The 101,505-nt window shown below is 37.8% G+C and overlaps 2 protein-coding genes and 1 long non-coding RNA gene across 4 annotated transcripts; 1 reads left to right on the forward strand and 2 right to left on the reverse strand.

Moving 5' to 3' along the window:
• The first annotated feature begins 9,915 nt into the window (after window positions 1-9,915).
• Window positions 9,916-47,458, forward strand: pcnx2 (pecanex 2). Of its 2 annotated transcripts, none has more exons than XM_028468457.1 (41): window positions 9,916-10,364; window positions 13,495-13,697; window positions 15,369-15,486; window positions 15,549-15,585; window positions 16,580-17,094; window positions 17,187-17,381; window positions 18,787-19,162; window positions 20,425-20,609; window positions 20,672-20,849; window positions 21,432-21,582; window positions 21,669-21,811; window positions 22,657-22,735; window positions 23,940-24,075; window positions 24,855-24,997; window positions 25,085-25,238; window positions 26,274-26,306; window positions 26,436-26,607; window positions 27,464-27,574; window positions 27,703-27,794; window positions 29,615-29,724; window positions 30,230-30,341; window positions 31,100-31,192; window positions 31,277-31,427; window positions 32,835-32,976; window positions 33,099-33,276; window positions 33,840-33,948; window positions 34,053-34,182; window positions 35,764-35,822; window positions 36,750-36,965; window positions 37,033-37,286; window positions 38,523-38,756; window positions 39,594-39,697; window positions 40,589-40,733; window positions 40,806-41,036; window positions 41,317-41,474; window positions 41,554-41,670; window positions 43,825-44,003; window positions 45,295-45,461; window positions 45,535-45,615; window positions 45,717-45,893; window positions 47,110-47,458. In XM_028468457.1, the coding sequence occupies exons 1-41, from the start codon at window positions 10,212-10,214 to the stop codon at window positions 47,269-47,271; spliced, it is 6,483 nt and encodes a 2,160-aa protein (XP_028324258.1). In that variant the 5' UTR covers window positions 9,916-10,211; the 3' UTR covers window positions 47,272-47,458. The 2 variants fall into 2 exon arrangements, with proteins under 2 accessions (XP_028324258.1, XP_028324259.1); XM_028468458.1 differs by having other exon boundaries at window positions 45,535-45,609.
• On the reverse strand, window positions 37,133-39,248 carry LOC114476653 (uncharacterized). The gene is made up of 3 exons (XR_003675627.1): window positions 39,114-39,248; window positions 38,538-38,794; window positions 37,133-37,196 (listed from the first exon to the last, which is right to left on the reverse strand). It is a non-coding gene; the product is annotated as an uncharacterized LOC114476653 (long non-coding RNA).
• Window positions 47,459-54,065: 6,607 nt separating the features above from the next.
• On the reverse strand, window positions 54,066-75,003 carry rgs17 (regulator of G protein signaling 17). The gene is made up of 6 exons (XM_028468948.1): window positions 74,850-75,003; window positions 68,935-69,319; window positions 63,152-63,282; window positions 58,035-58,106; window positions 57,724-57,955; window positions 54,066-55,460 (listed from the first exon to the last, which is right to left on the reverse strand). The coding sequence occupies exons 2-6, from the start codon at window positions 68,935-68,937 to the stop codon at window positions 55,272-55,274; spliced, it is 627 nt and encodes a 208-aa protein (XP_028324749.1). The 5' UTR covers window positions 68,938-69,319; window positions 74,850-75,003; the 3' UTR covers window positions 54,066-55,271.
• Window positions 75,004-101,505: the final 26,502 nt, after the last annotated feature.

A 101,505-nucleotide genomic window follows, 5' to 3' on the forward strand; every position in this document is an offset into this window, starting at 1 on the left:
AACAACAAAAATGCATAAAATATTTTGTTCTTTCCTCTATAAAGCTCAGATTAGTCAAAAATGTCATTCTAGAAACCATCCCATCGTCGACCACAGCAGGAGGTAAAGTAAAGGAGGAACTGAGTATAGAAACTTGCAGCAAACCAAAGGTCTTCTGGATACTTCACAACAGAGAGTCTGGGTCAGGGACTTCTAACCGCATTCAGGGATCCATCGCTTTGCACATTTTAATGTTCGCTGGAGGAGCCATCGGTAACCCGGTGGCAATAGAGGGTTTTCACCTTTGTCACGCTCTGGGTAGTAACCCAGATATGCGGCCATAATGGAGGCACTCGGAGGTACACTGCAATGATAAATGTCCGAAACCACAGAAAACTTCTCAAAGTGCTTTATAGATGCAAGGGCATTCAGGGAAGGACTTGGTCCGTAGGAAAGGGGACAATATTTGGAGAAGTTACGGTTATTGGTGGTGCAGATCCATACAAGTTGGCTCCCTTGTCTTGGATCAATGACGACCCAGAGAGTCTTCCGTCTATTGCATATCCTGATATGGTCAACTACCTGCTTTTAACTCTAACCTAATCTGAGTCATCCTTTTGATAAAGGTCAGACCTTTTACCTGGAATACAATGAGAAATACAGCACATTTTAGCTCTACATTTAAGAACTATGTTGCTACGATAGCAGGCTATTAAATGTGAATATATTAAGTCAATAATGTCACATGCAGTAGTATCCATATTTACAGATAAGGATGGAAAAAATAATCATCAAATTAAGTGACCACTGATCAGGTGAGAAATTCAAAGAAGAGATCATGTTTTTGTGTTTGGTTGGTGTGTGTGTGCGCGTGTGTCAGTGAGTGCGTGTGTGAGTGTTAACAGGGAGACGGCAGCAAACTGAGTACCAGCTCTATCTTGTGGAGGGAACAAGAATAACAGTGCTGGATCCCGTAGGATTAATTTGACTTCATTATCATGGCTGGGTTTCTTCACACTTTACTTTGATGACAAATTTTTGAACCACTTGCTGCTTCTTAAACACAAAATCTGTGAAAACACAAGCTGAAATATATATATATATATATATATATATATATATATATATATATATATGGCATTCATTTGTTGGATTATGCAAAGCGAGAACTCCCCTGATTCATGTATAAACAAAACTAGTTACACATAATATCCTCTCTCAAAGTAAACAAGGAGTGCCACAATCAAATAAATAAATACACCGTTGATTAATGAATTTAAAGTGTCAATAATTAACTAAATGAGCCAATAATGAATTGAATCCGGTTTATATAACATTTTAATTCTCAAAAGTATGACGTATAAATATTTCACTATTTATTTATTTCATGATCTGGTGTTGCAGCACTTCATGAATTAATTTTATCTGTCAAACTCGCTCTTTGGGGGCGGTTTTCTAATACTTGACTGGTTACCTGCACATCAAGTCAAGCTAAATCAATCTCTGACAATGAATTGAGGCAGAGCTAGTAAATATTTTTCTGATACACTGGGTGGCGCTATACAATCTGTACGTTGGTTTTGTACTATATTCCTGCTTCTACATTTCCAGCGAAGTCTAAAATCTCTCTACCAACTCACTGATTGGTAAGTTCATGCACATCCTCCAGTGTCGTAGCCATGATTGGAAAGAGTGAAGACCAAAGCAATGGATTTGGCTGGATTGATGTTAAACCCCGCCCCCACAGACTTCGACAAGCAAGTTTGACTGGCACCGGGAACCCCTGAGGGCGAGCCCCCAGGCAAAGTCACCCCGGGGAGAGCCCCCACTCAAGCCTACAAACCAGCCACCATCCAGCAGGTCCGCAGAGCCACAGACAGCCCAAGGACAGCAGCCCAGGCCCCGTTGCCCACCAGCACCAAGTCACACCCGAAGGGGAAAGGCACCCCCACACCCAACAAAGCCAACACTGCCCGGAGAGACCTCGCAAAGAGAGCACCCAGCAACAACTCCCCATGCCCCCCAAAGGCCCATCATCCCACCACGCCCGACCACACCACCATGATGTATTTGTGCTCTACGCGGTGGCCCAGCCATCAACAGAGGGGCCGAGCCCCCACCCGACAGACTTGAATGTGTGAACCCAGCCATTACCCTGTTATGGTACATCACCATTCCCCAATGTGGGAATGTGTGTGTTTAGAGAATGTGAGGTGCAATTAAAAGAAAGGGGATGGGGGGGGGGGGGGGGGTGCTCCCCACTTAACCTTCTTGTATATGTGTACGTGGTGCATTAGCTCCAGAGGGTGGAGGAGGTGGTCATACCCTCCGAGGGGTGTGTTTAAAATTGGAGGGAATGGTAGGGCGAATTGAGGTGGGAGTGTCCTCCCTACCCTCAGCCCCGTCATTCAGCCCCCCCAAGGGTTGGATAGGGGTGTGGTGCACAAAGTGAGTGAGCCAGACCAGCTGGGAGTGAAGTGTCCATGTAGGAGGCCTGTCTGGTGTGAGCCACCGGAGAGGGTAGATTGCGCAGACGGGCATGCGGCCAACTATTTAAACTGTAACGGATTACAGTTACTCATAATTTATAATCTGATTACAAAATGCTTTTACATGTAATCAGTTACTCATAATTTATAATCTGACTACAAAATGCTTTTACATGTAATCCATTACTCCCCAAGACTGGTCATAGGCACTCTTCAGCCACTAATCATCTTCAAGGACAAGCTCTTTGTTAATGATGTCATAGGTTCTCCAAAGAGGAGAGTTTGTTCTCAGTTGAGGTCACAGGTTTCTGCATTTAGAGACACACAGTAGCAGATTTACAGGAGCTGTTGATGATGGACGAAGAAAAGGACAACATTTTAAACCATGGAGAAGCAGCTGAAGAGATGGAGGCGCTGCTGAAGAAATGTCAGAAGGAAAGGGACACTTTGAAGGAGCAGATCGAGGAGCTGTTCGGTAATCTGAACGTTGAGCATGAGGATGAGAATAAATACATTAAGGAATACCTGAACCACGCCTTGGAGAGGGCGGAGCAGCAATTGAAGTACCTGGAGGATTGTAAGGAGCAGAAAAAACTATTGGAGCCACCGCAGGATCCGGAGGAGGAGAACCCGACCTGGGATATAATCAAAGAGTGGCAGGAGGAGTTGAAGCAGGTCCAAGAATTGACGGATCAGCACGACCAGATGGTAAAGCAGCAGGATAGGCAAATACAGCAGCTGCAGGAACAGATATCTGCAATAAATGTGGAGGAGGAGCTGTTAGCTGAGGAGGAGAAGCATGCAGCTGTGATGGAGCAGTTTTTTATGAAACGTTTAGACGATGCTTGGAGTTTAACCATTGAGCAGCTCGTGGCAGGGAAACAGCATCTCCTGGCAGAGATGTGTGCCCTTGCGGAGAGGGAGATAGCTAAGCTAGAGCAGTATAAGGAGGACCTTCATAATAAAATTGATAATGTCAATGAGCTGATGATGTTGAAAGTGAGGGCTGAAGGAAAAGGAGGCGAGTGTCATCAAACTGCAGGAGATGATGGACCTGACAGCGAGGAGGTGCGACCTGCAGCAGGTTCAGCTGAATAAGGAGAGATGCTGATGGAGAGGGATGTACTCATACGGAAAGTGCCGTCCACTTTAGAAGATTTTCACTTTATAACAGACAAGCTTTTGGCGGAGGACAAAAAGATGAAAAGGCAGCAGAAGATGTTCTTTCATGCCATAGAGCTCCCACTGGAACTCAACAAATCTATAGAAAATGAGGAAGATGAGACTATGATAGAGAAACTGCAGTTGGAGGTCCTGAAATACTTTTCCTGAGAGGAAATAGGTCCCATCCACCATTAAACAGCCCTCAGCCTCAGTGCAGCTGTGGCTACAATAGTAGCTTACCACCACTGTGTGGGCAGTGAATGCATATTGCAATGTAAAGTGTTTTGAGTATCTATGAAAGGCGCTATATAATATCTAATCCATCATTATTATTACCAGTGGCGGCTGGTGCATTTTTCTCCAGAGGGGGCTACAACTCCAAAATAGAAAAACACCAAAAACAAGGTTTTGTGTACCTTTGAACAAATAAATTAGGAAAAATTGCAGTCACAGAACTGCTTTCAAACTAACCAAATGTATTGCCACAGAACCCATAAACAAGCAAGAACAAATGTTGTATATGCAATAGAGTGAGTGAGAGTGTGTCAGGGTTATTATACTTTTTCAAATTTAATTTGTTTTTATTTTAATTTTGTTGTTCAGATTTGTTTTTATTTTTTAAGGTTTTTTCCGGGTATTCCGGTTTCCTCCCGCCATCCATATATGGACCTTTTCAAAATAAGTTGGCACATACCAAGGGTCATCCTTGGAAAAGGGTATAAAAAAAACTAAGTATAAAAAATAAATGTATTTCTGTTTGAAGAACTTGATGGATCACATTGTACACATGTATGCATTCATAACAGCTCATCATTAACAGCTTTGGAAAGACTTCACAGTGAGCACAACATGAAGTTGTCATGCTTATTTAAGCTAAATGCATCAATTTTCATGTTGCTGAGCAAGATGCCTAAATCTACATCTAATGCTTTTGTGGATTTTGATTCAATGCTCAAAATGCAAGTAAAACTGGGATCAGAGCCTTGCGTTTGCCAAGATGGCGAATTTACACTGGTGTTATCGCTCTACCCAGCTTGGTTCGACTCTCTTTTTGCGCGTTTCCAGTCGGAAAAAGTACATCCTCCGTGGTACCTGGTGCTGCTTTTTTTAGTACCCTCTTTGCTTAGGTTCCAAAAAAAAGCATCCCTGGTTTGAAAATGTGACGTAGGCACAAAGCTGACACTGACAGGGTCTGAGAATCACCACAGCGTAGAGTCATCAACTCACGTACAGAGAGTCAGCATTTGGCCGCCATTGATTTTTGTTGGCGATGTTGTGAGGATGGCAGCAAAAGAGTGCAATCCGTGGAGTCGGGCAGTTTTGCATGTCAGGTTGGTGCTCATTGGAAACGCTTTTGGAAAAACAGTATTGGGTCCCGAAAGCGAAGAGTGCGGAGCCGAGTAAAGCAAATACCACCAATGAAGCGCCATTTTAGTCAGGCCCCAGACAGCCTGCCATACTGGTATGCGGCCAGCACCATCCTGAGGGGCGTTGGTGTCCCCTGCACGAATGCCAACGCCCACTCCCCACACCGTCCCAACAGGCTGCCCTGCCAACCCACCACAGGGTACCAACCACACACCACACAGCCAGAAACCCACACCAGTGGCACTCTCTGAACCACACCGGCCCCATGGCACCCCCTACTCCCCAACCACAACAAGGTGCCAACCACACACCGCAGCGGCCCGGGCCCGCCCTGCCCTATGAAGTAGAGAACAGTGACAGGAAGCAGAAGCAGGAAGTTACTCAACACAAAAGTTAAAAAGCTGTCACAGTTTTGATCTGCGAGCTCACATGCACGTACACAAATAATGCAGCTATCTGAATACTGATGCAACACAATCACTAAGGGCCTATACTTCTATACTACAATACGGCCCTAAGTGCCAGTCCAGCCTGAACACAAAAAGACGGTTATTTTAGTAAAGACCTACAATTCTGTCCCACTTTAGGTGATCTGACCTTTTAAAACTCAGTGTCATTGAACAATAAGAGCCACATTGGAAGAGGGTTTCCATTTTTAAATAGCTACTGTTATGGCAATTATTATATTCATCATCATATAATCAAATGTGTGTTCATGTGTACAATTTGTCATGTTTTAATACATGACGACTGCATTACTCTTTGCACTTTTGAACAGCTGTCATGTTAGATTAACAATATAGATCGTATTGTAACCACAGTGCAACTCACAGTCTCTACTGAAGGCCAAACTCAAAGTCACATGCAGATATACACACACACACACTATCAAGGACAGATACCAGTGGCGCAGGCCTTCCTTTTAATATACACGTCTTCATCATCCTCCAACGTTTCCACTGTTGGGAGCATCTGACTCCCTCCTTTTCTTTCTTTCAGCGTTGGGACGTTTTCTCATATCTGTATAAAGCTTAAGCTGTGAAACTGTTAGTCAGTCCTGTATATCCTGAGCCGGGGACAAGACCTTTTGGACCATCCTGCTTAGTACCTGGCCGCCTTTCCTTCCCACAGGATGGGACTCTCCTCTTTTTTGTACTCCTTATCATTTAGTTTTATAATAAATCTTTTTTTTTTTTATAAAATCATCAAGCTTTGACTGGACATCATCATTCAACACAGAGCATAATTCATGTCACCAAATGAGGTCAACCGCAAATTTGCCCCGACACTACTAACCTCTGTCCTAAACTGAACTTGAACAATTGTTCCCAAAATGACAGAGATTGTTTTAAACTTGCTCATTTAAGGTTTCAGAGTAGAAAATGTATCATCTACTGCAGTGTTTATCAAATGGGGGTACGCGATGGCACTACGGAGGGTACTTGAAAGAGAGCAGAAAATAAAAAAAATAAAAGCATTAAAAATATGGGGATTTTAAAACGTGTATTTTGGCAAAATATTATAATCATAATGATGATGAAAATGAACCTGATTAAAACATAAACTGGAAATACAAGGGTCAGTGGGTGGGAGGTCTTTAGAGGTGTAGAAATAAATCTACACAGGATGCACTAAATTTGTCATTTCACCCAACTTACCAATTTAGATTCTTTAAAATGTGTGTTACTATAGCACTTGATTTTGCTCTATAGTTGCTTTTTAATAGTATTAAGAGCAATATGTTGTATGTGGACAAAGGGGGTACTTCGATTCACAAAAAAGAGAATGAGGATACTTGAGCCAAACATGTTTAAGAACCACTGGTCTAATAATATAATAATAGTTTGGTGGTTTGTTTTGGTTTTTATTGCATCATTTAAAAGACGAAACAATTCTGTTTCCTGTATGGGAACAGACAATAGTGACTATCATTGATACAACTACTAACACTACTACCGAAAAGAAAGTTTTACCCCAATTCTTCATATTAATTGATGACGCTGTAAATAGCAACACTTCCACTGACTATATGATTTAAGTTCTGTCTCAGTGTATGTCCTGTGGTGGACTGGCTCTGTGGTCAGGGTGTAATTTCCTCGGTCATGAAAACTGGAGACGCTCAGATGGGAACTTGTAGCAGAATAATTGTACAAATATAATTCAATGAAGATATGTTTACTTTTGATTTCAATCTAATATATTCCTTTCTTTTAAATGACAGGAAATCTAAACCAGTAACTTAAAAAAAAAGAAGTTTTAAATCTATTTTATTTGGGCAAAGTTGCATTCGTACTGACAACAACAACCACAACAATGACATATTTGCATAGTCTAATCTTCAAGCATCAGCTCATGATGATGAACGTTGCCCACACACGCGGTTACAATGTGTGGGTGTGAACCTGGCTACAATCTGAAGGCTTTCCTGTGCTGCATTAAAACTGCATCTATGATGTGCAGACTATGCACGAAAAACACCTACACATTAACTACAGTAGTGTAGTTCAACTGTTTCTACGTTAAAATGCCTTAGTTTCTCAGTTACAGTCCAGCATCTACATAGACCTTCCTACTGCAGAGCCCTCCTGCCCAAACACTGAACTGTGAGGTAAACATCACAGGCTGATGTGAGACTACAGCTTTCCTTTATTTGTATTTCACAAAGGATTCCCACATCAGGACAGAGCAGCAGTAAATACTGAGAAGTCCAGGTCTGTAGATAACTTTATGATGCCTGTTAATCATTTTGAAACACTCACAGAGAGATTGGTTTCATGTTTTGCTGTTCTTTGTTATCGACAATACGAGAGTGACATTTTCTGTGAAGACACTAAAACTGTTGAGTTGAGCTATTTGGTAATGTCACATTTCTCCAATGTGTTTTTTTAGGATTGCATATTGAAAAAAACTAAATTTCAATGAGAAAAATAAAACAGATTTTTACAAGTGATCCTTGTTTCTTATTGAGCTGCATGAACAAATAATATCATTGTGTTTAAACTTGTATCATAGTACACACAGGAGTTGTAATTTGGTTCTAAAGGTAAAAACATTGCAATATTTATATCTATATTGCACATCAGTAGCTCAAGCTTTTAGAAATATGTGCATCATTCTCAGATAGTCCGAATTCCGCCCGCTGGAGAACCAGGTAGTCGGTGTTTTCGTCCACCAGGGGTCACCTGTGTGGAAGCAAGAGGACTGCCCTTGCTTCCATACTGCTGCTGAGCTGCTCCCATTGGTTTTTAAAAGTAAAATATTTGTAATATGAATAATTTGAACACTATTACAACACTAAAGATCTCCGGAATACAATTACAAACGCTGTTAGGTTGGAAATATCAACAGACCGAACAAACTTGTTGACGTTTATAGCCCTCTCGACCTATGACCCCTCAGGTTGTGCATGCGCAGTTCCAGAGTGTGAAAAGGCTTATATTCTTAATACTGACATAAATGTTGATAATTGATGATGAATTGCAATAAACTATAACAAAGATTCAACAAAAATACACAAATTGATAGACAACACACAAGATTCATATAAATATACACAAAAATAACAAAAAATATACAAAAATGGTGCACGGTTAGTGGTTAGCACATCTGCCTCACAGCAAGAAGGTCCTGGGTTCAAGCCCTGGGGTGGACACTTGGGTCCTTGCTGTGTGGAATTTGCATGTTCTCCCCATGCTGTGTTGGTTTCCTCTGGTTACTCCGGCTTGGAGTCTCTAAATTGCCCATAAGAGTGAATGTGAGTGTTTGTCTGTGTGTTTCCCTGCAATGGACTGGAGCCCTGTCCAGGGTGTACCCCCACCTGGCGCCCACTGTCAGCCGGACATAGGCACAGGCAGACCGCCACGACCCTGCAATAGGACAAAGCGGGTCAGAAAATGAATTGATGGACATCAAAAATACACAAAGTGACTGCCAAAACACGAAATCACAAAAACAACACCAACTGACTCCAAAAAGGCACAAAAGAGAGAAAACTACAAAAATACAGATGACAGAAAAGCATGCAAAAAAACACAAACAAATAACAGAAAAAACAACAACAAAAATACAAAAGACATCAACAAAAACAAGAACATTCAAAATATTAACAAAAATACACAAAATAGTTTGAAAAAAAACCATTCAAAACAACAACTGAAATACATAAAATATGTTCTTTGTGTGGGCGTCTGAGCTTTTTTTTTGTGTCAGTATACCCCTCAATTTTTTTTTTTAATGCTAAAATGTTTGAAAGCTTGATATGAAACATATTTCGATAATGTTAAAAAAAAAATTGTACATAGAACTGTAACATGGTTCTTCAGTTTAGCGTTAAATTATAATTGACAAATATTTATAGAATTTTCATGGCAATTCCAATTACAAAGTAAATTATCTAAACTCAGTTAAAATATGGTTATCATTACGATAGCAACAGTTTTTTTTTAAATTACGATTGCAAATATAATTACACCATAGTTGTAATTATTGATCAATTACACAATTACAGTTATAATTGACCCCAACCTTGACAAAAACACACAAGGTGGGAAGAAAAACATACAAAATATCAAAAAAAACAAACAAACAAAAAAAAAAAACCCTACAAATATACACAAAATAGCAGGAAAAAAAACATACAAAACGACAACAGAAATACATAAAATATTTTGTTCTATTCTCTATAAAACTCAGATTGATCAATATTCTTAATGCTGATATAAAAGTTGATAATGTTGTGATAAAAGTTGTCCGTCTCTGCTTTACAATCTGGTTAAAAGGTGGGGCTGATACACCATCCAGGATGGATGGAGGTGGGTGGAGGAGAAGGGGGCGGGCACAATTGCGCATCAGAGAGAGAGAGAGAGAGAGAGAGAGAGAGAGAGAGAGAGAGAGAGAGAGAGAGAGAGAGAGCAGGACAAGATGAGGACAGAGGCTTCATCCAGGCTCGTATCGACACTAGGACGGACCAAAGGCCGGAGATCAGAGCACACCGTCGGCTCACGATGAGGAGACATGAGACTGAGCGCTCGCTGCTGCACCGCTCCATCATGGAGGCGTAGCGCGCGCACGCACGCGAGGAGATTCTCTTCATTGTAGCCTAGCAGCAGCAGCAGCATCACCATCATCACCATCCGTCCACCATCCAACCTGAGCGGGGAGGAGGAGGAAGAGGAGGAGGAGGAGGAGGAGGAGGAGGAGGAAGGTGGAGAGATGGGCTCTCAGGTGGTGCAGACCCTGCGTCAGGGAGTGTGGGCATCTCTGACCGGGGGCTGGTACCACGACCCGGACCAGAACACCTTCAACAACTCGTGCCACCTCTATCTGTGGATATTCCTCCTCATGTTGCCGCTGTCGCTCCATCTGGTGAGTGTTTTCATCACAGCGTCACGTCTGAGGCCTGCTGAAGTGCTCCATGCGTCCCTTTACCCTTCACACCATCAACTATATCTGATATATATATACAGTGATCACACCGTGGTACCTACATCTGTGAGAAACATCAGCTCTATAGAGGCGCACTGGCGCAGTGTTTTCCCCAGGAAACGCATGGGTGCTCCTCCAAACTGCTGCACCTCTATTTATTATGAACCTGGTCACCGAGAAAAGGTCCAGGGTTGGGGTCAATTACATTTTTCAGTTACAATTACATTTCCAATTACCATTGTTCAATTACAATTCAATTATGATTTCAGTTTTTTCAATTACAATTAAATTACAATTTTTTTTTATCCTCAGAAATTTTACGTTTTAACATCACACAACTATAACATCTGGCGATGCACCGAAATGAAAATTTGTCCCCGAAGCCAAATACTGAATATCAAATGCGGTTAAGTTTTTAACAATTTTTTTTAATAGTGCATAAAAAACCTAGAATCCATTTTAAGACATGTTTTTTTTAAAGAAAGTAAATGTTTATTGAATATTCTGACATTTAAATATTCCAGTAACCTTTGCTACAGTGATATACATCCTTTAGCCTCATTCATAGGAACAAAGTTGAAAAAGTTATGTTTCCTCCCTCCGTTGTTATTTCACATTTTGTAAAAAGTCAGCTTTAAACGGGCGAGTTGGATTTTGCCCACGTTGGCACGTGCACCTAACACGCCTCCTAGAATGTGAGCTCCTCCCTCTCCGACTATCTAACAGCTAAAACAACACTGCGATTTAATATAGAATATATGTTTTACTTTATTGCCATATATGTAAATACAAACTGCACTACTGTACCCCCAAACTGCAATACTTTTTCTGTTGCCGATCGTGTTGGGAGTCACTGCTTGGAGCCACGGACCCATTGTTTACACACATCAGCTGTTAGCACTCCGTGCTAATGCTACGCCAGCCTATGCAGCGAGACCCGACATTGCTTGTGAACTGCGGAGGAAACGATGGGGATGTTCACGTATTCGTAGCTCACAGCGCTAACAATGGACTTGTGTGTGGAATTGGACAGCTTCCAACTTTTACGCGGCGACGGACGACAGAGAGCGATAAGCGGAAAGGAGAGAGTCGGGCTGTGTTTGTGTGCGAAAAGGAGGAGCTGCTGCTCTGCTCCTGCAGCCACGCACACACACACTTTTCTGACTCAAAATCACTGCACGTTGTTTGGTTGAGTCATTGCGTCACACGCTACTATTCGGCCTTGCTTTTAACTCACTAAACCAAGGCCGAATGTGGCTTTTTTTTACAATATTTGGCTAAATATATTCGGTTACCGAATATTCGATTCATCCCTAATAACATCACATCTCACTTTAAAACAGTCATCTCTTCCCCACCCCTTCCATTTCCTACCCTGACTCCCTCTTCCCTGTTTCCTTCCCCCTCACCGAGCTGAAACACTGCCCTTTCTTTTTACATCCTCCCTTTAACAAAGTGTTTCTTACCCTTCCTTAGGGAGGGCTGGTGATGGTCACAATTATGCAATAAAATACATTCATTTATTTAATCACAATAACAAAACATGCATAGCTGTCTTAAAAATATTGCACTTCTTGTAGTGTTGACCTTCGACAGCATGTGTAAAGTAAAAAATATATATACATATAACTACGTTCTCAATTAATAAAGTTTAAATAAATACTATTACTGAGCCTGAAATAAATAATCTGATAAAAGTTAAGCAATTATCTGAACTCACTTACAATTTCATTACAATTACAACAGCAACAGATTTTCTAAATTACAATTATGCTTCAGCCGTAATTGTAATTCATTATCAATTACTAAATTACAATTATAATTGACCCAACCCTGGAAAGGTCCCACATTATTTCTCAGTGAGGTTATATACTATAGGCAGGCTGTTAAAATCAGATTCTAGTGTTTTTTAATATTTTTGTGCTGCTGTGCATCAGCAGAATGACACACAAGGAAAAGTTAACCCCTTCCTTTAAACAGCAGCTGACCTGCACTTTGTTCATATGGAAGATGGAGAACATGATAAATGTTGGGTGGGTCATTAATTTGCTCCTTGTTGTCTTTTGATAATATGATATTTCATGTCGAGCCTGATGTGAGGATTTCTAGGGCTGATTATTGAAAAAAGAACATTGATACAAACAGGATATACACTGTACATGAACACAAATGTGTATTATGCCCAAAATATGATTAAAGAAAAATAGAATAGAATAGAATAGAATAGAATAGAATACCTTCATTGATTCCCAGAGGGGAAATCACAAGTTGTAGCAACACATTTTTATATAATAATAAAGACAAGATGGTAAGAGTTTAAATAAATGCCATCATAGGATAATAGTGCAAAAAACAAAGGATAATAGTGCTAAAAAGGAGTAAAACCTTAATTTAAACAAGGAACTTTATTTAGCAACACTGTCAACCATAAGGGCTGTAAAGCCACTGATAAGAAAAAACAAACTTGTGCAAATTGTATTAAATCGCAAACAGTAAACATGGATATATATTAAAAGAAAAGTCACTTGCAACTGTAAACAATGAACAACAGTATAGTGTACTTCTCCTAGGTAAGAAAGGAAGTTATTACATCAGTTACATATTATTGCTATTGACGGATGTCGATTAGTTTGATGGTTGTCAAAAAGTGCCTTAGAATAAAAAAAACAAAACATTGATATTTGTGACAGTAGCCGTCCGACAATAAGCTCTTCCAATCATTTAATTCAGGCTGAATAGAACAATCCCTGCAGCCAAACCATCTGCCTGTGTTCCAACGACTCCTAAATCAAAGGGAGGGGTTTTATAGGTCAGAGGGATTGAGGAGGGACAAACTCAGAGTTGTACTTTTAAATCTGTAGCATGTTTTGTGCAGGTCCCTCTTTATATTTGTTAATCTGAGCTGGTGAAGTCATAGCGCAGGACAAAACAATCCCAAGAAAAAAATAATCTATGTATAATTGAAATAAAATCTTAAAATATTGGCCCCATTAAAGTTTTTGGGCTTTAACGCATGCGTGACTTTTGCTTTGGATTACAGATATAGTGTTGTCTGTGTTTGCACATGCAGGCTCTGCCTCCCAACACCATGGCTCTGAGCATCTACTGCAGCTCCATCACAGTTTTCTTCGTCCTCATCAAACTGACCAACTATCGACTGCACCTGATGTTTGACGAGGGCGAGGCGGTGATACGCAGCAGCCTCTCAGACCTCAGCAAGGCTCAGGAGAAGAAAAGCAATGCTTCAGACTCCTGCCCGCCTGCCAGCATCAGGTAAAACATAAAAAAAACAAAAAAACAACATATTTTAGTTTAATAGGTTCATTTCTAGAATGTCAAAATATTACTTTGCATTGTGATGCATGGGTTAGGGTTAGGGTTAGGGTTAGGGTTATCATTATCATTACGTAACTCAGGTTAGAAGCCCACTGAAAGTGTTTTATGACAGGAATTAAAAACACAAAACTATTTACATAAAAAAGTACATTAAATATAAATCTACACATTTTTTTTTACTATAATTTAATATCAGAGCTACTTTATGAGTCCAATCTTGATCATTTAAAACTAAAACTAAATGACTTTTACCAATGCCAAGTTAATTTATTCATCCATGTTCATGCCTTTGTGTGTATTTACTTCACTTAAACATGAACACAACAGCAGTGAATTTACCACAATGAAAATAATAATAATAATAATAGTAGTAATTATAAAAAATCAAACAAAGCAAAGTGAGAACAAAGTGGTTATACAATCCTGCACATGAATTCTGTACATGTTTGAAAAGGAGTTGTAATATCTAGCACTAAACCTATTTTTATACAATAATCTTCACATCATATACACCTATTTACACTATAAAAAGAGACATAATTCATTGATATATAACTAAATAAATATACACTTCATGTATTAAATAAAATTTGACAAAAATCTGACTAAAAATAAACCTTACACAATGAAAGATTCCATTGAATTTTAAGGAGGATCCGGATCACTATATTGATACCTGATCAGTTTAAAAAAATAGAAAAAAAACCCCCAATCTCTAATCATTGGCAAAGACTTTAAAATGTATATCTTGATTTGTAATTGACCGATCCTTATTAAATTTAACTCACATGGCCTGACTTTATTACTAGTAATCCTTCAGAAATTGGTGTGTAAAAACAAAGAGGTTATTAGCCCATTCTTCAAAGCCTTTAAATTGGTATTATTTAATATTATATATATATATATATATATATATATATATATATATATATATATATATATATATATTATTCTTTATAATAAATACGGGTGAACATGCAAAATTGTGTATATGTATGTGGTTGTGACATGAGATGAATTTTCCCCTTGCCGCATTGTTCTTGTTGTCCAAAATGTTTTTGTTCCTAAAATTAAACCCAATAAAAAATACATGAAAAAAGAAAAAAGAAACAAACTCACGTATGTTGGGTTAGTTCCTCATTTACGTCACCAAGTTTCATCCTAAATTGTGCATTTCATCACGATTATTAAAAAAAAAAAGGGGGTTCCCGTACATTTGAACCTACTGTATGGTTATTAATGGGGATAGAACATTTATTTTAAGCCCTTAAAGTCTGAATGATCATGTACAAGGATCAGGATCACTGATTTGATGCTTTCTTGGAGATTTAAATGACTTTTACCAATGCCACGTTAATTTATTCATCCATAGCCATGCATATTGAGGTACTGATAAAATGGACAATTATTTCATGTGTGATTTTGTGAGTATTTTCTTTAATAAGATCAGACTCTCATCAACCTCTGTCCATCTTTGCTTAATGGCTGACACGCACGCACGCACGCACACACACACACACACACACACACACGCGCACGTGTTTATTCCAGTATTTTAAACATCAGTGCAGTGCAGAAAAATCCTTATCGCGTGTGTCTGTCCAACAGGAAGAGCAGCACTGTCCCCGATAGCGTTGCCATGACGATGTTGAACCGGAAACGGCCCAGTTCTGTGATCCAGGTGACAGTGAAACAGACTGAAACCAACGCAGGGCTGATCGGGGTGGTAAGTTTGGGCTAAAATCGCATGTGTTGACCACATTTTAACTCTGTGTGTTTTTCTCAAAGGACGTTTCAAAGTCAGAGGAGGGGAAGAGTGCAGAAGGTGAGAGGGATCTTTCAGGTTTGCTGGTTTGACTAAATAACGTATGTAATAATAAGCATGAGTCAGCATTTATGTTCAAATTCATTTCAAACATGTACGACTGATGGGTATTTAAATTTGTCACCAGGTTTTGAATGCAGCTCAGAAAAATAATGGAATCGACGATAAACTTTGTTATTGATCAATGATTTGCTGACGATGAAGGATCCGATATTTAACTATTTATCTTAACTGCCTTCTTGTTCATATTTCTGTTGCCATTATGTGTGTCTTTACCAATAACGAGTGTATAATGTACTCATTATGGAAGCCACAGATCAACTAGAGCAGATATGTTAATTATCCGCACCTTAAATCTCTGTAGAGAACATTTTACCTTAGTTTAAGTCCTTTTTTTTAAACTATAATTATTATTATTGTTTTATTATTATTAATTGTTTCCCCACATAATGGTCAATGAAAACTGAAGATAGGCACCAGCAGACCCCCGCGACCCTGCAAAAGGGAAGATGCGGGTAATAAAATGGATGAATGGATTATTATTATTATTTTATTATTGTTTTTATGTATTTTTTATTTAATTTTTTTTACTAATGAATGGCTTTGATTGTAAAGCATTCAGTTTGTGAAATTACTTTCCTTATAGTGGAGTTTGATACATTTCCTTGTATTTCTTTTAGTATTTTTTATTAAGAAACTAATTTCTTTCTGCTTCCTCCTGGTATTTTAAAATGTGTTTTTGTGTTTTTTCTAATGTTAGTGCAACTAATATCATTGAATTTTTCTCGGCCATAAAAACTATTGTTTTTTCCCCCCAGTGTCAGCTATTCAAGCTCTTTTCATATTGTTCAGAACTTTAAAAAAAAGTAATACAGCCCAGACCAACAGTGAACACTGAGTCTTATTATGTCTTTGAAATGGTTAAGAGAAAAAAAAAAAAATGCAATCCAATGCATTAACTTCAGTTTTCACTTTGTGTTGCCTTTGAAAATAGGTGATGCTGCAGTGGAGGAGAAACCTCCAGACAAAGGTCAAGAACCAAGCCCTGAGCCTTCTCCGGATGATTTCTCAAGCCCGAACCCAGACCATGCTGCCCCCCTGCTGCAGGCCCAGCAGAGACCTCCGTCTCAAACTGAAAAGGAGGAAATACAATGTGGATTAACAGGAAGTGGCACAGAAAAAATAGAGAGTAAACTATCTGAAAAAGGAGCAGAGAAAGAACAAATGGACAGCCAGAGTTCTTTGACTGGGATTGATGAAGTTCAACTGGAGCAAGAAAAAGCTGTAGAGGTTGAATCAGAAAACGGTAAAACGGTGCAAAAAGGACACGAGGACAAAGAGTCTGCAGACATGGAAACAGCTGATGAGGGTCTGCCTCCTTCAAAGGGAAGCGAAGATGAGGATGGGGAGGACAGCGAGGGCCAGAAGGAGCCTTCAGATGCTAACAACAACTCACTGGAGACTCCTAAGGAAGACCAGGAGGATTTGATCTCAGATCCTTCTGCACATGTAAGCCTCAGAAACATTAAATGCATAAAACATGTATCCTATAAAACCATCAGAACTCTTTCATTTGCCTGATTTCCTCTTTTCTCTCCGAGGCTGAGCCGATGGAGGAAACGTACTGCTCTGATGAAATTGAAGTGGTTCTCGTGGATAACTCTGCACCAGAGCCTGGTTCAGTTCACTTAGAGGACAGCGACACAGTCAAAATCATCATCACCATGAGCTGTGACCCAGAGACGGCTGCTCAGCTGGAGGAGAACGTCAAACAGAGCCTTCTAGAGAACGCACAGGTCTGAGGTCTCAGATTTCACATTAAAGGTGCAGTCCATAACTTTCAGATCCCCCTCTGCTGCTCTCTTGCCCTGCCTCCAAAGTCCCTCCCTCAGAGGAGCTAACAAGCTAACGTTAGCCCGACAGCAACATCACAGTAATATAACATGCACTGTTAAAAGCATATTACTGCAGCACTTCTCTCTCTCAATGTGCACACACCAATCTATCAGCAGCAGCAGCGTAACAACACAGTGTCACTTAGAGCAGCGCGCAGACGAACAACACAGCACTACAGAGTTCTAGTGTAACAATTACAAATCAAACATAATGTAAATCAAGCAGCAGTAATTAACTTTCAAGTAAAAAAGTTGCCAATTCCATCTTCTACTCCTCCAGACCATACGCTGTAAAAAAGACGGCGTTCCAGGCACTACCTTGCTATGAGCATTGCTGTTTTGGCCATGGTGGAAGGGGGCGGGGGCTGTGAGCTACCGCTGTCAGACAGCCCATCAAACACAATTCTGGCTCTGATTGGTTCTTTTTTCTCAGTCACGGTGCATTCTGGCAATCTGCCAAAGGCTGCAGTAGAAGCGGTGGGGACTCAATGAGTCTGTTTTTTTCACACAAACTACTAGTTTGATGTAAAGCTGTCCTTACATAGTGACAAAAAAAAAAATCATTTTTACAAGTGTTACGGACTACACCTTTAAGAGCTTACATTTTCTACATACATATATGTGTGCATTAGTCTATAAGCAACTCTCCACTCTGCACAAATTGTTCATAGAAAATGTTCTCCAAGAATATTTTTTTGTTCTATTGCATGCCTCATTTTAATCTACTATTCTTTCTTTTTTTAAGTGTTTATGCATATACCAGACTTGGGCAACAAGTGGCCCACATTTACATAAAACGAAAACAAAAACACAAAAAACTAAAATACGAGAAGGAAAATGAACATTACTCACACACACAAACACTAAATGAGAGAAAAGTATATACAAAACAACAACAAAAATGCAAAAAACTACTTCAAAAACGCACAAAAATACAACAAACACAACAAGCTCACAAAAAATAATTAATCTAATGCTCAGATTATTCTAAATGCTGACATAAATGTTGATAATGTGGTCCTCAGATCAGAAAGTCACATTTATGGCGCCGGCTGTGATTTCCCATCTCTGGTATGCACACTTACAAATACATATACTGGCTTTTTGATCTTTCCTGATAGGTTTAAAGACTAAGCTCAGCTGATTTACAGGTTTACACTAAATTCAGTATTAGTAAACCATGACTGCATAAAACAATCAGGCAACTTTATATTCCTCGGAGAATGTCAGACGTGCTATTACACAATAGCGTGATTACAATAGTTTTAACAGATATTTTTCTGTTTTTGTGTTTGTTTCTCCAAAGGCTCAGAAAGATGCTGGAGACTGTTGCATCAAAATACCTGTCATCACTTTTGACTCCCCAGAGAAGGAGAAGCAGGTCGAGGCAGAGGCTGAGGAAGGAACTGCTTCAGAGGACGATCTCACCCCAAAACAACAACAACAACAACAACAACAACAACAACAGCAGCAGCAGCAGCAGCAACAACAGCAGCAGCAGCAACAACAAGAACAACAACAACAACCCACCACAAGCCAAAGTGAGGAGTTCCACTTGTGTAGAGATACAATAAGCTCCGAGTCCCTCAGGTTGGAGAGTCACGAACCAGAGCAGAAAAACCTCAGGTTGGCATCCGACAACAGCCAGAGCCCCCAGCTGACCAATGAGAACAGCTCGTCAGGTAAGGGTGTCAGAAAAAAAGCGATTCGGCGCAATATTTCACAGCGTGATTATTGTATTGATCCCAAAAAATGTCAAAATCGATTTTTTTTCCATCATGTTTTTTAACGAAAAAAACAAAAACATTTAATTGCACATTTAATGCTAACATACTGTATGCATAGCACGTAAACAACTGACACTAGGTGTCAGTGAACCACATCAGACCTTGTTAAACTACATCACTCCTCAATGCATTTTAGCTTGGAAGTTGATCGCACTTTATTTACATAAAACTCACTGGACACTTTTCTAGATGTATGTGGTAACGTTTTTTGTTGTTGAAATAATGTAAGAACTTTACAGAATCAGAAATATACCGGTAATTTATTTTAGGGATAAAACCATGTGGATTTTTTAGGGCCGATGCCGATACCAATTTTTTTCCCATCAGACTGCCGATTTTCTTAAGCCGATATTTGGAGCTGATATTACTTTTGCTCCCTCAATTTACATGATAAAAATTACACAATGATGATAACAAATGGTTTGAGTCTCAATTAAAAAAAAAGTTTATTTAATTTATTGAAATTAACAAAGGTGAGGTAGAACAAGAACAAGTAAAACATATTTCTATTCTCTGTAAATATTGTGGATCGGCGAATGCAGCACCCTGCATCGACCGATGCCGGTACACGTAAAAAACGCAAACATTGGCCGATAATATTGACCCATTTTGTCTTTTTTTTTTTTTTTTTTTTTAAATATATGTTAAGGTTTCGTTTATTCAGACAAGTTTTTTCCAGGAAATTTTCATCTCCTGATATGCTTCGACTGTCAACTGCCTGTCATCCTCAGAGGTGATTGCTAGGGATACGTAGGGATACATCAAAGTAATCACCTCTGAGGAAGACTGGCAGTTGATAGTCAAAATATGTCAGAGATAAAATTTCCTAAAAAACACTTGTCTGAATAAACAAAACCTTAAAATGTTCCGCTAGTTTGATAAACATACCAATTGTTTTTGATATTGGTAATTGAATTATAGTTAGTTATCATTTACTTATTCTCGCATGTTTGAAAAAAAATTAAACAAATTGTATTTCATACCATTTTTTACTTGCAAAGGTGAAATTTGTAATTATTTATAATATTGTGATTAATCGTAAAGTATATCGTATTGTTTAGTACCGAGATATATCTGGATATTATTGTGTCGTGACATGCAAATCGTGAATCATATTGTATCGTTAGATTCATAGCAATGCACACCCCTATTGTCAGGTATCGACGTGCACTCTCAACCTGATGACACGGAGCCCCTGGAGCCCAACGCGGACTCCCATGGTTTCCTGCGTCTGCCGCAGACCCTAACTCGCTGTGGACCTGGAGGGAGGACTCACCTCAGAGGACTGAGCATGGACAGCGGGAAAGACGCCGTCCTGCTCTCAGACCGAGCACATTACGCAGTGAGCTGGCTCTTAATATTTCTATGTCTGGGTAAATAGTTAAACTTTTTTCTTTCCTTCAGACCACCATGACCAGTTCTAAGTCTGATCTGGAGGCGAAGGAGGGCCAGATTCCCAATGAATCCAACTTCTTAGAGTTTGTCTCCTTGTTGGGGTCTCTCAGTACTCGAATGGGAGGAACATGCACGCAGGATGAGGGCACGTCAGAGTGTAAAGAGGACTCAAAAACTGCAGAGGATGGTGACTTTGTTTTTTTATTATCTAAATTTTAATCACTTCACATCTCTGCTGTAGTTTCTGGGATTTAAACTTGATTTTTAAAACAAAAAGTTAAAAAAGGGACTCTTCTAAATCAGTGTTTTTCAGCCTTTTTGCATAGAAAAAATCCAAAGACACAACACCAACTTAGTCTTTTTAATAGGAATCAAATGTACAACAGCAAAAAAAAAAAATATTTATTTTTTCAAATAAAAAGTGCAATTAACAATATGCAGTCATTTTTATCAAAGTGTCTTAATTAACAAAACATTAAAATGATTAGAACTACAATTGAACTTTATTCTGTTAATATTGTTTGTGTTATACAGTATCATATTATTATTATTATTAACAATAATAATATTAATAACAATAGTAACAATAATAATAATAATAATACATACATACATACATATATTTACTGTATATAGATCTATTTTGTCTGTGTTGTTAAATGTGTGTTAGTATAAAAAAAATGTTTTTTTAAGACCAATTAGGTGAAATTTAATAGTTTCCCGTGGCAAACCTGACATTTTTATTTATGTTTTTGCATTATTTGTGCAGAAAATCCAAGTCCTGCCTCCAAACCCGATAAAACGATATCAGAGACCAGCACTGACGTAAAACCAGAGAGACCCAAACCTCCCACCAGTCTGCCCACCAACGTGCTACAATCAATTCCACCCATGCACATCCCCATTGTCTCTCCTGACAGGTGTGTGTAAAAACACTTAGCTAAATTAAATGTGTGTGAATGAATAATAGAAATGTGAACTTAGAAGTTTTGTTTTGTATGTGCAGTCCACAGACCGACAGAGAGAAGGATCCAGACTATGATTCTCTGCCATCGCAGACGTCTCAGTCTGAGAGCTCCATGCTGCAGGTCATCTGCAGACCTGAAGCCACCAACAAAGAAGAAGCCTACACATTCCACACTGTACACAGTGAGCAGCTGCTCCACCTTACAACCCATACCAGTTCATATGATGACTTCATGGGCTAAATTTTCATTAGGGCCACATTTGAGGAAAAAATATGTCGGGGCCTGAAACTTTTTAACTTATTGTTTTCAGAAAAACAATTTACCCACTGAAATATCAAGTGTGTATTGCTTAATCCTCCTGTTATCCTTGGGGTCAATTTGACCCCATTCAATGTTTATCATTCAAATAATAATAGTAGACTCTGTTTTTGATTAAGCATAAAATTATAATGATGACATTTTTCATATTGCATGCATTGGTGTTCCTCTGGGGTCAGTTTGACCCCAAGCTGTTTCAGCTGTGTAAACCCAAGGGTAAAATGTGTTAGTAATATTTGAGGGTTAATAAAGCAGAAAATTCCTAGCTTTCTAGTTCCGCAGTTTTTTTTTGTAACACAAGTTCGATTGACAATCTTCAGCACTTTTCCTTTTGCTTTCCACTCCGTTATCATCAACCGTATCCATGGAAACCTGAAAACAACTTCTTGATGTCAGTTTTTAAAACAGTAACCGTTGAGTTGTACCTCAGTGTGTGATGGCTGTGACCAACTTTCATGTTTCCAGTTCCACTCCGTTACCACAAAAAGGTAACGGAGTGGAAACACCTTTCTCTTTCAACGCAGCTAACATGGAAAGTTAAGTGAGCTACTGCAACCTTTAAATTCTATGATTTTCAACATCCCAAATGTGGTCCTCATGAAAATTTTGACCCTATAATTTAGAAATGAGAAAAAGTTCAATAAATAACTGTACGTAAGTGATACAATTCCAAAGGTCTGAGGAGTTGTTGTGTGTTTTTGTCACCAGGGGACAGACCTCGTAAGCTGTACGCTGAGAGAGCATTAAACCTGCCGCTCGGAGCAGAACTCATCACAGGAAACATGTGGTACTTCATTCTCCTTTCAGTTAAAAAACAAAGAAGCAGTTATTAGGTGGTAAAATGAGGAATTTCAACATTAACGTGCCCTAGTTTGTACTTCCACATATCAATGATATGTAAAGTATGTAAGGCATCGACAATATCCAAGCAATAAGTGACAGATATCAGCCTCTGCAGGATCTTCACTTTAAAATTCCTTCATTTTGTGACCAATATTTTTTCACTTTGGAGAATTTTTTTGGAATATATTGAGGAAAACTGCAGGATTTTGGAAAAATGAAGAATTATTTTAACAATTTGAGATTAAAAAAGACTGTCATCATCTGATAATAGAAACTGTGAGCTTCCATTTTTACCTTCTCTGAATTGGATTCCCGAAAGCAGTGTTTCTCAAATGGGGGTACGCAATGGCACTACAGGAGGTACCTAAGAGAGATAAAGTGGAAAAATAACAAATAACGTGTCAGTCTTAGTTCTACCCCAGGCGTGATATGACCAGAAATGATAAAAACTATAGAAATAAATCTACTCAAGAGCCACTAAATCAGTGTTTTTCAACCTTGGGGATGGGATCCTACATGGGTCACCTGGAGTTTAAATGGGGCCGCCTGAAATTTCAGAAAAATAAAGATAAAAATGTAATTAATTAAAAAAATTTAAAAATTAAAATAATGATTTGTTTTATTTATTTTTTTTTATTAGAACAACACAGTCTTAAACAACTGTATTTCTATACTTTCACTTGTGAAAAATAAATCTGGTTCGACTAAAATGCAGTTAAAAAAAAAACAAAACATATATATACTGTATATATATATATATATTTTTTATAATTCTTTGAGGTCACCAGAAATTCTTGACATCAAAATGGGGTCACGATCCAAAAAAGTTTGGGAACCACTGAACTAAATTCTGTTTAATCCCACTTCTTTACAAAATTAGATTCTTTAAAATGTGTGTTATCACTCGTTCATTCCATCATGATGCTCTATAGTTGCTTTTAAATAGTATTCTGAGCAAGATATACTCAGAAAAAGGGGGTACAGGAATTCAAAAATAAGAAAAAGGGGGTACTTGAGCCAAAACATTTTTAGAACCACTGCTCTAAAGGGCCAGATTTGGCCCACGGGCCTTGAGTTTGACACCTGTGCCTAAAAAAACCAACTTATTCAACCTAGTCACTTGATTGTTTTGCTGTGTGACCTTTCAGTGACCTGCTGTCGACCTCCTCTAACTCAGAGGGTCACGATGCGCTGGTGGGCGCTCACACCGACTGTCCTTTCCAGAGACGGATCATCCCTTCCCACAGGCTTCGTCCACGTAGGACACACCCTGAGATCTTCCAGGTTAGTCTCTTTAATGACCCTGAGAACCACAACCAGGGATTATCACCTGTATGTCACACAAAGAGAGAACATGTGCTATGCTTTAGAATGTAGCATTAATAAGGAGTGTGTAGGATTATTTTAGAGCAGGGATTTTAAACCACTTGTGTGCCGTGAGAAATGATTAAATTTCACCTAATTGGTCTTAAAAATTTTTTTTGAAAACAAACGCTCTTAACGTTTAACAACACTGAACGAAATGTAATTATAAAAATGTATTATACATGTATTTACTACTACTAATAATATATGTATATATATTACATAAATATCATACAAAAAAGATACAATATATACAACAACATATTTAACAGAATAAAGTCCAATTGTAGTTCTAATCATGTTTTATGTTTTGTTTCATATTTGTATTCAAGACACTTTGATAAGAATGTAAGAATGACTGTATATTGGTAGATTCCTATTCATTTGATTCCTATTAAAAACACTTATGCAGATTGTTAATTTTTATTAGAAAGAAAAAATATGAAAGATCATAAAAACTTTTTTCTTTGCGTTTTATTTGATTCCTATTCAAGACACTTTGATAAGAATGACTGTATATTGTAAATATAGGCTACAAAGTTTCATTTTTTGGGAGGTTTTTTTCAATGAAAATTTGTTCTAGACGCACATTTAGAAATGTTTCTCCTGTAATGATTGTGACTTTGTGTGTGTGTGTGTGTGTGTGTGTGTGTGTGTGTGTGTGTGTGTGTGTGTGTGTGTGTGTGTGTGTGTTTCAGGAAGAGGATTCTTTGGACGAATCATCAGAGACTTCCACTCAGGAGAAACCGACCAAGAAAATTTACTATAAACTCAAACTATTCCCTGGAAAATGGATCAACGTTTTGTACGACCGTCTAACACTGCTGGCTCTTTTAGACAGGTGAGACAAAAATATTTCACTAAACAGCTTTTTTTTTTTTAACTGATGCACTTTAATGAAAGCTCTGCTGTGATCACGTCGTCATAGAAACCAGGACGTGCTGGAGAACGCGGTTGCCGTCTTCATGGCGTTCTTGGTTTCCTTTCTGGGTTTTGTGCTTCTCAACCACGGCTGCTTCAAAGATTTCTGGATCTTTCAGTTTTGTCTGGTCATCGCCAGCTGCCAGTATTCCTTACTCAAGGTAAACTTTCTGTGTGGAAGTGAGTTCATGTAGTTTTGGCCCCAATTTATCATTTTAGCTACAAACACTAACATAATAATAAAAGGAAAGTCATATACCCTTGGTTGTATAATAAATAGACCTAACCTTATCAATGTAGATAACAAATGCGTCAAACTCAATACTGGCTTAAAAGTGGCAGAAATGGGGGAAGGAGGGGGGGGTTGGGGTAACGTAATTTAAAAAGTAGGAACAATTAGTTTAAACTGGCAAGTAAAGTTCATTCACAAATTGTGAATGTGAATAAATTGGCAAAAATAAGCATGAAATAAGGTGAAAAGAGGTTAAAAGTGACAATAATGGGTCAACTTATGTAACATTGGGTGGAAAAAAGTGGTCTATAGTGTCAAAAATGTCTTGAAAGTGGGGAAAATGTGCAGAAAAGTGGCAGAAATGGGAGTAATGTAGCAAAAATGCATTAAAAGGAGCAAAAATATGGCAAGAAAAAGTAATGAAAAGAGGTTAAAATGAGCTTTAATGGTTCAAAAAACTTTCTTAGTTTCTTTAAGGCATCTGGTGACCCCAAGTGGGCTCCTAATCTTAAGGTTGAGAACAACAACTGAAATTGGATCAATTTGGTCCCTAGGAGAAATTACAGAGAAATGATTAATAATTGTGTAAATTACCATATAAATTCAGATGTAGATAACTCAGTCCTTTTATATTCACAAATTCACTGTTGAATTAATCGAAACCTGATCACAATTGTCAAAAGAACGCTTCACTCTCCTAAAATCCTGCATTTTCACAGAAATGTTTAAGGAATTTTAAAGAGAAAATCCAGCACTAATATCTGTGTTTTAACTCTGAGAAATGTGTAAGTGTCTTACATACTGTATATATCGGTTATATATGGAAGTCATTTTTAAATTGCACATTTACCATCCAAAATCTGTGGCCAACTTGAGATCAAACTGCTTCGTTTTTGACCCCTGTGATGTAGATAATCGAAATAGATGAAATCCTTAAACACGTATCGTTTGTTCCGTTTTACAGAGTGTTCAACCCGATGCAGCTTCACCAACACATGTGAGTGTCTATTTTCTAAAACCTGTATTTTTTGTGGTTTTCATGTACGCGTGAGTTATTTTATCTGAGGTTCCTTGAAGTGAATGTTTGTGAGAATCAGCGTTTTGCATTTTGTTTGTGTGTGTTCAGGGTCACAACCGGCTGGTGGCCTACAGCAGGGCAGCTTACTTCTGTATTTTCTGCGCTCTGATCTGGATGTTAGAGCATCTGCTGAGGAGGAAGGACCTTCCTGTCTCTACTCTGTACGGTTTCACCATCATCTGCAGCGACGTGCTGCGTTTCCTACGGGATCTGCTCGTAGGTAAGGGACAGGGTGTGAAAAGGCTGCGCGTGCAGTGAAAAAGCACTTTAAACACACTGTTGTGAAGGTTCGACATGTTTGACAAACTGTGACGTAGTGATAGTGGCGTATAAATGTGCGCCGAAGGTCATTTTTAAACTCCGATTTCTCACGCAACGTAAGAATCTGTCCAACGTAATGTTCGTGGTTTTCTTAAAAAATTGTGTCATAACATTGAAGCAAGTGAATGACTCGTAACTAAGTGCCATAACGTTGGATTGAAACACTATCTCTCCATAGACAAGAATAGTCCTTATTTCAAAATCAATAAAATGGTGATATTATGCATGTTTGAGGATAAACGTTTATATAATATTATGTTTTTCATGCAAAATTGTTCCAAAGTTTTATTTTTTAGCTTAATATCGGTCCGATATCAGCAAAAAATTGGGTAACAGGTTATATCGGCATGCATCTAAAATCTCTGTTTTTATTGGATTTATTGAGGATATTTTTCAGGGTATTGTAATTAAAGAATAAAATAAATATATTCTATTCTTGTATGTAACCAAATAGTTTTAATCTTACCTACCGTTGCTGACGATTGTTCTCTGGTTGAGTAATATCTCTTGATTGAGCCTCTTCTAACATTCCAAAATACAAAATAAGTAATAAAAGTTTGATTAGGAGGAGGAGAAGAGTATGATTCGTGCTGATGTCGTATCGTATCGAGCAATATCAGAATCCATACCGGAAGGGAAAAGGTAGTACCACGATCATCTAAAGTGCGTTCCTGTGATGGGTTGTGTATCATCGCTTTCAATGATTTGCTCTTAATGAACATTATGGAATGTCTCTTGTTTTATATACTGAACAGGTTTTACGTACTGCTTCCCGATCTCCTTCCTGGTCGGCCTTTTCCCTCAAATCAACACCTTCACCATCTATTTGCTGGAGCAGATTGACATGCACTTTTTAGGAGGAACAGGTACGAAAAGCCAACGATTGATGAGATGATTTAAAGTCAGTCGGTGAATATAATCAACTGTCGAGTTGACGTTTTAAACTGAATAACATGTTGAAATGTATAAAGTCTGTTTCTCCTCTGTCCGTCAGCTGCTACCAGTCTCGTCTCTGCGATCTACAGCCTCCTACGCAGCCTGGTGGCTCTGTCCCTCCTCTACGGCTTCTGCTTCGGAGCGCTCAAGGTGCCAAACATGTTAAACTCATTTTAGTTCAGGGGCCAAATACGGATTAGTTTGATCCAACATGGGTCACAAAGGTGGGGAATCAAAGAATTCCAACACGAGTGCTAATTAGGGATGTCCCGATACAACTTTTTCATTTCCGATATGATTACCGATATTGATCCGATACGATATCAGCATGAATCATACATACTTTTTTTCTTTTTCTCTTTTTTGTGGAATGTTGGAAAAGGCTTGATCAAGTGATGTCACTCAAACAGAGAACAATAGTCAGCAATAGTAGGTACGAGAAAAACTGACCTATTTATTATTAACCAAAAGGTTACATACATTTTAACCTTCAACGTAATATCTACAATACTCTACAATTGAATAAAAACAATAAAAATTGAACTGCAAAAAAAATAAAAAATTGGAAATTTGAATCTGATCCGTTTTCAGGCTGATATCGGACCAATATCCGATATCGATATCGGATCAGGACACCCCTAAGGCATTTCCATGTATAATGATATAGAAGTATGCAGTAAATAAGGCACCGACAAACTCCAAGCAATAGGTGACAGTTAGTGACTATATTTATTACATTTTGGAAAATTTTGTCTGATAATTTGTGGAGTAAAAATGACATCCACCGTGTCGTACGAGAATGGGAAAACGGCGAATCCCTACACATATTGTAGAGTTACATTGAATTTGTGACAAATTCAGTGAAATTCCTCTTGAATAATTGTAAAGTTCTACTCCCAATTAAATCTGTTGAAATGTTGTGTGTATTATTATGCATGGATGACAATATTTATGTTAGGATATGATACAGCGATTTAATATTGCTCCCAATATCTGCTTAATTTCAATAAATAATTCTCGTGAAAAGTTACAATTTTTGGAATATTTCCAAAATTCCTGAGCTTAAATTCCTGTGGAAATTTTCCAGATATTTGGTATGTTACACTGTTTCTCAGCTATTTTTACTTTTTCTTGCGGGCAGATTTAGATGTTTTAAAGTTCCAGATTTAGCCCCCGGGCCTTGAGTGTGACACATGTGCCTTAAAGGTGCAGTCCGCAACTCTCAGTCCCTCTCTCCCCCTCCCTCCCCGCTGCTCTCTTGTCCTGCCTCCAAACTTTCCAAAGTCTCTCCCTCAGAGGAGCTAACAAGCTAACGTTAGGCAGTCAGCAATATCACAGTAATATATCGTGCTCTGTTAAAAGCATATTACTGCAGTGCTTCTCTCTCTCTATTTGCACACACCTCAGCAGCAGCAGCAACAAGACAGTGTCACTTACAGCAGCCACCCAGCGGCTGCTTCGCGCACATGAACAACACATGCACCACAGAGTTCTAGTGTAACAATTTCAAATCAAACATAATGTAAATCAAGCAGCAGTAATTACCTTTCAAGCAGAAAAATCACCAATTCCATCTTCTACTCCTCCAGACCATACACTGTAAAAAAAGATGGCGCTACAGCCGCGGGAAAGGGGCGGGGCCTGTGAGCAACAGCTGTCAGACAGCCCATCAAACACAATCCTGGCTCTGATTGGTTCTTTTTTCATGTAAAGCTGTCCTTACATAGTGACAGCTTTAGCAAATATGACAAAAATGAACTTTTATAAGAGTTGCAGACTGCACCTTTAAAGCATTTTTCATTTTGCTTCTCCGATCAGTGGGTATTTCTTCGTCTGTGGGTTTAGGATCGAGATAAATATATTCAGACGGACAAAGACGAGAGCCTTTGATTTTGAAGTTACGTCAGGAGAGTTTTTGTTTGCTAAAAATAGATTTGCCTTTGTTTTTTGTTGTTGTCATGTGGATGCAGGAGCCGTGGGATGAACAGCACACCCCAGCCCTGTTCTCCAGTTTCTGTGGCCTTCTGGTTGTTTTCTCTTATCACCTGAGCAGACAAAGCAGCGACCCGTCTGTGCTGCTGTGAGTAAAGTCATACACCTAAAACACCATGCATTGTAGATGAATCTACAGCTCTGGCCTGTGCTACAAAGCTGGATTTCCTCTTATGACGCTAGAATTATTCCTCAGTGGTGACGTAAGTTGCTCTGCGCGGTTTCTCCGTGTTTGTGATTGGTCTGACGCTGCAATCTCCCCCTGTCACTGGAGCGTGCACGTAGCCAGGCTGAAATCACCAGGCTTAAGTGAACGTGTTTATAACCTGCTTTGTAGTGCAGGTGCTCTGTGACAGAAAATGTTTGGGTCGGTGAAGTCCGCTAACGAAGAAATAACCTGCTAGATTTATTCATTTATTTAAATGATGTATAATAATAATATCTCTTAGACGTCTTTAGACTCATCTTTAATAAAGCAGATGTTGTGCACATTACTTTATTTACGTATAGCGTTAGTATAGAAGTTTATGAATTTATAATGAGCTACAAAAACATTTATTTTAAATAAAGACGTTTTTGATGGTTCTTCTCAGATCTCTGATTAGGTCGAAGGTCATGCCAGCACTGGTGGAGAGTGAGGAAGAAGAGGAAAAGGATGATGCAAACATTAAAGACCCCCTGCCTGGGAAATTACAAAACTCCATGGTAAATATGCATAAATAGAAAAAAAAAAAAGTCATGTCAGTCAAGGATAATGAGATTTAGCTTTTATTTAATGATCTTTCCTGTGTTAAGCTTTAAATCAGCTTTTATTTTCTACAGTCATCAGACAGTGTTTCTTGTGTTATTCTAAACCTAAATCATGTGATGTAGGTGTGTGCGTGTGCGTGTGCTTAGTGTTGTCACAGCTTCGTACAGCACGAACGTAAAAATGCCGACAGACCTGATTGTGCCTGATGATGAAAGTGCATGTTTTTGGGTTTTTTTTTTTTTTAAATACAGTATCTTTATTGAATTTTTTCAAATATTATAGTACAAGAAGCAAACGAAACAAAACAAAACAAACAAAATAAACAAGAGATAACAGTCAAGATGACATAGAACTCTGCATCGCTAGCACTTTATGTCCCAACAAGCATTTAATAGAAAAAAGGTCAGCGGTACACACGTATCACTGTCCAGAGATGTGATCAACTCGGGCAAGATAGTCCAAGAAAGGTTGCCAGAGGTTGGAAAATTTATCAAGACAGCCCATCATGCCGTATCAGATCTTCTCCTCCATGTACAGTACACAGGTGATGTCGGCAAGCCAGGTTTTAAACTGAGGTACAGTGTCCAATTGCCAAAGGTTCAATATTGCTTTCCCAGCAATGATCATCCCATACATTATTGTACACTGTACAGAGAGTGCATGTTTCACGTGCGCTGTGACTGATGCAGCTTCCCTCTGTCATGCTCTGCAGAAGGAGATCCTCCTGTCTGACGCCGTCGTGTGTTCCGTCGCCTACATCCTAACGTTTGCCATCACGGCGAGCACAGTGTTCCTGTCTCTCAAGGTCTCACTGTATTTTCACCACTTTTTATAATAGTCTGAGTCTTTTTTTTTTTTAATCTTATACTGGTTTTTATGTGGTGTGCAGCCGTTCGTCACCATCGTGCTGTACGCGCTGGCGGCCACGGTCGGGTTCGTGACCCACTATCTGATCCCTCAGCTGAGGAAGCATCACCCCTGGTTGTGGATCTCCCACCCAGTCCTCAAAACCAAAGAGTACCACCAGTTTGAACCCAGAGGTCAGCATTATTTAATATAGTGGGTTCCCAAACATTATTTTTGGGGCTCGTGACCCCATTTTAATTTAACAACTTTCTGCAAATGCCAGTGCCAGCTCAGATGTTATTATACTGCATTTTTTTTGAGAAAGGGAAAGTAAAGAATACAGTTGTTTAAAATAGTGTATCTGGTGTTTTACTTTGAAAAAGAATAATAATTTTAAAAAAGTTACTTTTTTTTTTAATTTTTTTTTTTTTATCAATTAGACATTTCAATTCCAGGGAACCCCACATGGGATCACGACCCCAAAGTTGAAAAACTGATTTAATCCCCGTCTTTGTCTATTTTATGCGCCCAGGACAGTGTTTCCAGTGTATTTACTGCTATACCTAGAGACCCTAAAGAAGTGGTATAGCGTGAGACGAGAAGAGCCTGCAACATTAAGCATGAAAAAAAGAGAAATATTTTTTAATTTTCACTGAAAAAACATTATTATCATTGTTCTTAAATGTGTGACTGCACATTTTATGCCATTTTTACGAGTTTTGAGGAAGAATAGTCACATTTCGTAATTTTTTTTTTACCCATTTTGTTGAAATTTAATTTTTGATTGGAGGCCCTGAAATGCTTTTAATTTTTCAAATGTGGCGCAACAGAAAAAGTTTGAGAACCACTGCCCTAAAGTTATGATACAATAAGGTCATTGTACGCAAAACAAATCAAACAAACACCAAATCAATGCGAACCAGCAACAAAGTATTTACTGTCATTCCATGTCATTTTAATAAAATGTCTCAAAAAATTCTGAAATGTTTACCAATTGCTCCTAAATTATTAAAATGACACACTGTAAATATTTAGTTGGATCAGATGAAGACTTTTTGAGATATGGCCAATTTAGTGAGGTGTGTATGTGTCGATTTTTGCTCGTCCTTTTTTTTCTTCCATTTTCAGTTTCCCATATCTCAGGAACTACATCACATAGGAAAGTTAATTTTGGTACAGTAATAAAGCTCCACCTACTCTCTTAGAATATGCAGAAATATCTTTTATACATCCTATCTGGTGGACATGCCAGCCAATCAAAATTGGGCTTGAACATGTTTGGGCCTTCAGTAAAAAACGTTGCATATGCATTGGTTCTTGGGGAACAATGTAAGATAAATCTGATCTCTGTTTTAATTAAGTATAACAGTAACTTTTTCTTAGGATATAAAACAGTTTTTCTTTATGCAACTTCATTTTTATTTTGGACCCCAACTTTGGGGCCATTTCATCACTCGAAAATATTGAGAATCCTTTACATGAGGCCATTGTAGATTACCTCTGTGTCTGACATGGAATGACCCTGTAAACATAGTCAGAAAGAATGATTTAGTAACAGTTTCTATGTTGCTAACATGATATTTTCACGTGTCATGGGACAGAGGACGCCGTCCTCATGTGGTTCGAGCGTCTCTATGTGGGGCTTCTGTGCTTTGAGAAGTACGTGGTTTATCCTGCCATCGTCCTCAGCGCACTGACCAACGACGGCTTCGCCCTCAGTCACCGCAAGAAACTGGGAATCCAGTGAGTGAACACACAGACACAGACACAGACACACAGAAAGGAAAGCTAAAAGTACAGCTCCTCCCCCCTGTGGGTGAGCATCATCTGAGGATGTTTGCTCTCTGCTTCTGTCTCTCCCGTAGCTGTGACGTTCTCCTAACAACTGTTGCTGGGTTGAAACTCCTGCGTTCATCGTTCTGTGACCCCAGTTTCCAGTTCCTCACGTTGATCTTCACACTCATCTTTTTCCACTTTGACTGTCCGCACACTTCCGAAAGCTTCCTGCTCGACTTTTTTATCATGTCTATCGTCTTCCACAAGGTGAAATATCCAGAGTTGGAATGTAACATGAGTAAATGATCGAGGTTATATAAAAAAAAAAAGCGAAATTTTTGATCGATTTAAACCAGGGTTGGGATCAGTTTAAATGACATCTTTAATTATCCATGTCCAAGTACAACTCAGTTACGATTACGATGACTTACGGTTTATATTTATTTATATTATGTCATAACTGTCATTAATTATCAGTTACAAGATAACAATTATAATTTATCCCAAACCCTGATATAAACACACAATGTTGCTGAACAGTAAAATAAATTCATTTCTTTCCTGGGTCGCTTTTTGCTACTTGAGCTAGTCAGTAACTCCATGAGAAAATTAGCAGAGTGCTCAGGGAGAACATGCAAACTCCCCACATAAAATTTCAAAATTTGCTTTAAAATTTAGATTTTTTTTATTTTTCTAAACATTTTTAAACATGGTTTACTTTTGATTACGGTCATTCTCTTAACAATCTGATTTATTTACACATTTTTTGTTCATTTTTCTTGTTGGCTCTGTTCACACTGAACTAAATGTTTATTCCTGTCATTGTTCAGATGCGTGAGTTGTTGCTGAAACTCCATTTTATACTGGTTTACATCGCGCCATGGCAAATCGCCTGGGGGAGTGCGTTCCATGCCTTTGCACAGCCGTTTGCTGTACCTCGTATCCTTTTTCTGAGAACCTCTACGTGTGTGTGTGTGTGTGTGTGTGTGTGTGTGTGTGTGCATCATTACACGTTTCTCCTTCCTTGACTCGCATGCATTAAGACTCTGCGATGCTGCTGCTTCAAACGTTGCTGACGACGGTCTTCTACACGCCGCTGGCGCCCTTCCTCGGCAGTGCCATCTTCATTTCCTCTTATCCACGACCCATAAAGTTCTGGGAACGAAACTACAAGTAAGGCCCTTATGCACCAGTGGAGAAGTGTCAGATGCTGCTGTTTTTGTGAAGTCATAGTAGATTATTGACACATTAGCTAAAACCAGTGTGAAATAATTAGTAAAACAAGCAAAGGGTTGGGATGAATTTTAAAAAATTAGTCAATAAACAGTTGTTTTTATATTAAAGGTGTGATTTTAAGGGATTTTCAGCATAAATGTGAATAAAACAATAAAAAAAAATTTATATTCCCTTGATTGCCTTAAGGTCCACCTAATAGTATGCCTTAAAAGTCTAATATAAAAGTAACATACAGTATCATCTAAATGTATTTTGTATGTTTATTGGATTCATGAAGTGTATTTTTGTTGTTGTTTTATGTTTTGGTTTTTGCATTATACATATATATATATATATATATATGTGTGTTAAGGGTCATTTATTGTATTTTTTGTTGACGTGTGTTTTTTTGTTATTTTTGTAGTCAACTTGTTAATAATAATAGTAATTTTCTGTATTTTTTGTATATTTTTTTTATTTTGTTTGTGTGTTTTTGTTTTGTGCATTTTTGGAATCATTCTGTGTGTTTTTGCTGTTGTTCTCTGTGTTGCGTCGACATGTGTATTTTTTGTTGTCATTTTGTGTTTTTGGATTCATTTTTGCGTTATTTTTGTGTCGTTTTGTATATTTTCTGTAATATGTGTGTGTGTGTGTGTCAGTGTGTGTGTGTGTGTTTGTTAAGTAATTTTTTGTATTTTTGTTGAGATTTTGTGTGTTTTTCTGTTATTTTTGTAGTCATCTTGTTAGAGTACTTTTGTGTATATTTTGTTACGGTTTTATATAATTTTCTGTATTATTTGTTGACTTTTGGAGTCATTCTGTGTATTTTTGCTGTTGTTCTGTCTGTTGTGTGTTGTTTTGTGTATTTTTGTCATATCATTTTGTGTTTTTGGACACATTTTTGCATATTTTTTGTGTCGTTTTTGTATATTTTATATTTTTATGTGTATTTATTTGTAGTCATTTTGTGTATTTTGCTGTCGTTTTGCATGTTTTTTGGAGTCAGTTTACTTTGGGGGGGTTGGGGCTGCACAAAATGAGTTCAGGGTCCACATGTGTGGGCGTGGCTAATGATTCCACAGTCATTCTCACACAGTCTGACCTCTCAGTTAGTGTTTTATTTATTAATGTTGAGCACACTAAAAATATCCCCTCAGCTTGTAGTGCAAACTCAGCCTGTGGTTATATTTAGACGACGTTGTCAGTAAAATCACAACAAAAATTGTCGTAGTCCTTTTAAATCCATGCAACAAAACGATCAAAAAAACAGATTATTCCCTCCTGAAATGTTTGGTTTTGGAAGATACAATACAGTCTGGTCTGTGATAAATGCAGGAGCTTGGCTTTAAAAATCTAGTTTCAAATATTAAAGTAAACATTTATTTTTTAAATCAAGAATGACATTAGAAACATAAATAAAAATGCGTGTTTTGGATTAATAAAATCCTTTCTATATTGTACATTTAAAAAGAACTTAGCCTTTATTTGAAAAGTGTTTTTTTTTTTTTTTAACTGCATGGGTTTACGTTTTCCTTGCAGCACTAAACGGATCGACAACTCCAACAGCAGGCTGGTTTCACAGGTCGACAAAGAGACAGGTGAGTTATTTTGCTATGTCCATATCAAACAGGCACACTTAAAGGTGCAGTCCGCAACTCTCAGATCCCTCCCTCCCCGCTGCTCTCTTGCCCTGCCTCCAAACTTTCCAAAGTCCCTCCCTCAGAGGAGCTAACAAGCTAACGTTAGTCCGACAGCAACATCACAGTAATATATCATGCTCTGTTAAAAGCATATTACTGCAGCGCTTCTCTCTCTCTATGTGCACACACCTCAGCAGCAACAACACAGTGTCACTTACCCACTTACCCACCCACGCGCGCACATGAATAAACACGTGCACTACAGAGTTCTAGTGTAATAATTACAAATCAAACATAATGTAAATCAAACAGCAGTAATTACCTTTTAAGCAGAAAAGTCACCAATTCCATCTTCGACTCCTCCAGACAATACACTGTTAAAAAAAAAAGACGGCGCTACAGCCCCGGGAAAGGGGCGGGGCCAGTGAGTAACAGCTGTCAGACAGTCCATCAAACACAATCCTGGCTCTGATTGGTTCTTTTTGCTCAGTCGCGGTGCATTCTGGCAATCTGCCAAAGGCTGCAGGAGCAGCAGGGGGGATTCAATGAGTCTGTTTTTTTTCACACAAACTACTAGTTTCATGTAAAGCTGTCCTTACATAGTGACAGCTTTAGCAAACATGACAGAAAGTCACTTTTATGAGAGTTGCAGACTGCAGCTTTAACTGGACCCAAAGAGCACCGCCATTAACATCCACATCCACTAACATCTTTTTTTTCCAACAAATGATCGTTGATATATTGATCTATGAGGCGTACACTTTGCCTTTATCTGATAAAAAATGATCGTTCCCAGCAGCTTTAAGCTTAAGTTAGCCATCAACAATACAAATATTTTTATTAGACTTGAGCCCATTTTTTTCCTCTTTTCTCCTTCTTTTACAGGCTGTGATGATAACAACCTAAACTCAATCTTTTACGAGTACCTGACCCGCTCCCTGCAGCATTCCCTCTGTGGGGACCTGATGTTGGGTCGCTGGGGTAACTACAGTTCTGGGGACTGCTTCATCCTGGCCTCTGACTACCTCAATGCTTTGGTCCATCTGATAGAGATCGGTAACGGTTTGGTCACCTTCCAGCTGCGTGGTTTGGAGTTCCGAGGTGTGTTTTAACCGATCTTTCCTTCTTTTATTAACAAGTACAAGGCAGTGAACGTGTGTCCGTGCAGGTACGTACTGTCAGCAGAGGGAGGTGGAGGCCATCACTGAAGGCGTGGAGGAGGATGACGCGTGCTGCTGCTGTGAACCAGGACACCTTCCTCACATGCTGTCCTGTAACGCTGCCTTCAACCTGCGCTGGTTGGCCTGGGAGGTGATGGCCACCAAGTACCTGCTGGAAGGATACAGCATCAGTGAGAACAACGCTGCCACCATGCTGCAAGTGTACGACCTAAGGAAGCTGCTCATCACCTACTACCTGAAGGTGACGACCAAGACAACACACCCTACTTACTGCTCTTAGTTCAGCTTCTCTGTTCTTCCCCCTTGGAAGAATAAAAGATTATCAGGGTGCCCCGATTGCAACAAAATGGGTAAAAATGTTACCGTTATTGAAAAAGGTCAAAATTCTTCTTCTTCAAAACTTTATCAAAAAATGATCCCCCTGCCCCTCGCACACCCCAGTTTGGGAACCACTGTAGAACTAGAAAATGTATAAGAATCAAAGATGATCAAAAAATAAATAGAATTGTTATTATTATTTTTTTTAAATATTATTTTTTATTGAATTTGGTTTTTTATTATTGAAATGTTTTATTTTTTGATAATAATACACATACGACACAACTGTACTACCCAAAAAGACGACTTAAATATATATATATAAAAAACATGTTCAAATGCAATTTATTTGTGTCTCAAATTATTTTTTTGTTACAATTGAACACTTTTTTTTTCTTTCATTGAAAATATTTTATTTTTGATTGAATAATAAAAGACACAAATCTACCTCCATAGGTTGCGTGTGCTGATTGCATGTTCTCGCTTTCGGTTTAACCATTGTATCTTCATTTCCTCTCACGCAAACAAACTTAGACTAAGTAGAATTAAAGGACGGATGCTTTAGAATATGATTAAATTGTCTTAAAACTACAAAAATGGGAATGTTGGTGTAAAAGAAGGATCAGTAGTGTTAAATAATAATAATAATAATAATAATATAAAATAAAATCAGCATCAGTGGTGTTCTCGGTGTGGGTTTGATGGCGTTCCCTGAACTGTACAGTTTCATGTGTAAACCAGTTGAATATACCTTAATACATCAGTGGGACACATACTGCTGCAACTTTAGCCATAAGCATTGCGCAAATTTACAAATATATTCTACATAAAAAGTAGAAACATTCTGGGAAAAAAAAAATAAAAAATAGAACTTTTATTTTGAAAAGCCCAAAGCATTTAAAGTACATTTCTTTCCACTTTTTCTAACGGTTTTAATGAGTCTGTCCTAAGTGGCAGAATGAGAGTGATTATTCCACTTTTCTCATCAGGCTTGTACACATTCTCCAGCCCAAAAGTTAAGGCGTGTAATAATTACTGTGAAACACTTGTTCATTATTCATAATCACTAATGGCTGCTTGCCAGTAGATGACTCAGCATGTGGTGATCGCACACACTTTGACTTTTTTTTAAAAAAATTTTTTTCTCATCTTGTGTCAGAGTATCATCTACTACCTGGTTCACTCCCCCAAGCTGTGCACGTGGCTGAAAGACGCCTCCATCCAGGAGGCCCTGCAGTCCTACACCAAGTGGCACCACATAGAACGAGACCCCCAGGTCTTCAGTGTGAAGATCGATGAGGACTACGTGCACTGCCTTCAGGGGGTGACGCGCGCCAGCTTCTGTAACATCTACCTGGAGTGGATCCAGTACTGTGCCAGGAAGATGGAGACGGTACGGCTCCTCATTCTTTATCGTCTCCTCAAAAATGTCTAATAAATTAAATTAAATATAGTGCAAACACATTAAAAAAAAAAGTTCAATTCAAATTCAAAATTGAAAGCTACTACAATAAAAGCAAGATTAATGAATAAAGTCAATTATTTCTAAGCTTCTAATCAACACAACTCAACTTTAATATCTAGATTTATTTTTATGAGCTGGATTTTTCTGGTTTATTCCTCATTAAGATGAATAAAATAAAAGAAATAATAAATGGTTCAAAAATAAATCGACAAAAGGAAAAAAACAATGTTTACAAATTGTCAAATAGTTGACCTATATCTACTAACATTGTCAAATGTTATGTACCATATGTGTCAAACTCAAGGCCCGGGGGCCAAATCCGGCCCTTCAGAGCATCCGATTCGGCCTGCAGAAGAGAGTGAAAATGTCAGAGAAAACATGACTCATTGTGTAAATTACCAAATATTTCAGTTGTAAACTGTTAATGAAAGAAGTCCAAAATCTTGCATTTCTTTCCTCAAATTATTCGACAAAATATTCCCAAATTAAATAAAAATGTGGTCAAAAAAACAAACAAATCAAAGGACATTTAAGTATCTGTATACATGATTGTGTTTGTAAAAAGAAAATGAAGTTTTAGTGTCTTCTTTAATCAAAGTGTTCGGACTGATCACATGAGAATTTATTTGCGTTTTTCTGTGGGAAAAAATAAATGCTACACTATATCTTTTCTCAGCGACATTGTGTAAATTAAAGTTTCCTCATGGATTATATCACACGAGTGTTTAGTTTTATACCCTCGTCTATGTGTGTGTGTGTGTGCAGCCTGTGGACAGTGATGAAGACTCTCCTCTGGTGACCCTGTCCTACGCTCTCTCTGTCCTGGGGAGGAGATCTCTGGGAACGGCTTCACACAACATGTCCAACAGGTAAACTGTGTCCCATGCTGAAAAAAAACATACAAAACACACCTGGACCTGGTGAAATATTCAACATTTAGCACCAAAATATTGTATTTGTATATTACAATATTGTATATTATTATATATTATATTTTATACAGAACATTGCAATATAATATATAAAAAAACATCAATGTAAAATATTAATAAATATAAAAAATATATAATATATAATATAAGTCTTAGTGGCATAATAAAACAAGTTAATTTTAATAGAAAATAGACCCAACAATCATTATAAATGAAGCCATGCTTTTAATCCATTTAACCCTTGGTTCTATTTTATATTCAGACTTGCTTTTAAACTGATAAAGATATTTTTACCAGTAAAATGTTTATTATTACATGTTCTCTTTTCTTTTTATCATCTGTACTTTCATTGTAAAGTGTCTGAGGTTTTTTTTTAATTATTTATAAAAAAGCGCTATAGAAAAATAAAGATATTATTATTCTTATAGAATTCATTCCATTTATTATTATATATTATAATATGTATTTATTGTAATATAATATTATAAATATATATTTGTATATTACAATATTGTATTTCAATGTATTTCATTCAAATGCACAATTTAAAAGAATAAAACCAAAACAAACAATATGAGGGGGAAATGCTTCAAATGGTTTGTGGATAATAATAATAATAATAATAATAATAATAATAATAATAATAATAATAATAATAAGTTTTTTATTACTATAATGCACCAGAAGGGGGCAGCAGTAGTGGATTCTGGTTACATATACATTGTATATTTCTTATTCTGTGTTGGGTTGGTTGGTTTATGTGATTAAAAAAAATGAAAAGAATTGAGTATTTTATTATTATTCCTTCATCTTTTCTTCATTCAAAAGCCTGGAGTCGTTTCTGTACGGTTTCAACACCCTGTTTAAAGGAGACTTTCGTATCGCCACCAAGGACGAGTGGGTTTTTGCTGATTTGGACCTCCTACAGAAGGTGGTCGCCCCCGCTGTCAGAATGAGCCTCAAGTTACATCAGGTTCACAGAAACCCTTTGATTTCCAACACCGATCAGAACCATCAGTCCGATGACTTACCTTCATCTTTCCAGGATCACTTTACGTGCCTGGAGGAGACGGAGGAGGCGTCCATCTTGTACGAGGCCATCACCAACTACCGCAGCAGCCTGGTGATCTGCCACGAGAGCGACCCAGCCTGGCGTAAGGCGGTTCTGTCCAGCCGTGACACGCTGCTCACGCTCAGGCACATGATCGACGACGGCACCGACGAGTACAAGATCATCATGTTGTACAAACGCCACCTGAGCTTCAAAGTCATCAAGGTCTGAGCACTGCTTTATGTGTAAATAACGCACTGGTTCGCACATTTTTTTTGGGGTGTTCCCCACTTTGAACGAAGGTGAACTTTTAAAACCCCAGCTACGCCCGTTGTCCCCAAATAATTCTTACAAATAAGATTTTTTTAAAACTTATTGGACGAACAGGGAACGCTGGAAGAAAATGCTCTAATAATTGAGAATGCATCCTTACTAATTATAATTACATCATCATTTTAATTAATTAGCAATTACATTTATAATTCTTTCATGGCTCTCTCTGCAGATCAATAAGGAGTGTGTGCGTGGCCTGTGGGCGGGGCAGCAGCAGGAGCTGGTCTTCCTACGAAACAGGAACCCAGAGCGCGGCAGCATCCAGAACTCGAAGCAAGCTTTGAGGAACATGGTTAACTCGTCATGTGACCAGCCGCTGGGTTACCCCATGTACGTTGTAACACGGGGTTCCAACACCACATGTTCGGTTCTCTGACCTTTAATCTCCCATCGCTCTTTCATTTTTTAGGTACGTGTCGCCACTCACCACCTCCTACGCTGGAACGCACCACACACTTCGCAGCATAGGGGGAGGAGCTCTGAGCCTGGATGTCATTCGCTCTTGGCTTTGCTCTAAATGGTTACGGTCAGTCATCCTCAGTGGCATTTGCAGCACTTTTCACCATTAGCCTTGAAACACTGGCTTTTGAATGAATGCACTCTCACAATGAGCATTCCTCACATGTTTGAGAAAAACAAGACGGCGACTGTGTTTGGTTCGTTCTGGTGAGTCAGAAGATGTGGCCGTAAGTAAAAGGTCACGAGTCTATGAGTCTATAAGGACAGGATGTTAAAATAAGGCTGAGTTTAGAACAGATAATCTAATGGACACACCAACACAGAGAAAGCATGGTGTCCTTTAGGATTTCACCATAGCTTTGAAACCTAAAGGATGTAAGAGGTGGAGCTTCATTTAATAAGAAATATTGACCATTATTAGGACAATGAGTGATTTAATGAGGAAAGGTGGTGGTCTTTATTTATTTATTTCTTTGTAAGCAGGATTACGCCCAAGTATTTGTTGACAATATTTTTAACCAAAGATAGACATTAGGGCATGGAAGAATCCAATACATTTAAGGAGTTATCTAATCAATATACTCATTCTGAATGAGTGTGAAAAATGTCAAAATCTTCATCAAATTATTAAGGATCAGTTGGAAAAAAATCGGATTGAAATGACATTGAGTAACACTATTATGAAACTAGTAAATGGTTCTTCAGTTCAAACCTACTAGATTATTGGTAATGGAGATGGAAATGCCTGAGTGAGTGTTTCTCATTGGATATTAGTCATTCCAGTGGTTAGAACAGGACTAATCTGTCATTCTGCAGTAATTGCTCTCAGGAGATACTGAACATGTATCGACATGCTCCATTTCATCGTGTGAGAACTAAAAAAGTCTGGACTTTTTCCTCTGGCTCCACTTCTTTATCACTTTCATTTACCCTCTCGTCGCCACTCCATATATTACCTTTGATCCTCTGAGAGCTGTGCTTCAGCATCTGTGCTACAGCATCTGTGCTTCAGCATCTATACTACAGCATCTATACTACAGCATCTATGCTACAGCATCTGTGCTACAGCATCTGTGCTTCAGCATCTGTGCTACAGCATCTGTGCTACAGCATCTATACTACAGCATCTGTGCTACAGCATCTATACTACAGCATCTGTGCTTCAGCATCTGTGCTTCAGCATCTGTGCTTCAGCATCTATACTACAGCATCTGTGCTACAGCATCTGTGCTACAGCATCTGTGCTACAGCATCTGTGCTACAGCATCTGTGCTACAGCATCTGTGCTTCAGCATCTATACTACAGCATCTGTGCTTCAGCATCTATGCTACAGCATCTGTGCTTCAGCATCTATACTTCAGCATCTGTGCTTCAGCATCTATGCTACAGCATCTGTGCTTCAGCATCTGTGCTTCAGCATCTATACTACAGCATCTATGCTACAGCATCTGTGCTTCAGCATCTATGCTACAGCTAACAGTGTGTCCGTCTGAGACTGGGCGGCTCTAATTTAAACTGCTTAGCCGCTGAGTTTTCCTTCCAGATTAGATGATGTCGTTAATCCTGTTTTCATCATGAAAGTCAATTACAATTACATTTTCAATTACTAAAGTTGAAATACAGTTAATTACAATTACTGAGCCTTTAATAAATAAGGCCTTAAAACGTAGCCAACCACTTGTGTTAGCATCTTTAATAATAATGCGTCAGTTTAACCTATGTGTAAATCAGCTGTAAAATACACTAAAAAATATTATATTATCTAATTAGTTTTTTATCTTGTGGTGACCTCGTTAGGCTTCCTAATCAATAAAAATATTGGTATTTATATATTTGGTGTGGGCGTTTGAGACTCAGTCTACACCTCAATTTTAATTTTTTCTTTAAATGGTAAAATGATCCAGAGAACTGACAGGTAGTGGGAAAACTTGATATTGAAACATATTTTAATGATTATTAACTACGTATGTGTAAGATATAGAACCATGACAGAGTTCCACAGTTTCGCCTTTAATTAAATTGTAATTCTAGAATTTCCATCCAAATTAAAATTACGGTTTCATGTCAGTTATGATTAAAACAGCTACAGATTTCTTATATTACATTTATAATTACCTCAATTGTAATTGATTATCAATAATGCGAACGCAATTATGATTGAGCCCAACCCTGGTTTCCCCCAGACCGATAAATCAAAAGTGATATGTTTTTGTGCCGCAGGGTGCGTAAGGACAATCTGACCAGCTGTAACAGTGGCGTGAACATGGAGGAAGCAGAATGTGGCGCCGGGGGATCGTCGTCGCTGAGCCACAACCGCCCATCGTCCGTTACATCCAACAGCCTGAGCCTGTATCAGCAGAGAGCACGGTCCACCCACAGCCACAGGCACCACAACTCAGGTACAAAAACAGTCGCCGTTCAACACCTGCCACAAAAAAACATTCAATAAAATGACTTGTTCTGTCATTTCAAAGATAAGAAATAAAAGTTTGGAACAATTTTGCAATTTAAAGTCTTTAAAAAATCCTCTGTATATTTTTGGACTGTGAGAAAAAGTCAGCAAAATGATCGTCCATTATTATATGTACATGTAATAATCACATTTATTTATTTATTTATCTGAATAATATCCATGGTTATACAGGAAGTTCATTATTATTTTTGCCATAGTATATAGTCATCTTAAAGATGTAAATTCTTGTTTTAATCAGAAATAAAATAGTTTAAAAATGACCAAAATAGGTGGAAAATAGTGGTGAAAAGGGATTTTAAAAACTGCAGAAATTGGTAAAAATTTGCAAATTAGAGTGGCCAAAAATGGACAGAAAAAGTGGTAAAAAAAAAAAAAGGTTGAAAGTGTCAAAAATGGAACAATTAGTTTAAACTGCCAAATAATTGGTCATGACAAATCGTGCATGTGGTTAAATTGGCAAAAAAATAAGCATGAAAAATGGTGAAAAGAGGTTAAAAGTGACAATAATGGGTCAACATATGCGACATTGGATGGAAAAAGTGGTGGAAAAGGATTTCTAAGTGTTGGAAATGTCTTGAAAGGAGAAAAAAATATATAGAAAAGGCATTGGAATTTGATGGAAAAGTGGCAGAAATGGGATTAATGTAGCAAAAATGCATTAAAATGAGCAAAAATATGGCAAGAAAAAGTGATGAAAATTGGTTAAAATATGGAAAGTTTGGTGTAGTTGCAGAAAAAGGGTAAAAATAAGCTAAAATGGGCTCAAATTGTTCAAAAATGATTCAGTTTCTTGATGGCATCTGGCGACCCCCACCCAGGGCCTCTTGACCCACAATGGGGTTCTGACCCCAAGGTTGAGAACCCCTGGTATATAGGACAACGCAACCCACAATGCAATGCGCGAAACTATCCTGACAATGTTAATAAATGGAGTGTTTAGAGTGGAGATCAAAACTAAATTTCAAGTGACAATTTCAATCTTTTGCATTTCTTTTTTTTAATAAACGATTTAATGAATTATTCTATGAGGCCTACACTCTGTCTTTATCAGCTTTAACTAAATATAACAAAGTAAAACTTTCACCTTCTTGTTACAATCAGAGAGCCACGCATGTCAACTGCTTTAAAAGGTAGAAAGTAAAAATAAGACCCCTGAACAAATATAGTTGATGACCCTTAAATTAAAGTTTGGTATTAAGGATAATGTTTCCTCTCAGCCAGGAGAGAGTATCGCAGCCGCTCTGTGCAGCCTCACAGCCAACGCCCCCCCGTCAGCAGCCAATCAGGACCCATCCTGGACTCGGGGTCGTCCCACGGCCTCGTACAACGTCTCTCTAACAGTCAGCTGTCCTTTAACACCTCCATAGCCTCCATCTTCTCCCAGGTGAGGACAAACCTTTGTCTAATCACAGTGTTTGGATGGGATTTATTGACGAGGACATCCGTGGTGCGTTCAGGTACCTCGTCTCTCAGGAGCCGGAGGGATCAGCTCACAGCTGCAGACAGCGCAGCATCAGCAGCGAGCCAGTCAAGTACGAGTGTGTTACGGCTCCATACACACACTATTTAGATAACCCTCAGTTGTAGGAGGTACTTAGTGTCAAGTTTACGACTGCAATCTTCCTCCTGTGTGTCCCAGGTCTCCTCATCCTCATCCACTCTCAGTCTGCTCTTCGGGAAGCGCAGTTTCTCAAGCGGCCTGGTCATCTCTGGGCTGTCCGCCGCCGAAGGAGGAAACACCACAGACACACAGTCCTCATCTAGTGTCAACATTGTTATTGGACCGTCACACAGGTCCAGCAGCAGAGCCACACAGGTAAGAGACACGCCACCCCCCCAACGCTAAAAATTGACAAAGAAATACGCAAAAAAAAAAAAAAAAAAAAAAAAAAAAACTAAAAATGACTCCAAAAACAATATGAAAACAAAAATTATTCGCAGGACAACAAAAAGTACAACCCCTGAATTTATCGAAAAACACATTTTATGAATGCGAAAATACACAAAATGACAGAAAAAATACAACACCACAACAAAAATACTAAAACACAACCATACTAAATGACCCCAAAAATGCACAAAACAACAAACACACAAAAAAAAAAAATCAGAAGAAAATGTACAAAACAACAATAACAATATGGAAATGACTCCAAAAACACACACACACACACACACACACACACACACACACACACACACACACACACACACACACACACACACACACACACACACACACACACACACACACACACACACACACACACACACACGACGTAAATCAGTGTAATTACTTTTTTTTTTTTTTTAAAAGTCCAATTGTTAAGGCACACAATACATTTTCAGTTGCAGTTTTGCATTGTTTACTATAGAACGAGAATTTAAATAACACGCTTCTTCATTTGTATTATTCCTTTATTTATTTCATTCAAGATCTATTTTTAGTTAAATTGCATTGTTTTGAATAGTTTATCAAGGGATTCTTTTGACAATTAAAAATAATTATTTCCCCCAAAAAATAAAAGAATATCATTTGACTACAGTCCCATTTTGTAAAATAAATTGTGAGAGAATCGTATCATGAACCCAGTATCGTGAATCGAATCGTATCGGGAGTTGAGTGAATCGTTACATCCCTAATAAAAAGACCAAAACAAACACAAAAAACAAAAAAAAAATAATAATCAAAAACAAAACAAACGTACACAAAATGAGGGAAAAATATTCAAAATGACTTAAAAAAAAAAAACCACACAAAAACAAGAAAAAAGTCATTAAATTAATCTAAAACAAAACAATAAAAAAGTACAACAAAAAACAAACAAAACCTTTTCCTCTCCTGTACTCGCCCTCTGATTGGTCATTATTTTAAACGCTGACATAACAGTTTCCCTCCCCTGATCTTAAAAACCTTTGAGGAGATGTAATTAGTGCCACAGCCTCTAGAGGCCACCAGCAAGACTCTGAATAAGAACCTTTATGTTAAATAATCAAACCTATTTCCTGCTAACGTGTCGTCACCTCCGCAGTGGACGTCAGAACCGTACGAGAGCATAGACGCCACCAACTCCAACGCCGCCATCACCGTCAAGGAAGGAACGCAGTCCAGTGACCAAATCTGCAGCCAAGACTTGGACAAAACCCAGGAGGACTCGGCCTCATCACCACCAGAAGATCCACAGAACACCTGAGAGGAAGAACACAGAGAGAGAGAGAGAGAGAGAGAGAGAGAGACTGTACGACGACGGTGAATCTAAACCCATACAAAGGATTGTACAAGTGAGCGCACATGTACATGTACATGTACCTCTGTCCTCAGCATGTGTTTTCACCCTGTTGTCTGAATGTAAATGAGTTGAATTTAATGATCTCGTATCCAGATGATAAAATAAAGATGTTTTTAAATGAGCGTTTTTTTTTTTTTTTTCTTGTTATAGTGAGGAGCGAGTGTGAAGTTACACATTAAGTTATATTATTATCATTATTTATTAAATATCTGTACTTGATCCTTTTTCTGTATGAAGAATACATGTGATTTCTGACCTTTAGTCGCACAGACTTTGCTTTGCAAAGAAAAAGCTACAAAATGCAGCTCCTGTGAAAACTTTTTCTCCTTCTGATTCGTGGTTTAAAATTTAAGATTTAAGACAATTAGCATAATCGGTTACAATCCATCTGAAGCTAGAAAAAATACCAAGAAAGTCATTTATAAGGGGGGATAAAGGAGAGAGTCAAAGTCAGCAAAATGATGGTCCATTGTTCTATGCATCTGTGATAACTACATTTATTTATTTACGTTAATAATATTCACTGTTATCCAGGATGTTTATTATTTGCACCAAAGATGTAAATCTTTGATTTAACGAAAAATAAAATCGGTTAAAAGTGACCCAAAATGGTGGAGAAGGTGGTGAAATGGGGTTTTAAAAACCACAAAAATGGGTTAGAAGTGACCAAAAACAGATAGAAAAAGGTTCAAAATGTCAATATTGGAACTATTAGTCGAAACTGGCAAATAATGGTTATGACAAACCGTGAATGTGGTCAGATTGTCAAAAATAAGCATTAAATATGGTGAAAAGATGTTTAAAAATGTGACAATAATGGGTCAACGTGTGCAACATTAGGTGGGAAAAGGGTTTATAAGTGTCGAAAATGATTTGAAAGTGGGAAAAAATGTGCAGAAAAGGCATTGAAATTCAATGGAGCAGTGGCAGGAATGAGAGTAATGTAGCAAAAATATGGTTAAAAAATAATTGGTTAAAATATGGCAAGTTTGGTGCAGTTGCAGAAAAATGGTAAAAATAATCAAAAATGGGCTGAAATTGTTAAAAAAAAAAATTCTTAAATTTCTTGAAGGCATCTGGCAACCCCGTCCCAGAGTTTCGCAACCCCAAATGTGTTCCTGACCCAAAGGTTGAGAAGGCGGGAAAAAAAAAAAAGACACAGTGACGTTTGTCAAAAATCTATTAAGTTTTTATTGTAAGTTGTTACATTTAGATTTCTTTCTCTAGCAGCACTATTTAAATTACAGATAATCAAGGGCAGTTACCAAAAGATTGGAGTTTCCTCTCAATGCAAAAATGTCAGAGTGTAAACAAAGACAGAACAGGAAAATAAAGCCGAGTCATCGACAGGACGCTGACTCGTATGAAGTTAGAGGCTCGATGAATAACACATTTTGTGCCGTTAGAGGGAGAGAAAAAAAAAAAGAGGAGAAAAAGCGACAAACAAATAATGAATATGCTTGTAATCCATGTTGGTCAGAAAACATGAAGTGCCATAGAACAAAGATCAGTCGAGATTACATACGTACTTATGACTGTGAATGACAGAGAAATGTCTCAGTGACCTCAGATAAAACATGATTATCTTTACTCCCATTGGAACATATGGTAACTTGATAATTTGGCACATTTTGTGTCCAACGGGGGAGGAAAAAAAAAAAAAAAAAACACAATATTCAGCACGGATCACATTCATTTTCCGTCTTTTTCTTTCAAATCTGACAAAGCTATATATATATATATAAAAAAAAAAAAAAAAAAATCAATATGGTATTTCAAATGACATATATATTAAACTTCTTTTCTGTCTCTACGCCCACCATAGGTTACAGTTTAATACAAGCTACAGTAAACTTTTTATTTTTTATTATTTTTGACCACGTTGTCTATACTAGACCTGGGTGCAAATACAGTATGTCTTTAGTTTGGATTCTACCAATTCTATCTTATTATTATACGATCATGCAGAACAAACTGCCTCACTGACAAAGAACAAACTCCACGATGCTTCAGTGCTTTGAATCTACGTTCCCATTCCGCCTCGAGATGAGGCGCAGAATCACACGATTCGACGAGAAGAAAAAGTCTTCAAATGCTACAATAAGTTTGTGATCTTTTCAAATCGAGGATATATATATATATATATATATCAATCTGTTGGATTGATGGGCAGCACAGTGCTTCCTTTATCATCTGCTCCCTGTGGCAGAATCAGGCTCGAGTAAAAATAAATATTCCTCCGCGTCAACTGTCAACCATTATCTCAGTTCATTTGTCTCCGAAATGGGAATTAAAGAAAAGTTTCTCCAAAAGCTGAAGGCGAAAAACTGAGCTTGACGCACACTGCTCATGCTTTTATTTCAAAAATAATAATAATTATCCAACTGTGGTGTGCATTTTCAAATCCAATGAGGGTTTTTTAATCATTTTTGGTGAATGAGACAAAAACAAGCAATAACCATCAACATTAGTCAAACATACTAGAGGAAAAAAATATGAGCCTCTCAAACGAGTTCTTCATATTTTTTTGGAAATTGTTTTTTTTTTTTTTTTTTTTTAAATTGTCTGCATACTGCAGTACTTGAATACATACTCATACAGTATCGTTTATAGCAAATAACTGAATTATTTCCTTTATTTAGCACAAAGCATGCTGATAGAAAAAAACGCCACTCTCTAAACGCCTTGAAGTGACTTAATTTTCTCCCGCAGACCATTTTCTTCTCGACCGCGATCTACTGTATCTACAAAAGGCATGACACAAACCACACGAGAGGCTTAGGCATCGAAATCAATAAAAAGGAGAGTTGATTGCCTAAAAACTGTCAAAAAACGCCTTCGTTCAAGCAGTACCTGCAATAAACTTTTCTTCTTTCTTTTTTTTAAAGTAGCACGAAAACACCTCCGGGTTGAGTTGCAGAGGAGACAACGCGAAGGTGTCGGCGTGGTAATAAACGTCGGTGTGAATTCTGCACTTTAAAGCGCTAGAGAAAAAAAAAACGGGTGAGAAAGACAAACTTTAGGTTTGTTGTGAAGCTTAAGAAAGATGCACCGAAATATAACTGAGGCGAAGATAATGAAGATTAAAAAAAAGCTTTTTTTTCCTCTAAACAATTAAAGATGCAGTGTGACCCACATGAAATGATTCGACCTTAAACCAAAGTGAAATTAACGCTAAAAGTGACGAGTCGGACAGTAACTCATGGTCCCATATTTTCTGATGAGAGAAACTCATTGACGAACGAACGAAAAAAAATGAAAAATGAAAATTTGACATTCCATGAAGCGAGACCAGACACAAGGACGGTGCAAATCTCACAGGATCAAAACAACGAGCTCAATTTTTCACTTTTGCATCAAACTGGGCCCTTAAAAAGTGAGACACAGTGAGACTCTTCACAGAAAAAAAATACTGTAAAACAAAACCAATGCTATGAAGAAAAAGCTCTTCAACCAGCAGAGATTTCAGTGTCAGTTTCACTAAATAAAAACACATTCCAGGTGGATCAACTACGGAAAAGGATTAGGGCCATTGGAAAAACTAAACAAAAAAACAAGATCACATTATTATTATTCATAATAATGTTCAGGGGAAAAAAGTCAAAATTCTGAGAGTAAAGTCTAACTTTTTTCTCAGAATTGTGACTTTCAATGTCAGAATTCTGACTTTTTTTTTTTTAAGTCAGAATTTTGAGGAAAAAAGTCAGAATTCTGAGTTTAAAGTCAGAATTTTTAGCGGGAAAAGTCAGAATTTTGAGATTAAAGTCAGAATTTTGAGAATAAAATCTGATTTATCTCAGAATTCTGACTTTTTTATTGAAATTCTGACTTAAAATCTGAATTCTGAGTTTAAATTACAATTATGAGATTAAATTAGAATTTTGAGGAAAAAAATTCAGAATTCTGAGGGGAAAAAAGTCAGAATTCCAAGTTTAAATTAGAATTATGAGATTGAAATCAGAATTTTGAAAAAAAAAATTAAGAATTCTGAGTTTAAAGTCAAAATTTTGAGCGGGAAAAAGTCAGAATTTTGAAAGTGAAGTCTGACTTTTTTTTTTTAGAAATGTGACTTTAATCTCAGAATTCATATTTTTAAAATTCTGACTTTAAATTGGATTTCTGAGATTAAAATCAGAATTTTGAGAAAAAAGTCAGAATTCTGACTTAATTCTGACATTAAATCGGAATTCTGAGATTAAAATCGGACTTCTGTATTTAACGTCAAAATTGTGAGAAAAAAGTCTGAATTCTGACATTAAATTCAGAATACTGATATTAAAGTTACAATTCTGTGGAAAAAACTCAGAATTCAGACTTTAATCTCAATATTAATAATAATAATAATAAATTCTGTGGGACAAATCCTCTTCCGTAATGAACGCCTTAGGTCTGCAATGATTGCTTTCGACACCGATATTAATTGTAATTTTTTTCTCTTAAATCGTCACATTTCTAAGAAACTACTACAGTATCAGACGTTTCGTTCCCGCTGCCGTCAGCTGACCTCCAGTCATCTATTCACCACCAAGACTCCATCACACAATGTGAGACAATACATTTATTATTTTTCTGCAAGGTTTCTTTATAATATTCATAATCACAAAGGCATCTACTATTTTCTCTGAATTTTATGCGTTTTTCTTTTTCTTTTTGTCATCGTGTTTATATAGAAACAAACAAGAAAAAAAAAAATTAGGCATACATTTTTGCTGAATAAGATTGAAGGATATCAACAAAGGACATGTAAACCATGGTCCATCTGAAACGGGTGAGGGGCGCAGTCGCTCGCCCCCTTTTCCCAACTCGCCCACAAAAACAGGTTTGCATAGGCAGAAATGGGATTAGCCCTTAGACAGTGGATTCCTGAATTCTTTAGAGATGACAAAACACGGTTTCAACAAACCACATACAAAGAAAAAAAATTATCATTATACAGATATATATATATATATATATGTATTTATATATATATTTGTTTATATATATATATTCTAACTGGGCCAAGCTCTGTTTACTTTAACCCCTCTGTTCATATACATATTCTGTGCACATTTAGTTTACAGTGTTAGGCTTCAAGTAGATCTAAAAACAACTCGTACATTGAGATCTAGGAGTGAAATAAATTTACCAACATGAGAGGTAGTGAAAAGCCTACAGAGACGTTTGTCTTTTTTCTTTCTTTTTTTTTTTTTTTTACCTTCAAAGAAAACCAAAAACAAACACACACACAAAAAAAAAAAAAAAACGTGTCTGTAAGGCCAAAGCTTCGCAAACCCCCTCCTCCACCCACTTCAGCTCTCAACCTGTTCTTTAAATCTATTATTTACAGTCAATAAAAAGCACAGCCACCTTTTACAGCTTCCCCCACGCAGTCCGACGACGACCTACACTCAACACGTGCGTCACTGCGTGAAAAAAAGTTACTAATCAAACAGCACGAGTGTGTATTTCTCCCAACTGTTGTAAAAGTCACAATAACAAGTCCAGAGGATCCATCGTCCCAGTAAAGCACTCCCAGTTTAAAACTCTGAAGGCAACCGCCGCTGTTTAACAGGAACTCTACAAGGTACACACACTTCTCACATTTTTTTTACAAATGTAAACTTGGCTTGATTGCACCATGACCTCATTCTCAGGTTCTTGATGGAATATTGAAATTGTATAGAAAGGGAGCTGTGAGCGTAGAGGAGTGAGAGATGAGTCCGTCAAAACTCAGAAGAAGGAGAAGAAGAAGAAGAAGAAGAAGAAGAAGAAGAAGAAGAGAAACGCTCATTAAAAAAGATGTTCTGATCTGAAGCGCCTTTAATCTGGATTTGTCTGCGTCTGGTCAACTGGGCGCATGCATGCACAGCTCATGAACACAGCAATCAATCAATCAATTAATCAAGCCCTTATGGATACACGTGTAATCTGCATTGAGCACTGTATTGCTAACGGTTCAATTTGTGGTATTTTATGCAAATTTCAATGAACTTTAAGCCTCTACGAGTTCCTCCAAGACTTATCTCTGTGTAAAACCTCAGGGTTTCATCTGTAAAGGGTGCAATTGTATTTTTTTTTTGTTGAAAAACACGAGACAGCCTCCATTACCATATTTTCCATCGTGAATAACTGCACTTTATTAGCCTAATAGATCAACGACATGCTCAAAAGGAACTTGGCACGAGGGTTATCAGTTATCTGTCCAACAATGTGGTGTAAAAAATAAACATAGAGGCTCAGTTAGTTCTAAACCGTCTGTGTCTCACTCGTGCGCGTTCTATGCCACACCCACATCAGAAAAACTGTTTTTTTCCTCCTTTACACAATAAAAAGATCAATGGGATTTTATGAAATACCCCTTTTTTTCTGGTAAGTGTGCGACTGTAACACACACACACCCCCTCACACATACATACATACATATAACCGTTATCATTGCATGCTGTCAAAGTTGGACTAAAAAAACACACCAGAGCGGTGCGTGTGTGTGTGTGTGTGTGTGTGTGAGGCCCGTGCTGGAACCTTTGATAGCTTATGTTGGAAAAAGGCTAACTCGCACACAAATGTTCATCTAACCATCTGAACTGATGAAGGATAAATGAAGGAAGTGCGTGTCTGGAGGCCACAGTGTTAACCGAAGGTGAAAAAAACAAAGAAACTATAAAAAAAAAAAAAAAAAAAAAAAAAAAAAAAAAAACACCTGTCAGATTATCTCCTAACTTCATCTCTGACATCATGTTTTGGCTCCTGCATACCGACCTGACTCCCAACGAGTGCCGACGCTGAATGCTGGACTGTTGAAGTTAAAGCCTTACAGACAAAGCCCAGGGCGCGACAGAACCTCTTCTGCTACTATCTTTTCAGAGAAAAATCCTCCAACTCAGTAAAACACTGAGTTCCACTGATAACTTTGACTATTTTAAGTTAGCGTGGGATGTGTTTTTTTTTTCTCCCCTCATTTGAACAGCTGTGCGTATCAGGCTCTGATGACCTTAAGATGGAGGGAAGAGAAAAAAGAGGAAGGAAGAGGGGCTTTCTTTGCTAGTCGGGAATTCTCCAGCAGCACCCGCACCTCCCGTTTCGTACACGTAAAAGGCATTGTGAAAGTCTCAGTGAAGAAAGTTCTGTTTTTTTGTTGATGACTACAGTTCATGAGTAGTAATAATAATAATAAACAATGTAGCTGCCCAACCACAAGTCTAGCCCTTACTCCCGCGCTCGGATGGACGGACAGGCAGATGGACGGATGGGTTGGTCACCTCGATTCACAACAACAACAAAAATAAAAAAAAACACCACAATCGGCATCAAATAGGCAAAAACTTTGAGCTCCCCCTGCTTTTTAAAACTCTCCACAGTCCAACACGTGAGCAGTTTGGGGCCCGAAGATGAAAAACTACAACGAAAGACAATAATCGGAGGAATGGGACAAACTCAAAAGAAAGCATGAGGTTTAGATATTACAGTACAGGATCAGTGGGTTGTCGTTCGAGTCTTTCCCCCCCCACTCTCTCTCTACCCCCCTATTTCTGTCCCGATCGCCCGACCAGTGCGTGTCCACTGCTAACCAACAGCTCGCCATCACGTTGGCCACGTCAACCAATGGCTGCTAACGTGAGTTATCCAGTCAGTCAACCTCTCAAACAGCACGACAACGCCAGCAAAACAATCACTGGCCATCATTAGTGGTCTCAAACTGACCAATAAGCAACCAGTAAAGGCCAACCTGGCTCCAGCAAGGGAAAATGGATACAAACTGCGTTAAAAAATATAAATAAAAACCAACCAGCGAGCTCGGATGACAATCCCGTCTTTTTCCAAATGAGAGCGAAGGATTTTCCAAACCCAACTTCTGGCACCATAGTAGTATTTGAAGTCTAAGTAGTAGTCTTGTTGGCAACGATGACGACGAGTGGCCGGGTCTAGGTGTCGAGGCAGGTGCGCCTCCTGTTGGCGAGGAGGTCTCTGTAAACGGAGGAGTTGAGGAACCGTGGGAAGGAGTCGCGATGCATCAGGGTGTAAATCTGCAGCTGCGCCTCCTCGTACATCACGTTGCTGGGCTCTGCAAGGCTCTGGTTGATTCCTTCTCTGACCCGCGAGTCTAGACTCACCTGGAAGAACAAAAGCACTGGTTTTCTAATGGTTTTCTTATGCAGGGTTCCTACAGCTTCAGTCAAATTAAATTCAAGGCTTTTGAAAACTTTTTAATGCCATTTGAAACAAGAAGACAGTCATCAACATTGCCTGCCAGATACCTCGAACAGACTAAGAAAAACGGAAAAAGGGCAATAACTGCGGAAAAATAATTGCGCGCTTTTCATTTTCGAACTCCATCGAGGAATTGATACCTTGAAGCCACATATCGAATTTGGTTATTGTATCTTAAATAGTTTCTGAGAAAAGCTGTCCCCTTTGAAGATACCTCGCACAGAGTAAAAAACAAACAGAAAAAGGGCAATAACTCCGGAAAAAATAATTGCACGCTTCTTATTTTCGAACTCCATCAAGGTATTGATACCCTGAAGCCACATATCGAATTTGGTTATTGTATCTTAAATTGTTTCTGAGAAAAGCTGTCCCCTTTGAAGATACCTCGCACAGAGTAAAAAACAAACAGAAAAAGGGCAATAACTCCGGAAAAAATAATTGCACGTTTCTTATTTTCGAACTCCATCAAGGTATTGATACCCTGAAGCCACACACCGAATTTGATTATCGCATCTTAAATGGTTTCTGAGAAAAGCTGTCCCGGACGGAGCTCAAACCTATATCCCCCTTAACACTTTGTGGCGGGGGATAATAACACCGACTTCACAGTAAACACGTAGTTGCGCAATGTGACGGCAAATTATATATATTTTCTAAAATGAATGTTACCATTTATTTTGAAACGTGAGACTAATTATAAAATCATACTTATATGTTAAAATGTAAGACTTTTGAAATGTTCATTTTAATGACAATGCCTTATTTTCTCACTAAAATAAAAACATTGCACTCCAAACAGCACGGAACCTTATTATTTCAAGAGTTCCCGGTATACCTATAATAATTATGCACAGACTACAATACAAGGCGGGAGAATATCGAGCTACTCAGCTTCGTTTGCATTAACTTTGGCTTTTAAAAACACCGGATGGGAAACTAAAGCCCTGTTGTGTGCAGATTGTGCAAGAAAGAGTTTCCCTTATCCCCGGAGCTTTGCAGCCTTCGCTACCACCTCAATGCTAAACATGTAGCAGCTAGCACGGACAGCTAGCACGGACACTCGGACAGTGCTAGCTGCTACAGTACATGCTGCAAGCTGTGACTGACAAATGAACAAACTCACTGGATAAATTTATCATCTGAAGGAAAAAGTAAGCAACAAGTTCGGGGTCATGATGTGTTAACTTATAGCACTACATATGAGGTTTTATTTCATTTGTATTTTCAATTATTTGAAAATTGACTAAAGTACAGATCAATATGACAGGTCGCCCTTGTGACTAATCTCACATGCAGAGGAATGTAAATGGCTACGCCAAGGCTACCTCAAGTTGAGGGCGTTTCTCAGCAATTTTTACTTGCGATTAAAAAAGAGATTAATTAGATTATTTTAACTACAGAGCATGATTAATTAATTGCACATTTTTTTTACATTTCTTGACAGCACAAGATGAAATATCACCGAATCGATTTTTTCTTACACCAGAAGGATTTTGGAAAATAATCTAATTGTGATTTTTTTTCTTAATATTGCGATTGTGATTTAATATGCAATTATTTTTTCAAGGGCCTCTTGTCATGTGTTTTTCAATGAACACAAGCAATAAATCAATCTGTTTCATAATAAAGAATTTCAGATTTATTTAAACTTAAAAAAAAAAAAAAAAAAATATTTTAAAGCACAGATTACAACAATAAAGCATACAAATCTGTGGCTTGACCTCTTCAACATACAGTATCTAACTAACTTCACTTTTCATGAAACATGTGGACTGCACTTCTTAAACACTCACTGAACTTAACAGGACAGTCTACAAATTAATAAAATAAACAGATTTAAAAAATAAATAAAAATAAAGCTTACTAATATCCAGTCAGTAACATCACACATACTAAAGTGCAGGAAAAGTAAAGATAACTAATATCTGCTTTAACCAATTGGACGTTCTTTTAGGTAAATCAAACTCCCAACAAACTTAAAATAAATTATTACTAATAATAATAATAATAATAATAATAATAATAAAATTTAAAAAAAATTGCAGCTTTTGCAATTAGAAAGTGTTTTATGATATTGTGATAATATCGCAAATGCAATTAATCGTTCAGCCTTAGTTTCTAGTTATCTAAAACCGAGTAGATTGCAAAGGGTCTCGTCTCCTTTACCTCTTTTGGTGACAATATGGACACGTAGTCCTCATATATGATCCTAGCCTTCTCATCCACTGCTGTCGGGTTGGTTTCTTGCTTCAGCTCTTCACAGGCCAACCAGAACAGCAGGTTGTCCTCGCTGTACTCGGATCGCAGGAACTCTTGGAAGACCTCCCGTCCCTCCTTCGAGCGCAGCATCATCTCGAAGCTCCTCGCCCACGACAGCACCTCGTCTAGACTGGGGAGTCTGTGGCAGATGGCACACAAACAGTGAGACACTCACACAAACCAAGCCAAGCCAACACAAAGGCAGCAGTTCTACTCACTGATCATCTGCTGCTTCAATACTGTCCATCTTGCAAGTCTGTCGCTCACTCCTCTCCATCCTGTCTTCGTTCCTAATCAACAAACGATACTATAAGAACTGCCAAAATAAAAGCAACCACATGATTCCTTTTAGCTTACTCATGTTTTATTGAGAGATAACCCAAAAAACAAACATTTACCAACATTCCACAACTTTTTTTTTTTTTTTACTTTTCTTTCTTTTTTCTTTTTCTACAGATTACCAAAACAAAGAGTGAGACGTGAGATTGTAAATATGTAAGATTGTGGACAAGCCACAGTTGAAAGGGTAGTTTTGTGTAAGCTGCCAAAGGTAAAACTACACCACGATGAAAGATGTCAGCAGGAGTTTATAGAAAGGACTGATGCTTGTGAGCTGGTTTTTTTTTATTGCTGTGACTAACAGTCAACTTCTTGTTGGATTGAAAACTTAAGACCAAACTACGGAAGTTGTTTTTATACATAAGTGTATTTGACACTACTTTATTTAAATAAATGTTTACTAATTAAGCGACTTTGAAGGAAACTCCATGCAAGTACAGTTTAATATATATATATATATTAGGGATGTAACGATTAATCGTAAGGCAGTTAAAAATTGATTCATAGGTATCACTGTTCACATTGATACTGTGAAAATTGAATCGCAGTACTATTTTTAAACAGCAGAGGGCGCTATCCAAAAGTGTTGGCGGCTGGCAGAATCTGCTACTACTTTCTTTCTGGCCACCTTCTACTCTTAAACATATTCATAAATGATTCCTTACCCCTTTAGCACCGAAATAATATCTGTAATATTACGTGAATATCTGTAAAAGTCACGGTTTTCTATTAGCTCTGTCTGCGAGCGCATAGCATCTCTTCTTCACTGCAAGAATATCTGCATGCCATACGACCACTGGGTTACTAGCGCGCTCTGCTGGTTCAAACATATCTGACGTAAATACAGTGCAATTTTTAAAGTCCAATTGTTAAGGCACAAAATATATTTTCAGTTGCACTTTTAAAAAGAAAAAGAACTATTATGCAATTTTGCATTGTTTACTATAGAACCAGAATTTAAATTAATAGGCTTCTTCTTCATTTGTATTACTCCTTTATTTATTTCATTCAAGATTTATTTTTAGTTAAATTGCATTGTTATAAATAGTTTATCAAGGGATTATTTTGACAATGAAAAATAAAAGGAAAATAGTACAGTATTTTCTAGTTTTTCCCCCCAAAAAATAAAGGAATATTTTTCAGTCATCATTTGTCTACAGTCCCATTTTGTAAAATAAATCGTGAGAAAATCGTACCGTGAACCCAGTATCGTGAATCGAATCGGGAGTTGAGTGAATCATTACATCCCTAGTCAATTATCAAACCTGATCTAATGAAGCCTTACCGTGGTGCGATCAACAGTTTTAGTTTTGGTTCAAACAGTTCCATCTTTCATTGAAATTTTTTTCAGAAAATAAAGTCCCAAAATAAATTAAATCAATCCCATGTTTGGGTCTTGGCTTGCAAATGTTGGGTCTCCAAATCTAAAGATTATCTTCATATGGTTTATTGTGTATTTTAGGTTATTCTTGTTCAGTTCTCCTAGTTATTCTTCTTTGTATCCATTTTAGTTATTTATTCATTTGTGGCTCTAACTTGCCAATGTACTTAATAAATGAAAAACATAAACAAAAACTTTAATTTCAGTTTGCTTCCTTCATTTGTGGTTATCATTATCAGAAACACAATGACCTGTAGCACTGACATGCTGGATGTGACACAAACAATGCCATATCTATGGTAATAATGTGCCGATTGCCAAGTATATGTATTAAATGGCCAAATGATTCTTTCATTATTTTTTGTTTTCACTGAGCAGCTGCACAGAGCCGAAGTGCACAGATAAGAGAGATAATGTGGTTAAATATAGGAGTGAGACTCAGCATCAGCAGATAGAAAAGGAAGAACAGTTTTGAGAATTTGTAGAACGGAAACCACCAAATATCTAGATACACTGTATATGCTTGTTGTTGATTAAAGGTGCAATAGGTAACTCTTATAAGTGACTTTTTGTCATATTTGCTAAAACTGTCACTATGTAAAGGCAGCGTACATGAAACTAGTAATCTGTTAAAAAAAAAACAAAAAAAAAAACAGGCTCATTAAGTCTTGCCTACTGCTCCTACTGCAAATTGCCAGAATCCAAAACCGAGCAAAAAGAAGGGTATCTTGTAAAATGAAGATATTTTTCTCTGATTTTCCCCATTTTTTAATGAAAAACTAAGGTTCATAAAAACTCCGACCAAAATGTGGATTTGAGGAAAACGCCGGCTATGCGTTTGGGTGTGGAGACTTATAGAATGTGATAGATATGGATTTTTTGATTTTTGAAATTGATCCAGCATCAGTTTATTGATTCAGATCCACCTAAAAATTTCACAGAATTTTCCATTGCGTATAGGGGTGTGCATTGCCATGAATCTGACACTACAACAATGTAATGATACAATACACCCTGATAACAAAACAATAAGATATACATCGCAATATTAATATTTACAAATTTCAACTTCACAAGTACAAAATACAATTTTATTTTTTTAAACTTGCAAAAATAGTAAATAGTAACTGTAATTCAAGCATCAATAATAAAAACTACAAAAAAAGAGTGAGGTAGTTTAACAAGTTCTGATGTGGTTCACTGACACCTAGTAATCGGGCGTTTACGTGCGATGCATATGTTGGCGCAATCAAATGGTTTTTTCATTAAAATTAAGAAGAAAAAAAAAAGATTGACATTTTTTTAATCGATACGATAATCACGCGGTGAAATATCGCAATATATCGCCAAATCAATTTTTTCTTACACCCTTACAAATTACTTAACACAATTGGTTGACTGACACCTAGTGACCAGCCATTTACCGTACGTGCTATGTATGTTTTTTTGTGCAAGTAAATAATTTTTTGTTACAAAATCGTTTTGAATCGATATAATCGCATGGTGAAATATTGCGATATATTGCCAAATCCTTTTTTTTTTTTCTTACCCCCTTAATTGCAAAAGGTCTATCTTTGGTTAAAATGTTGTCAAATGTATTAAGTACTTTTTACTTAATCTTGTTAACAAACAAACAAACAAACGCCTGGGAAAATATTACCTCCTTGGCGGATGTAAAAAAAGACACACACGGACAAAAAAAGCAGCTTCTCTCATCTATCACAGCTCAATCACACTTGTGCTAAAACACAGTGTGCTCTCTATTTCAGTCATAACAGAGGATCTTTCCTTCCTCTTGCAGCCTCTTGTCAAAGTGCCAATTGTGCGGCGTTAATGGGCTAAGCTGGCCTCGGCCCCCCGGCGCCCTCACGATGTTGCTAAATATAATCTTCTGAACAGCTGTTTTGCATGTGATGTGTGGATGAAAATAGAAGTAAGATAAGGGCTTTAGATATGGGAGGGGGAGAACAAAGCTGAAAGGAAGGTGTCCAAAAAAAACAACAAAACAAACAAAGTGAAAGTCTCATTAAAGCTCCAGCAGCCCGATGAGCATGACAGACGTGGGACATGCTGCTCATACAAAGGCTTCGCTTGTGTCACACCCCTCTCTCTGCTTTATAAACATGCATAAACAGCATCCCGAGGACAATTTTTCAAGGCTCGCTCAGGAGATCTGACACCAAATGCTGGGGTGAAAAACACACGGCCGAGTCACAGTCCCACAAGCTGCCAGCACTTGAGATGAAGTGGCGTGAAAGCAGCACATTCACCATTCACCGCCTGCAACAATCATTCACTCTTCTCTTACTACAGGACAAGAGCCCCGGCAAAGGCAGCTGAGCCAGCCGCTCCACTTCAGGACTGTGGTGCCTTGCTCAGGGGCGATGTGGTTTAGTCGCTCCTTCGTTCTGACTTTTATCTTCTCGTGTTTTTTTAGGACGGATGTTGTTGCTCTGTTAACTGCAGCATTTTTAACCACCAAAGCAGCAGCCTTTGCAGGTTGGGTTTGACAAAAAGTAAGATGCAATACAACAACTTAGGAGAAGTGTTAAAGACTCAATGAAGAGACGGCACCAAACTCATAACCTGCCACCAAGCACGTCTAAAGGTGTCCTGATCTAATACTGATGTTGAATATTGGTCCAATATCAGCAAACACAAAAAAAACAAAATACAAATAGATTTATTGAGGCTATTTTTTAGGGTTTTCTAATAAAGGTTTAAGTTAAAGTTGATGGACTCCTGAGTCTGAAATAAAGGATGACGATGAAACTTGGTTTTTTTTGCGCTTTGGGATTACATTTTTAAAGTGTTTTTTTTTTTAATAATTTCATTGTTTAATGTTTTTGCTGCTGATTTTAATGTTCTTATATATTTTTAAACTATTAAATGTTTTCTGTTGCACTTATGAATCATGTAAAGCACACTGAATTGCCTTGTGTATGAAATGTGCTTTACAAATGAATTTGCCTTGCATCGTCATTTTTATTGGATTCATTGAGGTTCTTCAGTATTCCAATTTTGTATTTTTACTTTTAAAAGGTATTTTATTAAATTTATTTGAATACACAACATCTTTGGAGGCTTCTTTGACTTTTTTTAGTATGCACAAAAGTCCATATACTTTATTAACATTTGGGGTTGTGATGTTGTGTAGCATAAAAGAGTTCTAATCTTTCATTTCCTAATTTACTACCATCGGCTATATTCTCAATGCCTGTAAAATGACCAAAAAAATCCTTGAAACTGTAGAATGTATGTTTTCCATATCAAGATAAATACGTCAAAACACCTAAGAGGAGGGAATTGTCACAAGATCAGCTGATTGTACATCTACAGACATGATTGATAAAAAAGATGGTGTGAAGTTGGTGTGCTTTTCCAAATGAGAGATTTACAAAAATGCTGTAACAATAATGCATCATAATTCACTGATCTACATGTGGGAAGCATGGGTGGAGTGCCAGAGCTTCATGTATTTTAGGACAGAAGGAAACAATCTGTCACAGGTTTAAAGATTTTGGTAGCAAACTCAACGCTGCAACAGAATGCCTATTTCATCAGAAAAAATAAATAAATAAAACAAAACTGTATTAGAACTGAGTGTTTTCTTACCAGAGACACTTGCAGCAGCCGCACCAGCAGAGGCAGCAGGTGTTGGGTCTGGGCCGTCCGGGGGCCTGCGGTGGGGCCTCAATATGAGCCGCCTGCCTTTTTCTCATCTCCACTCCACTCACACTACGGGGCTTCACACAGATAAACATTTTTCAGAAGTTAAAAACCAAAAAATAAGCCAAAATGTCCCATTTTTCCCACTCATGAAGATGATTGTTTAAGAGCCAATGCTTCAAAAGGTCCTATTTTTCCTCATCAACCTAAAAAAGCTACCGTACTACTTTTTTTCATTCAAACTCAATATACCAACACTTTAACACAATAACTGCTAAATAAAAACACCTAAGTGAAGCCAATAATGTTGTTTTCTTACCGTTTAAGTCTTGGTTGTATTTCAATGTGTCATTAAAAGCTGGAATAAGCAAACAACTCTCAGTTGCTGTGTGTCTCCCTGTCGTCTGCCTGCGCACGTGTGATTTATTGAGGATGATGGTGATGATGATAATGGCTTGATCAGCAGGTGAGGCTGACACCAGCACTAGGATATGCAAATGCTGATGCCTAAACCCAGCGGACGGGCCATCAGTTATTCATCAACCAAACAACAGTGGTAGAAAAATAGGCAGTCGGATGCAAACGATGGCGAGAGCATGGCTTTGTATTCCAGCCCTGAGTTAGAGAGGCTGCATTCACACAATATGTAAATGTGGAGTGGAAACAGGGGTGAATACATTATCAGGTAGAATATAACCAAAATAAAATGTGCTGTTCACAATGTGGGTTTGTTAGTGTTTAGATGGTTGAGCTCACTGTTTTAAAGCTGGTTATAAACTATTTATTCAGATATTAAACAGCTGAGTATATTTAACATACAACATGCAAGTATGATGTTTTCGTTTCATGAGGCACAAAAAAAAGTCTCATGTCTAATCTAAAAACTATAGGTGTGACCACCATGAGCAGCAGCAGCAGCGGAACGAAACGGTTAAAAAATGCTAAAGATAGTCACTCCACATAGCTGGTGATTAGGATGGGCTGACAGCGATCAAACCATTTGATTAGCAGCATTACATATAGGAAAAGAGAACAAACATCATGTTGTGTCACATTCTGACAACTGACTACTCGTGCCATTTCAGGCTTTAGGTTCAATTTGCATCATGTTAAGTGGCTTTGAAAACCTAAAGATGTAACAAAACAAAAAAAAAAAAAAGTCATGTACCAACCTAACCCCATACCATCCCTCAAACTGTCCCAGATATTGTGAAATTTGCATGTTTTTCCTAAAGTAGTAAAGCATATATGAGGCTCACCTTCAAGAGTTCACCAGTATAAACGTAGGTGAGTGTCGTGCTTTCTGCAGAGCTGGATTTTTCCATTAAGTCTTTTTCAAAGCACAAAACATTTGACTTTTTATCTACGGATAAGCTTAACACTAGGGCTGGGTTCGAAAAAATAAATACATCGATTAATCAATTTGCATCAATAATTCCAGCAAGTTTATTTTGTCTTCTTTTTTTAAAATAATATGTTAAGGTTTCATTTATTCCAATAACTTTTTTTCAGGAAATTTGCTTTGATCTCCTATCATGTCAACTATCAGTCTTCCTCAGAGGTGTCTGTTGATTGCTTTAATGTGTCCTTATGAGTTCTTTCTGGGGCGTGGCCAACTTGACAGTTCTGTCAGGCCTCTGAGGAAGACTGTCAGTTGGCAGCAGATGCCTCTGAGGAAGACTGACAGTTGGCAGCCGAAAAACGCCAGTGAATCAAAGTAAATTGCAAAATAAAATTCCTGAAAAAAAGTTGACTGAATAAATGAAACCATAACATATTAATTTGAATCGATTTTCCTTTGAATGGCCGATATTGATTATTAAAATTCCTAAAATCTGTGATTTAATAAGTCTTTTCAACCGTGTGTCAAGCAGGGCTTTGTGGGCTCAATTCTTATGTAATGTAAACATTAACATTTTTAATACAGCACTAAGTTAGTTGCTTTTTATGATTTATAGCATTAGTTCTCTAAGAATCTCTCCCATATTCAATTAAAATTGGCACTGTGACTGAAATGTCCTTAAAGTCCATGTAAAGCAGAAATAAATTAGTGTTATGAGTTTGTCACGCCACAGAAACGTGTCATTGACCACTGAGCCAAATTTGAAAGATGAAAAAAAATCACTAAGTATATAAAATTAGGTCTCAAAATCATGGAAAAACAAGCGCTTCTCTCTGCTCTGAGATGCGGAGGGCGTGTCAGTTAGAGGCGCTGGAACCACACCCACACGCGGGAAGGACGCCACCTCCATGTACTGTGTCTATGGGAGAGAGCAGTGTGAAAGCAGCTCCAGCATCGATAGTGCTTCCAAAAGTGTTCGGATCAAGCCAAATGAGGTGTTAGCGGAAAGGTCTGCTCCGCCCGAGTCCGAATATGTGCATCCGAGTCAAAACTGCACACAGGCAAAAAACAAATTTAATCTAGTATAAAAACTTGCTAATTTCATGGAAAACGTGGCACCATCGGACGCGTTTTATTCCCGAGTCCGAATATGTGGTTTGTTTTCGCTAGGGGCCAAATTGTCTGCCGATGCAATTTGGTGATTCAGCAGCAGGGTCAAGTTTATGCTAATGAGGGCTCCGTTATGTAACGCAGCTATGATTTCTGACCCGCCCATTAAATCCTGAACACAGATATTGGAAATACAGTTTTTGAAGCCCAGCTCCACAATTCATATCTCAATAGTTGAATGGCTTTTTACATGTTTTAAAGCAGTACTAAAAATCTTGCGCTTAGCGCTCCTCCTAAAGGTCCCTTTTGGTTATGTCACTGTCGTAAATACTCTGCACCCCCGAGGCAGCAGCTTCTCCTCCTTTAGTGAGACGGGCAGAATTAAAGACGGGCCTAAACTTACCGGGGCAAAATTAAAGCGGTTAATCTTGAATAAGCCTACATTCTGAGTGAACTCGTCCTTTAGTAACTCAGTAAGTTGACTATCCATCTCTCTCTCTCCGCACGCGCACACACGCACACACAAAAGTATTCTGTCAGCCATAAATTGTGCAAGTACTCCCACTTAAGATGAGAGAGGCCTGTAATTTTCATCATAGGTATACCTCAACTATGAGAGACAAAATGAGAAAAAAAAATCCAGAACAATCACTTAGTAGGATTTTTAATTAATTAATTGGTAAATCCATCGGTAAAATAAGTATTTGGTCACCTACAAACAAGCAAGACTTCCCTTAAGCCTCTTAACTTCTTCTTTAAGAGGCTCCTCTGTCCTCCACTCGTTACCTGTATTAATGGCACCTGTTTGAACTTATCAGTATAAAACACACCTGTCCACAACCTCAAACAATCACACTCCAAACTCCACTATGGCCAAGACCAAAGAGCTGTCAAAGGACAGCAGAAAGAAAATTGTAGACCTGTACCAGGCTGGGAAAACTGAATCTGCAATAGGTAAGCAGCTTGGTGTGAAGAATACAACTGTGGGAGCAACTATTAGAAAATGGAAGACATACAAGACCACGGATAATCTCCCTCGATCTGGGGCTCCACGCAAGATCTCACCCTGTGGGGTCAAAATAATCACAAGCTGGGACCAAAGTAACAAAGGCTACCATCAGTAACACACTACGCTGCCAGGGACTCAAATCCTGCAGTGCCAGACGTGTCCCCCTGCTTAAGCCAGTACATGTCCGGGCCCGTCTGAAGTTTGCTAGAGAGCATTTGGATGATCCAGGAGAGGATTGTGCGAATATCACATGGTCAGATGAAACCAAAATAGAACTTTTTGGTAAAAATTCAACTTATTGTGTTTGGAGGAGAAAGAACACCATACCTACTGTAAAGTATGGAGGTGGTAACATCATGCTTTGGGGCTGTTTTTCTGCAAAGGGACCAAGATGACGTGTAAAGGAAAGAATGAATGGGGGCCATGTATTGAGAGATTTTGAGTGAAAACCTCCTTCCATCAGCAAGGGCACGCGGCTGGGTCTTTCAACACGACAATGATCCCTAACACACCGCCCGGGCAACAAAGGAGTGGCCTCGCCAGTCTCCAGATCTCAACCCCATAGAAAATCTTTGGAGGGAGTTGAAAGTCCATGTTGCCCAGCGACAGCCCCAAAACATCGCTGCCCTAGAGGAGATCTGCATGGAGGAATGGGCCAAAATACCAGCAAGTGTGTGAAAACCTTGTGAAGACTTAAAGAAAACGTTTGTCCACTGTCATAGCCAACAAAGGGTAGATTACAAAGTATTGAGATTGACTTTTGTTATTGACCAAATACATATTTTCCACCATAATATGCAAAGAAATTCATTGAAAATCCTACAATGTGATTTTCTGGATTTTTTTTTCTCATTTTGTCTCTCATAGTTGAGGTAAAATTATAGGCCTCTGTCTTTTTAAGTGGGAGAACTTGCACAACTGGTGGCTGACTAAATACTTTTTTGCCCCACTTTATATATGACGTCACTGGAGAAATGAAGTGACAAAAAAGCACCACCATGTTCAAGCGACTCATCACGGGAGATTGAAGGGACTGCAATCGCGTTCAGTGTGAACGGACCTTTAGTGTGTATTGGGCTGTCATAAAGCAGTACGTCTTGTCGCGAGAAGGAGAACAGAGCTGCGAGGCTGCCACCGGGTCAGAGGCGGGAAAGTTGCAAGTGCTGTTTTCTGGCCAGAGACAGCAGGGGGGGATGAAAGACCCCCGATCACCCCATAAACACTTGTATTACCCTCAGAAGAACTACCAAGAGGATTTATTAAGGTGAAAAAGTTACTTTGTTCTGCTTTAAAGAATATATTTATGACCCATTTAATGTGTTTAAAAGAACATTTCAAAATTTTCTTTACACGGTCTCTAACTGAATCAAAAATTTAACAAAATCGAATTGAATTGTGAATTAAATGGAATCGGGCCTTTGCGAATCAAGTCTAATTAATTTATTAAATCCGAAAACCTAGCTCTACTAAAAACAATAAAAAAAAAACAACTCGTAATCTGCTTTTTAATTAAATTTAGCACTTCCTATTCTTTTAAGCGTGTTGCTGGAATAAGCCACAGATTTTTCTCTTTAGTGTTGGTTTACATTGAGTGTTCTCAGCTATGGCTACACAATGAGTCTTTAAAAATACTGCTGACTTCAGCTGTTTGTTCCACTTCTTTGCAGCATAACAACTAAATGTAGCATTACCATGTTTACTGTGAACTCTGGGCTCCACTATCTGACCTGTGTCCATAGATACAGGTCCATGCTAGGTAATTAATGGAATAATTCCATATCTAGCACCACCACCTACAAGACATCTTTGTATATTATTACACTTCTCTTTAAGAAAAAAAGCCCAACTTTGCTACTTGATCATTTCAGGTTCAAACTGCAGAATGTCTTCATTAAAATAAACCAAAAAAAAAGAAAATCTAATTTTTTTTTTTTTTTTTTAAATCAATTTAGGCATTTTCCTCAATGATAACCTTTAAAGCCAGACTAGAAACAATGCACCACATTCAAGTGGAGTCCATAAGTACATTAATTCTAACCAATCAGTGACCCTGCTGGTGTTGAGGTAAAAATGACGTGTGTTCAGGTATGTTTCATAACGCAGTGCTAGTTGGACATCAGCACTACGGGCAAATAAACAGACTTGTGCCACATACTGATCAATCAAGCTAATTAACAATGTGAAATATCCAAACACACTTGGAAGTGAATATTTTACATTCCCACTTCAAATCTAACAAAATGTGAGGGCACAAGAAATGAAACTTACCATGAATTAATGAGTTCCTAAACACAGGTTAGATAGAGCAGACATGGCATGAGGTAAGGAGTTGTTGGATGATGGTGAGCTGGTGGTCAAAGTGACTGACTGCTGGACGGCCTGAGGGTCCTTTTGGCTGTTTGGCTTGCTGGTAATGTGAGGCGGCACGGCAACGTTCTTTTTAGCACGAGGATGAGAGATTTCTGGTGTCACCATCCCTGACCGAGAGGCAATGGTAAGGAACCAGAAAGCTGAGGTGAGATGGAACCGCTGACTGCCCTCGTCTCCTCGCCCCAGCTGCTCTTTTTGCTTCTTGATGCCCTTTAGGCTTTGTCTGCGCTCGGACGAAGGGTCATTTACAGTCTGGGGAGTGCAGAGAGCAAAGATACGGCATCTGAAATGCACAAGGAAAAAAACAAAACCTTAATCACAACATTTTAAATACCTATTTTTAAAAAGATCATACACAAATAGTATTCATTTTTTAATGATAGATTTTTTTTACAATAAACAGGAGTAGTACATATCGACTGTAGGAGAGTGTTGAGATGAAATGTTTAGGTAAAAAGTAAAAAAAATAAAACTTTGATACAAATTTGTGTAGAAAATCTGTTTTGAGTCCTTTTTTATCACCTTGTAGCCTCAAATAAACATAATATCCCTTTAAATGTTTGGGTTAGGGTTAGGGTTTTGGATGTTTCCCTATTCCAACACACCTGATTGTAATGACCAGGATCGTTATCAGGCTTTGCAGAGCTTGATGAGGAGTTAATCATTTGAATCAGGTGTGTTGGAAGAGGGAAACATCCAAAACATGCTGGTTAGTGGCTCTTGAGGACCAGGATTGGCCATCCCTGCTTTAAAGGTACAATAGGTAACTTATAAAAGTGACTTTGTCATATTTGCTAAAACTGTCACTATGTAAAGACAGCATTACATAAAAATAGTAATCTGTAAAACAGGCTCATTAAGTCCCGCCCACTGCTCCTACTGCAAATTGCCTGAAAAAACTGGTTGGTGTTGTTTTATTGGAAAGTAGCAGACGATATCTTTGTGAAGTGACCTGACAGTCTTATTGGTTTTGTTGTGTGGTTTACTGGCCATTCAGCAATATTCACACCAGCCTCCTCTGGGGGGAAGGACTTTGGAGGCAGGGCAGGAGAGAAGCGTAGAGGGAGAGATCTGAAAGTTGTACTTGTTCAAATTTAATGCCAACTCCACTCTCTCCTCCAAGTTACCGACTACACCTTTAAATGTGGGGGTGGCCATTTTGGAGATTTAAGCCAATCAGGCTTTGCATATCGTAAGGGGTATTCCATTCCAATAGAAAGTGTACTGTGAAATTGTATTACAATCCAAAGTTTTAGCGCTTAGTTACGAGTCATCCAGTTCCTTGGATGTTCTTCCGAAGAATACCAGGTACATGATTACGGCGGACAGCTTTCCACGTTGTACGTACCAGGAAACGAGAATTCGGACTTTAAAAAAAAAAAGCTGGGCACAGTATTTGCATGTCCTTATCAGCCACCTTACTAAAAATCCATGCATTAACCTTAACGGTGCAGTCACAGCGAACGCGACTTCAGCAACTAAAATTGCTTAAATCGCCCGTGATGAGTCGCTGGAACATAGTCACACTTTTTGCTCACTTCATCTGGTGGAGAGGAAGTAGGGAGAAACTCATTGCTGATTGAATGCAACGTTACTCTAAGTCGCTTTAAAAGTTAAAAAAAAGTGACTCGCGCTGCTTGAAAGGAGATTGTGTCATTTACATTGAATTTTAATGTAATCTAGTTGCCAGAGTTGCTGATGTCGCATTCGGTGTGAACGCACCTTAAAACGGGAAAGGCTACGCTACCATGACAACCACCTTACACCTTTAACCTCATCAAACCAGATGGAGTAAGGTGAATGTTGCACTTCTTCAAGTAATCACTGCGTCACAGTTTGTCCAACATGTCGACCTCAACAAAGCGTGACTTTAAGATGCTTTTGATTAAATGTAAAATAGCTGTCCTTATAATTTAGATTGAATATCCTTTCATAAACAATTTGTTGAAAAAAACATGACAAACATGTTCATTCCAATCCAAATGAACTGGAAGAACAGTGACGATGTACATCTTAAGTCTACTTTTCAACTCTTGTCAAATAAAAAAAGAGGACCATCAACCTAGACATAAAAGTAACCAGGCAAGCATGAGCATTGTTACCTCGATTGATCATGCTCAAACTTTTCCTGTTTTAGAGGGAAATAAGAAAGCTTGAGCTCAAGTGGATTTTGTCACTAAAAAGTGACAGGGCTGCAGGACGTGTCAGTTGGTCTCCATTACATGAAAAACGGTTTTAGCATGTTTACTCATAACAGCCGCCTACAAGCACTCGCGCTGACCTCAACACACGAGACTATTTGTTGTAAATCAGCGTTCAAGTGTTGCAGCTCAGAGGCTAAAATTATCAAATTAATGAGACGAAGCAAAAACGGAGATCTTTAGATATACACGCATTCTACTGAACACACGAGAGGAACTACAGCCATTGGACCTGAATGTATCAAACTTAATTCAAGTGTTTAAATATCTAATACAGTGAGACAAACAACTGTCTTCACTGAAGAACACTGAAAACATGGATTTTGCATGAGTTTAGTTACTCTGTAGAAAAGAAGAACATTCAAACAATGTTTATTAGAACATGGTTGGGTTTGGTGATCAAGATATTTGAAAACTATATTACCAACAATGAATTCTCTAGGAACCCAATAGCCTACAGACATCTTATTACAATAAAGCACTTTGGGGATGTGTTGGTATGCCATTTATTTTACAGTTGTAGGAAGTTTAGCAGCACCTTGTTGCATGAATGTGCTTTCGAATCAAGATAATACCAAGCACAGAAATGGGCCCATTCTAGTAGTAAGCATGTTAAGTATAGAGAGCTTATACAATCTCTAAACAAATATCTCCACCCTGAGTGTAAATAGCATCAATATGTCTTCCAGGACGTCTGGTGTTCTGTAAAACATCAACGGGAGGAAGAGTGAGACCTTAATGCAATTTATAGGAAGTCTCACAGGATGTAGTGGCAGCACAGCCAGAGATTCTCCAGCCTCCATATCATACAACCACAGCACTAGCAGCCCCCTGCAGTGCAGAGTGTGGGTAGGGCTAGGCAATAGGGTTAAGGAAGCGGGCATGTAATCGGAGGGTTTCTGGTTCGAATGTCACCTGGGCCATCACTATGGGATGTTGAGCAAGTCCCCTACCCTAACTGCTCCCCGTGCGCTACACTGTTGCAGCCCACTGCTCCTCCGGGATGGGTTAAATGCAGAGAACAAATTTTGTGTATGTAGCTGTACCTATATGACAATAAGGTCTATTCTATTCTTTAATTCAAATAAAGTCTGAGCAGAAAGACAATTCTGGGTTAAATTTGCTGAGGCAAAATGCCATTATGCCACACAGGCACATTTACTAACAAACAGCTGCACAATATGTGCCACTTTTGGCTTTTTTCTCCCATAAGGGACAGGATGTGTGAGTGTAGTGTGGCTTGTTTAGGGGAAGGTGTGGGTTAGAAAACGCACTCAGCAATCAAATTAACTGTGGTTTTCATGTTGTTCTGAGAAGTAGCAAAAGCAGCACTTCCTTTAACAAGTAATTTGATACAAAATAAACTATATTAAGAAAAAATATATATATATCTTTATAGGCAATATTTAAATTTTCTATATCATCAAAATAGAAAACTCAATGTATCTTGGAATCGTGATATATTGCCCAGCCCTAAGTGTGGGTACCTGATCTCTCGGTTTGGGGTTCACTGCCCTGAGTTGTCCTACTACAACAAGGACCACATGGACTTTGACCTTCCACATCTGCTCCAGTTGTTCTTTGAGCCCTTGATACAGTTGGTTTGTCAGCAGCTGTTAGTCAGTCTGGAAGCTAGTGAAGTCCCACAGGATTGTAGCCCTGGTGTTGTCCATACATCTGGACTTGGGAGCTTCCAGTTCATACTTGGTATACAGATGTTCTTGTACACTATCCCAGCCACTTGGTTGTGCCTCTCAATAGCTTAGTTTTCATTATCCTTGGAAATACGCAAAATCTAAAAAGCGCAATAAAAACTGGTAATGGAACGGTACGTTTAGACAGAAGAGGAGACCGAGACATTTCTTAGCATTATACTTAAAAAGTATTACTGCCACAATAGACAGCAAATAACAAAAGAATACGGAGTGGTAGAAGGAAGTTTTAAGCTTCTGACTTCCTGCAGCAAAGTCTCGCGGGATGAGATTTTACGGGAGTTACGAAGCGAAAACCTTGAATGGAAATACGTTCAAAGCGCAACTATACTGTGTCAAAATTTTTGAGATATAGCTTTTAATTTGCGAAAAACTAATGGAAACAGCTAGTGTTTATGACATTTTAGTCATTTTACGTATCAATATAGATTGTTGTTCCCTGTTTCATACATTAAACTAGCTCACGGGCTAACTGCTAAGCTAACGCTAACTCAGACGGCAAACAACAAAGGAATGCAGAGTGTTATAAGAAGGTGTTGAGGTCCAACTTTTTGCAGCGAAGTCTCGCGGGATGAGATTTTACGGGAGTTACGAAACGAAAACCGTGAATGGAAACACGTTCAAAGCGCAACTATACTTTGTCGAAATTTTTGAGATATAGCCTTTATTTTGCGAAAAACTGTAATGGAAAAAGCTAGTGTTTATGATGTGTTTTAGTTTTTTACGCATCAATATAGATTGTTGTTCCCCGTTTCATACATTAAACTAGCTCACGGGCAAACTGCTAAGCTAACGATAACTCAAGACAGCAAACAACAAAGGAATGCAGAGTGTTATAAGAAGGTTTTGAGCGTCTGAATTCCTGCAGCGGAGTCTGAGATTTTACGAGAGTTACGAGGCGAAAACCTTGAATGAAAACACGTTAAAAGCGCAACTATACTTTGTCGAAAACTTTAGAAATGTTGCTTTTTTTTGTGAAAAACTGTCATGGAAACACAGTTAATGGAGACGATCACGGCTGCATCTCACACCCTGCCACTATGTGCTGGAGCTTTGTCGATCATGGCTGCATCTTGAGTTGGGCGACCGTGGCTCAGGTGGTAGTGGGTCGTCTTCTGATCGAGAGGTTGGGGGTTCGATCCCAGTACCTGACTATGTGTCGAAGTGTCCTTGGGCAAGACACTGAACCCTAAGTTGCTCCCAGTGGTCGACTAGCGCCTTGCATGGCAGTCCTGTCCCACTGGTGTGTGAATGTGAGAGTGAATGGGTGAATGAGCTGATATGTAAAGCGCTTTGAGACTGCTTCAGTGTGGTGATAAAGCACTATATAAAATCAAGTCCATTTACCATCTTACACCCTGCCACTATGTGCTCCATCAATGGCTCTTATGCTCAGTGCTTGTTCTTCCATGGTTAGTGTCTCTGTCCTGTCTGTTTGACAAGCCACTGGTAGGGCTTCTTATGGATAGTATAATGCATGCCTCCAAACACCCAGAACATCCTGTAGAGTGGGTGCCTCTATACACCCAGGTACAAATAACGTTAGAGGAGATCACCAGCCTGTGCAGAGATGTTGCAGCTCAGGACATCAGCCTGAAGGCCTGTGCATGTCTCAGAAGATAAAGCAAGCTGATCGGACCCTGGTCTGTGCACTAGTAGCTGCAGTGGCTAACTGCTCGGCTGACAGCGTTTTACTGTTTGCCTCTGCACAGTTAGACAAACATGACAGCAGGGATCAGCTCACCAGGCTGCACTGACAGATACACCTACTGTGTAGCTGCAGAAGCCCCAGATCCGCCATCTACCATCAGAGAGAGGAGCCAGCAGCAGCTAGCACTGAGCTAACACCAGCTAGCCAGCTCCAGAGAGCGGCGAACCCGCAGAATAAACTGTGTCTTACCGCTCTGCGTTAGGTTGTCAGTGTCTTAGGGTGACGGAGGGGAAAACGCCGCGTCCCGGTGCTTGTTAACGGCATCGTGAGATGGCATCCCGCGGTGTGGCGTCCATCGCCGCCGTTTTTCTGCCATCCGCCCCACTTCAGCACCGAACACCGCCGAGCCCTGGATGCACTGCGCATGCGTGCTGCTTGCCGCTGCCTTGTGCCTGCGGACGGAGCTGATCACAGGAACGTTATTCATTAATAAGAAATAGTGTTTTAAATAACATTTTAGTTATATACAGTTTCTCATTAGATTCAAATGAAAAAAAATATATTAAATCCTCACAATTTTTTGTTCTTTAAAAGTAGTTATTTTATTTACTAAATCTAATAAACTCTTCAAAACAAGACAATGTGCTAAACAAATAAACTCACTCTTATTCATTTGTATTTATTTATTTTTCTTTTTGAGAAAATGTTTCTATTTTTGTATTATTAAAGGTATTGGCTCAAAGTGGATCTTTTGTATATTCTCTTGTTCAAAATATTATTAATAATAGAAATATATCTACAGGCCATGCAGCAATATCTCAAAACATTGCTTTCATATCAATAATGCGACCGACACGACACTGTCTTTTTACTCAGTAAGTGAGATCAATAAAAGTAAAGAGAAAAAAAAGGGAAATTGATCATTTTGGTGACTATTATCAGTCACTATAATAGTCATATTCAAATATATTTGAAGCTTTAAATGTATGACATATATAATCAGATAACTAGAAGGTTGAATTTAGACTTCTAATACGAGTACAAATATTTGATTATAGTGTGTGTATTTACATGCTACGTACTTTTTAAAAAGAAAGAAAGAAAAAAATTAATTCTTAATGTCATGGAGATTGTCCTGGTTAAATATAGGTAAAACATTAAAAAATTAAAATAAACAAGTGATGTTCACGAAATTAGAGTTTTATTACTGGTGAGAAGTTTTAATAAATAAATAAAAATAACAAATACGGATTACCACAAGGGGGCGTTAATACTCTGCTCACACACGCACGCACGCACACACACGCACACACACACACACACACACACACACACACACACACGCACACACACACACACACACACACACACACACACACACACACACACACACACACACACACACACACACACACACACACACACACACACACACACACCTCTAAAGCCTTGGGAAAAGAGAATAAGAGCTTTACAAAAACAGAATTAGGAGGCCATGGGAACATGTGTGTTTGTTCCTTGATTGACCAAATGTCAAATCCTCCACGTCTCCACTCGTCAAGTGTTCAGATATAAGTGGCTGGAGTTCCTTGAAAGGAGGATTACACAAAGGTCAGAATGGAGAGTCTAAGACATGTTATTTGACAGCAATGTGTCATTACACGACCTTCATCATCTTTCGTGTGCCTCACACTTTCTTTAATTTGGATGTTTAAAGGTCAAGAGCAATAAAAGCTTAACTAGGTATCAAACCTGTTGCATTAAATCAGAAAACACATACAGTGAGCGCACAAACCACTTGTATGGTGTATGCATTCATTTGATGTTTAATAAGTGTGAATAATTTTGTGGAAGCACTTTGTTGTGTTTGGTGAATCATGCAAAGTGACTTGCCTTATACCAGGGATGGGCAACTTGATCAGCAGGGGCCACAAAAAAAAGCCATTTTCTGTGTTTTTGGTCATTACATGTGTGTTTGTTATTTTTTGTGTTCTTGATGTAATTTTGTGCATTTTTCTGTCATTTTATGCATTTTTTCTGTCATTTTATGCATTGTTATTGTTGATTTGTGCATTTTTGGGGTCACTTTATGTATTTTAGTTGTTGTTTTCTGTATTTTCCTGTCATTTTGTGTAATTTTATTGACAGTTTGAGTGTTTTTGGAGCTATTCTGTAATGTATTGTTTTTTTTGTGTTATTGTTGTCCTTTTGTTTAAGTGGATCGTAATGTCTCTGTTGTCATTTTGTGTTTTATGAGCCATTTTGTGTACATTTGGAATTATTTGTGTATTTTTTTGTATATTGTGTATTTTACTGTCAATTTGTGTGTTTTGGAAGTAATTTGTTGTATTTAGTAGGGCTTTATATTAATTCCAACTTCTTGAAATACAATTTTTGGGGATTCGTATTGTGGGCTGCACAAATATACTGAGGGCCACATATGGCCCCTGGGCCGCCAGTTTCCCATGTCTGCCTTATACTATGGTGCCACTACATCAGGGATGTCAAACTCATTTTAGTTCAGGGGCCAAATACAGACCAGTTTGATCTTAAGTGGGCAACAGATTTTGGGTGGGGTAAAAATAGAGCAATTTTTACATTACTGTGATCTTGTTTTCAATATAAATCCCTGCAGGATCTTCACGACAAAAAATATTGATTTTGTAACTAATTTTTGTGGGACTTTATGGAATTATTTGTGAGAAATTGCAAAGTTTTTTGGAAAAATTGAAATTTCTTTCCATAATTTGCAATCAAAAATGACTGCATTCATGTGATATAAACATGGAAAAACTTTGAGCCCCTCCCCAAAATTGTGGAGTTTCATTAAATTTGTGATTTGCAATATCTACAACTGAATTATTTGGTAGTTTACACAATAATTCATGCTTTCTGAATCATTTTCACTGTCTTTTGTGGGGAAATTGGATGCTCTGGGCCGGATTTGACCCCAGGGCCTTGAGTTTTGTGCACTCCATCCTTGTGTTTTTGTTAGGTTTCTAAAGGACTCGCACCTCGGCTTCCATTCTGATGTCATAAAAGAGGACTGGCATTGTTAAAATGTTGCTATGACTTTTTCCAATAGAGAAATGTTGCATTTCAACACTATTTGTTACAGTGTCCTTGCTTTTTTTAATTTCCTATTCTTGAACCGTGCAAATATGATCATTCTGATTTGTGATCTTTGACCTCATGACATTTTCATTTAAAGGGATGTGTTTGTGACTATCCAGTCATTCATCATCCATCCATCCATTCATCCATCCATTCATCCACTCTGATCGAAATGGTTTTCAGTGTCAGGAGCACAATGCACAGGTTATCACAACAGAATCAACCCACCTATAGTTTTTTCTCAAGGAGAGATCTGAGGTCTGTGCTGCTGTGGCCAAGTATGACCAAACATGCACATAAAAGCCATTTCTTAACACATAAAAAATGCGGAATAAAACAACACTTTTCATTCATTAATGTCAGAATTTATGTTAGGAGAAATGTTGAATACTTGATTTAACTGATAATTTTAACCCGGAGTTAAACAATTGTGTTTAAATAAACAACAGACTTTTTCTGCATGTTTTCTCCTCAATTTTGTATTGTTTTCACAGTCAGCTAAAGGTAGCATCATCTAATGATCTCTTTATGTGGTTAACTACTACATAGTTATCAGGCCCCTCGCCTTTGGAACCAGCTTCCAGTCTCAGTACGAGAGGCTGCTACCTTCTCCACCTTTAAGGTTAAACTAAAAACCTACTTATATGCTGAAGCGTATACCGTATAATAGCATTAACTTAACCGCTAGAGCGGACATGGGCTCGTTCTTAAATGGTCACATTTTACAGTCCTTGTAGTCGTTGTTAGCTTCCCAATAAACGGGAAGAGATTCGTCACCTTTAAAATGAGTGTTGACTAGTCCACTGGGAGTGAGACCCAAGGACAAGGCAGGCTGAGTTGATAATAGTGTATCACGTTTTTCTGCAGTCAGTGCCTTCTCCTCATTCTTCTCTCTCTGCTTTGTTTCATGGTGTCGTGAAGCTGATGATGGCAGTTCCTGATCTATGGTTCACGGCTCAACTAGTCTGAGACACTCTGATGTTCTATCTCTCTATCCTGTTCTATTGCTCCTTTTGTCCACTAACCCCAACCAGTCAAAGCAGATGACTGCCACCTCTGAACCTGGTTCTGCTGGAGATTTCTTCCTGTAAAAAGGGATTTGTTTCTTTCCATTGTCGCTAAATGCTTGTTCATGTGGATCTTGTTGGGTTTTTTTCTTCCTTATTATGAGTTTCATATTTTGATAAGCGCATTGAGATGACTTTGTCCTCTGCCATCTGCAGAGAACTAAAAAAGGAAAGATTGTGTGTCACTGTACCTTCAATCAGATCTTAACTTGCAGTCTTTGATATTATTACCAGTCTCAGCATTATCTTTCACCTTGTGGTCATTGTTTGTGTGATTTATCGAATTGGGCCCAGATAGCCTTCTGGGGGTTTTTCCTTTTCTGCAGTTAATTTGTTTGACGGCCATCGTGTGTGTGTGTGAGGGTCAGCGTAATATGGAGTGAGAAAGAGTAACAATAAAAGGAAGTTAGAGACTGACGACTAAAAAAAGAGTGGCACATGTGGCGAAGGGTCAGTTATGAGAACTGAGTGTCTCTCATTGGAAGGGCTAATCCATAGCTCACACCTGTGTCTATCGAGTGTTCAGTGTGTTATACCTGTACACCCACATATAGCTTCACAACACCATATATCTTCCAAGGAGGTTATATGTTCACTGGCGTTTATTTATATGTTAGCAGAATTACGTCAAAAGTACTTATTTTGACAAAATTTTAACCAAAGATTGACCATAAACTTAGGAAGATTCAATTAAATTTTGGAGTGGATCTAGAGCTAAATACTGATTCTGGATCAGTTTCAAAAATCAAAAATGCCATCTGTCTCATCAATTGCGAAATTTCTATAATTCATCTCAGTTCCTAATAGACCGATCTTTATCAAAATTGATGCAGTTTTGTCAAGTTGGTTCCTCAATTACCCCACCAAGTTTCATCCAAATCGGACGCAGATTGCGCATTCCATCAGATTTTCTCTTAAAGTATTTTTTTTTCAAAATTCAAGAGACTGTCCCACAAGAACCAATGCATATATGTGACTAATCATTAGTAATTTGAAAAGTCTATGTACAAAGCTCAAAGCTGATTACAGAGAGCTGAGGCATATGCTAAGTTGTTTATTGAAGGCCCAAACATCTTTGAGCACAAAATCCCAGCAAACTTTTTTCCAAATTTGAGGGCCTGTCATGTCCAGCAGATATGAATGTAAAGCAGATATTTTTGTATATTCTGAGAGAACAGATAAAGTTGTGTTAGTATGCCACATTTTAGTTTCCTATGTGGTGTAATTTTTGAGGAAGTTGAAAATGGAAGAAAAATAAAGATGCACATAAATCACCCATACCTCCTTCACTAAATTGTCCATACCACAAAAAGTTTTCATACAATCAAACTAAAAATGCACAGTGTGCCTATTGAATTACTACGGAACTATTGGTAAAAAAAAAAAAAAAAAATGGGAATATTCAAAGAACGATGTGCATGGGACGTCTTGAAAATTTGTTGAAATGACATGGATTGACCCTAAAGTTTAATCCTGAATGCTTATATTTGTCATTTGTGAGTCTTTTATCCTGGCATGTAAACAGGTATGTATCCCTCAATAAATACATCTAGTGGGTATTTTAACAAATACCTACTTGTTAAAAGTAAAGCTATGAAAGGGATTTCTGCCTCCTAAATAATGAAGTAGATACATTTGATCATTAGCTTTGTAGCATACACAAGACATATATGATTGGCCAGAAACTGTAACATCATAGAGACTGACATGTTTACTTATTTTCTTTGGCTATGTGATAAAACTGAAGGTACCTGAGGGAAAACTGGAGTGTTGGTTTGCTTACAATAAACATTGTTTCTGTTGGGAAAACCACATCTCAAACAGGTTCCCAGCATGGATTCAACTGTTTCCTTTATCTGACAGTGATTCTATCTCTGTGGATCAGCCTGACTGACTTAGGATTAACCTTTTGCTCTATTTCATCATCCCGTACTGATCTGCTGCAGTCTTCAAGCCTGTCATGACTGTCATAGTTGGTTTGTAGACAATTCTGTTGAAGCATTAATGATTATCTTTCATAACATTCGTTTCGATGTCTCACTACGGGATAAATGCCTCCGCGTCATATCTCAGAAGCCCAATCTCATTACGCCAATCCTGATTGGCTGGTGAAATGTATTGATCCACTGCAGGTAGTCCCTCTTACTATAAGTAGAGGGGGCGGAGAATAGAGCACCATTCAAATAAGCAAACGTCTTCTCACTCACCCAGCAAGAAGGTCTGTCTGGTGAGACATCTCGCTCATATTACTCAGAAAACCGGGGTCATGCAAACACCCTAGTCCTCTTTCATAACATTCGTTTCAATGGCCACATGATGTTATTTACTTCTGAATTATTTGCTCCGAATTAAATCATTCTGAATTAAAGTGTTCTGCTTTGTGTTTACATGGAAATGGTAATTCCCGAACGAGGTTTACATGGAAAACTGGTTTGTTCGGCTTTAGATAATTCCACTATAGGTCTGGGGGTTGGGAAGGCTCTGATTGGACAGGGGGAGAACGTGACGTATCTGGAAAAACACACAAACCTTTTATTGTCGGCTATAACACAGAACACCACACATGAGAACTGTTTTCACCTTTATATTGATTGAAGCTTCGAAGCAACATCTTGACAACAACACACGGTTTCAGTTTGGACCGTGGTGCGGAAGGGAAATATGAACTTATCACCAGTAAAAAGCCCAGTAAAACTCTGGAAAACAATCACCAGGATTAAATAGTTGCTTCCTGGTAAAGATAGCAGATTTAACAACAGGTGAAATGATAAACTGGTGATATTACAGCCTGTGAATGCAATAGGGGACGCATCCACTCTTTTCATTACATCCATATCTTTTAAGGCTATTATTAAATAGTCTAGGCTGGAGTCCGGGCCACCATCATCATGGATTATGTTGTCACCAGCGCGAAACGATACAAATTAACTTAAAGCGGCTTAAACCAAGTTAAGTGTTTACAAGAAACAGGAATTATCTCATTCGGAATTAAAAACGGTTTAAACCAACCGCCTAATTCGGAATTAACTTTAATTCGGAATCAAATTAGCATTAGGAATTATGTGTTTACAAAGTCAGGTTAAAGAGGAATTCACTTTTAATTCTGCTTTAAAGAGGAATTAAAGCTCCCATGTAAACTTGGCCATTGTCTCACTATGGGGTATGGTAGCTCCCATATTGCAGATGACCTCATCACGCGTTACACCGCAGCCTGCAGAGATTGGGCTGTATATATATATATATATATAGATAGATATCTCACTCATATTACTCAGAGGACTGGGATTATGCAAATAACCTATAGACTTCAACCTTTTCCACATGATATCAGATGACTTCTGAATCACAAAGCCATAAAAAGCTAAAAAGGATGTGGTTGGTTGACTTTTGCTGCTGTAACCTCTGAAAATCACAGAACATTGTTCTAGATGAGTAGCATTTTTCTGCATTTACATCAAAGACTAAAGGTAACCTGTATTATTGCAGTCTTGTTGAATTCTGTATATGATTCAGCTTTTAACACTTACAAGATATAAGTGTAAAATGTAGATATCTGTGTAAAATACTTTACATTCTACATGATAAACAACAACAATGAATGAAAGCATAGCTCACATACAGTATATGAGCTATGCTTTCATCCATTGCTGGTTTTTTGATTTCATCAGACGAGTATATCTTCTTTGTGTTTCTAGGAAACAGACCTTCATGAGAGGACTGTTTGCATTTAAAACACAATACATTGTGCCCCCTAGAGTGATATATATGCTGCAGTAAAAAAAACAATTTTACTTATAAAGACAATAGCAGCAGGTAAGAGTTATTGTACAAGAACAAATGGTGTTGGAATGCAGTTTGTAGCTTCAGGTTAAGAGAGCCTGCACCAGGCAGGAAGAAAACAGTTTTACTGAAATTGTCTTTGTTTTCTTCTCTCTCTCTTTTCCCTTTTTCCTATTTTTTGTAGCCTCCGACAGACCATGTTATTTGGTTCATAGTCCAACTATCTTGGTATTTTCTGACTTCATTGTTTCCACTGGCCCTCGTGTATTGGTGCAGATGGCACAGCTAGCTGTGGTTCTGCTGGAGGCTTTATCCTGTTATAAGAGAGATTTCCATCTTAATCTCCACTTACGCTTCACTTAAACAATTCATCAAACACTAACTCATTAAATACAAGAACACCCAGGGAGCACACACCTCTTCCTAGTACAGATCAGCCCACCAAATTTCATTTAAATCTGTTGACAACTTTTGGAAATATCATTGGTCAAAAATTTTCTTCTGGATACTGTATCTATAGCATCTTTCGGATCATCTCTGAAATCACACTTGTTTTTTCTTTTTGATATCGTCTATCAGCTCACCAAATGTAATCTTAATTCGTTATTAACTTTTTGAGATCTCCTGCTAACAAACTAGCAGGTAATAACAGAAGCCATGAGATGATTGCACTGAAAAAAGACAATAGTTGGCCCAACTTAGTGCAGTTTCAATTGGTAAAACTGAGATGAATTAAGTTCTTCGAAATTAAGTTAATAAGTACTAACACAATTGATTTAATTCACATGTACTTAATAATTCATTTGTTCTCAAATCAACGTTGGTCCAACTTAAAATGAAGGTTTTCATTTATTCAAACTATGTAATAATTTGTATAACCCAAAAGTATAATATTGCTAATTTCTAACCTAATTCTATCTTCTTCTTTCCTTTCTGTTGTTTGATTATTATGACATAGGTTTTCACATAGGATGCCCTTCCTGATGCAACAAATTGTAGTTAGCTTAATAACAAAAATTACAAGTTTGCATTGGCTGAAAATATGAAACTAAACTCAAAATTTGATCTTTTTTGAGGGATTTTTCTCGGAAAATTCTAGAGAAGGTTGAGACGTCATGACTTCGGACTGACGAGAAACCTAATTGACGCAAGTTTACTCAAATGAAAATAGCAAGTTACATGTGTACTGATGGAACATGTGATGTAGATTGCCTTCTCTCAAGCACAAATCTGATTGAAACTCACTCAGAGCATTACTTATACAACAAGTTGTAGTGTGTTGTTTTTGTACTATACTTAGCTAATTGTATTTTATTTTAGCCTTTTTTTGTGGTATATGTGTGTGCAGGTAGAGAAGTGAGTATGGTTTGTGTGTATTTGGAAATATATGTACGTACAATGTACTCTTGCTGCTTTTTTGTTTTGTTTTACAGGTATTATTTTTTATTTTCCCAAAACTACGTTCACTATTGTGATTGTATATTATATAACTACGCCCGTGTATACATGTTTTGGGTGGTAGTACACTTGGTTTGTTTTTGTCTTTTGTTTGTTGTTGTCTCATTTATGAAAAGAAGAGGACTGACTTAGTTCGGGGTAGTTGGGGAGAGAGAAAATGTTCTATATATTTCCCTTAATAATTGGTAATAAAAAGTTGAAACATAAAAATAAAATTTAATTAGAGCTGGAATTGAATTATTCATGTAATTTTCAAAGAATATTCTAATGCATCACTGAGTTTATTTCACTTGACGATGATGAATAAATGAGATTTTAAACTAAGTTGAGAGGATCTGTGGGAGAACATATAAGCTCCTTAGCTGAATATTGAGTTTTACCATCATGCATCTGTATTCTTCACATCTGCGACATGCTGTCACCTCTTCCTCGGTTTGTTTTTGACGTGACATTTCACAAAAGGTTTTATTTGCCATCATATTTAGCTCCTGCACTGAGCAGATGGATCTTTGAGGTCCTGAAGCTGCGTCAAAGCACTTTGGTTCAATTTCCAGAAACTGTCATCTTAAAATGTCAAAACCAATCTAGTGCCGAGCTTTGGTGCAACATCCACATCAACACTCCCAAACTGTTCTTTAGCCTCCCTCTCAGTCAATGATGTTTTAACATTAAATAATTCATCCTCATTTCCAAGAAGCTGCTTTCGAAATTCATCCGTTGTCGAGGCTGCCACTAGAATATTCAGCTGTTTTCCAAGTCAATGAAGCTTCCCATCTGCTCATGACTGATTACCAAAATTGCGAAGCAATCATTTGAGAAAAACGAATTTTGGGGATGACATCCTACACTCTTTTTTGCAACTCTCACAACTTCCTTCAAAGATAAACGAGCATATCTTATGTTATTAATCATTTTTGACAATAAACATGCAGATGTGAACTGTCTCCTTTGGCCTTTGAAGAAGATTCACCTTTCTGTAAAAATGAACTTGTGTACATGCAACTCTCCATCATCCTAATGCTCAACGCCCCTGGCTTTGTTTACTTTGCCATGCATCATTTCCTGAAGGCATTTCTTCAAATGGAAACCACAGACAGAAAGAGGCAGAGTGATAGAATGGATGCACCACCGGTGACATTTGTTTTCCTCTTAAAATGCAGAGTCATTTGCTGCATTCATATTATCAAGAGGACTTTGTTGTCAACCGTCAATGTCTGGCTATCATTTTGTTCGTTTACCATCATCTGTCTGTCTGTCAGTCAGTCATCTGGAACACTTTATGAGATGAGACACCTCGGGAGACAAACCTGCAATTCTTACACGTCCTGACTCATTGCATACATTGATCAAGGACAATTAAGTATGAAAAGCTAGAATGACAACTTGAAGGACATTTTTTTTATCAGCTAAGCACATTAATAATAGCAAGGTTTTTACCTCATGATTATGGGCTCACTTTCTTGTTTGTTAAATAGATTAAATGCAAACGTAATAAGCTTAGTTAGTTTAAACACCGGCTGCACTGATGTGTACTATACAGTAAGGCTCTTTTGTTGTCCAATACAAGTGAAATAAAAGTCCATTAACAACATTAAACTTGAAATGATAAAATTATGTCAGAAGGAGGACCAGAAACCTAAGGAGGGATGATGAAACAGGGGTGATGAAGGTGCACATTGGGAGTTTTGGTTAAAACATGAGCAGTATTGTTTTGTGCTGATGGGAAGGGTGAAGAACCCAAACATAAAAGTGCAGGAACAGATTTGGAGCCAAAAGGAAAAACTTGATTTTTAGAATCAGGTTTGACATAAAATAACTGTAAGTTTTCCTAAAAGCAGCTGGAGAAACATAACAGAGATCGCCAACAATCCATTTCCTATTTATTTTAATTATCTATGTCTTTATTTGGACAAACAAAATAAATAATAAATAAAACAAAAAAATAAATACATTTAAGGGTATATAATTTCATATTGCCATATCACAAAAAAATAAATAAAGCATTTTATGTATGGGCTGAGATTTGTGTCACTAGGAATTTGAATTTGAACAGTTGGGATTGAATTTGAAAGTAACAAATGGTATTTTTTCCTGTTGAAAAAAAATCATCTTAGTACGTTCCAATAATTCATTATATTTCTGCTTCTCAAATTCAGATTCACTGCACGCAATTCAATTTCCCTACACAGAGACACACTTCCGGTCTGCGAGGTTGAGTAATCAATCACTGATTCACTGATTCCTTTATGGCCCGTTGAGGGCACGTGACCATATATTTCATGTTACTAATTCAGTGACTATTTAACAATAATTAACACAGCATGCATACAGTAAAGCATCTCTACAGGAACAGTCTTGTGTATTGGAACCGAGACAAATCCTACCATATGCCAGTTTTTCTATGGCATTTCTTTAGGTTGAGATAAGTTAAATGTCATCGGGGTCGTGAGCAGCCTTTCATTAAATATCATCATTAAATCTCCCCAACACACACAGACCAAGAAAATGCTACAATGGCAATTTATGCTTAAAGATCCAGAGTGTGTAAAGAGATTGAACTGTAAAATAAAACCAAACCATCAAACAAAAACTGTAATTAATATAACATTGACATATTTTTTGATACTTATTCATTTTTTGGATGATTTTCTAGCAGAGGAAGTGTTATTCTTGAACAGATGTGTACAGACACACACACACGTCGACTTTATTGGGTGATTTTACATCACGCCTATGTTTGCAGGTTTGTGGAAATGTATATGAGGCTGCGTTTTCATTCAACGTCGTCCATAAGAATGAATGAAGACCTGACAGAACAATAAAATTGGACACCTTTTATAGGAACGATAGAGCTGTAGATGCTAACGTGGTAGAATATTAACGAGTGTCTTTTCTCTTGAAATAAAATCATGAAAGCAAACAATGTTCTGCCAGATTTTACACACTTGATTTAATTAGCAGTGGGACATAATCAGCCATTAGCAGATTTTGAGCATGTAATTGTCCTCTAGGTACTCCACTGTTTTTCATTTTTGAGTTAAAAATTAATGAAGGAAGCCTTTGTTTTGGGCTTCGGGATGCATAGTTATTCTAAAATCTGGCCTATACAGAATCATCATAACAAATGTTCTGGTTAATCTAAAAATATCTATTTTAAAATATCTTCCATTCCAAAAACTTTATTTTAAATTCACACAGCAAAGGGTTAACTTTGCTATTGCTTTTTCACAAATACAAAGAAATGTCTGATCCCTCCATCGTCAACATCCTAATTTTGCTAGCCATGATTCAAGTTGGTTTCCATGGTTACTCTTATGTCTCTTTTCTCTCCTTCGCTGTTTTGCCTCCCGCTCAGGTATTCAGCTCTTCCTCTTTTCCATCTCCCCTCATTGCCTCACACAAACACTGACAAAAGGGTTGATACGTCAACGCAAAGTACACGTGAAACCCAGAAAAAGCCTTTAGGGTTTGTATCCTGCATATGCTTATTATTACCATGGCGAAAGAACGATTACATTTGAAATAAATTAACAAGATTTAATCAACATTTGCAAAGCTTAGTGCAATAATCAGGCACGCAATCACATTTGCCAGCAGATTACTCGTAAAGTACCAAACAGATACATACGTACTAGGTTTTAAATCTTAGCTTTAAAGACCACTCCGCTAAGATTATGTAAGAAGTAGCTGCATCATCTCTTCAGCACAAGCGTTGTGGCACTCGCCAACAAGCTCCCATTTCAGAATAATATTCTTTTTTCCACAATAGTGAGTCGCATAAAGAGATGAGACACCAAGCATAAAGCCTATGCAAAGCTGTGCTTGAGTGTTTTTCTCCCCCCACCACCTGTTTATCTCCTTCTGCTTTTATCACATACTGTTTGCTCTCAGCTCACATTCGTCTCCTATTTACGTTTCATTCAGGGTTTTTTCATCCCTGACAGAAGCTTCAGTGACACATTCTCTGCACAGCAATTTTATGATACAGTTTGTCATTGATTATTCATAAAAGTTTGATCTTTGACACACAAAGTTGAATTATTGCATCAATATTTTCTGATTCATGTCACTGTCATCTAACCCAGACATGAACAAAAAAACGACCCAATGGCCACATGTGGTCCTCAGTCTATATTAGTGCTTTCAATAAATGAAATTAATAAAAGTGATTCCGAAAACACACGAAAAAACAACCAAAATGACTGGAAAATATACAAAATGACCATCACATACCCTTTGCTTTTTCTTGTATTCAAGATGAGATTGGATATTATTCTAAATGCTGAAATAAACTGTGATAAATGTTCTGATGTCTCTAAAGAAAGCAAAGAAGCTTTGAGCATCACTGTATCACACAGAGACCTTGTAGCCTGAATCATGATTATTCTAACACAACAATTCCAAACAACACAAATGCCAAAAGCTAATAGCATAGCAACAATCTTTAAATAAATAAAAAAAAAAAATCCATAAATACTTTGACAAAAATCTGTCCGTTATAGCAGGGGTTCTCAACCTTGGGATCACGATACCATTTGGGGTCCTGAGACACTGTTAGGGGGTCGCAAGATGCCTTTGAGGCCATTTTTGCTCATTTTTACCTTTATTCTACACCAAACTTGCCATATTTGAACCTATTTTCATCACTTGTTCTTGCCTTATTATTGCTCCTTTTAATGCATTTTTGCTACTTTACTACTTCTCCATCAAATTTTAATGCCCTTTCTGCACATTTTTTCCACTTTCATGACATTTTTGGCATTTATAAACCCCTTTCACCACTTTTCCCACCTAAGGTTGCATATTTAACCTTTTATTGTCACTTTTAACCTCTTTTCACCATATTTCATGCTTATTTTTTTTTTTGCCAATTTAACGATTTGTCATGCCCATTATTTGCCAGTTTAAACTAACAGTTCCTACTTTATAAATTACAGCTAGCTAGCTTAATCGGATGTTCATTGAACTTCTAATGGCGTTTAAGACAACAGAAGCTTTCCTGGTCATGTATGTGAAGCACCGACATAGAAAATGACTACAGTGTTCAATATAAATGACCTTAACACACTGTCATTAGACTGTTTCACTCTTCATACTAAACTAGTACGAAGAGTGGTGAAACTGGGATAGATCCCCCCGATGAAAATACAACATTAACATATTTTATCTTCTTCTCAGATAAATTGATGTGAAATAGTGAGCAGGCCTGACTTTTCACTATAAATGTGCTGAGCGATAACAGTTTGCTCATTTTACATGCCAATGTGTTTACGCAGCACTCTGTCTGAGTGACTGATTGTCTGATCATTCTTTTATCACTTTTATTCATTTAAATTGTATTCAAATTAAATATGACCATAATCAGTTTATTTTCTTTCAGGTCAGCAGATTTTCTTCACTGTGTGTGAACTGACAGAACACAAAGCTCACATATGCACAAGGAAAGACATACTGTACACCCATCTATTACTTCACGCAAGAGTGAAGTCCTAACGGGTATGTGTACAGTCACTTTTATGACATGTGTCAAACTCATGGCCCCGAGGCCAACTCGGCCTGCAGCAGAAAATAAAAATGAAAGAAAAAACATGAATTCATGTTAATTAAATTTACCAATATTTGCAGGGCCTCACAGTTTTCCAGGTGCTTATAGTGTGCGATTGCAGTCATTTTTAATGGTAAACAGTTGAAGAAACTCATAATTCTTACAAAATCCTTCATTTTTCCTCTAATTATGACATGATATTTCCCGTATATAACTCAAAATTGGTCACAAAATCTTGGACATTTAAAGTGAATATCCTGTTGGGACTGATATCTATCACTTATTGCTTGAATATGGTCGATTTCGTACATATTTTGTATTTTACGTATACGTAAAAGTACAAACTAAGGCACAATGATGTTGGAATTACTATTATTATTATAAAATATGTGGCCCACTTGAGATCAAACTGCTCTGTATTTGGCTCTAAACTAAAATGAGTTTGGCACCCCTGGTTTATGCATTAGCAAATAATAAAAAGCAAAAAGCACTTTTTTTTAAATCAAATTTTTATTGTTTGTTGTTTTGTTTATCAAAAACATCTTAATCTAATAATTGTATTCCTTTGGGCAGAAGTAATGGTAAGCAGCCATTTCTGGCTCATCTGCTGCATGTAAAAACCATTGTTTTGTAGGTGACAGTGTTTCAGAAGTTATACATATGACTAGTAACTGTAATAAAATGGGAATACTGCTTGTGGTGACAATGATCATCATATTCTTATGATTCTGAGGAGGGAATGCCGCAAGAGATGTGAAGACTGTTCATCAGATTCTGCATATTATTATATATTATCAGATTCTGCATATTATTATTGTTATTATCTCGTATAGAGGGTTGTGCCTTCCTAGTGGAGCACTTGTTTGTACCTGTGGCTGCTTCAAAAGGACTTACTATGAACATTATCAGACTAAACTTCTTATATTATACAACATCATTTGATACAGGTTGCAACAGGTACTTTTTAAATCAATATTTTTTCCCCCTCTTTGCTGAGTCATTAGTGGAAATGTCAGTAATTGGCCTGGAAAAGGGAACATGCTGTGATTGCTCTTCCATTTAAAGGAACAATGCGCCAATTGTAGTCAGAGCAAACTGTGTTTATACGCAAGTGTTCTGCGAGTTACTAAAAAACATGTATCTAGTTACTGTTAATAGCTACTTCATTCACAAAGTAACTCTGTTACTATTTTGATTACATACTGTACTTACACCAAAAACTAACGAGTTACTGGAAAAAGTAACTTTTACGTTATTTAGAATTAAATAATGTACTATTTTTTTTCAGTTATTTGTGTCCATACAGCTTCATATCAGTGCTGTATCAGAAAATAATCCACTGTTGATCAACTCTGCGGTGGAGGAATAGTGGTTGAGCTTGTTAACAGCTTTTAACAAAACGTACAGCACAGTTCCAGCATGTAGCCCTTGGTTTAGACCTTCATATTTTTGGCCAGAAAAATGTACTTGTCCACATGGTCTGCAGTAAGTGCAGATCTGATGGCAGTTACAAAACATAAATGTGATTGATCATTCAAAACTTTAGTAAACCAACAATGTATTTAACATATACAGAATTTGAAAATAAAGTTTAAAAAAAATATGTACTATACTGTTGTAAAGTGCTGCCTGGTAATAATAACATCCTCAAACAAAAAATACATCAAATATTATTTAAAAAATAAGCTCCTCACAGCTTGTTAACAGCATTTATCCGCTGCTATAAAGACTCTGATGGCAGTTGTTACAGCTTTGGTCAGATCTGAATTACTAGGCAGAGGCTGCTTGAATGCAGAAGTCAGCTGCGTTTGCACTAAGGACGTTTTCTTTCTTGTCGCGGTGATATTCGCACTCAGGTGGTGCCGTTTCAAGTGAGTTAGCATGTTCGTCGTGTTCCCGGAAAGATACCCAATCTCAGCTGAACAATATCGGCACACTGCCCTCGTTTTATCCACTGGTCTTTCTCCTGTTATGGCAATTATTATATTCATCATCATATAATCAAATGTGTGTTCATGTGTACAATTTGTCATGTTTTAATACATGATGACTGCATTACTCTTTGCACTTTTGAACAGCTGAGTCATGTTAGATTAAACAGTACAGATCGTATTGTATCCACAGTGCAACACAGAGTCTCTGAAGGCCAAACTCAAACTCACATGCAGATATACACGCACACACACTATCAAGGACAGATACCATTGGCGCCCAACCTTCCTAATAATATACACGTCTTCATCATCCTCAAACATTTCCACTGTTGGGCATCTGACCCCCTCCTTCTCCTCACCTCAGGGTGGAACTTTTTCTGTTATCTGTATAAAAGCTTAAGCTGTGAAACTGTTAGTGGGTCTTGCTTTTTGCTCTACCAGGAGCTTTTTGACCATCCTTGTTGGGGGCCGCCTTTCATTCTTACAGGATGGAAGCTTCTTTGTACTCCTTTTTTTTAAATTTAGTTTTATAATAAATCTTTTTTTATAAAATCATCACGCTTTGACTGGACTCCATCATTCAACCAGAGCATAAATTATGTCTCCAAATGAGGTCAACCGCAAATTTGCCGTGACACTCCGTTGCAGCATTTCACCCGGAAGCTGAAGTGTTCCCAAGCAGGATACTTTAGCGACAGGGGAGGGTCCTCCAGTTCTGGTTTCTCACTAGCATTAGCCATGACGTACACAGGGTGCAGATGTTGCTGCAGGCGGAAGTAAATACATGCAACTTCTGTTCCGTTTCACAAACTCACCCGTGCACAACCCTGTACCCAAACCGAACGTCCTGTACCAAAATGGTTCAATACAAATACATGTATTGTTACACCCTTGGTATATACCGTCTACTAAATACTATAAGTATGGTTAGGAGGATTAGGATGATGTACAGTTCCAAGTTAACCAAGATGCATTCCGAACTTACAGCGACAAAAAAAGTTCTGAAAACATTTTAAGTGTGAAAGTGTAGATTATCAACATGTGGGCATTTGATCCATAAAACTCATGGAAAACACATCTCATGCCGATGCTACAGAACATTTTGGAGAGCTGCCATTGTGCTACTGACAAAACTCCCGGTTAACTTCAAAACAAGAGCCCTATTTACAAAAGCGTGAAAAACTAAGGCAAGACAAGAAGAGATGCTTTTGGTTGGAAAGGCGACGTTTGATTTTTTGCTTGAAGCTGGTCCCAGGATGATTCTACGTTCCCCCCTCGCAATGCATCATGGGGCGGTTGAGTATGACTCGTGTGCCCACCGTGTTAGTTTGTATACATCCAGTATTTCTCGCAATCTTTCCATACTATCTAATGTGAACGCACTACATGCTAATTTTGACGTCAGACTTAGTATGAGTAGTATGTGATTTCAAACACAGCCAATGACTTTCTTGCTAAAAAATTTACTCTAATGCTACTTTTTAAAAAGTAAATGATTGGAAACAGAATGGAAGTTCAGCTTGGATAACTTGAATAGTTAATTGCTCTTTCTCATCCTGTCACTACTAAGGTGAAAATGATATTCACACTATAGTTAGAACGCTTAATTAAAACCGAAGGGAAAGAACTTTCTCTGATTCCGGTCTGTCCCCTTAGAGAGCTGGAGTGGCACAGAAAAAAATCCTTCATTGTGAAGGTGTCATGCTGATGCGCCGCTGGGCTGATAGCTCCCTCTTTACATTCAAGCTAGCTAATCAACTACGTCAAGCAGGAAACGGCTGCACGAAAAAGAAGTCTGAAATGAGTAAATCATGGCCAGTAGCCAACTGTGTCCCCTTGGCTCAGCAGCTCCCAAAGGCCTAATCAATCAAGCTCATATTTGTCCTCCGTGGTTGTCTTCTTTTTACCTCACAGTCTGTTGATCTGAAGAATTTTTTGACTCGATGCAATAAAGCAAGGCACAAAAGATGAAGATGAAAGAACAGCTGTAGGCCTCCCCTAAGAAAAAAAAACTTGACTGACTTGACTTTTGAGTCATTACATCAATAAATGCAACAAAAAAAAGACAGCATAGCCATCCCAAATGTCCCAATCACAAATCAGAAACCCATCCATGCATCCATCCATACATCAGTTATTCATTCTTCTCCTCCCATATTAGAGAGCCCCTATAGTGCCAGTATCACTAATAATTTACACTATTAGTGTTAAAAGCCCATGCAGTCCGACTCTATGACGGCTTGTTAATGGTCAGATATCAGATGAACAGACCTGTGGGATATCCAATGACGTAGACTTTCTCACATGTTTCATATGCTTTTTTCCTCTTACATATAAAATCAAAAGGAATTTCTGACATACAGTGCATGCATAGACCAAAGACTTCATTTAAATCAAAGCTGTTTCTTCTCAGAAAAAAAAAAAACAACTCCTATTTTATTCCATGTTAAGTCTTGAAGATGGATCTGTAAATGGTCTTCCCGCAATAAAAAACAGCAAATAATAAATAAAAAAATGTAATTTGCTGTTTTGAATGTGACAAAGCATTCCAACAGTTTGAGCTGCAATCATTGCTTTTACACATGATAATAAATATAATATGGAAGTAAATGTGAAATTTAGTGTAAAATAAATTCCAATGCAAAAATTAAAGTTCAACATTCGTGGAACCAAGAAGAAGCAGTAGATCCCTGTCTCTGTCGTATATCATCTAAGATGCAACCAATCAGTAACGCTCCATTTGTCATGTGACACCTGGATTACATCCTGTTCCTCAGGATGTAAGCCCCTGCTTCTTTTGCAGACAGATTTTTGCTGTTGAGCTTTTCGACAAAATTAAAATGATCATTTCAGTGATAAAGACTGAGATGCAAAATGAGATGGCACAGACTTAATTCCATAAAGGTTTACATAAACACAGGAAATCACCACACTGGATCATAATAAGGCGATGAACACAAACAGCAGGAAACTCAACAGGACCAATCTGATTGAAGAGTGCTGCGGAACATGTAATGGTGTTTACTGGTATCTGTTAAATCAACAGCACACTATTTACCAATCCATGTAGGCAAATGCTGGGACTGTTTCTTCACAAATTGCATTGGATCTGAAAAAACTCATTGAGGATTTTTAAGTTTGACCATTAAAGATGTTTTAATAATATTTTTTTAAAGAATTGCAGCTGCTTTGAATTAATGAACATAATTATCCTCTGTGGTTAAATTAAAACAGTTCAAACTTCTTCTATTATATCGCTTTTAAATGTAATAAAACTGTTATTATATGATTATATTGCATATTTACATACACTAGTACATTATCTTTTTCACCTGGTAACAGGATACATACTGTATTGGGCTGCAAATTATAGTTTTGTGTTCTACGATGTCATACTTCAAGGTGAGAGCTGAAATAGATTCAAGCAAACCCTTAAAGCTGCAGTCTGCAACTCTTATAAAAGTGACTTTTTGTCATATTTGCTAAAGCTGTCACTATGTAAGGACAGCTCTACAAGAAACTAGTAGTTTGTGTGAAAAAAACAAACTCATTGAATCCCCCCTGCTGCTCCTGCAGCCTTTGGCAGATTGCTAGAATGCACCGCGACAGAGCAAAAAGAACCAATCAGAGCCAGGATTGTGTTTGATGGACTGTCTGACAGCTGTTGCTCACAGGCCCCGCCCCTTTCCCGGGCTGAAGCACCGTCTTTTTTACAGCGTATAGTCTGGAGGAGTAGAAGATGGAATTGGTGACTTTTCTGCTTGAAAGGTAATTACTGCTGCTTGATTTACATTATGTTTGATTTGTAATTATTACACTAGAACTCTGTAGTGCACGTGTTGTTTGTGTGCACGCAGCAGCCTCCATGTGGGCTGCTGTAAGTGACAGTGTGTTGTTGCTGCTGTTGCTGAGGTGTGTGCACATTGAGAGAGAGAAGTGCTGCAGTAATATGCTTTTAACAGAGCATGATTTATTACTGTGATGTTGCTGTCGGGCAAACGTTAGCTTGTTAGCTCCTCTGAGGGAGGGACTTTGGAAAGTTTAGAGGCAGGGCAAGAGAGCAGTGGGGAGGGAGGGGGATAGAGGGATCTGGGAGTTGCGGACTGCACCTTTAAACACAAGATAAAGTGACTAAAAAGATACATTAAATAGAAATAACTCTGAATACAGTATTCCCCCCCCCCATAAGAATCAATTTGTTGTGATTGCAGCCATTTGTTTTTAACCAATTCTGCTATATATTAAAACATTTAATGTATAACCTTTGATAATATGAGGTTTCAATTCTTTGCACACACATGACTCAGATTGAATTTCATCTTAGCAATATTATTGTCCGTCTGTGTGTGCGCGCATACTGTCATCAATAAAATGAGTCAACAGCATCCTTTGGGGTTTATTACCCTCATCACTTTGGTCTGGCAGTGTAGGTGATTAGTCGAGACCCCCAGGAGCTGTTTTCCTGGAACACAATGAGTCTGTCAGTGTGTGCTCTTGTGTGTATGAACTGTGTTTATGTGCGCGCAATTTATGTGAGATAATGGGTTTGTATAGATGCAAGGATCTTCACAAAAAGCGTGGCCTTGCATGGTGAGATGTTTTTCTGCGACGGTTCTCGGTTTAAAAGAAGATAAAAGGCCAAACACAAGCACATTAGCATTGCATTGTATGGTTGTAATTTGTCCTGCTTTTTTATTAATAATTTTGAAAAGTCTTTTGCATTAATGATGCATTAAAAATCCTATTTATGGGGCTATTAGTGCAGGTTTAGAGGTTAATGGAAGTAAGTCAGAATAGTGTCCTTGGAAATACCAAACACTGTTGCAACTTATTTTGTATATCATCATATCGAAGTGCACTCTACGCAAACTATGGTTCTTTCTGCTCATGTTCCCAGAGACAACGTATAATGGTTGTTTTGTCCTAAATGACTCCTCACCGAACTGTGGCTGATAGCTTCAGTCTGCAATTTGAGTCCAGGAGCAAAAAGGCTTTACCATTCAGAACCAGCTCTGAAACCCCTATAGGGCCAATATAACGCCTACTTAGGTGGTGGATGGAGCGTTAAAAGGATCTGGAGTAGTGTGATCTTATAGAAGATACACATTTGTAATAGAATAAAATGAGTAAAACATCAGAGATAATTTAACAAAAAGGCAAGCAAAGAAACAATTTAACAAACAAGCATATAAAATGATAGTTTGCTATTTGATAAGAGATCGTTACAAACGCAACAAAAGAGCAGGATTTGTCTAATTAGGCAAAATCATTTTCTTTTGATTCATTTCCCTGTAAAACTAGACTTTTTCTTTTATATATTTAAAGGAATCCTCAACCCAAATGACAGACAGCTCAACTGAAAGACAAAAATATGTCAACTTTACAAGTAGGAATGAGATGTGTGATTTAAAAGCTGTGTATGCGATAAAAAGCACTTAAAACACACGCTTGTGGAGGTCGACTTGTTTGACAAACTACAATCAACTGTAGTTATTACTCAAGGAGGTGCTCCATTAATGTAGCTCCAACTTGTTTAATGAGGTTAAAGGCACCCGATTGTTCTGGTTCTTCTTCCTTGTTCAGTTGGAAGTCATGCGTTGGTCTGTAGTAAGATGGCTGATAATGGCACCCAAATGCTAGTCCCCTTCGTCATTTTCGCAATGGCTGTGTTCAAAATGGCACAGTTTGTTCTATGCACTACAAACTAAATGAATATATACTGTCTACTATATGCTATAAGTATGGTTACGAGCATTACGAAGATGGCCGTTCTCACTGAAGTATACTTCCATGTCTCCCCAAGATGCATTTCGAACATACGACGACAAAAACCTGAAGCACACTGAGGCGAAAGATCTCAGTTGATTCATTACCTTTAGAGGTCCTGAAAGTATTTTGGGCGAGAAAGTGACCAAGTAGAATATCAACATGTGGTCATTTGATTTGACCCTCTTTTGTCTGTGACTTCGAAACAAGAGCCCTATTTACAAAAGCTTTAGAAAAAAATAACTAACGGAAGACAAGAAGAGATGCTTTTGTTTTGAAAAGGGGATATCTGACTTTTATCTTGAAGATTTTACATTCCGCTCACAATGCATCATGGGGTGGTTGAATATGACTAGTGTGCCCATCGTGCATACTTCAAAAATGTCACAATATAGTATACATCTGGTTATTACTCGCATACAAAGTCTTATTATTCAGCTTTGGAGCAATCATTTAAAGTGCACTCGTGATGGGTTGCGTATCGTTTCATTTTTATTAATTTTCTTTCTTACAAACCACAGAAAGTACCATTTGATTATGTTCATACTTGCTGCTTATCATGACTTTATTTAAAGTCAAACTTCACCCAGTTCTCAAGACATATCTCAACAGAAAACTAGAAGTCTTTGGTTTTAGAGTAAAATAGAGGCCATTTTTGAACAGGAACTCATTAATTATAAAGAGTAGTATTAAAAGCAAAGAAACAACATGACAGACACAATCCTGTAAGTTTGTGATGGCCAGTTGTTGCTTCAGAAAATACATTTTTTTGTTGAACTTCAGGCCGCTGAAAGCTATTTGAAGTCCTTTTCTAAAGGGTAAAAGCTGGAGTTTTGAAAAAGGTTTCTTCAGTAAGTGCTGGAGTTTGTAGGTTTGTTCAGAGAGAGTGACTGCAGAAAAAACACAGCGCTCCATTCAGTCTTTGCTTTGTAGGCTGAACGTCATTGTCATGATCTGCACAAGAATCACCAACCAACAGACACACACAATAAAAACCTGAGTCACTTCTTATTGAATGCCAGTCATTTAAACCTGATTTGATATTTATTTTTTTTTGTATGTTGGATCTGCTTCACTGAATAAAACTTGAATTTCACTGAGCCTAATACGCCGTAGCTTCAAGATCATTGTGGACAAATTTAAAATTATGTTTTTGCAAGTTTATAATAATGTTTTGATGCCAGCCTGGTTAAATATTACATGCCAACATATGATGCATATACATTTAGATGTAATCGTGTTATTGCAAAGGACATTCTATCTGCTGACTTTGTGTGAGTACATGGAGGTGAGCAGAAAATTGTGTGTGATTTGTTTGTGGAAAAGAACATGTGCAAACAATGAAATAAAAATGAAAACAATTTAAAGAAGAGAAGAAACAAGATTGAAGGCTTGTGCGATGCCGTTTCCCTGGATACCCTGACCTAAAACACAGACAGTGCAGTTGACCCATGCAGGTATTTCCAATTTGCCGCAGGGTTTTTTTTGATTCAAAACAGTAAAAAGCAATATAATCTGACAGCACAAAGAAATAAGGAGCAGAAGTTCTGAAATGCCAATGAATTTAATGAAACCCTGTAAACAGCATCAAGGAGGAGGAGTGCGCTACTATATCAGGAGGAATCCATTTAAACTAAATGATGCCAAACTAATTTCATTTAATTAGGTTCATAGGGTTCAAGGACTTCAACAAAGTGACTATGCGAGCAAAAAGACACGATAGCTAAAAATTCACCTGCATTGAGCTTTAACTTTATATCTGTACACTTACAAACAGGATTTTAAAGCTGTTTGTTCACCACTGGGTCACGATATTGAGTCACAAATATTATCACCATCATTTCATATTTAATTATCATATTGTTCAGCTGTTGCGTTATGAGTGGCAAAATAGACTTTTGAACCAAAGGGTGGCCAGAAGGTGAGCAAGGTTTAAAAAAGGGTTTCCAAAGTATGTTTTTAGTTCATTTTTGATTTATTTCAATTAAAACATGAATAGTTACAGAAATGTTTTATCAAAATCAAACAAACAATTGGAGACATGGAGACTGAACAACAGTAAAGATGCCCCACATTGAGCATCTAACCATTAATGTAGGACAGCAAGGACAACAGTCCAGAACCTTTATCAAAATATAAGTGAGTGCTTCATATTTTGGATGCTGTCACTTGTATTTTATCAGGTTTTTTGAGTGTGTACATTCTCTGGGCTATTTCGAATTTATGTTTTTTCATTAAAGTGACTTTTTCAACACCATTCCTAACTCCAACTCATCCCTCAACATCTCCTTCCCACTTCCTCAACCGTGACACCCCTTTACCCAAATCCCATTGAAAATGATTATTAGAATAATATCCAATAATCAAGTAAAAAAAAAAAAAAACCTGTGTTCTCAAGTGCTGGAGCGCCCATCATTTTTATTCATAGAGCTAAAAGCACTGCTGTCCACATCTATTTATCTGTTTATATCAGACACATCATTATGTCATAACCAAACCATTCGTAGAGGTACACACAGATGTGTGTCCATCTATGTTATCATCTAATTAACCATACATAAATCTACATAAAACATCAAAGGACTTCTTCAGGCTTCTTCCACTCTTCTTACGACCTTCTTCAGATTTCCTCATCTGTATGCATCATCACGTTCGAGTGTGAACTTTGACATCTCACAGAGAACAGTGCTTGGATTAATACAAAAAATTATGTTACGAATCACATGTACTGTGCACTGCCAGCGCTGCCTTAGCTGGTTGGATTCATCACATCATATTTGTGCTCCTGCATCGGGTGGATCATGCATCCATCCATCCATCCATCCATCCAAAGAGCTTTTACAACCAAAGCCATTCTCATGTTGTTTTGTTTCACTAATAATTAATTGTACTATCACTGTGAATTAAATTCGGCATCATAAACATTAAGATAATGTTGTTGCTCTTTGAACACAACATTTCCAGACAAGTTCTTCCTCTTCCCTTTTTTTGTTTGTTTGTTTGTGTCCAAACAGCCTCTGCTGTAATGATCTGTTTGTATTTATGAAGGTTATATATCCACAAAGTCATGTGCTAGAGACGGCACTTTGGTGAGTCAATTTACTTTCTATGCAGATAAATAATTCATGGTCAGCAGTCTTTGCTAAAAGCACTTCAAATGTAGAGAAATTGAGCTAAAAGCTGCCTATGTTTACATTTCTCTATAAAGCACAAGATTAATCAAAGGGTTTTCTTTTCAATTGCATGATTAATTAGATTAGAAGAGCATGTTTACTTAAAGATACTCAAAGGCACTATTGGTGCAACCAGGTAAGAGCCAATCAGTCTTATCTGTTTTTTTTTTCTTCTTGTAGGAGATTCAAACTATTTCCTTGTATTAGCTATACGAATATTTTATAGTAATTGTCAGATTGTGTATATCTGGATGCTTGTGTACAAGCATTATTGGGGAACTAGACTTGGTAAATGTGTCAGCAAAACAGAAGAACATGGCATCCGGAGCATTCCGCAGAGAACCATGATCGTACTTGTAGCTTTACATGTATCAGGGTTATTGATTACGGCAAGTATCAGGGTAATTGATTCTGTTAATAAATCTAGTCATCTGAGGTGATAAAAGAAAGAAATTGACTGATGTCCAGGTCATTTGAAACACTAGCATTGAAAAATCTATGCTGACATAATGAAGGCTATTTCTATTTAGAGTGTCTCTGGAGAATGTGAAAGACAAAAACTTTTTGAGTTTATGATCCTGCAACCCGGCGGGCAACTTTTCCTCATTTTAAGCATCCAATAAAAACCAAGAAATTCAACTGACCTCAACTAATTTAAAAACCACCAGATTTACAATCTATGCTGGGCACAAACTATTCACTTGCTACAATGTGTGAGGTAGATTTTAAGACATTGCAATATGGTAGAATTTGGGGAGCAATTAGTATTTTTGTTTAATCCTAAAATAAAATTGACATAACTAGAAGTAAAAAAAAAAAAAAAAGTGCTCAGACATGGTTTAACCAGGCATGTATTTATCTGATCCTACAAACTGGTTTAATGAGGTAAATGCATCCAACTGTTCTGTTTGTGCCGCTGACTCATGTTTTAAGGCAGGGGTGTCAAACGTATTTTAGTTCAAGTGCCAAATAGGAACCAGTTTGATCTCAACTGGGCTGAAAATTTTAGGCGGGAAAACCAGCAATTTTGACATCATTCTGCCCTATAAATATATGTAAAGTAATTGA

The sequence above is a fragment of the Gouania willdenowi genome, chromosome 15 (genome assembly GCF_900634775.1).
Source record: "Gouania willdenowi chromosome 15, fGouWil2.1, whole genome shotgun sequence".
In the NCBI taxonomy this organism is placed as follows: Eukaryota; Metazoa; Chordata; class Actinopteri; order Blenniiformes; family Gobiesocidae; genus Gouania; species Gouania willdenowi.

What these genes read in the sequence shown, in the direction of transcription:
- pcnx2 (XM_028468457.1), top strand. Translation starts at nt 10,212, where the DNA reads ATGGGCTCTCAGGTGGTGCAGACCCTGCGTCAGGGAGTGTGGGCATCT. An exon ending in ACGCAGGGCTGATCGGGGTG is followed by an intron (nt 15,487 to 15,548) that starts GTAAGTTTGGGC and finishes TTTTTCTCAAAG; the next exon opens with GACGTTTCAAAGTCAGAGGA. An exon ending in CCACCAGTTTGAACCCAGAG is followed by an intron (nt 31,428 to 32,834) that starts GTCAGCATTATT and finishes GTCATGGGACAG; the next exon opens with AGGACGCCGTCCTCATGTGG.
- rgs17 (XM_028468948.1), bottom strand. An exon ending in ATTGAAGCAGCAGATGATCA is followed by an intron (nt 57,956 to 58,034) that starts GTGAGTAGAACT and finishes CATCTGCCACAG; the next exon opens with ACTCCCCAGTCTAGACGAGG. An exon ending in CCATATTGTCACCAAAAGAG is followed by an intron (nt 55,461 to 57,723) that starts GTAAAGGAGACG and finishes TTGTTCTTCCAG; the next exon opens with GTGAGTCTAGACTCGCGGGT.